The sequence below is a fragment of the Pinus tabuliformis genome, chromosome 7 (genome assembly GCF_031772625.1).
Source record: "Pinus tabuliformis cultivar Carrire ecotype Pingquan chromosome 7, CPIR1, whole genome shotgun sequence".
NCBI classification, from domain to species: domain Eukaryota; kingdom Viridiplantae; phylum Streptophyta; class Pinopsida; order Pinales; family Pinaceae; genus Pinus; species Pinus tabuliformis.
The window spans coordinates 709414536-709558714 of record NC_142293.1 but is presented as its reverse complement, the minus strand read 5'-3'; positions in this window follow the sequence as shown (position 1 = coordinate 709558714).

The window sequence follows — 144179 nt, the reverse complement described above, 5'->3', positions numbered from 1 at the left end:
ATTCGATCTATCTCCAATTAGAACTGAATCGGTAGCTTCAACCATGCCTGAAGGAGGTTGGCCTGAATCGTTGGTAGCTCTTGCACTGGGAAGGGGAGTAGAGGGAACAACATTCAATTCTTTAAGAAGTAATTTTTGCTGATGCTTTAATTTACTAAGCTCAAACATAGTTATGTTTGCCTTAGTTTTCTTCATGTCATCAACAATGTTATATTCCATTGAATCGGATACCACTAATGTCTTGGATGTTGAAGGAGAATTAGAAGTTGAAGGCTGGTTTTGGGGAACTACTACAGGCGACTTCTTTGGGGGAACTTTTTCCTTTGTTGTGGTAGCACATGCACTCCTTTTCTTTGAAGTTGCCTGGGCAGGTTCAGAAGTACTTTTACTTCTTGAAGTAACCGGAAAGGCTTCTTCTTCATTCTCGGTATCAGAGTTTGGGAGTATAAAATCCCACATTCCGTGGCATTCAGCTACTTCTTCTTCATCATCGGTTTGTGAAGTTGTTTCCTCTTCCTCTTCTTCTTGCTCTGAATCTGCGTTAGATATAACATTGGGTGGCTTTGTTTCAGTTTTCTTAAAAGTCCTAAATGGTCTTTTGTTTGAGGTTTCGGCCACCTGCTTCTTTATTTCAACCATTTCGTTAGACAACGTTTTAAGGACTTTTTGTAAACCCTCCATGTCGTACGGGTCCTTTGGGGTTTTCTTCTTGGAATCTTCTTTAAATGAGACTTTTTTAGCTTTTCTATCTTCCAAAGCAGCTTTCTTCTCTAGAGCGTTGATGCGCTTTTCAACAGCAAGTGCTTCTCTCATGTTTTCAGCTAAGGTAGGTTTCCCAGCCCTGTCCACAAAAATAGCTATGTTGGCAGGTAGGGCGGTAATATACCATTCGCTTCGAATTTGTTCACTTGGTTTAGAAGCTGTAGGGATTTTATTCAGGAGTTTATTAAATCTGGCATTAAACTCCTTTATTGGTTCCCTATGCTCTATTCTCAGATTGGAGAGGTCGTTTATTAAAGTAGCTAAGGACCTATCATCTCCATATTTGGTAAGAAACTGCTCTTGGCATGTGTTCCAACTGGTAATTGAACCAGAGGGTAAGGAAAAATACCAGGATCCAGCTGATCCTTGTAAAGTGTAGGGGAAGAGTCTTACAACAACATCTTGCTTTGTCACCCCTTTTAAATTAACTGCTAACATAAAATTATTAATGTGTTCTTCAGCCTGGGTCCCGTCATCTGGGTTAAATTTAGGCAGCCATTTTTCAGGAGCATCTGGTAGATCATGCAATGGTGCAGGCATGTTGACTGCACCTGGCCTAGTCCATGGGTTTGCCATTATAATAGTGACAGTGGTTGACACTACTGTTGGGATTCCAGATGTATGGGAAGGGATTAATGATGAGGAGTGAACAGGTTGGGATATTGAGGCTTCTAATCCCTGGTGAACGACAATTTGTAATGGGGGAGTGGATGGTTGACCTTGCAGAGGGGAAGATGCAATGGAGGACGTGGATGAAAGCTCTTCACTATCAGATCCTTTAGTAATTTTCTTCGCCTTTTTCCTTTTGGGCAAAGGGAACTCAGTGGGTTCAATACCGAGTTTTTCGCTCTGAAGTCTGGTGAGAGGATGAGTCAGATTGAACTGCGAAGTCGCACTGCTTTGTGATACCTCAGATTTCTGTGGTGAAATCGAGAAGCTCTGAAGTTTATGGATTAGAGACTGGACTTCAGGTGATTCAAGACTTAATTGTTCTGGGGTATGATGGGTTTGAGCAGTGGTAGTTGATTCCCCTTCTCCTTGTTTGGATACCGGCGAACCAGTGTGCAAATGGGAAGGTCGAGGGGATTCGGAGGGAGAATTACTCTTAGAATGGCTTATAGGTTTGGACTTATGTGCCATTCACAGTTGATGGCCCTCCTTCTAGCGCCAATTATGTTGATGCCTCGAAAATCGCTGCAACAACATAGGGGAAACCACCCGGTCTGGACCTTGATACAGCTCCTTTTCCGTTTGGAATAGTGGCTCCGACTGGGGATAATGGGACCAGTTTCCCAAAAATTATAGGTAGACGGGATGGATGAGTGACTTATAGAATATGCTGGCGATAAGCGAATAACTAAAACTATTGGCAAAAATATTATAACTATGATCTATCCCGGGAACTTATCGATTTTCTAAAGTGTAGCGTTTGATGGTCTGAGCTTTTAGACAGGCATATAGATGACTCTGTCTCTAAACATAGATATTAAATTATTCAAGATTGCTGTGCATAAATAGTTACACAAAGCGATAACAGCGAAATTACTACACTTTATCATTTATATCATTGTTACATGCATGATTAAAGGAAAAGGCAAATCGCAAAACATCCAATAGTGGGCTGAGATAGAGATTTGATGTTACAGCGCATACATGTATTCAACAATAGCAAGAATATATGACATAACAATTCATATAAAAGGAATGACTTCAGACGTAGATAAAAGTACCATATGAGTTGCGGGACATTCCCAAATATCAATCGCTATTAGCAGTTCTTCCTCCAACACGGAAATCGTCCTCCACAAAGGCAATAGTGCACAATTGCATTAGAAAATTTGATGTCAAATTCAGAACAACTGGTCCAATTTCATAAAAGAATAGCGACTGAAGCACAGTAGTGCAAACTTCAGCCTATTAAGTCTATTACAAAATTTTACGACCCTTTCCAAAACAATGAAAGGGTCTATAAATACTAATCTAATTTAAATATCTACTAAACAGAAATCCTACTAAGCTGGTATCAATAACTCTTGATCCTGTTTTGGCTGGCGATCTGGCAAGCGGGAGAGTGATTCATTAAGTCGGCTGCTTTCCTTTGAATCTGAGCTGATTTATTGCAAGCATTGGCTCAACTTCCGGGGGTTTGTTGAGGCGCGAACTGAGCTGTGCAGCGTAGGTGGCATCTTGGATTTCGGGAACTATACACCCGATTGCGTCTGTAAGGCACTTTAGGGCAGATCTCTGTGTATGTGGCTTGATTAAAAAGTGCCAATATGCATCTGAGGTTAAGCTTTTAACTCCAGCGATTAATCTTCCTTTTTCCTCTAATTCAGGGTAGCATGTTTTCTCTAATGTATTTGTAGTTGTCATCTTTCCCGGTTTACATTGAGAAATCATATTGACCAGGTAAAGAGTGTTATTGACTAGATCCACTAGATTGCTGGCGGTTGATATACATCTTGAAGCCGCCCTTTCTGCTTTCATCACTTGAGTGTGCCATTCTGTGAAAAGTATATCTTTATGTGTTTCTATGATCCTGGGCAAATTTGCTGCTTTTCCTAAATCAGTATCCTGCCAGTCAAGATATGCAGTAATGGTTTCGTCCGCTTGATCTAGTTCAGTCCTGGCCTTTTCTACCTGCTGATTTATTGCTGTAGTTAGCTCACATAGTGGCTCAGCTTGAGCGATCTGTTGACATAAGAGTCTGACCTGAGATATCAACGCATTGTTTATCAATAATGCCTCTGATTTAAACTCTTTAACCTGCGACGCGCCCTTCATCTTTTCCAGCTGCGATGACATTTGAGCAATTTGCTCATCTTTGGTCTTTATCATTTGCTCATTCGCTACTCTCAAATTTTCCAATGCCTCCGACAATTCTTTTTGTTTCTGGATCGCACCCTGATCAATCCTTTGCCTTTCCGCTTGCAATTGCTGAGTCAACTGATTGTTCTCTTGCTGTTGCGCCAGCAACTGTTCTTCTGCTTGTGCTGCCCTTTGCTTTGTTTCAACCAATTCTGCCTGTAACGCAAAGATTTCTTGGTCCTTATTCTTCAATAGAAGGCTCACCTCCGATGCTTTGTCAATTGTTGCCGCCGAATAAGCGCCCGCATACTGTGATAGCTTTGTTAAGTCATCGGAGGGATCCAATTCCTCCTTCCATACTACATTACCCGTGACCGTTTGTTCTGGGAAGATAGAAGGTTGATCAATCCTTCGTCTCTTCCTTGATCACTTTACAACTGCCCTGTGTCTTGGGCTGTAGAAAACATCCAATGGCGGAATATCTTCTATCTGTAGAATAATCTGGTCAGAGGGGTCTTTTGGAATAACTTCAACTTCCTTAGAACTTGGTGGGCCGCTGGTTCCACTTAGAACCTGAGGAGAGGTAACATCCTGTGTATCAGTTGTTTTGGAGGTGTCCATTTCTTTTGAACCTTCCTTTCCACTGATAATAAAGTCAAATTGTTTCCACTGTTGAAGCAATTCAGGATCAAAGGTGGTTTGTTTCTGTTTTTTGGCATGGGACTCGCTCCGTTCTTTTTCCTGCTCTTTCCTCTGCTGCTCCTCTTTTTCTCTGCTCTGTTTTTCTTCTTGTTCCTTTTTCTGCCTATCTGCCAGTTCTTTTTCCTGTTTCTCTTCTTGTTCCCTCTTCTGCTTTTCCTCTAGTTCTTTCTTCTTTCTCCCTTCTTGTTCCATTTGTGTTCTCTGCTGTTTCTCGGCTTGTTCTTTCTTTAGCCTCTCTGCCTGTTCTTTTCTCTGTCTTTCTGCCTGTTGCTTCTTCTGCCTCTCCTCCTGTTCCTTGAACTGTTCCTGAACAGGTCCGCTTGATGATGTCGCTGGGGTTGTTGCCAGTAAATCCAGAGGCAGAGTTTGCAACCTCTGTTCTCTGATTTTATTGAACTCAGTTAATCCCTCATCATTATATCGCATCCTAGCGAGTTCTTTAGCATGACCTATTGATTCGGAGGCAACGAACAGGTCATCAAACATATCTTCCTGATGCTCAAACCTTGTTAATTTGGCCTGTTCTAACGCAGTGTAAGTAGTCTTTTTTGGGTCGTATGGTCTGTTTGGGATCGTGGCCAGAGTTAAAGACTGAAGCTTCGTGGCTTCCTTTTCTGCATGTTTAAGATCATGCAGAGTATAAACACCACATCTGAAGGGAAAAGATGGCCATCCCTTCTTCTTTTCTCTTTTGAGAGTCTATGTAGTACTCTCAGCCATGATTTGATATGCAATTTCCCTTGCTAGCAGCTTATCTGGAACATATAGAGGAAGAACATGTGGGTCGGCTTCACTGCCGAAAACTCTGATATAGGTGAAATTTTCTTCTCCAAACCAACTTGCTACTGCTGGTAAATCAAAGGAAGCTTGATAGGAAATTTTTGAAATGGGTTTATCAAAAATGGAATAGTAAATGGGTACCATAAAACCATTACAGATTTGATACAGGTGGTGTTTATAAGAAGACTTCCACAATTTTTGATGATATATATGAATGGGTGAAGGGTCCTGTGCAGTCCACCTCCACCCGAGAACAGGAAATTCGGAATTGAAACAAAGGGTGTCTAAGATATATGCACTATAGTAGAACGGGGGCATTTTCCTTTCTGAAACAACAGTCTGAGATCTAAAATCACGAACAGCTACTGCTAATTTATCCGAAAGAATAGTAGCCCAATCCATAATCCAACTGTTTACTGCTGCCTCCATTAAAGGAACCATTTCAATGGTAAAATTGGCAGAATCATGCAATCCCCACAGCCTACACATCATAATCCCCGCATAACAATAAGGAGAAGCCAAAGAATCGACCGAGTACTTACCGGAGGATTCGTGCTTGTGCTTGTTGGGATTTTGCCTCCAATCCTTGATAGGTTCAGATTCGATCTCATTCTCACTTGCAAACTTCTCCAGGAAGGCCTTGTTATATATTTTCTCTGGCTCGGGCAAATGATACATTTGCCTTAGGTCATCTGGCTTGAATGATCCGAAAATCCTCCCATCTCTGGTATTAAAAGTTCTGTCCAAGATGGGGATTTCTTCAATCGCCCATCGCACAACGTCTGTATAGGGAAGAATCTGTTCTCTGGCCGCTATCCTGTGAAGGAAAGAGTCGGCCAAATCTTTGAGAGTTGCATCAGACTTCTTGAGTAAGTCCACACTAGCTTCTGTCACTGTCTTTTTTGGTTGCTCAGCTTCAATTAGGTTATAAGTGCCTTGCCAAGTAACTCTGGTGAGCCCCGTGCATGTAGTATTGGATATTAGGCCCTTCTTCTTGTTTGCGGCCGCTTGTCCTGCAATTGGTGTTGCGGAAGCACTTGCAGTCTTCTTGGACTTCTTTCCCATCTTCTCAGGCCTAGCTTCTATGAATGAATTCTGCACAAAGAGGCAATTGGGCGTAATACACAGAGATAGTGATGAAAAACTCTTAAGTGATACAGCACATATGAATAGATACGTAACTAAAGGATTTAGCTTTTAAAATGGGCGCGGATACAATCCGTAAAAAGATTTTAGGACATGATCTTATTAATTAGCTGTTTTCAATCTGTCATTCCTTAAATGCCCATTATATCGTTATTTGGGTGAACGATTCACTTAAGCATGCAATGGACGTTTTGGCGGTTGAGCATAGATGAAGGATGGCGTAAGCGATCAAGCTTTTATTACAAATGAATTGTGCCATCCCATCACTTAACGGCTCTTCGTTGAAAACCGCGCTTTATCGGATCGCAATCGGGGGTATGATTAGTGCGCTTTAATGGTGTGTATTGGATATCACCGATCGCCGAATGCGATATCGCATCGGCGAAAAGCTTTGAGCGCAATAAGACTTGGGTGAGATTGTCGCCGATACCCGATTCCCGATTGCGCATCGCATCGGGACAAGTCTTTGGGAACATCACAACTGTTGTAGCGTGTCGCTGATCGCCGAATTCGCCGAATGCGTATCGCATTGGGACTATTGGCATGGGGCATTATAACATGTACATGGAATATCGCCGATCGCCGAATGCGCCGAATGTGCATCGGCGGAAAGCTTTGGGGTGCTTAATTATAATTCATGTGTCATTGCGATATGCGATCTTGCGATCGCTTTATCGCAATGACAAATCATTAGATGATTTCTTTTTAAGGGTTTGTCCAAAAAGTTTTATAAAGTGCATTTATTCATTTATTGGAATTTTTTGGATTATAATAGCATTGATACCAAATTAAATTCTAAAGGGACCCATTTCATACGTTAATATTTATAAGTAAAGATGATATGAAATGGGGGGTTGTTGTAGAGCACAACAGAGCCAAAAGAACCTCATTATAGTAGAGGTCGTGAAGCGGTTGGGCCTACCGACCACACCACACCTGCTGCCGTACACGATCGGGTGGCTTCACCAAGGACGAGATCTCTGTGTCAACCAATAGTGTCGCCTTCCCTACAACATCAATCCCTCTACAGATGAGGTATTGTGTGATGTTGCTCCTCTTGAAGTTTGTGATGTATTATTAGGCCAACCATACTTGTGGAAGCATCATGCTGTGTATGAGTCAAGGCCTCGCATTGTTATTATTTCTTTGGGTAATAAGTTATACAGAATACCAGAGGTAACCCCACCTATCACCATCTCTTTGATCTCTTCTAAGCAATGCAATAACATCATCTCCTAGACCAAGAAATTTGTTTTCTTTATGATTCACTCTCAAATTAAGGGGAAGATTGTGGCTACATCCATGCGCCCCAAAAAGGGTTCCTCCACGTAGTGGAATCAGGTGGATAAGGTTGTGGAAGAATACAAGGACATCATCTCCTCACCCTCAAGGGTACACTTGCACTATAAGGTCAAGCATTTGATCGATCTGACTCCTGTAGTACCTCTACCCATTGGGCTGATATATCACCACTCCATTCTGAAAAATGAAGAGAGCAAGTGGAAAATCTAGGATTTTTGCAAAAATGGCACATTTGACCAAGTCCCTTGCTTTGTGGGAGCCCGATTGTACTTATATAGAAGAAGGATGGTACTTGGAGGCTTTGGATTGATTATCGGGTATTAAACAAAATCACTATCAGGAACAGGTACCCAATCCCACAAATTGATGACCTTTTGGACTAACTCAAGGGGGCCATGCATTTTAGCAAGATCGATTTGAAGTTTGGCTATCACCAGGTTCCAATAGAGCCCATAGATGTATGGAAGACCACCTTCAAATCCAAGGCCTTTTTGAATGGTTGGTGATGCCCTTCGGGTTGAAAAATGCCCCTGCTACTTTTATGAGGCTAGTGGATGATATCTTGCGGCCTTTCACTAACTCATTTTTGGTTGTTTATTTGGATGATATCCTCATCTTCAACAAGAGTTGGGAAGAACACTTGCAACGCATTTGGTAGGTCCTTCAAACCCTGTGGCAACAAACTATGTTCCAACTTGGCGAAATGCACATTTGGCATGAGCCAGGTCCAATATTTGTGTTATATCATAGACGAGTGAGGCGTGCTTATGAATCTGACTAGGATCCAAGTCATTCGGGATTGGCTAGCCTCGACCACTCTAACAGAGCTTCGCAGCTTTTTGGGCCTTGAAAATTTTTATCGGAGGTTCGTGTTGGGATTCTCCCATATCACTTGGCCTTTAAGTCAAATTACCAAGGGTGGAGCAAAAGCAAAGTTTTCCTGGTCTGAGTCCCAACAGAAGGAATTTATTGAGTTGAAGCGCCGCCTGTGTTATGCACCGATACTCAAATTGCCAGTCTTGCAACAACCATTTGAAATTGAGACAAACACCTCTGACTATGCTATTGTTGTAGTCCTCACCCAACATGGGCATCTAATGGCCTATCATAGTGAGACACTTTTTGATACAATTTAGAAGTACCCCACCTATGATAAAGAGATCTATTCCATCATGCAGGATTTCCGGCAATGGAAACATTACATTGTGGGGAAGGAGATGATCATCCACACTGATCACTGACTCTTCAGTTTATACAAACACTAGGGAAGTTATAGAACGATCACCATTAGAAGTGGTATACATATTTGCAATAATTCCACTTGAACATTAAATACAAAAAGGGAAACACCAATCATGTTGCAGACTGCCTTAGTCGACCCCTAGTTGCATTACTAGCTACTGTTCTCAGCTCTTGTGGCCACGAGACCTCTGGATGGCTGCAACTATACAAAAATGACCCAAAGTTTGCCTGCACATACTAGATTCTAGTGGATTGCAAGCAAGTTCCTGATTTCCACCTCCAAGACACATTATTATGCTACCTGGGCCACCTTTGTGTTCCTTCAAGAGAGCATGCCAAGCTGATTTGGGAGGCACACTACAATTGGGTTGTAGGACACTTTGGTGTGGAGAAAACTGTGGCCGTACTAAAAAATTACTTTTATTGGCCAAAAATCTGACAAGATGTTGGAAAATATGTTAGATCCTGCACTGCCTGTGCCATTTCCAAGCCAACCATCAAGAAGCAAGGCTTGTACACTCCTCTTCCTACTCCCAACCAACCTTGGGAATCCATCTCCATGGACTATCTATCTGGCCTCCCTTCTACCAAGCATGGTAATGACTATGTATTTGTGGTCGTGGATATATTTTCTAAGATGACTATATTGGAAGCCCATAAGAAGAGTATCACAGCAGAGGACACTACCAAAATCTTCTTTGAACAAGTGTGGGTACATTTTGGGATCCCACAGACCATTATATCAGATCGGGATAGCAGGTTCTTGAGCACATTCTGGTCAAGCCTCTAGACACTATTGGACACCAAGCTCACCAAGTCGACTACATTCCATCCCCAGACTGATGGCTAGACAAAGGTCGTCAACAGGATGATAGTGCACATACTCCGCATGTATAACTCCAAGCATCCATGAACCTAGGATGAGATCCTTCCCTATGTGTAGTCCCTTTAAATTGGGTCTAGGATTTCAACCATTATGTCCAATTGATGTTGCCATGCCTCATGAACTACACAGACAAAATCCACACATGTAGTGTCCGAGGCTAATAAAGAAACCAGATTTATTGAATGCATCTAACACATCCGCCAAAATTTTCATGACATCTTTTAGAAGTACAATGCCAAGTACAAGCATTGGCATGATCAACATCGGGCGCCACACAATTTTTAGGTGGGTGAAAACATTTGTTTACATATGCAGAAAGAACGCCTTACCGGAGCCCATCAGAAGGTCAGACCACTTCGATATGGGCTTTACACCATTACGAAGGTTGTGGGAGATAATTATTTTAAGCTCAACATTCTCCCATTCCTTCGCCTGCACCCAATGTTCAATGTGGACCAAGTGTTGTTACAGATCCATTTGGGCACATCAACCCCAACCTACAGATTAGTATTATTAGGGCCCATCAAACCCTAATTCAATTGTTTCATACCTTAAAGAAGTCAACCATCAGAATGCCTAGCTTCCCAAGAAGTTTCATGACTAAAATCATCCAAAAACTACCTCTAAGAAGATCAGCACAGGCAGGCCTTCATTAGGGTGTGCTGCAATGCAGACCATACACTGATAGGGTGCTATGCAGCACACTTGGTCCCTCTTTGGCCTGCGCTGGGCGAATTTGAGTGAAAGTGCATTGGGGTTTGGGAATATTCTTATCCATTGGATGCATCTAGAAGTTTCCCAAGTTTATCTACTCCTTTGAGCTCGTATTTGGATGAGGAAGGGAGTTAAGGAACATCAATCCCTTTATCCCTTCCTCCATGGAACTAAATTCTAAGTTTGGGAGGGCATTCATTATCACCATTTATGGCATAACTTCCTTCATTCACCTATAAAAAGACCACTCATCTAAGTGATCAGGGGCTGGAAATTATTGAATTATAGGGAGATGCTGTTAGTATGAGACTTGAGTTGATTTCAAGTATTGTAATGATGTCAAAATGTCTTGCTTGTTATGAGGAGAGGATGGGATTGAACTGGAGGAGTGATGCTGAATCAAGCAAATTGGGTTGTAACTCTTCCTTTTACTAATAAAGTGTTCAAAGCTTTTTCCATATGCTTGTGTTATTCATTTATGCTTTCATATGTGTATCATGTACTTGATTCCATGCTATGTTTAATCAATAGATCATTATCATATGCTTTGATCGGTTTTTGTCTTCTGTCTATGTGCAGGTACTCTTCAAGCAGATTAAGTACGGAGAGGAGCGACATAATTGATCAAGGGAGATAAGGAGTAAGCGAAAGCTACATGTAGGCTTCTTTACCTCTTATTCAATCTGTTGATCATAGAAAAAGTAGAGAATGCTTTGCACTGCTGTTCTAGACTTAGCTACTAGTCTAGGGGTTTAAGCGTTTATCCGTAGACAATAAAACTTCCCAAAACAAATTGGCAACTCCGCTGGGGATTGAAACCTTTCCTAGTAGCTTATCCACCTCCTTAAACACCTTGACATACTTTACTTGTTGTAATTCAACCTTTTGCATTGAATTTTATTCAAAATTTGAGGTTAGATGACTCTTGAGTGGCCTCACAGGAATCAACGCAGGCTATCCTTAGAGACAGTGCTCTGCAGCACAATTAGGCCTTCTTTGACCTACACTGACTAACCTTGAAATATTTCAATCAACGTAGTTGGGCCCTCTTTGACCTGCACTGATTAGTGCAGATAGGACCTCTTTGACCTGTGCTGATCAATCTTGAAATCATTGAAATCAGCGCAGGCTTTAGTGAGAGACAGTGCTCTGCAGCGCAATTAGCCCCTCTTTGACCTGCGCTGATCAACCTTAGGTCAAATTCCCACCTTTGGATTGAGTTTTTGCCAAAATTATTTTGATTGCTTGCTTGCTGAATGTCAATGATGTCATGTCTCAGAAAATAGGTTTTCATCTCCTTAGCCAACCCTACTTTGATTGGATTGATTAATGTTTCTTTAATGTTTTCTTTGTCATTATCAGTCTATAGTCAAAGTTAGTTTTTGGTTGATTAATCTTTGTCGAAAGAAAGTGTCGTAAAGTCGTCTTTTCCTTCAAAAATTGAATTGTCGTAAATTCTTCATTCATAAAAGATTGATTGACTAATGTGTGCATATGATTAATCTTTGTTCGAAAGAAAGTGTCGTAAAGTTGTCTTTTCCTTTGAAAATTGAATTGTCGTAAAGTCTTCATTCATAAAAGATCGATTGATTTATATGTGCATAGGGTTTGTCTTTTCGTTGAAAGTGTCATAATTCCTCATTTCTTTGAAATCGAAAGTGTCGTAAATTCTTCCTTTCCTTGAGAAGAAATTGTCGCAAAATCGTCATTTTTTATGAAAAGATATTTTTGATCGATTGTGCATATTTCCTTTTTGTTCATCATAACATTAAGGGATTTGGAAAGAAAAACTTGCATCGTTCATATTGTATTTTGTGAATGCTTGAAAGGAATAGCTAGGGAAATTGCATTAATTGTATTCTTTGCTCTTTGTTAAAGACCTGATTGCTCTATCCCTACTAGCTAAGGATTTTAATTGTTAAATTTAATGGAAAGAATGCTTATCATATTAGTTGCATTCTAGGAATTGCAAACATACATCACGTGGTGAACCTTGAAAGGAAAATTCTAAATAAGATCAACTTAAAATAAACATCAATTTACCTAATGGAGCATTGTCATTAATGCAAGCATTTAGTGGTTCTAGGCTAGAGACGTGTTCTGGCGTCGTAAAAAAAAGCAGCTGTCACTAACTTGTCTGGAATACATCCCGAGTGTGATACCTCATTCCACATACATGTGTGTATCGTGGCTCGTCCACATACCTTCGGGTATATAGGGAGGTGCTACAGTACGTAAAATATATGGGAATGCTCCCACTGTGCGGTTTTGCATTACACATTGCTTATACGGACTGTGCCTCCATGTACCTTCAGGTATATATGGGAGGACAACTCTAGGTTTCTATCCATCCTTAGGTAACCGAGTTGGCCGCCTTGTACACTGTGATACACCGAACATAGCATTCTGGGAGATTTCCTGCCCGTACTTCTTGGTTTGCCAGGAGGTATTCTGCAGTTCACTGTCGCTTAGTAAACCTTTTTTCCTAGATTATTCCTCTTTTGTTTTGTTATGTTACTTTGATTAAAATAAATTAATTGACCACAGATAACATCCTCCACGCTCACTCCTTAGTGGATCTTAGGTTGAAACATATGGCGACAAATCCAGAGTTCACCGATCAAGGAATTCCTTTTGATGGGAATCCTATTTCTTTTCCTTCTTTTGGAAATATTGGTGCTCCATATATGGCTACATTGTCCCTTATAGGATTTACCATTGGCTTGCCAGTATGGTTTTTTTCAACCTCCTTGGCTCAAGATGTCGTGATTTCTTCGCAAATGAGTACACCTCCAACTGGACAAAATCAACCTCTAGTTGATCCTAAAGTTGACCCTTTGCCTTCTTCCTCGGTTGTTTCTTCCTCCCCTTCTTCCTCTTCGCCTGGTGAAAGTATTGGTACTAGTAACTAGGAGGCTAAGAAGAAGAAGAAAGGGAAGAAGAAGAAGAAGAAGAAAATTCAGCAGAGGGGAAACCAAGCAACCATTGCTTTGAATGCAACATCTGATGAGAAACCGTCCGTCAAGCCTCACAAAGTTCAATATCCATGCAAACTTTGTGCAGGAGACCATCTTCTTTGAAATTGTCCTGATATTCCTCATATCTTAGAAGAATGTTCCTCCTGTTCACATCATCCTGTGTCATCAACCTCTGGAGATCATGTTGGTGACATACCATCAACTAGTGGTAGTAAAGTTCATGGAAAGAAGGGTAAACTTAAGTTTCCCTGTAGGTTGTGAAGGGAATCAACCCATTCACCTTTGTCCCTATCTGGACAAAGCCAAAAGAGTGTTGGATAACTGTCCCGCTTCACCGCAGCGACTTCCATCTGGTTATGGTGAAGTGACTTCCATCTGGTTACAGGAAACTCTCCCTAAATCCTTCACTAGTTGATGAATTTACTGACCAAAATCAATCGTCGGTCGAAACCACTGTCTCTGAAAGTGAATCCTATGAGTCTATACCCGATCCAAATCAACAGGTTGATGTAACAATTAACCCGATTTCACCTTCAGCTAATCGTACCTTTCCCGAAGAGAGTGAACATGATACCACTTAAGTTCTTTTTGTTTTTTTAGATTCTAATGAGCTTAGGGGAAATCCTCCTATTCCATCAAGACAGGAGGAAAATCCTCCCGCTGTCGTAACTCCCGCCGTTTCTACGGTACCCCCTCCAAGTAGTCTAGTCACTTCTTTTGATTGAAATCGATTGGCTGGATTATGTCTTCCCTCTTATGTGCCTTTTCAGATCATAGTACATGTTTGTAATATGATTGTATCTGGCACTATTATAGATGAAGGTGCAGAAGTGAGCATCCTTTCCTCAACTGCTTGGAAAGTGCTCGGTTCGCCGCCGCTTGTGCCTTTTACCCAGAATCTATTGGCTTTTAATAGAGGAATCAGTCGACCATTAGGGATCCTCCCTCAGTTACCTATTACTTTGGGAGGAAAAATCATTTATTTGAACGTGATGGTAGTCCCAGGCCCTTTAGATTATAACTTACTACTTGGGTGTGACTATGTTTATGGCATGGGAGCTATTGTTTCAACACTCTTTCGAGTGATTTGTTTCCCACATGAAGGCAAAATTGTCACCGTTGACCAACTTTCGTTTCCCGGTCCAAATATGGCTCCTAGTCAACCATCTTCCCTAAATGGTCCTTTTGTGCCAATGGTATCATCCCCGCCATGGATTAATTATGTGGCAACCTATTCCATACCTACATCAACTGACGATCAATTCAGTGATGTTGTACATCATGTATTGGGGGCATTGGAACCAGATCTCTCCTTCATGACCTCGTATGGTCGTGAAAAAAGGTCAACGAGGACAGTTCCTGGTCTTGTGCCAACCTTGTTAAAAAATGAAACAAGGAGTATGAGGATAGTTCTTTTATTGTGTCAACCTCATTAAAAAATGAAACAACTCCCATGAGGATAGTTCCTGGTCTTGTGTCAACCTCGTTAAAAAATGAAACAGGTCCATGAGCATGGTTCTTTTACTGTGTCAACCTCATTAATGAAACAGGTCCATGAGGATAGTTCTTTTATTGTGTCAACCTCGTTAAAAAATGAAACAGGTCCATGAGCATAGTTCCTTGTCTTGTGTCAAGCTCGTTAACAAATGAAACAAGGAGTATGAGCATAGTTCCTTGCCTTGTGTAAAGCTCATTAAAAAATGAAACAAGGTCCCCTGGAGCAAAGTTCGAAATCAAGTCTTTGATTAGATCTCGTAAAATCCCAGTCGAGTCTTTCACTTGATCTCGTAAACGAACCTTCATCCAATCCACCTGATAGCCACGAGTAGTCTACTTAGGTGAATGTAATGAAGCTTGGGGGGCATGCACCTAGTGGTAAAGTTAGGTTTCCCTGTAGGTTACGTGAAGGGAATCACCCCATTCACCTTTGTCCCTATCTCGACGAAGCCAAAAAGGTGTTGGATAACCGTCATGCTTCACCGCAACAACTTCCATTTGGTTACAGAAGACTCTCCCTTTCATCATGCTGGGGGAATGTAAAACAATCTCAAGCATAGTTCTTCATTTCAAGCTTGCGTAAAAATGAAACTGAATTCAAGCATAGTTCTTTGTTTTAATCTTGTGTAAAAATGAAACTGAATCCGAGCATAGTTTTTCGTTTCAAAATTGTGTAAACATGAAAGTGAATCCAAGCATAGTTTCTCATGGTTCAAGCTTGTGTAAAAATGAACCCATCTCCATTTTAACCCTCGTGATTGCCATTCTATCAGCCTCTTTCATCAGATGAGCCTTGGTTGTTTTCATCCCATCGCCACCATCCCTTTGGCCGATTATACGCTTTCACTTGGTTGTTTTACCCTTTTTGAGGAACAGTTGCAATGAGTGGTCTTATTAGCCAGCCTCTTCACATAAATCAACATGTTTTGAGAAGTTTCAACATCACCGGAACCAGTTGCTACCCTAGACACCACTTGTTCCTCAAAGCAGAGTCTTCTTTAAGCTCTTTTCAGACTCTCTAAACATGAAAAGATTGTCGAGCGCTTGTCCTTTCCATCTCGTTAAAGGATTGGAAATGATATCTCTCTTGTATTATTTTACGCTTTTTCGGACTTGAGAGATTATTTTACAAAAAATAACTTGTGGAGTTTCCTTTTCGTCCCTTTTAAAACTCCCTAAACATGAAAAGGACTGAGTTATCTTTGTCGTTAAACTTGTTAAAAACATCAAATAGCGACAAACTTTTCCATTTAGAAAAGACCGAGTTTCACCTTCGCTAGACTCATTAAAGCATCAAATAGCGATGGATTCACCTGAGGGGTGGAATTATACAACAAGCATATGTTATCCTCCTCAAGCTTCATAAAAAATAAAGAGGTATTGGTCAATAATGACTGGGGAAAATTGGAAAAAGGGGAAAACACTTTATGGTAGCAAATCTCTCTTGAACATGACACTTTCGCCTCATCACCGTGACTATGTGATTTGGGTCATTCAACTTGATGGCTATCACACCGTTGGTCTATCATACCATCTATTACTTTGTTTTGGGTCAATGCTACCAATTCATCTTAGTGTCGCTGACATGTTCAAGAGAAGTCATTCAGTTAAAACTTCATCCTTTGCAATACCGTAAACCTTCATTTTCATGACCGTCATTCCTGAACCTTCTGTCTTCAGTCGATTTTTCATCTCCAAAATCATTTACCTTGTTTCGTGTCGTTGATGTGGGATACATCAAGGCCCTCCTATGATGAGTCGCTTCTTGTCAACATCAGCACATTATCCAATAAGTTGACTTAGAAACACCCCTTCAGTACCTTGAGGCTTGCATACATCAATGGTAGGTTTCTCGCTTCCAGTGATAGGTTGACATCACTGGCCTTTGACCGAAAGACTTTGTATGGTGTTCGACATCAAATCATTTATTCACACCATGCGAAATGTACTGTAGTACCTTGAGGGTCATTATCATTATCGGTGATTCCTCTCGCGTCTGTTAACGACTTACATCATTGGCTGGTAATCAGACGATGTCTTTCCATGTTCGACTTTAGAACATCTATTCACATGGTTAGACTTGTACTTGAGAGAAATATTGAATGAGATTGAAGACCCCAGATCTAGTTTCATCCATCCGGGCTGCGATGTTTTCAGGAGTACTAAATCAAATGTACAATGGACTTACATTCATGGTCATCCATTCATGAGTCTATATCTGTAGACGACTATATTTGTACATATAATGAAAGTTTATAAGCTGAGCATGGGTATGCCTTCCCTTAGCGACTTCATGAGAAAAAATCAAATTATCATGATATATGTATTGTAATTGATGCAGGTCACCTTCCGCTTCGAAACCTCCTCTCCACATGATAAAGAATTTGACTCGACATACATATTCACGACTTCATGCTTTAGGGGGCAACTGTTATAGATCCATTTGGGCACATCAACCCCAACCTACAGATTAGTACTATTAGGGCCCATCAAACCCTAATTCAGTTGTTTCATGCCCTAAAGAATTCAACCATCAGAATGCCTAGCTTCCCAAGAAGTTTTCATGACTAAAATAATCCAAAAACTGCTTTTAAGAAGATCAGCATAGGCAGGCCTTCATTAGGGTGAGCTGCAATGCAGACCGTACACTGATAGGGTGCTATGCAGTGCACTTGGTCCCTCTTTGGCCTGCGCTGGGCGAATTTGAGTGAAAGTGCATTAGGGTTTGGGAATACTCTTATCCATTGGATGCATCTAGAAGTTTCCCAAGTTTATCTACTCCTTTGAGCTCGTATTTGGATGAGGAAGGGAGTTAAGGAAAATCAATCCATTCATCCCTTCCTCAATGGAACTAAATTCTAAGTTTGGGAGGGCATTCATTATCACCATTTATGGCATAACTTCCTTCATTCACCTATAAAAAGACCACTCATCTAAGTGATCAGGGGTTGGAAATTATTCAATTATAGGGAGATGTTGTTAGTATGAGACTTGAGTTGATTTCAAGTATTGTAATGATGTCAAAATGTCTTGCTTGTTATGAGGAGAGGATGGGATTGAACTGGAGGAGTGATGCTGAATCGAGAAAATTTGGTTGTAACTCTTCCTTTTACTAATAAAGTGTTCAAAGATTTTTCCATATGCTTGTGTTATTCATTTATGCTTTCATATGTGTATCATGTACTTAATTCCATGCTATGTTTAAGTAATAGATCATTATCATATGCTTTGATCGGTTTTTGTCTTCTGTCTGTGTGCAGGTATTCTTCAAGCGGATTAAGTACGGAGAGGAGCGACATAATTGATCAAGCGAGATAAGGAGTAAGCAAAAGCTACAGGTAGGCTTCTTTACCTCTTATTTAATCTATTGATCATAGAAAAAGTAGAGAATGCTTTACACTATTGTTCTAGACTTAGCTACTAGTCTAGGGGTTTAAGCATTTATCCGTAGACACTAAAACTTCCCAAAATAACCACCTTCGACCATACTTTCCACCATTATTGGACACATCAGACATTTCAAAACAACTCACACCAACAAAGCTAAACCTTGACTGCATGGAACATACCACAATTGATTCGATCATGGAAACACATATCAAGAACAATCACCAACAGAAGATCCAACTATATTGAGTTTTCAAAGCTGGAAAGCTCCTGCACCAAGGCAAGTGGCCCACCAGGGACCAAGTTTAGCAGAATTTTATCCATCTCATGGAGGCAATCAATGCAATGGGGTCCATTTCTTTGTTGGGTTGTTGGGGCTTGACCTAGGTTCAGAAGTGATTTACCCAAAAAAATCCTAAAACTACCACCCCTTTCGGCAATAATCTGTGGAGTGCGGACTGAGGTCTCACCCGAGGTAGTATGGGAGGGTGCTGGAACTGGGTTTCCGCACCCTAGGGATGTCTTAATGAGGTCTGGGAAGTTCGCGAACCAATCATGCATGCTTGCACTATTCCGCGCAGCCATCCGACCTTCGCGTATCTCTAGTACAGAGCGCAAAGAGGTGCTATCTAGATCCTTTACCCTTACTATGTTATTATTATAGATATGACTTAATTTTGTGGGCCCAGTAGTCTTATCAATCATTTAACATTCATAACAAGTGCATGCAATCATAAACTATAAAGGGATGCATAAAAATATAACAGGACTATAAACACACAGATCTACGAGCAGATGCACAATATTTCAGAATCAACTTATCTTTCATTAAACCTATGTTCAGTTACAATCCTAGCTCCGCCCTGTGCACTCAGCTATAGGGGTCCGCGCACACAACTGCGGACTCTACCAAGCCTCTCTGCACTCAGATACAAAGCCTCTCCCTACTACTACGACCCTAAATTCGGACTTACAGACTTAGAGCGAATTTCTCATTTAAAAACCCATATCCCTTAAGATCAGGACTAAAAGCTTACCTCTACACTTAGAGCCTCGCTCTATTTATACATTCCCATGGTCTGCGGACCATGGTTAGGCCAACACACTCTATATTAAATTACAATACTTTAGGGCATACAACCCTAGACTCTCGCGCTCCGCGCCCACATTTTGCGAGGTCTTTACATTACATTGACCAAAATATGGCTTTAAGCCCCAAAAACCCATTATCAAGGGATCCGCTGCCCAACAGGCCCCCAACACAATCATCGTGACTCGTCCCGAGTCACTCGGCTAGTGTGGCGATCCTTGCATGAAGTCCATCCAACTGTGCCTATGTGTTGTGAAGGTTCGCAACTCCCCATGCTACCGTTGTCTGGATCTACTCCCTTTCTGCTTCAGACTCATTTGCGTTTGACTTGATTCTCTACTTCGATGCCAGCTTCTAGTACTTGTGTTTATAGTCCCGCACCTCTGTCCGGCTCCTTGAGTTTTGAAGACTATGCTTCGGTCGGTTAGTCAAACAGCCGGCCCACCCGTGTAGGGCTTCAGGCGACTGCCATTTACTCTTCCTGGGAAGGGCTCTCCATTAAGTTTGACTAGCTGGACCACGCCTCCGTCTGTGACCTCCTTTACCACATATGGTCCCAACCAATGCATTCTGAATTTTCCAGGAAATTTTTCGAACTTGCTGTCATACAACAACACTAAATCATTTACCTTGAATGTGTGCAACTTGATATGGTGATCGTGCCAAGATTTCTCGTGCTATTTCTGTACTTGCTGATGGAATCCTGCTAGAAACCGTTCTTCCTCAAGTTCTTCTAATTGCGTGAGCCTCTCTTCCAAGGCTTCGCAGTCTGCCATGCCTGTCATCGCTGCTATCCACAAACTGGGTACGATGTATTCCATTGGCATGACTGCTTCCGTGCCATAGACTAACCTGAAAGGTCTCTGACCCGTCAATTTCTTACACGTGGTTCTGTATGCCCATATTACGACAGGTATGCACAAGTCCCAGTTGTTTCATTGCACATTACATACTTTGGTCAACGCAATCTCCAGAATCTTGTTGAATGCTTCTACTGTCCCATTAGATTGCAAATGGTACGACGTACTTTGCTGATGATACACCTGGAACTCCTCAGTGAGTGCGCTGATAGTTTTGTTGAGGAAGTGCGTTCCATGATCACTCATTAAAATTTTCGGGCATCCAAATCGTGTCAACACGTTGTCGAATAAAAATTTCGAAGCTGTGGTGGCTGTGTAGTCCTTAATCGGCTGTGCTTCCACCCATATAGTTAGGTACTCCGTCGCGGTGATGATGTAGCGCGCACCCGTCTTCCCCTGAGGTTTGATTGGTCCCACAAAGTCTATTGCCCATTTTTCGAATGGCTGCAGTGTCATCTGTGGATTGAGTGGCATCTCATCCCTTTGTGATGGTTTCCTAGTTCTTTGACATACGTCGTAGGCCTGACAATATGCTTTCGAATCTTGATGTAGGGTTGGCCACCATAGCCCAGTGCGAAGAATCTTCTGTGCCGTCACCCGTCCTGCATAGTGTCCTCTTGCAACCCCCCCATGTGCTTCCGCGAGGATCTGTCCTCATTCAAATTATGGTACATATCTTCGTAATATCTCATCGCTTCCCATTTTGTAGAGGTGCCCCGCGATGACAGAAAAGTCCGCTGCGCATACCACCAATTCCTTCTTCTGCTGGATTGAATATTCCTACGGTGCAGTCCCTGTAGTTAAGAAATGGATTATGTCTTCGAAGTGGTCATCCGCAACACGCACTACATAGAGTTGTGCATCAGGTAGTCCTTCCTCCAAATTTGTTGGTTCCTCGCCAGTCTTAATTCGTGATAGGTGATCTGGTCCGGCATTTAGGCGTCTCGGCTTTACGATGACCTCGAAGTCATATTCCTGAAACAGTAACAACCATCTGCATATGTGCCCCCCAACACAACCTTGTTCACCAAGTATTTCAACACGGAATGATCGGTATACATCTTGAAGTGTCCCCCAAGTAAATAGTAGCGGTATTTTTGGAGCGCGTATACCATTTCCAGTCCTTTGCGCTCAGTAGTAGAATAGTTATTTTCGGCTTTGGACAGCTGCCGACTCACAAACGCAATCGGGTGATCCACGCCTTCCGTGCCTTCCTATGTAAGTACAATGCCCAGCGCGATACATGACACATCAACATGTACATGAAATTCGATGTCCTATTTTTGGAAGACCAAGATGGGAGCGGATGCCATTTTTTCCTTGAGAACATCCGAACTTTTCTTACAATCGTCATTCCAACAATATGTAGCGTCCTTTTTCAACAACTATTCCATTGGTGCTGTGATTTGTGCATAGCTCTTAATGAACTTTCTATAGTAACCAATATGCCCCAACATGGTGCGTAGTTGTTTGACACTTCACGGCGCTTCCAGATTGAGAATAACGATAATCTTCGCAGGGTCCACCATCAGGCCTTGTTTGCAGACCACATGGCCAAGCAGATTTCCAAAGGGGACGAGGAAGGTGCACTTCTTAAGATTCAGCGCAATCTGGTGTCGTCGGCAAGTATCTAGCATCAACTGTAAGCTCACTATATGGTGTTTAACTAACCCAAATACAGTCCAATCATCCAGATAGACCTCCAAAAACTTGTGGATGTATTCCTTGAATGCGGCCACCACTACGCGCGAAAATATCGCTGGCGTGTTCTTTAGTCCAAAGGGAATAACAGTGTATTTAAAATAGCCCCATTCGGTTGCAAAGGTTGTCTTGATCCTATCTTCCAGCGTGATCTTGATCTGATGGTACCCTGAGAAACCATCTGTGAATGAGTAAGCTTCATGTCCGCCAACATTCGCCAATACTTCATCTGTAAAAGGTGTCGGGAATGGATCGTGAACATAGGCATCGTCCTGAGGTCCACGCAGATTCTAATTTTACCCTTCTGTTTTTTCTCTTGTACTACCATAGGACTCACCCAGTCTGATTCTTCCACTGGTTCAATAATTCCGGCTGCAAGCCTTTTGTCTAATTCTTCGCAGACCTTTTCTTTATACTTCAGATTCAAGCGGTAAGGTCGCTGCTTAAGCGGCTTCGCATCCGGTTTCAGAGTCATCTTCATCGTCCCTAAGTATCCAATGATCCCCTTTAAATCCATGATTTTGGTCGGGAACAAATCTTGATATTCGCGGAGTAACTCGTCGACCTTATCTACCGTCGCATCGTCCCAATAGTCCCCAAGCGTCACGTACTTCAGCTTTGCATCTGTACCAATGTTTACCTGTTTTTTTTAGCAGCGCAGTGATGTTGGGGTCCTCAATTGATGGTCCTCGAACTTCAGGACACCCTTTAGTTTTTGGAATATTAATGTTTTGGGGGTTGTCATCATCCTCCTCTACTTGTACGTTATAACATTCTAGGGCAGGGCTTAACTGGGTTGCCCATGCTGGTTGACCTATAACCCGTGGTTCCTGTGGTATTTTGAAGATGTCGGCTTTTACAACTTGCAGCGTGTCGTCAACAGTATTCGACCATCGGTCTTCAAATGTGAACATTAACAAAAATCCCTCGCGCAATATATCCCATTCGCCTGTACCATGTCGGAGTTCCGTCTTGTTATACCAATTCATGGGTATGACATCCAGGGTATGATAGAATAAGTGTACCCATTCAGGCTAAGGTTCTTCTCCATAGGCCTTGGTCCATTTTGTGAGGAGCATGCATGGTCATCATGTCCATCATATTTATCTGCTATCTGCAGTTCCAGTTTCCCAAATCGTAGCCGCATCATCCTCCTGTAGCCGCGCCAGTTTTCAAAATTTCCTTGATGTGTTCCCCACCAATGCGTAGGTGTCGCACGCAGTGCCCACTTCAATGCATCGAACCGTTGTTGTTCCGGTATTGCGCTCTCAAACTTGCTTAAGAATTCATCCATCGCTATCAATCCATCATATGTCGGTAGATCTCAGGCCTGGGTTGTTACACAACGTAGTGATCTAGTCATCATGTTGTAATTCACCGTCGTCACTTTGTTCAACTGATTGTGCTAGCGTTCGTCTTCTTCATCTAAATCCGAGGTGCAGGAACTTGTGCACTCCCATGAGATCCTTCCATCTGCAGTAAGATTGACCCAATCTTGATCTCGTGTAGTTATCTTGTAGATACAATCCAGCTCATCGTTGCTTCGTTCGTCGCGCATGGGTTCAGTGTAGCGTGCTCCTTCGGCTGGATCTAGCGGAACTACTACGTGTAGGGAATTTTTCTCGAATATCATCTTCTGCTTCTTCAGGTTGATGACTCCATTCATATCAGTGGCCCAGTCTATTCCTAGCAATGTGGGGTAAGGGTTGCTGTCATCCACAATCTCTATTACTTGAAAGTCTGTCCGCGTGCTCGCGCCTTCGATATCAACTGTTACCCCTTGCAACCTCCCCATGGGCAAAATATTCTGTTGGTTCACCATTCGTAATTGAATATGAGACCACTGTAATGTGGGCCTACCCATGTGTTCCCACGTCTATTTTGGTAACACATTCGCGTCCGAACCCAGGTCTAGGATTACCTGATCCATTTCATACTCGCCAATCTACGCCAATAATCTCATTTCCCTCCGCTGTGCAATGCATGCTTTCCCAATTTCCAGACTACGCGCGATTCCCTGACCCTGCGCACTTAGTTATCAACTCCTGTAGTCCTTTAACTGCCTTATTATCGTGCAGAAGTTTCATGCATGTCTCTAAAAATGTAGTAAGCATAGAAGGATCCATCCCTGTCTTTGGTTGATCTTTACTACCTGAAGTATAGGCCTTGGCGAAGCACTCCTTAGCTTCCATAAACATCTCCTTTGCGCGTTCCAAGTCAAACTCAGGTTCCTTTGTAGGAGCCTTGCGAACCCATGTATCTTCCTCGGGCTGCTTCCCCTTATCTTCCCCTGTGGTCGCACCACTTCTGAGCACCATATTCACATTTGGGTCTTCTTCGCGCGGTTCAGACCTCATCATTTGAATATTCTGCGTCAGAGTAGGCTGAAGTACCCCTTTCTCGCGCATCTGTGCGATCAATGTAGGACAATCTACCATTTCATGATCAAACTGCTCACAGTATGAACAAGATACTCTCGTTAGGTTGGTACAATCGCAAGCGTAGTGCCCTGGTCCTCCGCAATTGTAACAAATTAACTGTCCGCGGCCCCTTCCTGGCCCCATTCCTCCTCCTCCTCGACCTTAGCCCTGAAATCCAGCTCGCGCCATCCCCGCGGTTGGGTCAAGGCCTTGCGTTTCCGTCTGCATTCTATATGCTGGGTCTGATCCATCATTAACTCGTAGTTGCGACAAGTACGCTCGTCGTGGCCCATCGATCAACAAAAATTGAAAAACAACTGCTAGGGAGTCTGTGTATACTTCTGCAACAAATGACAGTTATCTGTTGTGTGCTTTCCTCCCACTTGACAGATCGCGCACCAGAGCGTGGGTGCTCACTTGGCCCTGCCTGTGCCTCTGGTCTCAATGGCATTGGCCCCCCTCCTGTCAAGTAGTTCGCGAATACTGGACAGTGATCCTTGTCGTGGCCCTGGCCTTTGCATTTTATGCACCACACTTCCTCGCGTGCCTCTGGCCGCGGCGCCCTATCCTGCTTCAAACTCTGCATCTCCAAGCATAGATTCTGTAGTTGCGCGTGGATTTGTTGGACTCCCAACCCCAGATCCTGTATCGGTGTTTCATGCAACCTCATCGCCATTTCCAATGCTTTGGCCTGGGTTGAAAGCTTTTGTTGTGACAATGCCGTCCTCGGGTGCGGTGTTAAAGATGCCACAAACCATGTGCGGTGCTGCGCATCCGTTAGCATCATATTATCCTCATGGATCGTACTCTTCAGTCTTTGATCCAGATCCCAGGCGGTCTCACCTAGAAGCTTCGCGATCTCTTTAAATTCGATGATTGATTGTGTCTTTGATTTCAGTCGGCTAAATTCTCTGTTCAGGACATTCTGGATCTTCGCTATCCCTGCATTTGGGTGATCATTCGAGTGCTTGCTATACCATGTCAGGGCGTGATCCTGCAATGCGCTTACCAATTGGCCTTCTTAATGTTGTCATCCGTGACCCCTTGTGCTTCCCACACTGCTTACTACGAACCAGAACTGGTCCGGATCCTCATTCCCTACTCCTCTGAATACGGGTAGCTTGATCGTGCTTGCCATGCTGAACTGTGGGGGTGGTGGAGGTGGGGTGGGTGAAGATGGAGGTGAAGTAGGTGAAGCGGGTGATGGCGTAAGTGGAGGTGATAACTGTGGAATGCACTGCCTTATCAAACTGACCGCACTTCTCGGAGAAACCCAAGCGCGCTCTTCCTCGCTCTCTTGCGAAGGTGAAATTAAAGGACTGTTTCCTAATCCCTCAATACCTTTGTAGATCCTTCCGCTCTGCATCATTCCAAACATTAATGTATTCGCAACACCTGTTTTTCACATAACAACATCTTAGTCCAGATATTCAGGGATTTAATGTACCAACCTCGCGGTCCCTTGAAAAAACGTCATTCTGCTTTGTTATAGCTCACGATTGTGTCTATCACGAACTCAGTGATAAATCCCCCTATTATCCGGTCGAGCCAATGGTCCACAGCTCGTGCGATCTTATCTTCTGATGCCTCTAGTCTGTGCACTAACTCCAGAGTCCACACTATCAGTTGATCGAGATTGTACCTTCCCTGGTTGTCGGTTAACCTCGCGATCCAATCATACAGCTCTGAAGAGAAGGACGCGAAGAAGATTTCGTGGATTTCCGTATATACGTAGCGATCCAACCACCTCTTCTTGGATACCTGCGGAGTTCTGTTTTCCTGTGTCACGAACTCGTGAAGCTTCTGATGTAACCACTCTTCAATTTCCTTCTTTGTGGGGTTTTAGTGTTTCAACATCAGGCATCCCTTAGGCAGATCCCGATCTTGGAAATGGAACCATTTGTTGGGTTATTGGGGCCCGACCCAGGTTCAGAAGTGATTTAGCCAAACAAATCCCGAAACTACCGGCCCTTTCGGCAATAGTCCGCGGAGCGCGGATTGAGGTCTTACTCGAGGTAGTATGGGAGGGTGCTGGAACCAGGTTTCCACACCCTAGGGATGTCTTGATGAGGTCTGGGAAGTTCACGAACCAATCATACACTCTTGCACTGTTCCGCCCAACCGTTCGACCTTCACGTAGATCTGGTACAGAGCGCAAAGAGGCGCTGTCTAGATCCTTTACCCTTACTGTGTTATTATTATAGATCTGAATTAATTTTGTGGGACCAGTAGTCTTATAAATCATTCAACATTCATAACAAGTGCGTGCAATCATAAACTACAAAGAGATGCATAAAATTATAACAGAAGTATAAACAAACAGATCTACGAGCATATGCACAATATTGTTGAGCTCCAAAACTGCCCTTTCCTTAGCAACTTTTCTCATCCATTCTTCTTTGTTCTTCCATGTAAAATGCATCCTTATCATCAATAACCACTATACATTGCCTCAAGGAGTATATTTTAGTGATTTACATGTTATACTTTTATCTTTGCTGTTTGAATAAGTTTTTGTCTTTTAGCTACTGAACGCAGCCACATTCTGCAGCTAATCGGCTGTTCCATAGCTACTTCCACCCTTTTGCAGGTTCTAGGTGTCAAGAGGGGAAAATTACTACATGGGCAGCTTGGAAAACATCAGGGCATGGATCGTGTCCTATTCACCTGGCTCAGATTGACAAGGAAGACTCTGGTCAAAGGGAAGTCAAACATAGAAACCTAAGGCAAACAGGACTCTGTTTTATACATGTTTCTCAATGATGGAATCCGAAACAGTTTCTTGAGGCCACAGACTTCATCAGCCACTTGTGAAAACTGAATCCAACAGCCATTACCTTAGATTTATGTTTCCAAGCAACCAAGGAAGAGAATTCCGTGGGCCTGTTTGCCTACATGTTTTGCCGTAGCTTATTTTTCTCCTTAAAACAGTTGTATAATTTCTCTATAAATACCTGTGTGAAGAATGTAGAACTAGTTCGAATTTGCTCATGTGTTAGGTTCAATTTACCGCTTTGTAATTTTGAGAAATCATTCTCTGTTCCTAATATGAAGACTGTGTGTTTCATGGATACCTAAAAGCATTTGTTGGAGTGTTGATTAAGTGCATATAACCTGAGCAGTTGCAGAGGGCCCCTGCGCTGGTTAAGGTTACATTTCATTTTTGTTTTGTCTTTCATAGTTGAACTGTAAATTCACTGTGTTTTTCCATGATGTTTATAACCATTTTCTAACTTTGTTCATAATGCAGTTTTTGTCATCTTCTTACTAATGCAGAATAGTTTTATTTCAATACAATATAGTTCTTTTGTTTCATTTCTTTTTAGTTTTTTATTAGTAGCTTTAAGTTGAGTTCAGTGGTGTAGAGCAATTTATTTCATTTGCTGTTCTTTAGTCTTTAAGTCTTTAGTTAAAATTGATCAGTGCCATTACTATTTTGTCATTTTATTACTAGTTTAGTGACTCATGTTGTAAGTGAATGTTGCTAAAAATCCCTTCTGGTTGATGGTTCATCTTAAAACAAGTGGTTGGATATTTCATTTATGTAATGAGTTCTCTTCTGCACTTTTGTATTTATTTTCTATTAGAATGATGAAGTACGAAATTCCTCAAGATGTTATCACAAGGAGACTGTTCTCCCAAAATTGTGTAGCAGAGTAACAAAGCACTTCATCTAGTTTCCATATTAGATTAGTTACAATTTCATTTTTAGTCTTAGCCTTTCAATTAGTTTTGTTGTAAATTCACTTTCAGTTTTTCATTAAGTTTTGATTCTCCAATAGACTAAACAATAGTTGTAATCTCATTTCCAGTATTTCATTTTGGTTTTGTTTTCATCATAGATAATTGCAATTTCACTTTTAATATTTCATCAAGTTGATTAGACAGTAGTTGCAACTTCACTCTTAAGTTCCTTTAGTTCATGTTTTCGAAACAATAATAAGAGCAGAAATAGGAACTCTGTTTTCATTTTCTTGACTAAACTTTACTTCCAAATCTGACTTTAAGCACTCTTAATCCTCATTTCATTTCTTTAGCAGAAGTAGATTTAAGATTTTTGTTAAAAACATTGTACATCATTAGGGATTAAAGGATCAAAAACCCCAAAACAACTTAAAACTCAAAAACACTGAAGTAAGAAGGGCCATCTAGCACATATAGTGCACTACACTTCATCAGTTTACGATACTCGGATTGATAATTTATGTAGAGCAATTTAGGACACTAAATTGACCAAACATTTTGGCGCCGTTGCCAGGGAAGTGTAACTAGGTAGCCTTATCTCTTACATTCATAAAAAAAAACAAAAAAAACAAAAACAACAAAACAAAACAATGACATGCATAGAGAAAGAGACTCTAGGGGTAGATTTATAGCTAGGGGCAGAAGTTCAATTCCCACAACTCCACCTACTCCACCAAGAGTTAGAAAAGACACACCTCCATCCCAGACTCATACTCCCAGCCATAGGATTCCTGGAATTCAAGGGGCAGAAATTCAATCAGAAGATTCTCCTACTTCATCTACTAAAACAGACCTAGGAGAGAAGACCTTTTTCACCTCTACAGGAGAGCCTATTGTAGTTGAAGAAGTAGGAATACCTAGTGAGGAAGAAGAAGTAGAAACTCTCTCCCATAGTCCATTAATAGAAGAACCAGAGGAAGAGGGAATAACCTTGTAGGCTGAACCTTACACTTGACTCTAAAGAAACTATAATGGCAGAAGAAGAACAAGATGGAGAATTCTCATTGTTTGGAGGAGGGGGTAGAGGGAGAGGTAGAGGAAACAATGGAGGAGGTAGAGGTAATAATGGAGGAGGCAGAGGAAATAGGGAAGTAGATAACTCATTTGGATTCCCTATAGTGGATGAGGAAACACATACCACAATGAAAAACATCTCACCATCTGTCCTCCCAAACTTTTATGGGTTGAGAAGTGAGGATCCTGAAACATTTTTGTTTGAGTTTGAAGTCTTGTGCAGAACTTATGACTATCTAGAAGACTCTCAAAAACTCAAATTGTTCCCTTCAACACTAAAAGGGGCTTCTTTGAAATGGTTCATGGGGTTAGTCACTCAATCCATTAGAACATGGAATGACATGAAAAAGGCATTTTTGGATAGATACTTGGATTATTGTATGCCTACCAATCATAAATATGAGGTGTTCAAAATGATGCAAAAAGAGGATGAAAACTTAGAGGATTTGCTTGAGAGATTCAACTATAATTTGAAAAGAGCAAAAATGAACAATTTAGATGAAGAAACTTTGAAAGCTCTTTTGTTAAAGGCCATTAGAGATGAGTGGATAGATATCCTTAACATGACGGGGAAGGGAGATATCTCTCAACTTCCATTGAGTGACATAACAGAACTATGTGTTCATCTCTCAAGAGGGAAATCTAAAACTGGGAAAGGGCCGAGAGATCCTTCTCTTGTTAGAGCAAACAAATCTGCAACTAGATTTATCAGTAGAGCAGAAATTGACAATATGCTTGATGAGTTTAAAACTGAAATTTTAGGGAGCCTTAGTGAGCAACTAGACACCCTTAAAATTCAAAACAAGCAGAAAACGGAGGCTGATGCTTTAGCCATATTTTGTCCAAAATGTAGAAAGAAACATGCTATAAGGGAATGCCCTTTAGATGCAAAAATTGTAGAAACTTGTATGATTTGTTCAAAAATTCATGAGACCAAGGGTTGTCCCTCAATCCCAGGTCTTAAGGCTATCTTTCAAGAGGAAATAGTCCCAAATTCTGCAAAACCTCTTTGTTTTGTTGCAAGAAGACCTTGGCAGGGGCCACAAAATGAAGGATTTAACAATCCAGTGTATCTTTAGCCCCCACCAAATTGGAATTCTTGGCAGAAACCTTGGCCTCAACCTCAATCTCAACCATGGGCGCAAGGAATACAACATCCTTATGGAAGATATGATCATTATTATCAATATCCTCCATCCTATTAGAGTTATCCTCCCCCACAAAATCAGCAGCAAAATCAACAACCGCAATTTCAAAATCAGAACCCTCAAATTTGATTACCATTTCCACAACAACCTCCACAACAAAATCAAAATCCTCAACTCTTGCTGCCATTTCAACAGAAACCAAATTAGCTACCTGCCCAACCGTTTCCAAACCCCAATAATAAAAACCCTCAGAATGCTTACATGATAGAAGGACAACAATTTCCAACTTACATGATTAATCCTCTAGATTTTAATGATGTTCAACTTAGATCTAGTAGAATATTAGAAAAGGAAAAACCTTCTATAGTCATTCAAGAACAAGATATCTCTGAGGAATAATCTCTAAAAGCCAATAAAAGTTTTGAGGGGACATCCCTCCAAAACCAAAACATTGAAAAAAAAAAACAAAAAGAATCAATAAACACAACTCCTATCATTGAGAAACCAACATCTACTTCTACACCTCCTTTTCCAGAGAGACTACAAATTGATAGAGGGGTAGAAAAATAGATCTTGTTTCCCAATTATGATTTTCTAGATGAATTGAAGAATGTCTGTATCAAAATTCCTTTGTTACAAGCCATTAGAGAAATTCCTATTCTAGCCAAAACAATAAATGAGTTGAGCATTAAAAGACCAGGAAGGAAACCAAGAGAAATAAAAAGAATTCACCTGGTAGGAAAGATAGCAGACATCATGATGGGAAAGATTGCCATGCAGAAATATGTGGATCCAGGAAGTCCAATTGTCAAGACACATATAAATGGAATTGAAATTCCAAACACATTGATTGACTTAGGGGCAGCAATAAACCTTATGTTGAAGCCCTGAAAATCGGGTCTACAACAAGGGGGATACCCACTCGGTCTGGACCTTGGTTAGCAGCTCCTTTTCCGTTTGGTATAGTGGGTTCGACTGGGGATATGGGACCAGTTTCCCAATTTATGTGTGTGTGCGTGAAGAATTGATATTTCCATTCTAAAAGTTCCTAAGTGAGGTGCTATAACTTTAACTCTAATCTAATAACATGTAAATTTTATTCTAATTAAACAGAAACATCTAATTCTACACTAACCTGGGGTGTAATCCTTCTGTTATGCGATCTAAAATGATTTCAGATAACAATTGGTAATAAAGATCATTTAACTGTTATGAGAAAATAATTCAATACAGATAAACCACTTCGTATAAAAAGTTAGACGAAACAGTTGTGAAAGGCATATCGCATAATAAGCTATTCATACATTAAGCATAAATAAATAGCTATCACCAGAACAAAAGTGCCAAATGATAACTCAAGCATTCACACATCAATATATAAACAACTGAACTTGAATATCCTTTTAACACAAAGGCAGAAATAGTTAAGAGATAGAAGTACCATTTATAACTAGTCCTACTCATGAGCCTCAAGCGATAATGATTTATTTCTTCGTAACCCAACATCCACTAAGACTACAGAAGTGCAACATCAGTAGCAGATATTAAAATACAGATATTGATAAATCATATTCCATTCACTCATCAAAACCTCCACAGAGGGTACAAAAGTGCATGTTCTGGGGATAAGTTTTTGACAAATTTCAGGACCCTTCTCTAAATGCATGAGAAGGGTTTAAATACTACTAACTAAATCTAAAAATAACTTATTACAAAAATGTAGGATGCGGTTTAAATGACCATCCTCACTTTGGGAATAAATAAATAAAATTAAAACTAAAACTGAATCTAACATTAAAATTACTAACTATTTCTGCATCTGCTCCTTGAAGTCGCACGCGTTCAACATCTGTTTGAGAAGAGTCGGCTGACTGATTTCCGATTTTAGCTGTGCTGCGAAAACAGAATCAGTAAGAGCTGGCACCATCTTCTCGGCAGAATTGATGATACACTTGAGAGTCATCCACTGGCTGTGTGGCTTTACCAAGTACATCCAGTAACAATCCCCATTCAACTTGGTTAACCTTTGGATTGATTCTGCCCTTTCTTGAGCCTTCTGTTTCCAATCGGCTTGTAGTTGTTGTACTTTAGGTAGATACCCTGGAGTGGTTTCTGAGATCAGGTTTACCCTATGCAGATTTTCATTTATACAATCAATAACGCTGTTTGCTGTCGTGGCCGCTTCTTCTGCTACTTGTTCTGCTTTCCAGAGCTGTGCATCCCATTTATTAAAGAGCATTTCTTTGTGATTGTCGTTGATCCTTGGTGTGCCTGCTCTTTTTTCCTCCTCTGTTTCTTGCCAAGTCAAATATTCAGTAACTCGTTTATCAATTAAATCATAATAATTTTGAAATCTATGACTTGATTAGTGATTTTATCACTTATTTCACAATAAGAGTTCCACTGCGATATTCTTTGGCACAAGGCTTCCTGTTGCTGCAGTAGTTGATCGTTTAAGGAAATGGATTCTGTGATGAATTCTGTGAGTTTAGGATCATCCTTGTGCATCTCCTGCGTATCCCCCAACTGTTTTTCTTTCTCAGTCAAACTATTCTGGTAGCTTATCTGCATTCGTTGGAAGTCCTGCTGTAGTCTTTCAAGCTGTTTCTGTGCTTCATTGTTGGCATTGGCTTGTTGAACTTGTTGTTGCAAAACTTGTATCTAGTCTTCCTTTTCTTTTAGCAGTCGTTGTACCTCAGATGCTTTGTCAATGGTTACAGAGGCATATGCTCCTGCGATCTGAGATAATTTGGTGAGATTCTCAATGGGATCGATAGTAGGATCTTGCCATAGGACGTCTAATTGTTCTGCATCATGAGAGAGCACGTTTTCGAATTTCCTTTTCTTCCTTTGTCTTCTCACTATTGCCTTGTGTTGCGGACTATAAAATACATCAAGAGGAGGAATTTCTTCTATCTTGAGGATGAGTTCAGAGGATGGGGTGATGGGAATATATTCCATCTCTGGGGCATTGCTAATTGTTCCTGTGATTATATCTTCTGTTGCCTGTACATCACTTGCAGGTGTCTTTGTACTTGGTCCCTCTAGATTGATCAACTCATTGAAGGTCTCCCATTCTTTATCTAGTTCGGTTCTGTTTGATGATGGATGAACGATGAGAGGGGAAGGATCTGTTTGTGGGGAGGTAAAAACCTGTTGCTGTGAGAGCTCTTTTGATTGGGCAGTATCCTTTACTGACCCCTCGCTTTTACCATGCTCACTTTCTGATCTCTTGGAATGTTTAGGTGTTTCTTTCCCAGATTTAGATTTAGATCTATTTGTGTCTGAACTTCCACTAAGACTAATACTTGGAGTTGGTTCCCTTACGGGTTCTAATCGTAGTTTTTCAACAGGGATAGTAACTAACCTCCTTTCCCTATATATCTTGAACTGCTGAAATTATGCTGGAGGAAATCGCATTTGAGCCGAATGCAAAACTTCTTCAAGCGTATTTTTCTATTGGAACATGTCATCAAAAAGATCTTCTTCTTTAGAAAACACCTTTATTTTGATTGCAGTAGTGAAATTCTTAGCAATATCATGTGGGTCGAACGGTCTTCCTAGAAACTTGAATAATTGTAGACACGTTATGTTGTTTACTTCGCTAAATGCATGGCCTACATCAAATAGTGAGAAGGTCCCATAGGCTAAAGGAAATTGTGGCCAAATAAACTTCTTTTGTCCTTCAAATCTTTAGTCAAAACTCCTTCTCCACAGGTTTGACAAGCAATTTCTCGTGCCAAGAGTTTGTCAGGAACATACAAAGGTAGGACGTGCGGGGGAGCGAGGCTTCCGAATACCCTAACATATGTAAACAGTTCTTCTCCGAACCATCTCGCAACAGGGAGTATATCTACCTTTGCTTCAGGGGAAAACCTTGGAACGTCTTTATCATACAACATTTTGTATAGGGCAACATGATTCCATGACAAATATTGTAAAAGAATGGAGTGAACTTAGAGTCCCACAACTCTTTGTGATAAACATGAATGGGTAAGGGGTCTTGAATTGTCCATTTCCAACCCATCACAGGAAACTTGGAAATATAACAGATCGCATCCATGACATATGCAGACAAGTAAAAAGGGGGATAGATTCTCTAAGAAACAGTTCTTTTAGACCGGTAGTTTACAATGGCTGTGACTAAATTATCAGACAATATTTTAGCCCAGTCCACTATAGTAGCATCGGTGGCAGCATCCAATAATGGTAGCCATTCAGAAGAAAATTTGTTAATATCTGGCTTCCCAAAAAGTCTACAGAGCATAGCAGCAGCAATGCAATACGGAGAGGTGAGAGAACCAATGCTATACATACCATGTTTATCCTTTTTTAGTGGTTCATCTCTCCTTGACCAATATTTGATGGTTTCTGCCAGGTCTTGATTTTCTTTGGCAAATTTCTCCATAAACTGTTTGTTATAAGTCGCCTACGGCTCTAGAAAATGGTACATGAGCCTCAAATCTTGTGAAGTGAATGAGCCAATGAGTCCTTGACCCTGAGTCTTAAACTGTCTATCTCTGATATCCGTGCTGTCTTGTATCCATTTAATCATGTTTGTGTATGGGAGAATTCTAGGCCTCGCCGCTATCCTATGTAAGAATGAACAAGCCAGTTCTGTGATGGACGCCTCAGAAGAACTATGTGAGCCTGCAGTAGCCTCGACTTCCATTACTCTGGGATTCTATTCCTCAAGTAGATTGTACATGCCTTCCCAGGTAGCAATACCAGCATCTCTGTTACAGGCGGTGTCTGTATACAAGGGCGCCATTTCCTTCTCTTCAGAGCTCGGGGCTTTGCCTTTCTTTCCCATAGTATTCTGTGTACTACTTTGTATCATTCTCTGCTCTCCGTTCCTGCAATTTACAAGTGAAGCGAGAATAATGATATGGAAAGGTGACAGGAAAGTCTTAAATGCTGAAAACATATAAAATATACAACCTTACGTGAAATGACTCCTTGATAAGCACAAAACCCTATTTCATTAATGATCGGAAACTAACTCATTTAATTAGCATTAAAGTGCATAACCGGGTCTCGGTTTATGGAAAATACTTTTTTGAACAACGACCTCGAAAGATTTGCGATGAAGCGATTTTGTGATTTGCTTCGCAATATCGCAGATCGCAACATCGCAGAATCACCACATCGCTTGCTTACTATATTGCAAATTCATAATATCGCATTATCGCATTATCGCATTGCCGCTCAATCGCAAAATCGGATTATCGCAATATCGCATTATCGCAGGAGCGTGGCATATGACAATTTTCGTTGATATGTTTTCTGCGAAATGCGATTTGCGATATGCGCCATCGCATATCGGTAGTTTAAAGTTTTTTTAACGTAAACCGTCTTTGATGAAATGCGATGTGAAATATGTTTGTAGTCCCGTATCGCGATCTCGCAGTCTTAGAATTCGGCTTGCAAGGAGGTATCCTGTAATCTTTTTGCGATGCGATATTTCCTAAGGAATAATTCTATTTTATCATAAAACTTAAGCTTTTTTAGATTTTTCAAGTGTATTTTTTAAAGTTTTTTACGGTAAGTTTTATTGAAAAAGGAAATACAAGCACTAATTGATTTTTTTAAATTTAGACTAAGGGTCCCCACTTATTTAGTATTAGTAATAACACTAAATAAGAAGGGGGGTTGTTGCTGACCACAACAATTGGCGATTCACTTGGAAGAACCAGTTATCTCTGCTTTTCTTTTAAATTTTCTAAACTTCCAAAACATAAAATTTTCCAGAAATTTAAACTTTTTTATAGAAAGACAAAGTACATTATGCCTTTACCTAACAATGATATTTTGTTTCTTCTATTAACTTTGATTATTTACTTCCTCAAGCTAGTCCTTGTATCTACATCAGTCATTACTTGGTTTATAGAGATAAAAACAAAGCCTTCTCTGTAAATTAGTTTTGAATATGCTCATTTGTCATAGGTAGAGCCTCTGCTGCCAGCAAGCGTTTATAGCCTCGACAGGGTTACCTGTTACCCAGCAATGATCCTGTATCCTACTTAGAGAAATTTACAATTTTCAAAGAGAAATCCATATCCACAATTATTTCTTTCATTTTCTTTTTTACCCTTAAAGAACAATGTCTTGGTTTGGTAGCCAATTTATGACACAATCATTCACTGATTTATAGCTTTGTTGAATAAGCTGGCTCGTGATGAGACCCCTTGCCTTTTGATTGCAACAATCTTGAGTCATTTCCCTGTTGTGGTATGCAGTATTGGCAAAGTCAGCAAGCTATAATATCTATGATCATGATAAGTCGGCTCGTGATGAGACCTCTTACTCTTTAGGATGAAGTGTATCTTTGGATCATTCTTTGAACATTGTAGTTTCCTAGGTGGGGAGGAATTCATTGTTTCCTTAAGATGGATCTGGATGACAATAATAGAGTTTTGCAAAGAGATGTTCTACAGAGAATCTTCGTTTTATTATTGATACCTTTCATTGGACTGATACAAAAAAGTTTGTTACTAAAAGTCGTTTTTTATCAAAATTTATAAAGTCGAAACTAGTATCATTTCTAGGCCTAGAGCTTTTAACTGTATCTTTCAATAATAACGATCAATTTTCTAAAAAGGATTCTATTTATACAAGTGAAAAGACAAAATCTAAAAGAGAATTTGTGTCCTTTTCACAAATCTCAAATGTAACCATTTACAACCGGTTTTATTATAAAACTAAAACAACTACTCTACAAAATAGAAGAATGATCTTCTATGGAAAATATTTTTTGAGGATCTGTCCGTTAATAGGTAAAGAATCTCTTTTTCCTGTTAAATCCTGTAACACAAAAGTAGACAGACCTATGACTTCTACGATTTGAAAAGGGCCAAGCCACATTCGTTGAAATTTTGTATGTTTCCCTTTTTTCCTCATGAGCCTTGTCCCATTTTAAAACTAGATCTCCCATCTGAAAACCTTTTCTGCATATCATGTTAGAATCAAAAGAGGCTTTTACTAATGCTTGATGATGAGCGTGAGTTATTTTGGCTTGTTCTCATCGTTCTTCTAACTTAATTATTTCCAGCTGCCTTAGTTGTAAGGAAGAAGTTGGTGCTTCATCGATATATTGAACTAAGGCTAAAGAGGGAATTTCCAAATGAGTTGGAAGAACGACTTCTTTCCCATAAACTAAATTGAAGGGGGAAGTGCCGATGGAGGCTTTCTGCATTATTCGATCTGCCCATAAAGCATATATTAAATACTTGTGCCAATTTTTATGATTTTGGTCAATGGTTCGCTTAATAATCCTGATTAAGTTCTTATTTGTAGATTCAGCTAATCCGTTCCCCTGTGGGTAATAAATTGGCAGAGTATTTAAGCTTGAAACCCCTTTTGAGTACAAATTCAGTCATCGCATTACCAGAAAAATATGATGCATTATCAAATATTAAAGCAGAGGGCAATCCAAACCTGGTGATGATGAACTGATCCATGAATTCGATGATATTTTCAGCATTAGCCGTCTTGAGTGGAACTGCTTATACCCATTTAGTAAAGTAATCTGTTGCTATAAGGATATGTCTATGATGTTTAGAAGAGTGAGGAACGATCTCACCTATTACGTCCAATCCCCAATGATCGAAAGGCTGCTCAATGTTAACTGGTTGCAGTGGCAAAGATGGTTTCTTTTGTCTCCCAGCAGCTGTTTGACAGACTTGACATTTCCTCACGTAGTTATGGGAGTCTTTGAATAATGTGGGCCAGTAATAGCCTGTGCGTAAGATTTTATGAGCAGTAGCATCTCTAGCGTAGTGTCCGCCTGCTAGCCCATCGTGGAGTTCCTGCAATACTTTTTCAACTTCATATTTCTCAAGACATCTAAGGAGAACAGAATCATAATTTATTCTAAAAAGAACATCATTCACGAGCTGATATTGTTGGCTTTCAACCTTAGAGCTCTTTTCTTGGTATGATTGAGGTTTGAAGGAGCGTGCCCATTCTTTAGATAATAAATGATATCAGCGTATAATGACTCAACATCATTTAGGCTTACCTCGTACATTTGTATCTCTGCAAATGGAATTTCGGACATTAGCAATGCTCTGGCCAGCATTTTGCAAAAGCCTTGACCTTTTATAATACTTGCTAGTTTGATTTCTACGTCATATTCCTGTAAGGCAATAACCCAATTGGCTCTTTTCTCACCCACATCCTTCTGTACTAGAAGATTTATTACTGCTGAAAATGGTACTATGATTTTTGTATGTGTTTTGAGTAGAAAAGGTCTGAAATACTTAATTGCTTTGAAAACAGCATAAGCTTGTTTCTCCACATCTGAATAATTCAACTCAACCCCTTGTAAATTGGAACTGAAAAAAATAATTGGGGCTTCTGCCTTTTCTTGATTTACTTGAGTGAGTATCGCAGCATATGACCTATCAGAGGCAAATGTATATAAAATAAAAGGATCGGAAAAATATGAAGTTGCTAAAGATGGAGCATTAATGATTGCTTGTTTGATCAGATTGAATGCGTCATGTTCATCTTGGCCCCATTTAAAGTTTGAGCTCTTTTTAATCATTGCTTGTAAAGGAGACACAATTCTTGAAAAATCTAGAACAAATCTCTTTACAAAATTAATCTGGCCAAGAAAAGATTGCATGGCTTTCTTGTTGTGAGGTAGAGGAACTGCGGAAATCTCCTTGATTTTGTCAGGATCAATGTGAATTCCAGATTTTGACACTATGAATCTGAGAAGTTTTCCTTCACTTAGTGCGAAAAAGGATTTTTTCGGGTTAAGTGAAATTCCATACTTTTGACAACGTTGGAAGATTTGTTTTAAATCTCTAAGATGATTGTTTCGTTTCTTGGAATATATAGTTATATCATCCAAATAGATTACCACTGATTTATTAACTAACCCTTTGAATGCGATGTCCATAGCTCTCTAAAATGTGGCACTAGCATTAATCAGACCAAATGGCATCTTTTGATATGTGCATGTGCCCCATTTAGTTATGAACGTGGTTTTTAATTGATCATCAGGATGTACCAATACTTGATTGTATCCTGAGAATCCATCTAAGAAGGACATCAATTCTGAGCCCGAGACTGCCTGCAATATTTGTTCCATGGGAGGCAAAGGAAAATTGTCCTTTTGGCAGGCTTTGTTAAGATTTCGAAAGTCAATGCAGATTCTAATATCTCCGTTTTTCTTTCTAACAGGGACCATATTGGAAACCCATTTGGAATGTCGAACGGGAAAAATTATTTTGGCTTTCAATAACTTATTGAGTTTAGATTTGATCTGGTTTTCTAGATTGGGATGGATCTTTCTCAACTTTTGTTGGACAAGTTTTTCATTGTCTATCATTGGAATAGGATGTTGGATGATGGATGTGTCGTACGTTTTGAGTTCATCGTAATTCCAAGCAAAGACACTTTTGTATTGTCTCAAGAGATGAATATAAGCTAATTTTTCTTCAGGAGCTAGACCAAGGCCTAGATTAATATTCCGTGGTTTGGTATCAGTTCCTAGATTTACTAATTCATAATTCAATGTTGAACTTTGGAGTTTTGAATTGGTAGATATTTTAAACCGATCTTTCAAATCATAAAGATCTTCTAACTTGACTACTGACTTAGGTATGGTATTTTTAGTGCCATCCTGTTGCAATTGTTGGTCATGTTGGTCTTCGTCAATTATTTGATTGGTATAGGATCCTTCAGATGTGAGGAAACTCACGATATCAGGATCGTTGTTGAAAATCCTCCAATTGGTAATGTTATCAGGAATAGATGGTCTAAAAATTAATTCAATTGAAAATCGATCAGGGCTAAAATCTTCTAAAGGAATGAATTTGGAAGCTACGTTGGCTAAGAGGTCTGCACTAGCATTCTGGAGTCTGGGGATTGATGAAATATTAAATGCTATAAAATGTTCAGTCATATTTTGAACTAAAGATTGGTAATGTTTTAAATGACCTGATAAACAATGTACAGTATTTCGTACCTGTCTAATTACAATTTCAGAATCTCCGAAAACTTGAAGATATTTGACATCTAATCCGATTGCTTTGCATAATCCTTGGACTAAAGCCTCGTATTCTGCGGTGTTGTTGGTGCAAACAAATTCGAGTCTGCAGGTTAGCATAGTCTTATCTCCCTATAGACTTATTAACACGCATCCTTCCCCTGCTCCTTCATTAGACTTGGAACTGTCAAAAAATAGTTTCCAAAATAAAGATTTATTTACAGGACTATCTATAAATTAATACATTTAGAACTATCTGTTTGAGAGAAATTTTCTACTTGAGATAACACAGAATGTTCTAAGTAAGGTGAGGTATGAGCATTAAAATTTCCTAGGAAAGAATCTACTGAATAGTTGCCAATGATGTTAGAACTATATGCTACTGGTTCATTTTCTCCCTCCAGTTCTGTTACTATGTATTTCTGATGTCTCTCCCGCTCAAATTTTATCTGATTTGGTTTACCATTGTAAGGGAGCCACATGTGCGACCAGTCAGTTGCAAAATATCCATGAAGTTGTTCTGACCAATTTCTACTAATATTAAGCAATAAATTCTGGAATATCAACAACTAAAATGTCGATAACTTGACATACCTTTGGGTTAGATGACAACCTTATGGTGACCTGATTTAATTCACCAATCACTTCGACTTGCGATCGATCTAATTGAACTATGCGTACAGCTGATTTTTGTGGTTGAATGTTCAATTTTGCACATATTGACTTTGGTAAAATATTTGATGAAGCTCCAGAATCCATTAAGCAATTATGCAATTTTTTATTGAAAATTTCATAAGTAAGGAGAAATTTGGGAGTATGAGATCTCGATCTTCCTCCAATTAAGGCGATATTGTTTGGATCAAATTTATTCATCGCATTAGTTGGAGGTCTTCCCATGTCATGGGAAGCTTGAGAGATTACAGCGGCGGGCAAAGGTGCAACTGGCATAGCATGTAATTCTTTCAAAAGTACCTTTTGCTGGTGTTTTAACTTGCTCAATTCGTAAAGCGTGATATTGGCCCTAGTATTTTTCATGTCTTCTATGATATTATACTCCATTTCATCCGAAACTATCAGCGTTTTAGATGGAGTTGGTGAGTCTGTTTGGACTGGGTTGGTTTGAGTCGCTTTAGGTGTCATTTTCTTGGCTGCGACTTTATCCTTAGTCATCGAGCTTGCGCCCTTTGACTTAGGGGTAGGTTGAGGAGGATCAAGTTGATTTCTGCTGCGAGTACTAACTGGGGATGCCTCTTGATCCTCTTCATATGGGAGGATGAAATCCCACATAGCTTGTACCTCTACAACTTCTTCTTCATCGATATCTTCCTCAGTAGCGATTTCCTCTTCTTCTTCTTCGGATTCAACACTTGTAATTGCATTAGGGGGTTTGGAATCGGTTGAAGGGTTTCTTTTAAAAGGCCTGTATGGCTTTTTAGAAGAAGTTTCTGCCACCTGTTTCTTAATGTCGACCATCTCGTTAGACATGGTCTTCAAAACTTTTTGCAATCCTTCTAAATCGAATGGATCTTTCGATTGTTTTTTCTTGGGATCTTCCTTAAAAGAAACCTTCTTGGATTTTCGTTCTTCTATTGCGTTTTTATTTTCTAAGGCCATAATACGTTTCTCTACTGCTATTGCTTCTTTCATATTTTCAACTAAAGTTGTTTTATTAGCCCTATCAACAAATATTGCTATGTTTGATGGTAAAGCAGTAATGTACCATTCACTTCGCACTTCTTCGCTAGGCTGGGAAGCAACAAGAATTTTATTTAAGATTTTATTGAAATGTAAATTGAAATCTTTGATAGGTTCTTTTGACTCGGCCCTAAGGTTAGACAGGTCGTTGATCAATGTTGTCGTAGACCTATCATCACCAAACTTAGTCAAGAATTGTTCTTGGAAAATCTCCCAACTAGTAATAGATCCAGACAGTAATGATAAATACCATGATCTGGCTATTCCTTGCAGAGTATAAGGAAGAAGTCGAACAACAACGTCTTCATTGGTAACTCCATTAAGATTTATGGATAGCATAAAGTTATTTATATGTTCTTCTACTAGCATGCCTGCCTCAGGATTAAACTTAGGCAGCCATTTTTCAGGATGGGGAGGTAGCTGACTCAAGGGTGCAGGCATTAAGACTGCCCCTGGGTTATTCCATGGAGATTGGGCCATCGCTGAACTACTAACCGAGGAAAGTGCAGAAGATGATGCCTGTGGTTGAGAAGATGAGGATATTACGACTCTAGATGATTAAGAAGGAGATGTAGAAGTTATGTTAGAAGTGCCGGTGGATTGATGGACAATGATCTGAAGTGGAGGGGTGGATGGTTGACTTCGCGGTGAAGAGGTTGAGATGGATGATGATGATGAAAGAGTCTCACTATCGGACCCTTTAGGAGATTTCCTTGCTCTCTTCCTTGTAGGTAGAGGTAACTCGGTTGGCTGAACACCAAACATTTCACTCTTTAATCTAGTAAGAGGATGAGCAGGGTTATAACGCGAAGTCACGCTGCCTTGAGATTTATCAGATTTTTGAGGAGATATAGAAAATCGCTGAAGTTTGTGAATCAAAGATTCAACTTCAGGAGGTTCAATAGTAGATTTTTCTGAAATGTTAGGGTTTGTAGTAGCGGCTGTTGCTCCAACGACTTCTGGCTCTAAATTCAAAGATTCTAAATGCAATGGAGAAGTCGGGGGAGACGGTGAGGGCGACTTACTCTCATAATGGTATTTAGATTTGGATTTACTTTCCATTCACAGTTCGTGTCCCTCCTTCTAGCGCCAAATATGTTTAAGCCCCGAAAATCGGGTCTACAACAAGGGGGATACCCACCTAGTCCGGACCTTGGTTAGCAGTTCCTTTTCCGTTTGGTATAGTGGGTCCGACTGGGGATACGGGACCAGTTTCCCAATTTATGTGTGTGTGTGTGAAGAATTGATATTTCCCTTCTAAAAGTTACTAAGTGAGGCGCTATAACTTTAACTTTAATCTAATAACATGTAAATTTTATTCTAATTAAACAGAAACATCTAATTCTACACTAACCCGGGGTGTAATCCTTCTGTTATGCGATCTAAAATGATTTCAAATAACAATTGGTAATAAAGATCATTCAACTATTATGAGAAAAGAATTCAATACAGATAAACCACTTCGTATAAAAAGTTAGACGAAACAGTTGTGAAAGGCATATCGCATAATAAGCTATTCATACATTAAGCATAAATAAATAGCTATCACCGTACAAAAGTGCCAAATGATAACTCAAGCATTCACACATCAACATATAAACAACTGAACTTGAATATCATTTTTAACACAAAGGCAGAAATAGTTAAGAGATAGAAGTACCATTTATAACTAGTCCTACTCATCAGCTTCAAGCGATAATGATTTATCTCTTCGTAACCCAACATCCACTAAGAGTACAAAAGTGCAACATCAGTAGCAGATATTAAATACAGATATTTATAAATCCTATTACATTCATTCATCAAAACCTCCACAGAGGGTACAAAAGTGCATGTTCTGGGGATAAGTTTTTGACAAATTTCAGGACCCTTCTCTAAATGCATGAGAAGGGTTTAAATACTACTAACAAAATCTAAAAATAACTTATTAAAAAAATGTAGGATGTGGTTTAAATGTTTGGGCAAAAATAAATAAAATTAAAACTAAAACTGAATCTAACATTAAAATTACTAACTATTTCTGTATCTGCTCCTTGAAGTCGCATGCGTTCAACATCTGTTTGAGAAGAGTCGGCTGACTGATTTTCGATTTTAGCTGCCTGCGAAAATAGAATCGGTAAGAGCTGGCACCATCTTCTTGGCAGAATTGATGATACACTTGGGAGTCATCCACTGGCTGTGTGGCTTTGCCAAGTACATCCAGTAACAATCCCAATTCAACTTGGTTAACCTTTGGATTGATTCTGCCTTTTCTTGAGCCTTCTGTTTCCAATCGACTTGTAGTTGTTGTACTTTAGGTAGATACCTTGGAGTGGTTTCTGAGATCAGGTTTTCCCTATGCATATTTTCATTTATACAATCAATAACGCTGTTTGCTGTCGTGGCTGCTTCTTCTGCTACTTGTTCTGCTTTCTTGAGTTGTGCATCCCATTTATTAAAGAGCATTTCTTTGTGATTGTCGTTGATCCTTGGTGCGCCTTCTCTTTTTCCCTCCTCTGTTTCTTGCCAAGTCAAATATTCAGTAACTCGTTTATCAATTAAATCATAATCATTTCGTAAATCTACGACTTGATTAGTGATTTTATCGCTTATTTCACAATAAGAGTTCCACTGCGATATTCTTTGGCACAAGGCTTCCTGTTGCTGCAGTAGTTGATCATTCAAGGAAATGGATTCTGTGATGAATTCTGCGAGTTTAGGATCATCCTTGTGTATCTCCTACGTATCCCCCAACGGTTTTTCTTTCTCGGTCAAACTATTCTGGTAGCTTATCTGCATTCGTTGGAAGTCCTGCTTTAGTCTTTCAAGCTGTTTCTGTTCTTCGTTGTTGTCATTTGCTTGTTGCACTTGTTGTTGCAAAACTTGTATCTGGTCTTCCTTTTCTTTTAGCAGTTGCTGTACCTCAAATGCTTTTTCAATGGTTGCAAAGGCATATGCTCCTGCGATTTGAGATAATTTGGTGAGATTCTCAGTGGGATCGATAGTAGGATCTTGCCATAGGACGTCTAATTGTTCTGCCTCATGAGAGAGCATATTTTCCAATTTCCTTTTCTTCCTTTGTCTTCTCACTACTGCCTTGTGTTGCGGACTATAAAATACACCAAGAGGAGGAATTTCTTCTATCTTGAGAATGAGTTCAGAGGATGGGGTGATGGGAATATATTCCATCTCTGGGGCATTGCTAATTGTTTCCGTGATTATATATTTTGTTGCCTGTACATCACTTGCAGGTGTCTTTGCACTTGGTCCCTCTAGATTGATCAACTCTTTAAAGGTTTCCCATTCTTTATCTAGTTCGGTTCTGTTTGATGATGGCTGAACGATGAGAGGGGAAGGATCTGTTTGTGGGGAGGTAAAAACCTGTTGCTGTGAGAGCTCTTTTGATTGGGCAGTATCCTTTACTGACCCCTCGCTTTTACCATGCTCACTTTCTGATCTCTTGGAATGTTTAGGTGTTCCTTTCCCAGATTTAGATTTAGATATATTTGTCTCTGAACTTCCACTAAGACTAATACTTGGAGTTGGTTCCCTTACGGGTTCTAAGTGTAGTTTTTCAATAGGGATAGTAGCTAACCTCCTTTCCCTATATATCTTGAACTGCTGAAATTCTGCTGGAGGAAATCGCATTTGAACCGAATGAAGAACTTCTTCAAGCGTATTTTTATGTTGGAACATGTCATCAAAAAGATCTTCTTCTTTAGAAAACACCTTTATTTTGACTGCAGTAGTGAAATTCTTAGCAATACCATGTGGGTCGAACGGTCTTCCTAGAAACTTGAATAATTGTAGACACGTTATGTTGTTTACTCTGCTGAATGCATGGCCTACATCAAATAGTGAGATGCCCCCACAGGCTAAAGGAAATTGTGGCCAAATAGCCTTCTTTTTGTCCTTCAAATCTTTAGTCAAACCTCCTTCTCCACAGGTTTGATAAGCAATTTCTCGTGCCAAGAGTTTGTCAGGAACATACAAAGGTAGGACGTGCGGGGGAGCGAGGCTTCCGAATACCCTAACATATGTAAACAATTCTTCTCCGAACCATCTCGCAACAGGGAGTATATCTACCTCTGCTTCAGGGGAAAACCTTGGAACATCTTTATCATACAACATTTTGTATAGGGGCAACATGATTCCATGACAGATCTTGTAAAAGAATGGAGTGAACTTAGAGTCCCACAACTCTTTGTGATAAACATGAATGGGTAAGGGGTCTTGAATTTTCCATTTCCAACCCATCACAGGAAACTTGGAAATATAACAGATCACATCCATGACATATGCAGACAAGTAAAAAGGGGGATAGATTCTCTGAGAAACAGTTCTTTTAGACCAGTAGTTTACAATGGATGTGACTAAATTATCTGACAATATTTAGCCCAGTCCACTATAGTAGCATCGGTGGCGGCATCCAATAATGGTAGCCATTCAGAAGAAAATTTGTTAATATCTGGCTTCCCAAAAAGTCTACAGAGCATAGCAGCAGTAAAGCAATACGGAGAGGTGAGAGAACCAATGCTATACATACCATGTTTATCCTTTTTTAGTGGTTCATCTCTCCTTGACCAATCTTTGATGGTTTCTGCCAGGTCCTGATTTTCTTTGGCAAATTTCTCCATAATCTGTTTGTTATAAGTCACCTGCGGCTTTGGAAAATGGTACATGAGCCTCAAATCTTGTGAAGTGAATGAGCCAATGAGTCCTTGACCCTGAGTCTTAAACTGTCTATCTCTGATATCCATGCTGTCTAGTATCCATTTAATCATGTCTATGTATGGGAGAATTTTGGGCCTCGCTGCTATCCTGTGTAAGAATGAACAAGCCAGTTCTGTGATGGACGCCTCAGAAGAACTATGTGAGCCTGCAGTAGCCTCGACTTCCATTACTCTAGGATTCTCTTCCTCAAGTAGATTGTACATGCCTTCCCAGATAGCAATACCAACGTCTCTGTTACAGGCGGTGTCTGTATACAAGGGCGCCATTTCCTTCTCTTCAGAGCTCGGGGCTTTGCCTTTCTTTCCCATATTATTCTGTGTACTGCTTTGTATTGTTCTCTACTCTCCGTTCCTGCAATTTACAAGTGAAGCGAGAATAATGATATGGAAAGGTGACGAGAAAGTCTTAAATGTGAAAACATATAAAATATACCACCTTACGTGAAATGACTTCTTGATAAGCACAAAACCCTATTTCATTAATGATCGGAAACTAACTCATTTAATTAACATTAAAGCGCATAACCGGGTCTCGGTTTATGGAAAATACTTTTTTGAACAACGAGCCTAAAAGATTTGCGATGAAGCGATTTTGCGATTTGCTTTGCAATATCGCAGATCGCAACATCGCAGAATCACCACATCGCTTGCTTACTATATCGCAAATTCATAATATCACATTATCACATTTCCGCTCAATTGCAAAATCGGATTATCACAATATCGCATTATCGCATAATCGCAATATTGCAGGAGCGTGGCATATGACAATTTTCGTTAATCTATTTTCTGCGAAATGTGATTTGCGATATGCGCCATCGCATATCGGTAGTTTAAAGTTTTTTTTAACGTAAGCGGTTTTTGATGCAATGCGATGCGATATATGTTTGTAGTCCCATATCGCGATCTCGCAGTCTTAGAATTCGGCTTGCAAGGAGGTATCTTGTAATATTTTTGCGATGCGATATTTCCTAAGGAATAATTCTATTTTATCATAAAACTTAAGCTTTTTTAGATTTTTCAAGTGTATTTTTTATTTTTTTTTACGGTAAGTTTTATTGAAAAAGGAAATACAAGCACTAATTGATTTTTTTAAATTTAGACTAAGGGTCCCCACTTATTTAGTATTAGTAATAACACTAAATAAGAAGGGGGGTTGTTGCTGGCCACAACACCTTATGAGTAGACAAACTATGGAGCATCTTAAACTTCCTAATCTTCTTTACACACCTACCTTGCTACAACTTGTAGATAGATTAGTAATCAAACCAGATGGTGTGCTAGAAGACATTTTAGTATCCTTAGATTATTGGGAATATCCTGTTGATTTCATGATTTTAAATCCCAAGAATAATCTAGGAGGACACCTACTCATACTAGGAAGACCTTGGCTGGCCACAACTGATGCTTTTATTAGTTGTAGATCCGGTGACATGTATATTTCTGATGGTAATTCAACAAAGAAATTCACTTTATATCCTCCAGCAAAAACAATCACATAAATAGATGACAAGGAGTGGATTGGTGAAGAAGATGATATTCAACCTCTCTTTACTATGTCATAAATTAGTGAAGATAGTCAAATTTTGAACACATTGGAAAATTTTGAAACATCTTCAGAATATGATCATGCACAATTCCAAGAAAAATCTAATGTTGAATATTTTTCATCTAGGCAGATGTCTCTTTATTCTATGGAAGAGTTTGGTAGCTCTGCAATTGAAAATTTTCCAGGTAGGACATTGAACATAAACAAAAACTTCTTGAAACTACAACAAGAAGAGCTAACCAAAACATTACAAAAACATTTTGCTACATTTGCATGGGAGTACACTGACATGAAAGGTATTGATCCTAAGACTTGTATCCATCATATCTATATTTAGGAATACAGTAGACCAATCAGACAACCTCAGAGAAGAATGAATCCAAATCTTAGGGAAATTGTGAAAGAAGAGCTCCAAAAATTACTCAATGTAAACTTCATTTACCCAATTTCAGGTAGCCAATGGGTTTCTCCTTTGGTAATTGTGCCTAAAAAGAATGGTAAATGGAGGGTGTGCATTGATTACCAAGAATTGAATAAATCAACCTTGAAAGATCACTTTCCTTTTCCCTTTATAGATCAGGTATTAGATACATTAGCAGGTAAGAAGTATTTCTCATTCTTGGATGGTTTTAGTGGTTATAATCAAATTAAGGTAGCTCCTGAGGATCGGGATAAAACCACATTTACTTGTCCATGGGGAACTTTTGCCTACCGAGTACTTCCTTTTGGGTTGTGTAATGCACCTGCAACATTCCAAAGAGTAGTACTAGGAATTTTTTCTGATCTAATACATGATTGTGTAGAGGTATATATGGAAGATTTTACAGTCTATGGTAACACATTTGAAGAAGCTTTGGAAAATTTGGAAAAAGTCCTTAAAATATGTAAAGAAACAAACTTTTCACTAAGTCATGAAAAATGCTTTATTATGTTTATAGAAGGTATTGTTTTAGGACATCACATTTCAGGAGATGGGATTAAAGTTGACAAATCTAAAGTTGAAGTCATCTCTAAGTTATCAATTCCAAGTTGCCAAAGGGATGTTAGAAGTTTTCTAGGATTTACAGGATACTATAGAAGATTTATAGAAAACTTCACTAAAATAGCATCTCCACTCTTCAAATTGCTTACAAAAGATTGTGAATTTAAGTGGAATCCTGATTGCCAACTAGCATTTGAAACCTTGAAAGCAAAAATATCTGAAGCACCTATTTTAAGAGGACCAAATTGGAAACTTCCTTTCCATATTTCTACAGATGCTTCAGATACAGCTCTGGGAGCTGTATTGGGACAAAAAGATTTGATTCCTTATTCCATTTACTATACAAGTAAAAATTTGACTCCCACTGAGTTGAATTATACTGTGACTGAAAAAGAATTCTTAGTTATTGTTCATGCAATTAATAAGTTCAGACATTATATAACAGGCTATGAAACCTTTGTTCACACGTATCACTCTGCAATTAGATATTTGATGAATAAACCTATTACTAGTGGCGCAGTTACAAGATGGCTTTTAATTTTGCAAGAATTCAACATCACTGTGCTAGATAGACCTGGAAAACAAAACACAGTTGCTGATTTCTTGTCCAGGATTCAGAATATCAAAGAAGACTCTCCAGTTGAAGATAAGTTTCCTGATGAATATCTCTTTGCAGTAACTACTCAAACTCCTTGGTTTGCAGATGTTTCTAATTACTTGGTTACAGGGAAGTTACCTTCACATTTATTTCCTAGAGAGAAAAGAAAGATTATTCAAGAAAGTGCAAGATATTCATGGATCACTAACGAATTGTATAAAACAGGGCCAGATCTTATGATCAGAAGGTGTGTCAGGGAAGATGAAATGCCTGATATTCTCAAAGCATGCCATGATGAGCCGTGTGGTGGACACTTTGCCGACAAGAGGACAACCTATAAAATCCTTTCTTTAAGATATTATTGGCCACCCATCTTCAAAGATGCCAAAGAATATGTCAGAAGGTGCGACAGCTACCAAAGGGTAGGGAAACCTGCTCCCTCAAATGAAATGCCATTACAAACTTAGGTACTTATCAAACCCTTTGAAAAATGGGCTTTAGAATTTATTGGACCTATTAATCCTCCATCCAAACAGAAAAAGTATATATTGGTATGCAATGATTATGTCACCAAATGATAGAAGCCAAAGCATTACTTTTTGTTAACGAAAAATCTGTAGTTAGTTTTCTTTTTGAGGATACCTTTACTCTCTTTGGTGTTCCAAGAGAAATTTTGATAGATCAGGGATCTCAATTCACATCCAACATGATGGAAAGGCTTATGGAGGAGTACAAGATCAAGCATAGGAAATCTACTCCCTATCATCCACAAGCAAATGGTCAAGTGGAGTCTACAAATAAAGTGATTGAAGGAATCCTCACCAAGACTGTGCATCTACATAGAAGAGATTGGGCAGAAAGGCTTCCTGAATCCTTATGGGCCTATAGAACTACATGGAGGAACACAATGGGACATACACCCTATGAACTTGTTTATGGGAAACAAGTCCTGTTCCCTATAGAGTTCCAAGTCAAAACTTTCAAGATGGTAGTCCGGTTGGGGATGGATTTATCAAAAGCTCAAAAGCATAGACTGGAGCAATTAAATGAACTTGATGAAATCAAACAAGAGGCAGTTCAAAGGACTGGTCTAGTCCAACAACAGAGAGCTAAATGGCATGACAAATACATTAAGGACAAAAAGTTTCAAGAAGGAGATTGGGCATTGTTATTTGATTCAAAGTTTAAAGATTTTCAAGGGAAGTTTCAAACTCATTGGCTTGGGCCATATGAGATTGAAAAAGTTTCCAATAATGGAGTAGTAATGATCAGAACAATAGATGAAAGTCAAACTCCTCTCCTTGTGAACGGTCATAGATTGAAAATTTATCAAAAACCAATCTCAAAGGAGGAGTTCATCAAGATCTTTCAGAACAATTTTGAAATGAAGTTGGCGAAGAAGAATCCTTCTTCTCCACCAACTTAGTCTTTGTTTTTCTATCTAAAAAATATTAAGATTGAAAACCAATCACTGATTGGCATGCTTATATAGAAAATACAAGGTGAAAATCAGAAGACTCTGACACCCTATATTTTCCATTTCTTTTCTGGAAAATGATGACTCATTATGCATTCTGCAAAATTCATTGCCTTATCTCATTTCACTCTATTTTACTTTAGCAAGTTTCACTTCACTCCATTGCCATATTCCACCAATAAATTTTTCTTCTCCAACATTTCTTTCATCTCCATTTTCATTTATCATCTTGTCATATTTTCATTCACACAACCATTTCCATTTCATTCATTCATAAGCCATATTTTATTATCTATTTTACATTCTGCAGCTGTTTCCACGTTCTACAGTTGTTCCTGTTCCGTAGCTAATCCTGTTCTGCAGCCAATCTGATTCTGCAGCAACAGTTTGATTATCAGTCCAATTACAAAATGGCTAGTTCATAATAAAATCTTATATGCAGGTAATTGAAGAGAAGACAATTTTGAATACCAATCATGCCTAAAGCACCTGTGGAAGCAAACATCAAAATATTAGCAAGAGGAAGGTAAGGTTCCAAAGGTAAAAAAAAAACTTATTTCAAAAAACAATACAAAACATAAGTTTGTATAACTTTTATGATCACATGTCTCCTTGATTGATCATTATGTGATTTGACTACCACGTTGTCTCCACCACACCTTTCGTCTTCAATGCAAAACGGTCCAATGATGCCTTCATAATTAATCTTCGTTTTAAACTCCATGACTCGTACTTAACCAGACTTCTACAGCTACACCTTTTAATGGTTAGATTAATGACATGACCTATCTTTGTACGACTCCTCAAACCCTGATTATTCATTTATTACACTAAGTTTTTCTCTCATACTTATGCAGCCTCTTTTATGCATACAGCCACTCTTTTTTCATATACCTTGTGCACACAGTCACTCTGTTTCCACACATTTTGTGCATATAGCTACTTTGTTTTCATATACGCTGTATGTACAGTCGTTTTATCTCATATTCATAGTCGTTCTACTTCCATACTTTGTTATCCCGTTTCCATATCCAATTGCTCCATTTTCGTATACGCAGTCCTCTTTATGCAGTCACTCCATTTCTCAGACAGTGAAGGGAATTTTGAAGAGTAGCTGAGAACAGAGGTGATGAGGCTCATTGTTAGAACTGAACCCATAGGGTGAAGTACATGGAGGGTTATCCACAGTTGAAAGGAATGTTACAGAAGGTTGGTTGGTTGAGTTTTATTGAAAAATTCAATGGTTACCATAAGGAAATCACCAAATCCTTTGCCAGGTCATTTGATGGAATGGACGTGGAAATAGGTGACATCAAATTTGTAGTTACCGAGTCCTTTATAGTTGAAGCAACAAAACTCCCAAGGCTAGGAGAAAGGTGGTTTAAGAACAAAGAGTTTCATGATGAATCCTGGAAGGTCATTCTTAAAAATCCTGGTATGGACACTTCAGTTTTTAGAAAAGGGATTCCAATCTCTGCACTAAAAAACAAATGGGGTAGCATGTTCTTAATTTTGCAAAAGTTTATTACATGCGAGGGGAGGTTTGGTTCTATGTATGTATATCATATACAACTGTTAATGAATTTTCTAGAGAATGGAACCCTCAATCTACCCTTTTTCCTGTTGAATAGTCTGAGAAGAATAACAACTAATGTTCAAAAGAAAGTTGAGTCAATAGAAACCAATCTATATCACCATGGAATAGTGAAGATTTGAGTTGAATTTCATTTGAGAAGTGTAGGGGACACATGGGAGGACTTTTTGGTAAGGAACTTCTTCCAAGATGCTCCAAAATTTCCTAATGGAAGTCCTGTAAAAAAAAGTAGGAGAAGGAAGACCAGTCTCACCATTCAAAACACCCCTGAAACTTCAACACAGAAAAACGATGAAGAAGAGCCAATCTCTGAGAAATTAACAGAGATCAGAAAGCAAACTAAGCAGAGGAGAAAAATGAAAGAAAAGGTTGAAGAAATCCACAAGGATATTCCTGAACCTTCATCACCTAAGGAGGATGAACAACTACTTTCTGAGAGACTAATCAAAATCAGGGAACAGATCAAGAAAGATAAGGAGAAAGGAAAAAGGAAAAAGGATACAGAGGAAGAGATCATAGGCTCCCAAAACTTGAGGAGGAGTTCTAGACTCAGGGGCAAAGTGAAGAAAGTGAAATCAAAAGAGACCCAGTTTATAGATTTAGAGGGAGAAACTCCAACTCAGTCCCCTGACAATATTCCATATGAGCAAAGCCCACAGAACTCTCCTCCACAAAACTTTGAGAGCAGCCCAAGAAGAGCCTCTCCTGGTATTGATCCAATCCAACAACAAATTTATGACTACATAGAGTCATTGGAGAAAAAGAGTACATCAGTAGACCCAGGGACTTCAGCTAATCCAGAGCAGCCTGCCACCTCACAAGAAACTTTAACTAGCTCCCTTAAATAGGAGATCTATGAGCTAGAAGTTCTAAATAGGCACATCCAAAGAGAAAATGAAGCCTTAAAAGAATAGAACAAGTTGGATAAGATTATCCATGATAACACTATGCTTCACTTGGGTTTATGGCACAAGAAGAACATAAAACTAAAAAGGAAGAATAAAAAGCTAAACAGGGCACTCATTAACCTCAAGTACAAATTTCTCATGAGAAAGCCAAGGATGGCAGTTGGTGCAAAGAAAAGCAAGAAGAGGTTGGAGGTTTTGGCTGAAGTATCAGAACAAATGCAGTAAGAGGAGGAAGTTCACAATTTTGATTGCATGGGGACATGCAATAGTCTTGCAGTGGGGGTATGTTGAGCTCCAAAACTGCCCTTTCCTTAGCAACTTTTCTCATATATTCTTCTTTGTTCTTCCATGAAAAATGCATCCTTATCATCAATAACCACTATACATTGCCCGAAGGAGTATATTTTAGTGATTTACATGTTATACTTTTATGTTTTCTGTTTGAATAAGTTTTTGTCTTTTAGCTACGGAACGTAGCCACATTCTGCAGCTAATTGGCTGTTCCGTAGCTACTTCCACGCTTATGCAGGTTCCAGGTGTTAAGAGGGGAAAATGACTACATGGGCAGCTTCGAAAACATCAGGGCATGGATCGTGTCCTATTCACCTGGCTCAGATCGACAAGGAAGACTCCGGTCAAAGGGAAGTCAAACACAGAAGCCTAAGGCAAACAGGAATCTGTTTTATACACGTTTCTTAGTGATGGAATCCGAAGTAGTTTCCTGAGGCCACGGACTTCATCAGCCACTTGTGCAAACTGAATCCAACAACCATTACCTTAGATTTATGTTTCCAAGCAACCAAGGAAGAGAATTCCGTGGGCCTGTCTGCCTACGTGTTTTGTTGTAGCTTATTTTTCTCCTTAAAACAGTTGTATAATTTCTCTATAAATACCTGTGTGAAGAACGCAGAACCAGTTCGAATTTGCTCATGTGTTAGGTTCAATTTACCGCTTTGTAATTTTGAGAAATCATTCTTTGTTCTTAATATGAAGACTGTGTGTTTCATGGATACCTGAAAGCATTTGTTGGAGTGTTGATTGAGTGCATATAACCTGAGCAGTTGCAGAGGGCCCCTGCACTGGTTAAGGTTACATTTCATTTTTGTTTTGTCTTTCATAGTTGAACTGTAAATTCACTGTGTTTTTCCATGATGTTTATAACCATTTTCTAACTTTGTTCATAATGCAGTTTTTGTCATCTTCTTACTAACGCAAAATAGTTTTATTTCACTACAGTATAGTTCTTTTGTTTCATTTCTTTATAGTTTCTTATCAACAGCTTTAAGTTGAGTTCAGTGGTGTAGATTAATTTATTTCATTTGTTGTTCTTTAGTCTTTAAGTCTTTAGTTAAAATTGATCAGTGCCATTACTGTTTTGTCATTTTATTACTAGTTTAGTCACTCATGTTGTAAGTGAATTTTGCTAAAAAACCCTTTTGGTTGATGGTTTATCTTAAACCAAATGGTTGGATATTTCATTTATGTAATGAGTCCTCTTCTGCACTTATGTATTTATTTTCTATTAGAATGATGAAGTGCGAAATTCCTCAAAATGTTATCACAAGGAGGTTGTTCTCCCAAAATTGTGTAGCAGAGTAACAAAGCACTTCATCTAGTTTCCATATTAGATTAGTTGCAATTTCATTTTCATTCTTAGCCTTTCAATTATTTTTGTTGTAAATTAACTCTCAGTTTTTCATTATGTTTTGATTCTGTAATAGACTAAACAATAGTTGTAATCTCATTTCCAGTATTTCATTTTAGTTTTGTTTTCGTCATAGATCGCTGCAATTTCACTTTTAATATTTCCTCAAGCTGATTAGACAGTAGTTGCAACTTCACTCTTAAGTTCCTTTAGTTCATGTTTTGGAAACAATAATAAGAGCAGAAATAGGAACTCTGTTTCTTTTTCTTGACTAAACTTTACTTCCAAATCTGACTTTAAGCACTCTTAGTCCTCATTTCATTTCTTTAGCAAAAGTAGATTTAAGATTTATGTTAAATACATTGTACATCATTAGGGATTAAAGGATTAAAAACCCCAAAACAACTTAAAACTCAAAAACACTCAAGTAAGAAAGGCCATCTAGCACATATAGTGCACTACACTTCATCAATTTATGATATCCGGATTGATAATTTATGTAGAGCAATTTAGGACGCTAAATTGACCAAACAAATATTTCAGAATCAACTTATCTTTCATTAAACCTCTGTTCAGTTACAATCCCAGCTCCGCCCTACGCACTCAACTGCAGGGGTCCACGCACACAGCTACAGACTCTACCAGGCCTCTGCGCACTCAGCTGCAGAGCCTCTCCCTACTACTATGACCCTAAACTCGGACTTACAAACTTAGAGCGAATTTCTCATTCAAAAAACCATATCCCTTAAGATCATGACTAAAAGCTTACCTCTACACTTAGAGCCTCGCTCTATTTATACATTCCCATGGTCCGCGGACCATGGTTAGGCCGACACATTCTATATTGAATTACAATATTTTAGGGCAGACAACCCTATACTCTTGCGCTCCACGCCGCATTTTACGGGGTATTTACATTACATTGACCAAAATGCGGCTTTAAGCCCCAAAAACCCATTATGGGGGGATCCACCATTACTGGACACATAAGACATTTCAGAACAACTCACACCAACAAAGCTAAAACTTGATTGCATGGAACATAACACAATTGATTCAATCATGGAAACTCATATCAAGAACAATCACCAACTGAAGATCCAACTATATCGAGTTTTCAAAGCTGGAAAGCTCCTGCACCAAGGCAAGTGGCCCACCAGGGACCAATTTTAGCAGAATTTTCCCCATCTCATGGAGGCAATCAACGAAATGGGGTCCATTTCTTTTTAAGTGGGGAGGAATAATCTAGGTGGATATTGGTGGCCACCAGCATATTCCACTTAGACCCCCACTATTGTACCATTATTTCTTTCAGTTTTCATAATTGTATCAAAATTTACTAATTTTGGCAGTTTTTCTGGTCTTGAACTTCCATAGTTGTTTTGAGGCCCTAAATTACATTTTTTAGGAAACAGGAAAATGTGAGGCTTTAATTAATGTTTTCAGTCGAAATTTATATTCCTCGGATATATATTTCTAACGAGGTATCATTCACATCAAATGGAGATCATATGCCAAAGTTACGAATACGGTTAGTTGATGTACCGATTTATCCCAATTGTGCCCATAGTTTTTGCACTTCATCTCCTAGGGTTATGTTTTTGGATGCTTATCGTTTTCCATTGTTTTTCAATAATAAATAGGTCTTTGAGCCTCATTGCAACATAGTTCAGAGGCATGTAGTTACCACATCTCTTATCAGATATAAACTACCATTGCTCGAGCTAGTTTATTTCCATTAAGTATGTAAGCATATTTCAATTCTTTGATATTAATGAAATTAAGTTTTGTTTCTGCTACATCTCCATGTTTGTATTTATATTTATATTCTGTTGCATTCATGCATAAGTCCGGATCATATGAAACCCCTTTCCATAACTATAGATACAGGTTTCCACGACGAGAGTTCACATGTAACATGTCGCTGCTAGGGTTTTATGTCTCAATATTTTTTTTTAAAGAAAAACCCTAGCCCTTCTTTAATCGATACTAACATTCCTTTTTGTTTTACATAGGTATCATTCTGGAGATACCCGAAGGCCTTCTTGTACTCAGGTCGACCTGAGTCACAGGTAATATCCATCCCAAGTTTACTTTTATGTATTGTTTGGTCATTGCATTCCGATCAACTTAGCGACTTAATCCAGTGAAATAATTTTCCAGGAAACTTTCAGTGAAATAATGGTGGCAAAGGTGTTTGTTCCTCCACTTTAAGTTCTTAGCCATTGGATCTGCTACTTCCACTCGGTACACTGAAGCATATGGGTAAATTTGCATCCACACTAGCAACAGTGATAGAGCCAGGCTAGGAAGTGGGTCGCCCAAAAGAATAAATAAATAAAAATAGACATATATTTTTACATACAAAACTAGACATATAGATTCACCCCTGATGGCTGTCTCCATTGCCATGATAACGAATCATGTTGGTGATGAGTGAGTCGATTCACATTTGTGCTTGGCTGTCTCCATTGCCATGATAATGAATCATGTTGGTGATGAGTGAGTCGATTCACATTTGTTCTTAACTTCCTGGCAGTGATGATGGATGATGATCTAGATCTTGGGGGGAGGCCCCCAAGATATAAAAAATTGAAATGGATCTTGGGGGGGAGGCCCCCAATATTTGAAAAATTGAAATGCCAGAAAGAAAAGGAGAGAACACATAGTAAATAAAACCACAATTTATTTATTATTATTATTATTATTAAAATAGAGAATAATTGTAAAAGCTACCTTGTGGTGGACAATTTTTCCTTTTACAAAATGCGACTTGTTACTTATAACCTTTTTTGTTACAATACCACAGGTAAATTCAATGGGTGGGTAAATACGATGGGTGAATGAATACCATGGGTGGATGTCACTTACAATACCACGGGTAACTTCCATGGGTGGATAAATAAAATGGGAGGATGATTACCAAAGGTGGATGTTAGATACAATACCATAGGCAAATACCATGGGTGAATGAATACCATGGATGGATGCCATTTACAATACCATGGGTAAATTCCATGGGTGGATGAATACCATGGGTGGATGCCATTTTCCATTCGGATCATTCCTCCCTCCTTAAGAAGCAATGGTCCCCATTACGTGAAGTTCCCACTTGAGAAGCCTGTGTTGAATATGAAGAGCCACCAAAGAGAAGGGTTTTGTGTGGTTAACCCATAACCGTGATGAAGGAATATCCGAGGATAGAGATACCCTGTAATGCTTGTGACCAACTATGATACTGACATTGTGTAGCCTAGCAAATGGACTTTGATGAGGTGTGAGTTTGTGGATGACCCATAACCATGAAAAATGAAGATCTGAGGATAGATATTCTTTGTAATTCTTGTGACCAACTGTGATACTAACAGTGTGCGGCCTAGCAAATGAACTTCGATGAGAAGGATTTTGTGCGGTTGACCCATAACCGCGATGCTGACTGTTGATGAAGTAGCAGGTGCCTACATAGCTTGGGGTGGGAGGGAATGTCTCCAAAGAACCCAAGCCAGATGTTTCTATGCCAAAACTGATGAATGTGAAGCAGGTGCCTACTAAATCAGGGTGGGATGGCACGTCTCCAAAAGGAATCCACTCTGAATGCTACTCAATATATAAAAACTAGTTTAAAAGGGCATAACTCGGTCAATATAACTGAGAATATTTATTATAACATATTTTTTGAAGTAGAATGACCATTACGCATCTTCCCATGTGTTTGAAATTCTTATCTGGACACTCTTGAAACTCATATTCGCGGAACAACTATCTCACTGTCACAAAACTTCTGAAAAAATAACTGATTTTAAATTAATGATATCTCCCTCATCTGAACTCCAATTCGACCAACTTTTTTTTTGAAATTCGGTGGATTTTCAAGAGGAGATCATATATCAATCATTTTTCTGAAATTTTGCACAAAAACTGCAAAAAATTATAGGAGAACTTCCGTACATGAATTACGTCAGACTTTTTTTTTGCAACACAACAGATTTTAAATTAGTGATATCTCCCTCATCTAGACTCTGATTTGACCGATTTTTTTTTTTAATTGGGTGATTTTTCAAGAGGAGCTTAGATATTTAATCATTTTTCTGGAATTCTACATAAAAACCGCAAAAATGATAGGAGAGCCACCATCGACGAATTGCCGTTAGAAAAATTTCTGCAACACAGCTAATTTTAAATTAGCAATATCTCCCTCATTTGGACTCCGATTCGGCCGATTATTTTTTTGAATTTTGGTATTTTATCGCAGGGAATCAAGATATGTTATTTGTTTTTTTAAATTTTGAACCAAAATTTTCAGATTTGATTTGCAAACTCTCCACCCAAAAAATTCCTACAAAAAAATGACAAAAAAAAATCTTCCTGCTTTATCCAAGAAAGTGCTTTGTGGAGGTCGTAGCACGTGCATGAAGTTTGTTAAAGATTGCTGCAAAAAATTGAAACTGAAATATGCATCAAACCCTCATTCCCATGGAGTCGTAACCCGAACTGATATCACTAATTCGGATCTTGGGGGGAGGTCCCCAAGATCTAAAAGATTGAAATGGATCTTGGGGGGAGAGGCCCCCAAGATCTGAAAAATTGAAATTCTAGAAAGAAAAGGAGAGAACACACAGTAAATAAAACCACATTTTTTTTATTAAAATATAGAACAACTGTAAAAGTTACATTATGGTGGACAGTCTGTCCTTTTACAAAATGGGACTTGTTACTTATAGTTTTTTTTTCTACAATACCATAGGTAAATTCCATGGGTAGGTAAATACCATGGGTGTATGTCACTGAAAATACCATGGGTGGATAAATACCATGGGAGAATGAATACCAAGGGTGGATAAATACCAAGGGTGGATTCCAGTTACAATACCATGGAAAAATACCATGCGTGAATGAATACCATGGGTGGATGCCACTTACAAAAACACGGGTGGATAAATACCATGGGTGGATGAATACCATGGGTGGATGTCACTTACAATACCATGGGTAAATTCCATGGGTGGATGTCACTTCCAATACCATGGGTGGATGAATATCATGGGTGGATTCCATTTTCCATTCCGATCGGATGACTTACTCACCACACATTACCTACTTAATCATGATAAGTTTTGTCACAATCCTAAGAAAATTCAGCTTAATGTACACAACCCTGGTTATTCTGATTATTTTGAGTTTTCTAGTCTTAAGTCCCTAAAATTCAGTTCGAGGCAACCATCTATATGAAAATTTCATGGATCCACGTTCTGTTTTTGAGACAGGGGTCAATGATCAAGCATGAGTGGCTACAAGGTTATGGGAAAAGTTCAAGAAACAGGCTGTCTTTTCACAATATAATCCCTTTGTGGTAACTTTGGTGGACGAAACGCTTAAGAGAGAGTCTTTTCATAATTTCGCAGAGCATGATGCTTATTTTCTCAAAAATGTGTTGAAGCATAAGATTTTGGCCCTTGTAACTCTGATTTTATTTTGACATTAGCCCCAAAGATCTTATTTCTTCACATTTGGCCAAATAATATTTTACAGGCATTCATGGTCATTACTGTGATTTAGAGAATATATATATATAAAATTGCAGATATCTCTTTGTATGGAAGTATTTTACATGGAAAAATCTATAAAATTTAGAAAATATCTACTTAGCACTTTTAAGTTTATAAATTTTTGCAGAGCTTTTTACACTTCACAAAATTTTGGTTCTTAAATGTTCCCTACTAAAATCCTAATCCCCAAATATACTTGGAAGCTGACATAGACTGGGTTTTAAACTTTTGTCACCTCCATAGAGAAAGATGTTGAATATGGTACTCTTTGATCACATGGGTTGTAGTTTCTTACAATCATAAGCACAAAGTCAACATTTAATGGCTTAGAGCTCTATATCCCCTCTTAACTTTAATATTATTTTCTACTATTGTCATTATCCTATTATCCTCGACTGTTTGGGGTTTCGGTTTCTATACCATTAGGTCTGCACTAAACATAAATATTCATCTAAATAATTACTTCATTATCGGTGTAGATGGCAGAGCATCTCAATAAATTCATTATAGGTGTAAAATATAGATCATCTAAATAAATGATTCATTATAGGTGCAAGATGGCAGAGGATTATGCAAACAATGATGATGGCCAAAGATTAATCAATGAGATACATAAAGTCATTGAGGAAGAGTTGCTTAGTGTGCAAAACACAATTATCCATAAGACACAAAAAGATGTCAAGGAAGAATTGAATCTTCATAATTCTTTCGCGAAGGTATGATGTTGGGTTGTATCTTTTACATGTTTTGGTAACTTATGTGTTTTTGTTAGGCCAAACCATTAAATATTTTTTTTTTTATGTTAAACACGCTTTTGAAAGTTTTGTGCTTTGACTTATATCTGAAATTAAATTTTACACAATTGGTAACTGAATTTTGCCTTTGTTGAGCATGATTTCCAAAGTTTTTAACTAAACCTGTCTTCTTCATTTTGACAATCATCTAGAAAAGTTTAGCTAAACTATATTCATTGGTCAAAATTACTTTTAAAAGAGGACAATTTGTTTCATAGTTGCATCTTTTGATTGAATAATGGTAATGAAATTGTTTTTACCTATTTCTTTTTTCTTAAACTACATTCTGGACAGGCACATTTCACGTGGAGCCCTAATTTTGTAATGATATGTTTGTTAATTTTAAAAATTAGAGCTATCTCTGAAACTTTTGAAGGATAGAAAGAAGTGGAGTATGTACATCTCAACTTTAAGTGTATTGTCTAGATAAACTTCACCCTTGTTGCTTAAGTATTTTCTTATTATACGTGTTATTACTATAGACACTCCTCGCCTACAATCAACCCCATCCTACATCTCCACTCTTGTAAATAAATTTTACTTAATGAGATTAATGCATATTTTCTTTGTTTTCTCCAGTTATGATATAGATTGGAGCATCTCTATAGGAGCTTATAACAATGTGTTTGCCAGAAAATATAAGCCAACGACGAACACCAAAGAATGCAGAAAGAAGAGAGGGAGTGAAGCTTCATGTGCAGTTAGAGATTGGTCAGATTTTCTTAGTCAAGCAATGATGAAATTGCTTGCAATTTAAATAGTTAGTTAACTTCCTTGAGACAAAATTGCTATGATCCAAAAAAACTATTTATTTTAGTGTAAGATATTTTGAAATAGTCAACATCATGAAAGCTAGATCTCAAGTTCATCACAAGTTTGCAAGATATTGATGGAGTTTTCAAAGAGACAAAAACACAATCAAAATTTGCAGAGTTAGGTGACAACAACTAGTGTATTTGCTCAAAATATCAATAAACAAGTTGGGATGATTGGCACTTGCGAAGAAATTTGTTGTATTAAGAGAAAAAAACTTCCATCATTGTAGGTTACTTTGTTCGACACACCTGTTAGAGTCGGTCTGGTCATCCCTCCATCAGAGATCATTTCTCTTTTTGCATTTCATTTTTAGGTGTCTCGCTCGCTTCACTTAGTTGCATTCCGCTAGGGGCATGCCATAATCTAATGGAAAGGTCTTGTCACTCATTACCCCTCATGCCTTATACATGCTGGCTCAGGTCTGTTCATCAAAATCAATTTTGAAATCATTCATAGTCCTGTTTTGGCCTCTTGTCAGCAAAGAGTTATTATAAGATTTTTAGGTCTAGGATTTAATTGATTTAGTCCTCAAAGTGCCCAATAATGTCAGCAGGCCAGAGGGAGGTTCAGATTTTCATCATCCATAATGCTCAAGGATGATTTTTGAAGAGGAAATTGTCAAATTAATTGTTTGTAATAAATATGTAATTTTAAAGCTTTTCATATCATGAAAAATTCCAAGCGCAGCCCTGATCGCCTTGCCGAAATCCAATGCCAAACATCCCTGCAGAACAAGCAAAGAGATTCATCATCAGTTCAAATGAAGTGAAAAAGTCCCAAAAATAGAGTTTGTAACTAAAGGCATTTTCAAACATTATGAAAATGGGAATCTTCATATAAAACTCATGTCTCCAAATGTGTAAAGCTCATTTTCACTCCAAGAGCAAAGAAAAAGCAAAACAAAGTCATTTGGGTGAGCAAGGTGAAATTGGAGAAAAATTGGTCAAAAAAACCGGTGCGCGGCACATTGAGAAGGTGGCGCGGCGCACTGGGAGCGAACACACAATGTGTTTTTAGACAGGCGCAACGCATTGGGCCTGCCGCACGACGCATATAGCCAGAAATCCAAAAAATTGCCGAAACCTTCCCCCATCGCTCAAAATGTGCTCAAATGGATTCGCCTCATTTCAATTAGTGGCAACATGTTTCGAAGCTTCTCTTCTTTTGGATGGCACATCGAATATGCATCAAAATCTCTATTCTAATGAATGGAGGCACCGAATACCACAGTGGTTTCAGTGGCTTGGCATACGAAATCCTGGAAATGCAACTATATCACCGTCGCCACCTGGAAACGTCCATTCTATTTCTATGATCACTGACAATGCATGCTCTAACTTGTCAGAGTATATAGATGGATCAATTGTTGCAATAAGTATTGGTGCCCTGCTGCTAGGTATCCCCACATCTATTCTGTTGTCAACGTTGATTTTCATTTCAGTTGCTATTATTATGGGTGTGTTTTTCTATTTTTATTAAAATTGGTTTTATTCAAACGGTAAGTGGAAGCGAATAGAATGAAAGCCTAAATTAAAATGGAGAAATATATAACAGCAGAGAAATAGGATTGGAGGCCTATTTTTGTCCTCAGTCGCGATTTCATGGGATTTGCGCCTCCAAATTTCACCTCTTCATTGGTCATCAGCAAATTCGAGTAGAAAATGTAACGCTGCTTATCTTCAGAAAAGATGATTGGCTCCTGTTTGTTAATGATGTTAAACGACTCCCTATTTGTGTCGATCTGTTTTCCCACCTCTAATCTTATTTAATATATGGAAAATCATTTTGTAAAGGGTCTGAGTTCTGGAAAAGGTGTGGAGGAAAAACTCAGCGCTTCACTGTACAATTTGGCCAGGAAATTAGTAAAATGATGCAGCTCTGATTCATGAGATTCATGTGGTATGAGTTTAGCATGTTTTTCTTCTTTCTGTTCATATGTATTTTGTTATGTCTTACCGTTCATTCATAAACACTTCCAGTTGAATGCTTTTAAGTAAGAAAGGTAGAATCTAGTTTATTTCTCTGCCTTGGGAAGGCATTCATGCTTTGTGTCTCTTCTCCTGTTTGTAAAGGATTCATTTATTATGCCCTTTACAACCTCTCAACAGTCTTTCCACTCCATATTATTTAAATTTGATTGCTAAACCTCCTGCCTAGCTTGCCTTGCGAAATACTCTGTGTCTTTGATTTAATTTCCGAGCTCATGTTGTCCTTTGTCCCATATAGCCCAAAAAATTCAGTCATTCAATAAATTACCTCTTTCCTATTTATTTACTAGCCTAAAATCAGTTCCCGTTTTAAGTCATCTCAAGCCCCATTGAAACACCTTTCACTGAGATTGACCCGGAGAGAGCCCTCTCCTGTCCTCGTAGGGCTAGCTACGAGGCTGAGTGTGGATTGATGTGGACCTAGAACCTTGCCTTTTCAGCCTGAGGCAAATCTAGGCTCTAACATAGTGGTGACCATACTGGGGACGAAAATGGTTTGCTTGTTGAGGTCATTTGTTTTATAAGCTACAGACGGAGCCTGAAGTTATGCCAGGTAGCCTTCGAAACGCTCTTGCAATGCATTAGCGAAAGTAGATAAACGTTGCTTCAGTCAATCCTGGTCTAGCTTGTGAACGTGACACTTGACTTGTGAATTACCCCCCAGTACATCAGATCGTTCTAGACTTTGGGTGATGAGTCTAGAATTCGATAGGCTAAAATCATTCACCTAGCGACTCCATTCACTGAAAAATCCAGAGATCAATGCTTCATGGTGACTCCACTGCAGGAAGATTAGCAGCTTTAACATTTTCAAGATGGATTGGGTTGCAGGAAGATATGCTCCTATGAGCCAAGATCACATCCCAGGTTTTCCGAATAAAATTCCGAAGGTAAATTGGCAAAGGAATTTGCCTGTGTTTAAAGATGATGATAAGAATGTTGCTGCTCTACATCTGGTTAGATTTCACATGCATATACGCAAGTTCAAGGTTGATTTTCCTAAAGATTGCTTGATGAAGATATTCATGGTCACTCTGGAAGGTGAAGCCCGATCTTGGTATGAAAGTTTGCTGCTTGCTTGTATTTACTGTTTAAAGGATTTTCATACCATGTTCTTTGAAAGGTATAAAGAATCTTATCCATCATTAAATCTAGTTCAGAACTATTGCAAACATGCTTATAGTTTTATTGAAAATCTTGAAAAAATTTATGACGATGATAACTTCATGGACAAAGAAATCATGGAAGCATTGTATGAAAATTCGTTTCAACAGCACATAGAAATATTAGAGGATACTTATCAAGATCAGCAGGTTGAAGATTGCCATATTGCTAAAAATGATGAGAGAAGAAGTTTTATTTCAGATCCGGTTGAAATAAAAGATGATACGCAGGAAAATGATGTTCCAATCTTAGATAATGATGATGATAAATCAGAACGAGAGACAGATTGTGACGAGGAAAAACATGTTGTTCCGGATCTCATAAAAGAGAGTTGCATTGTTGAGGCTACCTCAAATTAAGAAAACAAAGTTACAGACCTAACTGCTTTCATCTCACCAGAACTAGATCTTCGCGAGTAGGTAGTTCATTCCCTCTACAAAAAAAAGACGAGATCTTCGCTCAAGTAAGTGAAAAAATTTCCTTGGATGAATCTTTGGTAGATGTCATGTTTGAGTATCAAGAACCATCTGAAGTTTCTTTTCTTATTATTGATGAATATAATGAGGAACATGATAATCTGGTTGTTATATCATATGAAGATGATCAAAAATATATTTAGACTACAGAAGATCAGAACATTCAGGACTGCCTTTCAGATTCTTCCTCATTTTCATGTTTTGAAATGTTTTTCCAAGAGGAGATCTACTCATCCACTTGTTCAGAATTTTTTGAGGACCAGGAACATACTTTTACTGAAGTAAATTATGAAGGAAGATCAGAATCAAAAGAGAAAGACACCTTGTTTCTTCAGCAGGAGGTAAATCTTCATATTTTTCAGGATCCAATGGAAAATTTGTTGCAGTCAGCAGTGAAGGTGATTATTACATTATTCGGTGATGAAGGAGATCATGGTCAATTAGCTTTTTGGATGCCCAGTTACAAGTATCTACTGTTGACCAGGAGATCTGATTAGGAGAATCAATTAAGAAGGCATCTACTTGATTGGTTACATTGGCATTTTGATATAGTTTGATGGTATATTGTCTTGTAAGAAACACAGGTGGTCATGTACTGCCATCAAGCTTTAAGTTTTAAGTTCAGGTCTTAGTATTTTGAGTTCAGTTTGTCGAGTCAGTTTTTCAGTCATTTCAGTTTCACAATTGAGTCGGTTTGAGTCAGGTTTCAGTCAATAAATGAGTCAAAGTCTTGTGTTGTTTTTCGAAATAATGGACTCCATAGCCCAATGGACGAAGGCACTGGCTATCTCTTCCAGAGAACTACCATTCTTGGCACCTCCAAGGAGCTACCATCCCCATTGGAGCCAATGTTAGAGTCGGTCTGGTCATCCCTCTGTCAGAGATCATTTCTTTTTTTGCATTTCATTTTTAGGTGTCTCGCTCGATTCACTCAGTTTCATTCCGCTAGGGGCATGCCATAATATGATGGAAAGGTCTTGTCACTCATTACCCCTCATGCCTTATCCATGCTGGCTCAGGTCTGTTCATCAAAATCAATTTTGAAATCATTCATAGTCCTGTTTTGGCCCGTTGTCAGCAAAGAGTTATTATAAGATTTTTAGGTCTAGGATTTAATTGATTTAGTCCTCAAAGTGCCCAATAATGCCAACAGGCCAGAGGGAGGTTCAGATTTTCATCATCCATAATGCTCAAGGATGATTCCTCTTCAAAACTCTGTTTTGAAGAGGAAATCGTCAAATTAATTGTTTGTAATAAATATGTAATTTTAAAGTTTTTAAAATCATGAAAAATTCTAGGCGCAGCCTTGCCTTGCCAAAATCCAATGCCAAACATCCTTGTAGAACAAGCAAAGAGATTCATCATCAGTTCAAATGAAGTGAAAAAGTCCCAAAAACAGAGTTTGTAACTAAAGGCATTTTCAAACATTATGAAAATGGAAAATATTCATGTAAAACTCATGTCTCCAAATGTGTAAAGCTCATTTGCACTCCAAGAGCAAAGAAAAAGCAAAACAAAGTCATTTGGGGTGAGCAAGGTGAAATTGGAGAAAAATTGGTCAAAAAAACTGGTGCGCGACACATTAAGCAGGTGGCGCGGCGCACTGGGAGCGAACACACAGTGTGTTTTTACATAGGTGCGGCGCACTGGTGAGGCACGACGCATTGGGCCTGCCGCGCGGCGCATACAACCAGAAAACCAAAAAATTGCCGAAACATTCCCCCATCGCTCAAAACGCGCTCAAATGGATTTGCCTCATTTCAATTAGTGGCAGCATGTTTCAAAGCTTCTCTTCTTTTGGATGGCACATTGAATATGCATCAACATATCTATTATAATGAATGGAGGCACTGGCTACCACAGTGGTTTCAGTGGCTTGGCATACGAAATCCTGGAAATGCAACTATATCACCGTCGCCACCTGGAAACGTCCATTCTATTTCTATGATCACTGACAATGCATGCTCTAACTTGTCAGAGTATATAGATGGATCAATTGCTGCAATAAGTATTGGTGCCCTGCTGCTAGGTGTCCCCACAACTATTTTGTTGTCAGCGTTGGTTTTCATTTCAGTTGCTATTATTATGGGTGTGTTTTTCTATTTTTATTAAAATTGGTTTTATTCAAACGGTAAGTGGAAGCGAATAGACCGAAAGCCTAAATTAAAATGGAGAAATCTACAACAACAGAGAAATAGGATTGGAGGCCTATTTTTGTCCTCAGTCACGATTTCATGGGATTTGCGCCTCCAGATTTCACCTCTTCATTGGTCATCAACAAATTCGAGTAGAAAATGTAACGCTGCTTATCTTCAGAAAAGATGATTGGCTCCTGTTTGTTAATGATGTTAAACGGCTCCCCATTTGTGTCGATCTGTTTTCCCACCTCTAAGCTTATTTAATATATGGAAAATCATTTTGTAAAGGGTCTGAGTTCTGGAAAAGGTGTGGAGGAAAAACTCAGCGCTTCACTGTACAGTTTGGCCAGGAAATTAATAAAATGATGCAGCTCTGGTTCATGAGATTCATGTGGTATGAGTTTAGCATGTTTTTCTTCTTTCTGTTTCATATGTATTTTGTTATGTCTTTTCATTCATAAACACTTCCAGTTGAATGCTTTTAAGTAAGAAAGGTAGAATCCAGTTTACTACTTTGCCTTGGGAAGGCATTCATGCTTTGTGTCTCTTCTCCTGTTTGTAAACGATTCATTTATTATGCCCTTTACAACCTCTCAACAGTATTTCCACTCTGTATTATTTAAATTTGATTGCTAAACCTCCTGCCTAGCTTGCCTCGTGAAATACTCTGTGTCTTTGATTTAATTTCCCAGCTCATGTTGTCCTTTGTCCCATACAACCCAGAAAATTCAGTCATTCAATAAATTACCTCTTTCCTATTTATTTACTAGCCTAAAATCAGTTCCCATTTTAAGTCATCTCAAGCCCCATTGAAACACCTTTCGCTGAGATTGACCCGGAGAGAGCCCTCTCCTGTCCTCGTAGGGCTAGCTACGAGGCTGAGCGTGGTTTGATGTGGACCTAGAACCTTGCCTTTTCAGCCTGAGGCAAATCTAGGCTCTAACAACACCTATGCCATAACATACACAATTTCATTTGTTTGGTTTTGGCTGTATAGTTTCTTTACTATTGTAATAATGAAGCCTAGATATCCATATGAAAGTATGAAGCCAAACAAGTTGAAGAATTGAGGAAGAGCACTGAGATCATGCCATCCCTCATCAATTTTTTCATTTAGTGAATTTAAGTATCATAGTGTTTCATCTATAGAGTTATGACCATGATTTTTTTTGATAGAGGAAATAATGATAATGTGAGGAAAAAATTTTGTACTGCCAACCATATTTGTCAATTAAATAGATCTGGGATGAAGGGAATTGGTTTATGTTTTATTTGATTCGAAACATTAAGTGGGCTGGTTAGAGATAGCGTTGGTCAGAGCTAACGTTCATGTTATGCAAATTTTAACTTGAGATGGTTTGTTTAGGTTATCCTAATAGATATGTATGCAAAATATGGGAAATGTCCTAGCTGCTTGTGTAGAAGTTGCAAAAAATTAATGCATGCAAGGCTCGTCAAGAAAAGTTAGTTTGCGTTCTCAATTGGAAGAGATTGCAAGAAGAAATTGAATGAGTAGTCAACAAATAACACACTGTAAATGACACTGATAAGGTAAGTACGAGTCTGACCAAGTAAGTGGGCTTGAGTGTCCTGATGAACATCCAAGTTTTCCACCAGCTAATGAACATAAAGTGCAGTGTTATATGGTTGGAATACTATAGCTGAGACTTTGGGAGAAGAAAATACACACAATATCCTATCTATAAAGTCATCTATTTACTCAACAGAAATTGCTGTCTTCTCATGCTGCCCAGCCAGAATAGCAGTTTCATTCAATAAATTTGCAAGATTTAATCTAATGAATCCAAGGGTTCTCATTGCAATGACTCCTAATGAAACATCATTATTAAAAAAACCAACCATCCTAGGAGCCAACAATCCCACATTTAATTTCAAGTTACATTAATTGAAACTCAGAGCTTTGAGCTTTGAAAGTAGTAGTCCATATGTGCCTTTATAACAAGATCCTAATCAACCAGACAACCGAAAAATCTTTCCCCATACCATCTAATCAACCAGACAACTGAAAAATATTTCCGCATACCATTTGCTAAATTTCGAAGAACTCCTCTACCGTTCAAAATTTCATTCAATTCTAATATGGATAGCTTAGCTCTAGCTACATGCGATACATGTCTCATTGAAGATGTATTAATCTCATCCAGGCAGAATCAGGCTGAATATGAACTTGAAAGATCAATGCTATAATATGAATCTCCTATTATAATCTTTATCAATATTATTGAATATATTGCTCTCAACATATCTATAGTAGATGGAATAATAACAATATTTCTTTGAAGTTTTGTCAATCCACATAGAGGATTATCGCCAACCCCATGCTTGGGTACATTTCATATCCATAAGTGATCAATTATTGTCATTAATATTTCTAGGCTACTGATCAATTATTGTCATTAATATTTCAAGTAGCCTAGAGTTTTGAAAGTAGTATCCTAAAGGCGCCTTTATCATATGAACAAGATCAAACTTGAAACTAGAAAGTTCTCAGCATTCCATTTCCTAAATTCCATATAACTCCCCTATGTTTTGAAATATCCTTCAATTCCAAATGTGCATAGCTCATTCATGCGATACATGACTCATTCAAGAAGTATTCATATCATAGGCACAATCAACCAATCTTGAAAGATCAATGCCACAATATGAATCTCTTTCTATGATCATTTATATCCTTACTGCTGAATATATTGCTCTCAACATATCCAAACAATAGATGTAATAACAAAAATATTACTTGGAAGTTTATTCATTCTACATAGAGGGTTATGGAATTATTACTCGAAGGCTTATAATTTCTATATAGCAAATTATGACCAGCCTCATGCTCGGGTACATTTTCATGTGCTTGACTATTCAATTATTGTCATTAATGTTCAACCAATGAAATGGACGTGACAGAGGAGATAAATCTACACATTATTCCTCTTTGTTTTTCCTAAGGGAATAATCTAAATCCAAAATCATATTCGGTGGTGTTCCCAATAGCCAACGCCATATAGTCACACTGCATTTTCACATCTTCATAATATCCTTGGAGATAAAAAACTAGCCAACATTTGACTTGTTTGAACAAATTATTTTCAGGTTCATCCAAATTATTATGAAAAATATTCTAAATTTGGATTATATTGATTAATCCTTAGCAAATATTTTGAAATCTACTATTGAACAGGATAATATCAACATTGAATAAGTAGGCCATATGCATATTTATTTAAATAAAAAACAGCTAAAGTGGCACAAGATATGCCTTTGAATATGCATTAAATAATGGGTTTATTCTATGTTTTTGGGTAGAGCTGCACCTGAATTCCAACCATTACACAGTTAGCGAGAATTAACACAGGAAGACAACTAGAATACCAGTTTGAATGAACCATTATTCTGAATTAATTAATGAAATGAAAAAAGAATTACATTTGTTTACTATGGTAGACCAGGCTAAGACTCAATGTATAATGTACTTGTTTTCATTAGGGTTTCACAATTTGGAATTTCCCCATGTAAATGATGTAATACCTTAGCTATGATTACAATGATAATTGATGTATACACATGACAATGGTAGTGAATGTATCAATGAATGGAACAATAATTGGTATTGAGAAATCTTATGGTGCAGACTAGAGAAGCCAATAATCAATGAGCTAGATATGGGGAGTTGGACCAAAACACTTTTCTATTTTCAATAGAAACTGGTACAATATCCAATGGTTGAAACAATTTGCATTGTCTTCAAAATATAACGAGCACTCACTCCAACACTTCTACTTGAATGAGAAAACCCCAAACAACTGTGCGACACTGCTAAGCTGAACTATGCCTTCAATTCCCATTGCATAACACATTTTCTTCTTCACTTTCAGGAGAGATATAATGATTCAACTTTTGTACAAGAATCACTGCATCAGGAGAATATCTCTTAGAGAATTTCTGACCTTAGCCCAACTATCGACCTTTTCAAACGTATCCACATAATCCCTTTGTTTCTTCAAACTTGCAGAAGTAAATTTTATGTCAAATCATAGTGCAGAAAGGGGGCTTCCTGAATATGCTTGAAAATTTGCTCGACCAAACAATGAAACAAAGAGAAAAAGTCAGAATTTCACCAGGAGGATATATGCAAAAAGATGGTATTCCTAACTTACAAAAAGATGATATTCCTAACTTCTTCCATAGAATTTGAAAAAAAATAAATCAAATTTCATCAAATTCTATCCACAATTAAAGACACATCAAGAAAATTGCATCATAAATGAAAAAATCATCAATAATTGCATCAAATTATTCCAAAAGGTAGAAACTATTATATTTTGATTTGTGGTTACTAGCATACGTCAATTAGTGAATCTCTCATCCATTCTTTGCGGTTCTCAAATGTAACTGGCAGACAAGTTTTCATTTCCTCGACACAGGTTAGGCCATTTGCACCAATGGGTAATAACATAGGTTTTCAAAATGGCCACTTTAGTATGGTAAAAAAATGTTAAAATTGATGCCTTGAATGCACCCTTTTTGTCCATTTTATAAATGACTGCAACTTTTTCCGGTCAATTTCCCAAATCCAATTTTCTCGTTTTTTAGGGTTTTCAGAATTTTTTCAATTTGTATCGTTTTCATCAAAACCCTAGATAAAGAACACTAAATTAGAATCCCTGAGAACTTGCTGAACTGCATGAAAAACTCTAGGGTTCAAGGAAAAAATCATATTAGACAATTTTTTTACAAGGCCTTCATCCCTTCTTTTCAAAAAAATTCCTTGGAGGGGTATTTCAGCAGTAGTGATGGAATTTAAAATAAGAAATTATGATATTAACAAACATGATCAATTTTTTTAAACTATCAGAACTGATGGCGCTACCCAGACTTGAACTGGTGGCCTTCAATGTGTTAGGCTTGACATGAGAACATACTACACCATGACCCCTGCTGTAGTCAATTTAGACTAACATGATACCTAATCACTGTTTAGAGTGACATGATACCCAATCACTGTTTAGACTGACATCACACACAATCAAAATACGGCTAGTTGTGGTGCATTTATTAACCTATTGAAACACTTGTGGCGATTTTGGAGTCATCATTCTTGTTCATGTGCTCAAAATTGTTAATATGTTTTGCTGTTATACAAAATCACATAAAAAAAATGGTTTTCAAATTGGTGCAAACAATTCAATCATTCATGCCTAACCTGATTTCTGGTGTTAACTGCAACATAAGAAAGGAATAATAAGATCCTTCGCTCATTTCTCCTCATTGGAACAATATATATATTAGTATTACATCAAAATATCAAAATACATCTATCAGACAAATTGTTTTTCATTAAGTTCATCATAAGCGACCACTAGATACAAACAAGCCTATTAGCTATTAAACAACAAATAAAAGAAAAACAACCACTGCAATCCTTAACATAAGATCAGGAGTTTGAGCAAGTCACCGGAGTTTGAGGAATTCCATTTGTTCAGTGTTTGGCGAATGAGTACATGCTATCTCAAGCAGGAATGATGGATGAGGGAGAGTTGTACCTTCATTTGCGTTCAGAGTAACGCAGTACAATCACTAACAAGCAGGTAATGCAGCTGTGCAGAAACGAGTTGAAGTTGCAATACCAACCAATTCAACTGTTTGACTTTGGTTGGTAGCTAGAAATTTGATAGCTACTAACCAATTTAACTGATTGACTTTGCTCATATCAATCAAAATTTTGAAATATTATAGAATGTGAAATCTATGCTCAAGCCTAATACCTTATACTTATGGTTGATATTCTGAACATAGTGGAGCGATTGGGCGAACAAATTGTTTCCCTAAGAATGGACATGAATCCAATCATAATAAGAAGACAAGGAATGGAAAAAGAAGATCGTGGCCTAAGATACTGAAGGATTTGAGAGCCAAGTTTAGCCCACTTACCACCAACAATTGTTTAAACAATTTCAGAATTTGAGACAAAGGGACTTGTCTAAGCGTGAATAAAACAAACAATTTGTGAAGTTGTAGATAAGTATTGATACGGAAAAAAATAGTCATCAGATCAGATAGTACTGCTGTACATTAATACACCATGTTCTCAACTTTTGGATAAGATAACCTTCGTAAAAGTTCACTCATTGAAATAATATTTAATCTCACCATAATTTAGTGCAACTATAACCTACCAAATATTTAATAAAGCTAAATGATTATTGATCACCAAAGATAAAGATAATCATAAGATCCCCTTAACCTATGATTTTATTTTTAGAACTGCAAGCCATGAGAAAAGAATCCTATAAAAATTAAAGTACACTTTTTTCAATTTAAGAATCCTATATGCATCTCTTTGCACCTTTTGGGGCAATTGCTAGTTGAGCCGAAAGACTCATTCTACAGCCTAGTGTGAAGGCGATGTGTAAGTATGTTCGTGCCCAACTTGGACTTGACACGTGTCACTCTTAAAATAAAAATAAAATATTCTCTAAATAGAAAAGAAATGTCGACTATAATAACAAAGAATATGTTATAAATGTTTAATTAGTTGTATCAAAAATATAATTTAAACAATGAAAAATGAAAAATTGTTTTTTACACTCTAAAATAAGTTTGCATCTGAAGAAATTTGATCCCTTTTGGCTCATGTTAGATCCGTGCTTAAAATGGATCTATGCTGGTAATTGAGCTGAAAGACTCATTCTACAGCCTAGTGTGAAGGCGATGTGTAAGTATGTTCGTGCTCAACTTGGACTTGACACATGTCACTCTTAAAATAAAAATAAAATATTCTCTAAATAGAAAAGAAATGTCGACTATAATAACAGTGTTATACATATTTAATTAGTTGTATCAAAAATAGAATTTAAACAATGAAAAATTACACATTGTTTTTTGCATTCTAAAATAAGTTTGCACCTGAAGAAATTTGATCCCTTTAGGCTCATGTTAGATCCGTGCTTAAAATGGATCTATGCTGGTTTATTATCCATTGAAATTAAAGGTATATAATAGAAGCACCATGAAAATTAATACTTTAGCGGTCTAGGCATGCAAAATATTAGTCAAAAGTAGAACTAATAAAAATACATAGTTTAGGAGTTGACGACATCCTGATAAGAGGTTGGAGGGAAAACCTTCGCTTTGCGCGCGCAACAGCCCCTGGTGCGATTTGAGTTCTCCCTTCATCGCCATGGCCCCGAGAGGGGGCCCTGAGGCCCACCCTCCTTCGCCTCCTCCATCAGAGATCCTTGTGTTCAGGAAGCTGATCGGCAATAGTAGTAAACGCCCAGCAAGGGAAACTCAGCACAAGTTTGTAAAGAAACTTGACAACATCCCCACAGTCGCCCTGCCCGTTGAAGATTCTTGCAGATCTGCTATGAATTTAGTTGAAAGAGGGCTCATCGATCAATTTACAGGACTATGGCCTTCCCCCAAGGTTGTTGAGGCGTGGGTTCAGAGGAACTAGCGACCACTAGTAAAGGAAGGCATCAAAAGTTTTCTGGTTGGTAAGGGATTTTTTGTCTTTGTTTTTGATTCAGTAGAAGACATAAATCTTATCTTTAGGAATGGACCATATTTCATGGGACCTCAGGGTCTGTATCTAAACTCATGGTCACCAGATTTCAATTCGACACAAAATGTGCCGACAACAGTTCTAGTGTGGGTGCGCCTCCCTCATGTTCCACTACACTGCTGGAACCCGAAGTCACTAGAAATGATTGGTAACACCCTGGGAAAACACATAGAGTAGAGAGAAGGGATCAATATTCATGTGCAAGAGTATGCGTCGAATTTGACTTGGAAGTAGGGTTACCTGAAGCCATAAAGTTAACAATAGCAGACTGGTCTTATATCCAAGAGTTAGACTCCGAGAAACTACCATTCAAATGCAGAAATTGCCATGAATATGGGCATTTCGTAAGGTACTGCAAAAAAAGAGAAGGAGGAAGATCTAGAGAAGTCGAAAGGAGAAAAATGGACCCAGGTGCAGAAAGTAGTCCAGGCCAAAGAGAGTAACAGGAATAAAGGGAAAGAGGTATCGATGGAGTTTGTAACTGCCTTAATAGGAATGGTTCAAAAGAAAGGAAGAGGAGAACAGCCAAAGACAACAACCTCAATAAGCCCATTCGAACCCTCAACACTTCAATTGAAATTCCTGAAACAGAGATAGAGGAGATTGAACGCCAAGTTCCCTCACTCGAAGCAGAAAAGAAGAACATAGAAGTAACCCAACTTGACTCCCCAGCAGGAACCTCCTCCTCACCTACATATGCAAAAATGACAAGGAAAAAACCCCTAGAAACCTCTGGGTCATCGGAAGACGAGACATTAGAGAGACCCTCTAAAAAGTTGGAAGGAAATATCATAAGGAAGCTAGGGAAGAAGAGGTGGAGAGGCAAAAAATGCAAGGCAACCAATCCACCATTGAAATGTCTATCGGGAGAAACACCAGAACAAGGCCCTCTAAGGGGGGATCAACTCACTCCAACCCCGTTAAGTAATGACACTAGTCTCTTGGAACTGCAGAGGTTTGGGGAACCCTTCGAAAGCTGAAGCAGTCAAAGATCTTCTGAAAGTAGAAACTCCCAAGATCCTCATGCTCCAAGAGACTAAGATTGAAGGGGAAACCCTTCTTGAGATCAACAAATTAAAATGGGGAAAAAATTGCAAGAAAGGCCATTAGTGCAAGAGGTTCCTCTGGTGGCCTAGCAACATTATGGTCGGAGGACAAATATCAATTAGAAATCTCCTTTAAGACCCAACATTGGATATTCACCGAACTTCGACACCTCTGTAGTAAGCTCTCCATCTCTCTCTTCAACCTTTATGTTCCAGTCCACCTTACAGAGAAGAAAGAATGCTGGCAGGCCTTGTCTGATTTCTTAGACATTTACTCCCCTCAGAATATAATAGTGGCTGGAGATCTCAACCTTGTCATTGATCCCAAATAAAAGAGAGGTGTCAATAGTGGTAGGGACCAAATGCTTCCATTAGTAGAGGAACTAATACTTCATTGGGATCTTCTTGACTTCAAACCGAAGAAAGGTCTTTACACCTGGACAAACAATAGAGCTGGGGTAGAACACATCTCTGCTCGCCTAGATCGTTTCCTAGCGCAAAGCTCTTTGTTGCTAGGAAAAAGACTGATCTCCTCGAAAATTCTCCCAAAGCTGGCCTCAGATCATAAACCTATTCTCTTACAACTGGAAGAGGAAGAAAATTTGGGCCCTATCCCCTTTAGATTCAACCTGCTTTGGTCAGGGAAAGAAGGGTTCATGGAAACTGTTCTGGAGGCATGGTCCATACCCGTGACAAGATCTCCCAGCTTCGTGTGGGAGCAGAAACTAAAAATAACCAAGAGAGCTCTGAAAAAATGGATTAAAGAACCCTCAAATTCTCCTACCAGCAACAGAAAGGAGATAGTTCAATTTTTATCAGATCTGCAAATGGATTTGGAAAGTAAGGAGATCTCTACTTCAGATTTAGAAAAAGAACAAGCTGCCCAAATCAAATCATTTCGTGCTTTCTGCCATGAAGAAGAGACTTGGAGGCTTAAGTCTCGTAGCCTGTGGCTTAAAGCTGGAGATTGAAATACGTCTTTCTTCCATAGGCAATATAGAGCCCGGCTATCTCAAAATCGTATCTCTGAAATCACTTGCTCAGACGGGACTGTGCTCAAAGGTCAAGTACAGATAAAAAAGGCAGCAGAAGATCATTTCCAGAATCTGTATAAAGAGGATGGGAATGGGAGTGAATAAGTCCTCTCTGAATTTCTCTCCCACATTCCATTTTTGGTAAGCAAGGAGGACAACACTAGTCTTACGAAACCGTTCTCTGAGGAAGAAATCTATAAATTAATATGGTCCATGGAACCAGACAAGGCACCAGGACCTGACGGATTCTCAATTCATTTTTATAGAATCTGTTGGGAAATAATAAAAACTGATATTCTAAGGATGATTAAAGCTTTTCATCAAAAAGCCAAAGTGGGAGGCAGTACTAACTCTACCTTCCTTGCATTAATACCAAAAGAAGTGAATCTGGGCACTTTTGACAAGTTTAGGCCAATCTCGCTCTGCAATGCATCATACAAAATCCTGACAAAATTGCTGGCAAACAGAATCAAGCCACTACTTGGGAAACTCAGTTCTCCCACCCAAGGAGGCTTTGTCAAAGGGAGACATATATTGGACAATGTACTACAGGTGCAAGAAGTCATACATTCTAGTTATCTTCGGCAGGAGCAAGGTATGCTCATAAAGTTAGACATGGCAAACGCTTTCGACCGGGTAAATCTTTATTTCCTGTACAAAGTACTCCTTTCCTTGGTTTCAGCTCTAACTTTGTCAACTTGATTAAAGCTTGTACTGAAAAGCCATGGATAGCTCCCTTAGTTAATGGCAGGCCAACAAACTATTTCCAAGCCTCGAGGGGAATAAGGCAAGGTTGCCCCCTCTCCCCTTTCTTGTTCATTCTGATGGTAGACTCGTTAAGTCAAAAACTGATAGCTGAAAAGAAAGCAGGGACAACTTTAGGAGTCAGGTCGACGAAAGGGCTAGAGCCTCTCAATCACGCACTATTTGCAGATGATACTCTTCTTTTGGGCGGAGCCTCCATCAAGATAGCCAAAGTTTACAGTGGAATTCTTCAAAAATTCTGCAGCATATCAGGAGCTCTTATAAATAAAAGGAAAAGTGCAATATACGGGTGGAATGTGGATCAACAAGCAATTCAGAGAATAGTCCTCTCCTTAGGCTTTGTGGGATTCGCTTCTTGGGATAAAATCAAATATCTCAGGTTACCAATAACCCTGGGCCCTAACAAATTATAGTTGTGGAAAGAGGTAATAAGAAAAATTAAGTCCAAGATTACAGCTTGGGGAGGTCAATGGCTCACCAATGCTGGCAAACTCATCCTTATAAAATCTGTTTTGTCCTCCCTGCCTATTTATCAGGCTTCCTTTCTTTTGGCTCCAAAGAAGATCACGGAACAAATCTCCAGACTTATCAGGGATTTTCTGTTGGAGAGGAGGAAGAGGAGACCAAAGAAAACTCCACCTAGTGAATTGGGATACAGTTAAACGCCCCATCTCTGAAGGAGGCCTGCAAATAAGAGACCCAGGCCTTGCTAGTCTGGCTCTTGGAGGAAAAATACTTTGGACTCTCTTCTCAAACAGCAAACACCCTGTTAGTCAGGTCATAAAGAAAAAATATCTAAAAGGCTCATCGCTAAGGAACATTCAGATAGATAACAACATCAAAGGGACATCGATATGGCATCTCTGCCGCCGTGGGATAGAGTTCTTCCAAAAGCACTTGTATCGCATTCCTAGCAATGGAAAAAACATGATGCTGTGGCAAGACAACATAATGGGATAGTGGACTTAGAGCAAAAATGAAGCAATCAAAGAAATTAGGAACTGGCTCATTCAACAAGGAATCCTCACCTTCGCAGATATCTCGACATGGGACGACTCCGGAAATTGGTGAAATTGGGAAATCCCACGAGTTCTAGATCAAATGCGCAGTCAAAAGACCCTCTTGGAAGAAGTGTTAACGGGACTGGCACCGGTTCACATGCGTTTGACGGACAAATGGGGATGGGGAAAGACTGGAATCTACAACGCAAGGCATGGATTTGCCTCTCTTCAACCACAGCAAGCTTCGAGCCATACTGCATCTGTGTGGAAACAAGTTTGGGACCCTCTCGGTCTCCCCAAAATAAATTTCTTCACCTGGGTTTTAATGCATGGGAAAGTGCTAACTGGCGACAATCTGAGTAAAAGAGGTATTCATGGGCCACATCGGTGTTCTCTCTGCTGCAAAGCCCAGGAAACCATGGAGCATGTGTTTGTGGATTGCTCTTTTGCTCAAGAAGTCTGGGACTGCATCCTTCAAGGCCTCAATGTCTCTGCCCCATCGCAAGTCAAAGTAGCTAACCTTTTTAGCACCTGGAGAATGCGTTATCCTCACATGACCCAAAGAAAGACAACATGGAACAGAATCTGGAAAACAATACTTAAATACATCTGCTGGAAAATATGGCTCGCCAGAAATGACCAGATCTTCAACAACATTTCGAACTCCCCTTTGAAGGTGGCAACAAAAGAAAAAGCATTACTCCTCGTGACTGTGGCCAATCATCCCCTTAAAAGCGTAACATGCTTCTCCGGGAAGAAAAAAATGGATGGGAACTTATATATTTCGAGATAGGATAAACAACACCACTTCCCCTAGTAAAACTCTTATATGGATACTAAGAGAAGCGGATGCAGATTTTCAATCTTGGTGGAGGAAACAGGGTAAAACAACAATCTTTTTTTGATGGTGCCTCCAAAGGCAATCTAGGGACAGCAGGAGCAGGTAGAGTGATCTACTCCCCGGAGGATATTCATGAAGATAGCTTTAGCTGGGGACTTGGACAGAGAACCAATAACCAGGCAGAAATCCTTGCGCTGCTAAAAGCTTGTGAGATAGCATTTTTTCCTTGGGCTGCTAAAAGCCCTTCAGATAGCACGTGAAAAAGGCATTAAGGAAATACAAGTCTTCGGGGACTCAGAAATTTTGATAAAGATATTAAATTCGGAGGACCACTTCAGCTATCTGGCACTCAACAAGACACTTCAAAGGCTGAGATACATGCTCCAAGACTTCTCTTCCTATCTCATTTTCCATATTCTACGTGGCTCAAATAAGGAAGCAGATGCAAAAGCAAACTTGGCATGCCTCTTGCCATAAGGAGCCTTAAGCAAGAACGATGAAGAACCTACATGGAACGCGATCCTGTAATCTAGAGTAAATCTACACCTATGTAAGAAAAAGGAGAGCTGCAACTAAAATGAATTCTGAATATTGTAATGATGGTTGTTTTGGTTTCGATCCAATCAGTTTTAAATAATTAATATAACCGTTACAGTTAAAAAAAATACATTATAATGTAATAGCGATGTATAAAGAAGAATATATACACTATTTTGTGTGGAGAATGTGCATTTTTGAGATGTTATTTGTTAAATTCATTTTTTAATTCAACCGATATAAAGATAGATTCGGGATGAATTTTAAACATTTTTTAAGTCAACTGATATAAAGATAGATTCGGGATGAATTTTAAACATTTTTTAAGTCAACCGATCTAAAGATAGATTCGGGATGAATTTTAAAAAGCTCATTCTCTATGATTATATTAGTTTATAAATAATTTTAAAAATAAAAAAACAATTAAATAGAAGGCCGTCCAAAATTAAAACTTCAATCATAACATGTCTCTAGCATCATTGGAATGTTATGCATGTACATATCTAATTAATTATTAATGTAGAGATCCATACACCTAATTAATTATTAATGTAGAGATCCATCGTTTTCGAATCCTTACCTGTAAATTGCGTTGAGAAAAAAACTGTTACCGAACTCCGTCCCTTTCTGGACTGTTTGCGTGGTGAATGTGGGAAGACTCAAATGAAAATCCAGCGAGCGCGAAGGAGTTTGAATCTAGTTTTACGTGTATTGTAATGATCGTATTAATTGATTTTTATTTTTTTATTTATATTATTTTTAATGATTGGCAGAGTTTTGTGGTGTGGTTTTTGAGAAATTGAATTGGGTTATTCTACAGTTTTCATTTTTAATCTAGATCAAGATTCGTCATCATCACTGATTTACAAAGAAGAAAAGTCAGAGAAATAAATGTGATTTGGTGAGTTTGCCAAGTTGGAAAGCCCACCAACTAAATGATTTCTATTTAAATTCATTATTATTATTTTATTGTTAATAAATTACTCTTTTTTAATAATATATATATATATATATATATTTTCAGAAAGAAAAGCTGAATTGTATTATATTGAGTCTCTATAATAGAACAATCATACAAAATATAAAGACATAGGACATATAAACCATAGGATGAGTCTACATAACGGATAGCCAAGACACAAGACATCTCCAACATCAGCTGGGATAAAAAACGGAGAGAGATATAGACATAACAAATCTAACAGATGCCATGATAGATCATAAAAGAGATAGGACAAAAAAAGCATAGAAGAACCAAAATAGAGAAGTCAAAATCCCAGGATACAAAAGTCCTGAATGATATAGGACTCCCTGCCATCAGAAATCTTTAAGGACCAAGCACCGGATTCCATAAGAAGACCCTCCTTAGATAGGGAATCCGCCCTCTGATTCCAAGCTCTGAAGATATGCTGAATTGTAGACCCCTTCATAAGACTCCAAAAAAAACATAATTCGATCCATCCATACAGCAAGGTGAGGGCATCTGACAAAACCTTTACGATTGACGTGATCAACCATTGTTTTGGAGCCCCCATAGATAGAAATGACCTGAATGTCAAGAAAGCTACAGAAGGCGAGAAGACCCGCAAGGGCCTTTGCCTCTGCCAGGCTATTTGTTCCCTCACCTGCATTCCAAGAGAGATTATATTGAATATTCTCGTCCAATTGAATGAATACCCCAGCTCCGCAAGAGTTTTGTTGGGATGCACCATCGAAGAAGGCCCTCGGGGTCCTGAGCGAAAGAGCCACCTGCACATTTCTATTGATAGCATTCGATTTTGGAAAATTTTTGGGGATAGATTCATAAATGAGAATTATGTGTTGTAAAATATCCTTCAGAGGCTCCTTTGCATCGTTGAAAAGTTTATTATTCCTCCATCTCTAGACACACCATAGAACAATTAAAATGATCGATCTCCATGATTCTTTTTGCTGGCTCCACCATGCAAAAGCGGCTTGAGAAGAAGCATGAGAAACTATAGGGAAGCCATAAAGACTTGCCAAATTTTCAAGAGAGAGTTGCATTGGAAAAACATATGAAAGTTTGTTTCCTCTTCTGATTCGCACATAAGGCACCTACTTGGCCCATGCCACTGCCTTTTTATCAAATTATCCCAGGATAAATTTTTATTATAAAACACCAGCCATGAAAAATATATAAATTTGGGAGAGCATCCCGATTTCCAAAATGCTATTGGAAACGTGGAGGAGTGCATAGGCTTCAGACTAATCATATTAGCGTAAATATCCTTTACACATACCTGAAAATTTGCAATTCGCAGATTCCATACCAGATAATCCTATGGGCTTGCATTCATTTTTGATTATATTTTTCCTTTATGTTTTTCAACTTATTGTAATAAGTTTAGATTCTTTAATAAATTGCCTTTTTTATTTTAAATATATTCTAATTAAATACAATTATTTATGTTTATAAATTGCTTTACCTAATATTTTTAATTATTGATTAATATAAGTTTATGTTATTAGCTTGTTTTTCAACTAATGTAATAAGTTTATTTACTTTAATAAATTGCCTATTTATTTTTAAGTCTTTTTTATTCTAAATAAATTTTATTTATCTATGTTTAAATTGTGTTTTGTAAATTGCTTCTCTTAATATTTTGATTATTGATTAATTTAAGTTTATGTAATTAGCTTGTTTCTAGGTTTACAATGTAAACTTTAAAACATGAACTGATACTGTTACCCATTTCGTAGAGATAGCAAAAAATTGATCTGATTTTGAAAATGGGTGATGCAGAATACATATATTTTTTTTAGAACACAGTTTTTGGCACTTTAAATAACCGATACGACTACCCGTTTCATAGAAGTAGTAAAAACATGACCCGATTTTGAAAAGTGGTCATGCAGAATACAATACTTATTTTTTGGAGCATATTTTTGACAATTTAAATATTCGTTTTTAAATGTTAGTGATTTTTATGCTGATATTGAAATGATGCAACGCGTTATACATAATACCTTTTTTTTAGAGGACTTATTTTTCACACTTTAAAATTTATTATGTCCATTTTTTTTTTTAAATTATGATTACTTGAAGAATTTTTAAGTTGTTTTATTTTTATTTTTTTAAACGTGGATTACTTCAAGAAAGTCATATAAAAATATATATAAAAAGACAAAAAAAAAATGTTAATAAAAAAAAATTATCTCATAGACTATAAAAGAATTTGGAAAAATTTATATAAAATTAAGTAAGTCAAAATAGAAAAACTAAAAAAACGTTAACAAAAACAAGAAAGAAAAAATAAAAAATAAATGAAATCAAACTAGATTAAAAAAAAAATAGAAAATTAACAAAAATAAAAACAAAAAACTAGTAAAATTAACATTAAAAACGTTTAAAAAAAACTAAAAAAACAAAAATACAGTGAAATTAAAAAAAAAAAAACCAAAAAAATATAAATTTTTTAAAAATATATGTTAAAAAAAACATGTATTTAAAATTAAAAATTAAATATTTCAAGAATCATGTATTTCTCTATTTAAAAAATAAAATCAAAATTGATTAAAGACAAAAAAATAATAATAATAATAATAATTTTTTAAACTTACCTTTTTTTAATTTAAAACACAAAAAAAAAAAAAAAAAAAAAAATAATTTTTTTTTTTATACAAATCAATTTTTTTTTAGAAAAGTATATATTAAATTTTTTTAAATTAATTGCTAAACATTTTTTTTTTTTTTTTTGTCTTTGTTTTTTTGTTTTTGTTTGTGTTTTGTTTTTTTTTTTAAACAATTATTAAAAAATGTTATTTATTTTCTTAAACAACGTTTTTTTTTTAAATAACAAATTTTTATTTATAACAAATATATAACAAATTTTTATAATGTTTTTTTTTTATTTTTTATTTTTAAATTTGGGCCCTCCACTCGGGGCCACGCCAACGCAGGCCGCCCGGAGGGCGGAGGGGCGATTCTGGGCCACGCCACCGCGGGCCGCCCGGAGGGCGGAATCGCCCCTCCCCTTTGCCCTCCGGGCGGCCCGCGGTGGTGCGGCCTCGGGCGGAGGCCCGAATTTTTGTTTTTTAATCATTTCTTTTTTAAATAAAAAAATTTTAAAAAAATTTGTTTTAAATAAAAAAAAAACATGGTTTAAAAATAAAAACAAAATTGTTTAACAATTAATTTAAAAATTTTTAATATATACTTTTCTTAAAAAAAACCATTTTTATAAAAAAAATTAATTATTATTATTATTTTTTTCAAATAAATGTTTCTTTAATTTTTTTTTTGAAAAGACATATTTTTAAATATTTTGGTTTTTTTTTGTTTTAATTTCATTGTATTTTTATTTTTTTTTAAATGTTTTTGATGTTAATTTTACTAGTTTTTTATTTTTATTTTTGTGGATTTTCTATGTTTTTATTTTTATTATTTTTTTTTTCCTAGGTTTTTTTAATGTTTATTTATTTATTTTTTATTTACTTAATTATATATATATCTATATATATATATATATATATATTTTTTTTTAATTTTTTTTTTCCTAATTCTTTTATGGTTTATGAGATAATTTTTTTTTTAACATTTTTTTTTGTCTTTTTAATATATATATATTTTTAAGTAATTAACATTTTAATTTTAATTTTACTGGTTTTTAATTTTTTTTTTTTGGTTAATTTTCTATGTTTTTATTAAATTTAGTTTGTTTTTAATTTTCATTTTTTTTTACAGTTTTTTTATAATGTTTTTTAAAATTTTTTGTTTTTACCTAAATTTTATAGTTTGTTTTAATTTTTTTTTTCTTTTCCATATATATATATATATATATATTTTTCTTTTCTTTTGACAAGTTTTTTTTATTGTTTAGAAGATTTTATTTTATTTTATTTATTTATTTTTCTTTTCCATTTTTTTAAAATATGTTTTTTTACCATTTATTTGTTTATAACTTTTAAATATTTTTTAGTTTTTTTTGACATTTTTATGATTGATTTTTTGTTTGTTTGTTTGTTCGTTTTGTTTGTTTGTTTGTTTGTTTTTTTTTGTTTTGGTTTTTTTGTTTTTGTTTTTTGTTTTTTGTTTTGTTTTGTTTTTTTTTTTTATGTTCTGTTTTTAGTATATGCTTTAATTTATGTTTTGTTAATTTTAAACTTTTTTTGTTTTGTGTTTTTTCATTGTTTTAATTTTATTTATTTATTTTATTTTATTTTATGTTTTCATTATTTGTTTGAAATTTTAATCTTTTTCTGGGTCATGATAAAATATTTTACGCTATTATTTCGAAATGTTGAAATATTACCCTTGAAAAAAAAAGGGAAAAAAAAAAAAGTGTTATCCCAATGTTAACACTTTTTGTTTTGAGGGCGTTTTTGACACAATTTTTGCATAAAAAATTGGTTTTCACCGCCATTTTTAAAACATGTTCAAAATTTACCTTAGAAAAAAAAAAGTGTTATTTCAGCATCAACACTTTTTGTTTTTAGCACTGTTTTTGATGTTTTTAAGGGGTTTTTTTGCTAGAGTTCCCGTTTTGAGTTTATAGTTCTCGTTTTAAAGTTTACATTGTTTTTTCCTTGAAGTTATTATGTTTTTGAGGTTTTCCTTACATTATTGTAATAAGTTTTTTTTTATTTTTCCAAAATTTTTATTTTATTTTAATTAATTTCAATAGTTTAATTCATAGGAAAGAAGTTTAATGTGTTGTTATACTGAAAATTAGATTCTAACATCATGACGCATGATGCATATAAAATGCATAATCTCATTTGTCCCAAATTTCAATTACCTTGCCTGGTCAAACTTCATAGATTAAGGTGTAAGGCCCCTTAATTAAATCTCATGCGGAAATGTTTCAACGACTATTCAATAGTCTAAACCTTAAGTAACCTTTCTAGTGAAATCTTGTTCAACCCTCATAAAATTTATTTAATCTTTATGCCCCGCGCATATTAACCATACCCTCTTACACTGGTCTCGGTTTAACTCAACATTAACCACACCATGGACCCAAACTTGGTTAAACTCGATTTAGCCTTTTAATTCATTAGTCTCGCTTTATTTCTATTATAATTCTCCTATAATAGAAATATAACATAAACCGCACTTAACCTTACCTTTTCATCTTCCCTTGGCCTTTGCACATTTACTTATCGCATTCAATCTCCACTGTTGATTTCACTCTATAGGATCAATGGCTGTCGCGTGATCTCCATCCATCCTCTATAACCCAAATAAATTTAAACTCGTGTTGATAAACTTTCGGGTCCGCTCCGCAATTGAACAACAATTGAACAACATTGATCTAATGGTCAATAGCGATATCGCATGAGAAACTTGCGTGACACTTAACCACCCTTACAGAGTCGATAAGGATTATAAATCCTTAATCTATAAAGGTTCGGGTTTGCCTTTGAAGTTAAAGTTCGATCTCTTTATGGCCCGATATCCGTTGGATAACGGAGGCCATCAAATCCTACGGTCCATGACCCTTCAACTAGCACGCGGATTACCAAACAGCTCAACCCCCGTAGTTGACTGTGACATAAGCGTTGACTATGGGGTCGACAGCGAGGATTTAGTATGGGACTTCAACCACGATTAAGGAAATTTGTTCTCTCTCTACCCCAAGCAGTTGCTGATCACCGTTGATCTACCAAATCTGTCGATCCGACGATCTAGATCGATTCCCGCTGTTCACCTTCCACAAGTACTTGGATTTAATCTCCGCTGTTCATTTCTTTTACTTATGTTGCACGACTTAATCTTCGTCACCCATCGCCTTTAGCCTCATTCGTTGATCTTTAGATCTAACGACTCCTATGCATCGTCACCTTATTTCTTCGTCCTTCTCTTTACTTTGTTTTTATGCCGTTTCTTCAATGTTCTTCTGTGGTTTCAGTTTTCTTCAGGGTTCTGGTCCTTCGCTGTTCTACCACACAACTCTCTCCTGAGCTTAACTCTATGTACTCTTTAATCACTATCACTTCCGAACTTTACTTTGATCCTTCAATCGGATTTAACGATCCGACACGATCCTTCATCCTCACTTCTTTCTATGTTCTGCCCGAACTCCACCTGCATACATATACTATGCAGAACCTCTGATTCACACATAATTTATCATTCAATACTCAAACCACACATTTACACAGTTTAGGAATTGAATCTCTGTATATATATAAACAAATGATTACATAATGAGACTCTCTGTCTCTCTGGCCTGATTTTCTAATCAATGGCCTCTGCTTTCCTACCTGTTGTAGGCTTACAATCAAACCTATCTAATTTTCGACCTGACTGACTGACTAGCTAACCCCTGACTATGCCTTTTAGGCTTACATTTGTACAAAAGGATTCTACAACCAATTCCTGGTTTAGATTCATAACCTTCTCAACAAAATCCTAAAGTCTCTTCCTTATCTCTAAGGATCCTCTCTAATCCACAAAATCATGAACTAACTCCTAATCTAAGTTTTACAATTAATCCTCAAATCTCTCAATCTCTCAACTATCCTAATTCTCTCATGGTTTCCTACATTCGAGAATATTTACTAATATGCCTCACTATACTTAGTTAAATCACTATTCTAGCTCCTCTCATTAAATTAACTCAAAACCTTAATAATTACATTAATTCAAAACATAGAAAACCAACTTCCTTGAAAACACAAGACCCCCTATGTCTACTAAAATACAATGATATTGTTGAGCTGAATACTCATACATCACACCATATGTCTTATGTTATTAGTTTATTGTTAGTGTAGATTGAATCTTAATTATATTTAATGTGAAGTCTAGTTTTTATATTGTAAGTATATTCTATCTTTTATAATGCTTAATATTATGTTTATATTATTGATTAATATTCTATCTTTTTTATTCTAATTAAATTTTATATATCTATGTTTAAAGGAATCATATGTCTTATGTTTTTTTTTTCTTTTTTTTTTTCGACAGTAACGGGTATTTTTATTATGGGCGGCAAACAGGCTGCCGCATGCTCATACAAAACAACAAAGACAGAGAATGATTCTCAGGGAAGCTTTTTGGAAATGGGTTTGATCGCCTCTCTATCAGAAAATTGCCGAACAGCTAGCTAAGCAGAGTCAGGAGTTGAACATTTCGATTGCTTTGACAATCAGTCCCTCAGATCTGGTTGAGTAGCTGTAGCCCAGAGTGGAACAACGCGCGGGCCAGAGGACTTTGCCGGGCAAATCCTGTTCGAGCAATACCTCAGTGCTGCGTGCTATTGAATGGAGGAAGTTACTGACTATCCACGACTGCTTTGGAGGGGCTATTGCTTTAACGGAAGCTCCATCGCTAGGCCCAATTTTACTTCTCACATATAATGCTGCCTTTTGGAGGAGAGAAGCTCTGATAATGCTGAAACAGCCTTCAGGTTTGAGAACATCAAAAAGGTCAAAACTGGAACTGCAGTACCATCTTGAAGGACCAATGAGGACTTTTGAGGAGCAGGTCATCGACTGGAAACAGAGGCCAATGGTAGGAAGACAAACAGAGAATGAGAGCAGTTCTGAGACCACCGATTAAGAAGATTGAATATACAGTGGGTTGAAAATTCCCGTAGAACAGGGTCTTGAGGAGGAAGGAGAGAGCCCAAAGAACAGAAAGGAAAGGAAGTCCGTCCAGCAGAACCATTAAGGGATGGAGCAGGAGGATTCAGTCGAATTGACCACCAGAGATCTCCGATTGCAGAGGGAGCCTAGGTTGGCCTCCAAATCAGCTTGAGAATTAAGGTTCCTTAAGATGTGGAAGAAGGAGATCTTACTGAAATTGGGCAGTAATAGCCGGATTTTTTTGATAATAGAGGCTAAATGAACCTGATGGGAGGTCGTGGAATGGATCAACGATTGGATGATGAGTCTGGAATCTCCAAAGACAGAGAGAGAGTTGATATTCCTGTTAATCGCCAGTTTCAGCCCCTGCCACAATGCAAGAGCTTCCGCTCTGTTGTTGGTTTCAATTCCCAGCCCCCAATGAAACCGCAAATCCAGAGAACCTCCAGGACTCAGAAGAACCCCACCACTGCCAGCAATCCCAGGGTTTCCTTTAGAGGCCCCGTCGAAGAATAAACAGTGGTCATCCAGAGCCGATCTCCACTTAATAAACTCCATTTCCTCCAGCCTAATCTCCCAGTTGGCAAGGGCAAGTGCAGTGGGGATGGACCTTTCCTTCAGATTTGGGACCAGACCTTTTAGCCATTGCTCCTCCTCTTTGACCAGATTCGTTTCATTCCTTGGGGAAGTATTGGCTTCCAAAGCCTCACCCAGCAAAGCTTTGATTTTAGAAATAACTCTTATAGAAGTGCAGCTTTCTCCTCGGAAAATTCTATTATTTCTTTCCAACCACAGCTTCCAGCAGATGAATTTAGGGATCCACATCCAACTTGTTTTAAGAAGGCTTTTTTTTGTAAGGCAGAAAGGAGATAAACTGGCCCAATTTCGAAACAGAGAGGGAATGCTATCAGGGAGGTCAAGGTTAGCTGGACCTAACGACAGAACTCCCCTCCAGACTACTTGGGCAAAGGGACATAGCAGCAACAGGTGATTGGCAGTTTCTTCTTCAGACAAGCAAAGGGAACATCTGGAAGGCCCTTCCATCCCTCGTCTACGTAAGTTATCTCTGGTAAGAATGCTTTGATGAGCTACAGTCCAACAGAAGAAGTCAATTTTGGGGAGAGAGGGGAAATCCCATATAAATTTCCATTGAGCTGGATTAGGAGGAGCATATGGGACAGCCATAATTCTTTTATAACCTTCGGAAGCAGTGTAAGAGCCGGAGAGTGAGCCCCAGCCTCTTTTGTCTTTAGAAGTGGCCTTTGATGGAGATTTGCCTTGAAGCAGATCTAATAGTAAAGAAGCTTCCCCCTGCAGCATAAGGGGGACCTCCCCCAGATTCCAACAATCCCAGGTTCTATCAGGAGCTTCCTTCCAGTTCGAAATATCCCACAGAGTATGAAGATTGCAGGACTGAAGCCAACCTTTGATATTTGCAAGACCATCCACTTGGTTCAATGGCTGATCACCCAGAATCGAGTCTTCCCAGATTTTGATTTTCCTCCCATTACCAGGGATCCAATAAAGATATTGGATGAATTGCTCCCTAGCAGAACTGCAGAGATTGAAGATCGGAGAGCCTTTTGAAGATCTTGGAGGCTTATCCAAACATCTCAGGCGTTGCCCTTGGAAGTATTTCTTCCAAAGGACTCTTTTACTCCAGCTAGAGTTTCCAGAGACTAAATTCCAAAGGAGCTTGGATCCCAAAGCTAGATTTTGAGCAGCCAAGTTACGCAGATGGAGGCCTCCTTCCAGAAATGGTCTCTTGAGAGTTTCCCAGTTCACTAAATGAATCCTTCTATCATTGTTATTCCCGCCTTCCCACAGAAATCTTCTCAACAGACTGTCCATTTTGCTGAGAAAGGTTTTGGGGGCAAGGAGAACAGAGTTTTGATATAGGGGCATACTTATAAGGACCGATTTCATAAGGATGACTTTCCCTGCATTATTCAGCCAAGAGGCACCCCAAGCTTGGATTCTATTCTTTATCTTATCGAGAAGAGGCAGCCAATGAGCAACTTTAGGTTTAGATTTGAAGATTGGGATCCCAAGGTATTTAAATGACTCCCAATTCCGAATTCCATCCATTTCTAAAAGCCTTGCAATGTCTGACAGCTCCTTGATCGAGCAATTCCAGCCATAGATAGAGCATTTTCGATAGTTGATTTTGCTGCCTGAGATCAACCTGTAAGTGTCCAGCTCCTTCTTGAAGGATCTGGCAGAGATTATGCTGGCTCCTCCAAGCAACAATGTGTCATCGGCGAACTGGGCATGGTTAATGTCTTTCACCTTGTGAGTAGTTCTGAGGCCAGGCAGGATTTGAATCTGCTGATTGTATTCGAGTTGGAAGCTAAGCACCGAGGCCTGAACAGCATAGAGAAGTGGAGACAAAGGACAACCTTGTCTAAGGCCCCTAGAGGCTTGGAAGAAGTCAGTAGAACGGCCGTTGACCAGCGGAGCGATCCAAGGAGAGGCAATACAGGCTTTCACCCAGTTTATGAAGTCTGTTGAAAAGCCTAACTTCTTCATCACAATGAACAAAAAATCATGTCTCACCCTATCGAATGCGTTAGCTAGATCGAGCTTAATCACCATACCTTTCTCTTTTCTTTGGCAGCTAGAATGAACTGCTTCTTGCACCAGCACAATGTTGTCCAAAATCTTTCTTCCTTTTATGAATCCGCCTTGATTTTCAGGGATGATGTCTGGCAATATGTTTTTGAGCCTGTTGGCAATAATTTTGGAGACCAGCTTATAACTGGAATTGCACAGGGATATGGGCCTAAATCTGCTGAAGTCTGAGGCGCCTTTCTCTTTTGGGATCAAGGCGAGAAAGGCCGAATTGATGCCACCGCCCAACTTAGCACAGTTCTGGGACTTTCTGACCATTCTCAATAAATATTTTTTTATTGTTGACCAGCAAGTCAAAAGAAACCTGACAGAGAACCCATCTGGGCCTGGGGCTTTATCAGGTTCCATGCTGTCCAAAACTTTCTTAAGCTTGTCCATATTGATCGGAGCTGTCAACATGGCATTATCCGAATCGTGAACGCACTTGGGGATTAATTCAATCGGATAGGCATGTGGATCAATGGCTGGTTCTTCAGGAGCCGAATAAAGATTTTGGAAGTAGGAGTATGCAACTCTCTTAATGCCATCAAAATCCTTAACCACAGTATTTTGGAATTGGATCTCAGAGACAGATTTGAAATTCTTACGGGCTTCTGCTTGCTTATGAAAGAAGCTGGTGTTTTTATCTCCAGATTGCAGCCAAAGATTCCTAGACTTCTGGCGCCAGAATTCTTCCTCCTCCCTGCTGGATCTGTGAACCTCTTTTTGAAGCTCGACTTCTTTTTGGAGAAGACTTTGAGAAACAGGACTATTCTCCATATTTAATTGGTGAGCAGCAAGACTGTTTAGAGTTTCTTTTCTTTTGGCTGTAGGGGTTTTCAATCTTTTAGCCCACTCTTTAAGGTTTCTTTTTAGGCCTCTAATTTTCTCTTCCCATACAAAAAATGGAGAGCCTTGGACAGGTCTATTCCAGGATTCCAAAACCACCTCTTGGAATCCATCTTGCTGAATCCACAGAGGGCTGAAACGAAAAGGGATGGGGCCTAGATTACCATCCCGGGAGAGCTCGAGAAGGATGGGCTTATGATCTGAAGTGAGATTTGGAAGAATTTTAGAAGTGGCCATAAGATCGCATGTCAGGAAAGAAGAATGGACAAGGAATCTATCCAATCGGGCAGCAATGTGATTGGGGCCTAATCTTCTGTTGGACCAGGTGAATTTACCTGAAGATGGTTTTATATCCTCCAGATCCCAGCCCAGCATTATATCTTCAACCCATTCTCTGGCAGGGTCCCTGACAATGGAGCCTCCCTTTTTCTCATCAAGAGCAAGGGTGACATTCAGGTCACCTGCAATAATGATATTTCCAGGATTTTGCTCTGAAAGGAAAGAATGAAGCGAGTTCCAACAAATTTGTTTCTCGCTTGGCAAAACAGGGGCATAAACATTAAACATACTTACTTGCTGACCAGAATCTTTGTGGAGGAGCTGAGTGAGAAGCCAGTGGGGGCTACTTTTTTCTTGAATAAAATCATATATGGCAATGTTCCAGAAGGTGGCTATTCCACCAGAAGTGCCTCTTGCACTAACCGCTCTTCCTTGACCTTTTTGCCAAAAAGCTTTACTAGATTGGAGGAGAAGGAGATCCTCCATCTTTGTCTCCTGGACGAGGAGGATGTCAGGCGAGTATATTCTCACTATATATTTCAAGGCTTCCTCTTTCAACCTGCTACCTAATCCTCTGCAGTTCCAAGAGACGTATTTCATTATTTACTGAATTGGGGGGTTGAGGCTCCTATTGGAGCCCTGTTGCTCTTGTGCCCTGATCTGGTATTCATCATTCCTTTTAGGGTTTTTTGGGATCCTTGGAGGACATCTATATAGGTTTTTTCCTCTCTCTGTTTCTTCTTGGATTTCCGTCCCCTTGTCATCTTGATAGGAGTGACTAGCGAGTTATCAGTTTCTGAATCTATCTCTTCTGATTCTCCCTCAGAGTCTGAGGCTAGGCTGATGTGCTCTTCATTGCCTTCATTTCCCCTCTGACAATCATGGACTGGTGGAACAGATGATTCAACTTCATTTTCTTTCGCTTGCTTCACCATTTTTTCTGTTTCCTCTTGGGTCTCCATGGCAACCGCCTTTTCTCCTGAGGAGGAGCCATTTTTAGGAGCAGCAGCGGCTTTTGAATTAGTTTGAGGCTTCCCCTTTGGAGCGGAGATGTTCTGCCCCGGAGGCTTTGGAACAGCCTTTCCATTTTTGATTTCTTTCCATCCTTCTTCTTCAACCGTGTTCCCTGTTGGAGCTTTTGGGCAGTTTCGCTGGAAGTGTCCATGCTCATGACAGGTTCGGCATTTGAACGGCAACTGCTCGTAGTCCAGCTTCTGGTAATGCTGCCATTCTCCAACTGAAAGTTTGACCGCTTCTGGCAGACCGGCTTCCAGATCGACTTCCACGCAGATTCTAGCGCATGTATATTGGCCCTTATGATCAGCTTTGTCAATAAAACGACCCAGCCCATTACCAATCTTCTGCAGAGATTGATAGCTCCAGCAGTGTATCGGGAGATTAGGAAGCCGAACCCAGACCGGCGCCTCCTTAGGGACATCGACAGAAGGATCGAAGTCAGGGCTCCATTTGTTAAGGTACAGACCCTGGTTTCCCATAAAATACGGCCCGTTTCTGAACACCAGGTCACGATCTTCTTTGGTGGTAAATTCAAAAATGAAGTAGCCTCGTCCCACAGCATAACAGATCACGTTGTTTTTCAACTGAGGTCTCCAGTTTCGCTGAATCCAGTCGTCCGTAGTTTTGGTGGAAGGCCAGCGGCCCATAAACTGCCCTACCAGGCCTCTTTCAGACAGAGCCAGTGCGATTTTAATAGGCTGTTCTTCTGGGAGTGCTATCTCAGGAATTTCTTCGATTTTTTTTATGAATTTCGGCACATCAGCAGTCCGAAGTTTCTTCCCCTTCTGCGATAAAAGTCTTCTGAAAGCTTCTTCAGAGGATGAAGGTGGGGTGGGAGCGGACTCCCCACCCCCAGGCCCGCTCACGGCGGCGTCCAAACGATGGCGGCTGCAGACCTAAACCAACTCCGTGGCAGAGCAGAGCGCGCGCGCGATACCAGAATTGACTATTTGCTTTTGATTCATATGTCTTATGTTATTAGTTTATTGTTAGTGTATTATAAATTGAATCTTAATTATATTTAATATGAAGTCTAGTTTTTATATTGTAAACATATTCTATCTTTTATAATGATTACTATTAGTTTTATGTTTAGGAGAGGAGGTGGTTTGACTTAGAGTAGGGTCAATGAAAGGAAGGGATCAAAAAGGAGAAGAGTGTTAAGATGCTAAAGGGCGGAGAATGATTAAATTTAAGAGGAGAGGTGAGTGTGGTAAGGGGCTAATTGTGAGAGGTAGGGGAACAGAGGGTGGGAAATATGAAGAATGGTAAGGGCAATGAGAAAGGGAGGGCCATTTTAATCAATGGGGGTGAGAAGGGAGGTCCAATTTCTGCTAATTTCCAAGCCTCCATCCCTATTGAGGTTATGTGGGTGTTTTATGATCTCAAGGGCCTCACAAACTTTTCGCTTAAAATGGTGTTTTTCATTCGCAATGACTTTCGTGTCTTCAAGGCATATATGGTGGTTTATCTTGCCTACATGCCCAGCTAAAGCTAAAGAACGAGTTCTCTCATTACGGATACCTGCACCGTGATCTTTGAGCATGATCTTGACTGACCCACCTATTTCCCCAATATAGTGTTCTCCATAAGAACAGTTGATCATATAAACACCTTTTTGTTGGAGTTGCTCCTGGTTGTCCTTGACATATTTCATTCTTTGTTTAATAGTCGTCATGGGTTTGAATGAAGTTTTGATATCCTTCTTTATGAGAACTTTAGCTAGCTTGTCAGTGACTCCATGAATATACGGAAGGTAGGCATTAGTAGTCAGGGGGGTTATTTGATTTATCTTTTTTGTTACCGGATTTGGCTTTCTGAATGGCCTTGAAGATGTCTTTATTATTGTATCCTAAGCTAGTAAATGTTTTTCTTAAGTAGGTAATCTCCTCTTCGGTGTGGATCTCATCTGATATTCTACATGCTCTAGTGAAGAGGGTTTGAAGAACACCCATTTTTTGAGCTGGGTGGTGGTGTGAATCAGCATGAAGATAATTATCAGTATGCGCCTTCTTTCTGAACACTTTGTGTCCTATGGAACCATCCTTGTTTCTTATGAGGAGGATATCAAGGAATGGGATGCAATTATTCTCCTCAACCTCCATTGTAAACTTGATGTCATCAGACATGCTATTGAGATGGTTTAAAAAGTTTTTAAGTTCATCATCCCCATGAGGCCAATCAACACTGGTGTCGTCCACAAACCTGATCCAAAACTTAGGTTTTAATGGGTAGGTGTCAAGAGATTTTTTTCAAAATTTTCCATGAAGAGATTGGCTACAATAGGTGAAAGAGGTGATCCCATAGCCACTCCTGAAGTTTGCTCAAATATTTCCCCTTAGAAGGTGAAGAAAGTGGAACAGAGACAGATTTCAACCAACTTTGCAGTTTGGGGGTCTGCCACTTCTTTTACCACTTGGATTGCTTCATCTAAGGGAATCTTGGTGAAGAGTTGCATATATAATTTTTATTTTTATTTTTTTAAGTCTTACATTAATTTGTTTGGGTGTGGACAAACATATCTATACATTGCTTTTATATTAGGTTGTAGAATATGCATCTCGATACAATTATTATAATACAAATTTAGCTAGCAATTGCACCAAATGTTGCAAAGGAAATGCTGTAAGGCGGTAGCATATGAAAGAAGAGCATAAATGAATAGAGATGTGAAATGTAATGCGATCTAGATGTTGTCTACTTTGGAACTATTTCCATTAAAACAAAAATTGATGCGTCTAACAATAAGTAATAAATTAATTTAACTTTACAACAAGTTTAATTTAACTCAAGATATATCAGCTCTTCTCAAGAAAAAGACATGGTACAAGATGTTTTGTGACCTTCTACAAGGCAAGTGTAGATGGCCCATGGTTGAAGCAACATTTCATCTTCAGCCCCAAAACAGTTAAGCAATATTCATCGTCTAGGAAAATAATAATTGAAGGCATTTGACAAATCACCATCTTCTACTTGAAACAAAATCTAACCCTACAAGCAATATGACATGTGACAAATTTGTCAATCTGCCACCAACACTGCAAACAATTCTCATGTGTCATTTGACATGCATCTCATATAAAAAAACACAAGAAATATCTCACAAGTGATGTCATTCTTTGTAACTTGAAACATTGTTATCCGACATGAGGCATGTTCCTTGTGAGCCTATTATATGATAGGCCTAGTTTTGTAACTTCACACATTTCCCTGGAGTTACTGGTATACTACCCCATCACTGGTTCACTCCATAGGACACTCAATGTGCTTTTTTGAGGAAAATATTTTGGAATGATCTCAATTTTCTAGTTATAATTTATACAATGATCCCAAATAAGTGCATTGCATTTCAATTGACATAGAAAACTACATATATATTAAGATACTAGCAACTTACAATGCTAACACTATAAGACCCACCATCTCATTTAAAAAACAATCACAATTTTTTTTTCTCATTATTCGAATTAAATGCAATATGTTTAAATTTAAGATAAGGCTAATAAGAAATATTTATTATTTCAGGGACAATGAATAATTGATCTAGTAACGGAGCTAGTAAATGTAACATCAGAACCACTTGTAGTCATGAATGTTCTAAATAGGTCCCATTGCTGCAATAACAACATTCTGCAGGTGCAAAAAAATAAACTCATGAAATACAAGTCTTGAAAAAATAGATTGTTTCCTCTTAAGTGACTATTAATGTGGACAATATGCAAGATCCATAGAACTTACCACGTGAAAGATGAATTGGTTAGCTACTCATTTCACTGTAGTAGCATCAACTATATCTATTATAGCAAACAATTCTACACTTGGGATTCTCCTACCATAAGTAAACACTAGCAACCTTATCTATTCAAAAAATGAGAACTAAAAATCAATTAACGACACAAAATGAATGTTGACAAAGGCATGGGTTAGTTGATATCTTCTTAAAAGTATTGTGCATGTCACAATTAAAGTTATACTTGATGGCCAATATCTTCAACTATAAGAATGGTGCCATCAATATGAAGTTGCATAGAAACTTGCAACTACCCCAAATAGAAGTCTAGACTTCACAAAGATATTAACTTTAATATGAAAAATTATGATGTAAAAAGAGCTAAAGTATTCTTAAGAAATTTTGAAGGTTGGCAACAACATAGCGCTAAGGGACTATCTACTATGAGCAAAGGTATCATTATCATGATATTCCTGATGCAATTTACTAAAGAGCATGGTATACAACATAATCTAGAGGGATTTCTAGCAATGGTTAAAAAAATTGAATTATCGAGTCAGAAAGAGGTACAAAAAAAAAAACTTAGATCAAGTAAACATAATACAAAGAAATACACAAGTACAAAAATTCAGATCACGTAAACATGCCAAACAACATGTGTCTAGTAATTAATCACCAGTTAAAATTTCATTGACTGAATCTTGATCATAGATCATGGATGTCAGAAGGGTAACATGATTCTATATCTGTGTAGAGAACAATTACACAACATTTGAAACAAAAATGGTTGTTAGTTAGAGTAGAAGGATTACTAATTGCAAGAGTTGACTTTGTCAATTGTTTAGTTTGGAAGGGCGATGCCCTAATTTTTGAAGTGGGAAGAGTAAGTAATGAAATATTCAAATTCATTGTTACTACTCATATTTGAATTCCTTGGCTCAGACTGTGATTTTTTCATTTAACTCAGCTAGAATATGTTGATTTATCAATCACTGGTTAAACTCACTTAGGGTTGACAAAATCAGCAAATATGTGCCTCTATAAAGGCAAAATGATTCCCTGCTGTGACAGAAGAGGTGTCCCTGATGGAGATGTTTAATCACAGTAGCTACTGGACTGATCCTTGCAACTTCCTCCCAACTTGTGCTGTGAATTGGTCCTAGGTGATAAAGGTATAGTTCAAATTTGGTCAACCTCTCTATTTAACTTCCACAACACACACTCAATTTGTGTCGCTTGGGTCCTGTCTGTGACGAATGTTAGAAAGTTCTCCATTCTGCTTGTGTTTAGGAGTTTAATCTCTGTGAAGCTATGACAACATGGATTGTAAGGAGCCTCTTTTGGGCTGCCATAGCTACACAAAGTGTCATTGAAGATAAATTATGAATCACAGGCAAGAATGGAGAACTTCAAGAGATTCCTCAGGACCCAAGCGACGCAAATTGAATGTCTGTTGTGACAGTTAAATAGAGAGGATGGTCATATTTGAACTATGTCTTCATCACCTAGGACCAATTCACAACACCAATGGGGAGGATGTTTGTGAGGATCAACCCAGAAGTAGTTGTGACTACACTTCAGTGTAACACATCCGCAGTAAATCAAATCAAATGTTGGGAGAAAACTTGTGCATTTTTCAAGTATTCTGAAACACCTATAAATAAAATTGGGCATATTATCTTGTTGAAAGATTTTGTGCGTTTTTTTGAAAACGAAGACTCGTTATTTGGGAAACTCTTTAGTCTCCCAGAGAAGCATTCATAGTTGTTTGTCGATTTTATATTTAGTCTCAGTGAAAAATAAGCTAAATGCAATGATCCCCATGAATTAATTAGAAAAGAAAATCTCAATCATTCATGAATTCATTACTAGAGCATATTCAAGTATGTATTCAAGAGTGAAACATTGCCGTTACATATCTGGAGTAGATGATAAAAACAATATTAGGAAAAAAAACCAATTTGATTTTGATTTTGAACTACTGAAATTCAGAACTCTTAACATAAATCTAATGGAATGATCCCTCCAATTTGCCAGAGAAGATTTTCTTTAGACACATTAAAGAAAAAAATCTTGATATTTAAATACACTTTTAAATTTTAATACAAAATCATAAAACAATATTAAAAAAATTATAATTAAAAAATATTTTCAATGAAATTAGACAAAATGCTATACCATTTATGGTTCAAGCTAAGAAAGGAACTTTGTTTCATATCACACAGGGAATAATTCTTTTTATTATATACAACATGATTTCTATTCTTTCAATACCTGACATAAGTTCCAACATTGCACGTGAAATGTTTTATAATATCTATGATATTTTTTTTAGTGAAATTGATATGCTTAATTGTTTTCATGTGCTTTCTAAGATTTACATATTTCACACGTTTGATGAAAAAAAGAGGGAGTCTTTGTACAATGTAAATGAGCAGCACTTGATTGGAAAAAAAAAAAGAAACCGTTTAGTGGGAATTTTAGCATATTGTGAACTGATTAGGCGGAAGTGGTTGATTCAAAATAGAAATAAAGGAACCCTTCAGTGAAAATTTGAGATATTGTAAGCCTATCAGGCATACTTTTCTAAAATTATTACATGGTAATAGAGAAAATAATTCATTGCGTTCAATTATGTACCATTCTCCCATCCCTTAATCTTAAATAGTGCTACCTGCCATTCCTACTTTGCACACTACACATTCCAAGGGATGGCTTCATGATGTTGTGCTCTTTCACCCAAATTTCTAGGTCATTACCTTTTTCCAAGTTGATGCATTCCTAGGATGAAGAAACTACCATTTTTGCATCGTTGACAGAGTGGTGGAACGTCTCAAGAACAACATTTATTGTAACGAACTCATTTCTTTCTGTAACATCCATTCTGGTGCTTTCGCCTGCCTCAGCAGCAGGCGAAGCCACCTCTACTAGTTTCTTCAGCCCCATGTAAGGCAAAGATTGTCTGCATGAAGGACATGAGGGTTTGGAAATGAGCCATGCGTCTATACAATCCGCGTGGAAAGTGTGGTGGCATTCTGGTAATACTCGCACCCTTTCTCCTTCCATGAATTCTGCCAAGCAAATAGGGAAATCCAGGGTTCCGATTGGGGATCTTGTACTGTAAACCGATGCTGGAAGTTCTTTTAGATGCATTTTCTTGATACCAGCTTTACCTCTTTCGACACTGGCTTCAAGTGGTGGCTCAGACACCACTCGCCAACGTATACTGCAACGTAGAACAACGACTACCCCCAACATGCATAGGATGAAGAAGAGAAAGGACGCCAGGATGATGGCTAAACCTGAGTTGAAACCTGCATTGGTTATAGATGGAAACTACATCAATTCGTTCGGCTTCTCCAGGAAAGGGCCATTAGGAGCCAATGATTGCAATGTGACTAAGATATTTGGCAAGTAAACAAAGAACCAATGCTACCCTATTTCTTATTACCATTGAAAAATATGAAAATGAGATGCTCGAGGATAGGGTAAGAACATACTAGAGTATATTTAATGGTTATAAAATCAAACCATTGCTTAATAAGGTCCGAAGCCAAGATATTCAGTCCCATCCTCTTTTTCCATCGTCCTTGCCCCGTAATTCAATACCAAAGCAAATATTAGCCATCAAATCCCCTCACATACAAATGGAGAAGATTTTTCATTACCTTCGCATACTATGATGTGCACACAGTAACTGGATTGTTCATCTCACATCACATATTGTAATCAACCTTTGTATTTTCTGTATTGAATGTACACTGACATTGTTATTTAGAAAAAAATAGATATGCCCGCAGCAGAGAATCGACACTGCCCTATTTCTGTTTTCCTTTAAAATAAGAAAAATAAATTTTGAAGTATAGGGAAATAACATACCAAAAGTGAGTGTAATAAAGAGAGAAATGCCCAGCCAGATATGAAGTAAATATATTCAGTCCCGTCCTCTGTTTCTATGGTCTATGCCTTTCAATTAAAAACCAAAGGAAAGAACAACCATCAAACTTCCTGACATACCAACCATCACCATACCTCTTTGTTCCATGTGCTTCGTTTTCCTCATGAAGGGAAAATCGTGAGCATCGATCATTTGGCCTTTTTCTCTTCCGGTTCTTCAAATGGAAATGTCCAATATGTGGGAAATACCGATATTACCTATGAGAGCGTGGGGGAAGGTCTTTTCAAAGATTCTGCTTTAATGGGAACTTTTTCTCTCCCACCAAAGCATGTCGCCTTGGTCAACATGATCTCAAACTCAAGTGGTCCATGGATCATCCCTACTTCAGATTAGGTTGATTCTTTCAGTGATGCTATACCGCACTTCCTTTAGAACAAGATTATCAAGAAGTTATTTTGGCTTCAGTGGTTACTTCTGAAAGTCATACTACTATTAGTATGCACCTAGACACATATTCACAATCTCCTTGGCTTGGTTCTTGGGATTCTCCGGATTCCTTGAACAAGATATTTCCCACCGACGAGAGTATTGTTGAGGTTATGTCTTTGGATGAAAATCCCTGGATTGATGCTCATCATCGTTCCTCTTTTCTTCAAAGTACTGGTGAGATTTCTTCGTGTCTTGAGACTTTTGTTTCTCATAACCCGATGCATCCACTTCAAACACCTATTGTGGTGCACGGAGTTCTATCTAAAGGTAACATGGGAAATCTTACTGCTACCTTTCCTATTTACATTTCAGTCCAACCTAAAATTATAAAAATCTTTCAACTCGGGGCATCTTTTTCTCTCCTTGAGATTAAGATTTTCTTTCCTTCTTCTCACTGAGTCTTTACCGTTTGCCCATTATCGCAATTGGGTATTCATCCATGACTCATAACCCACACTCATCTAAGGGGCATGGGGGCATGGTCATTTATGTGTGGCCGAGTCGATGCTTACATGTCATGCCAATGGTGAAACTTCGGTTTCATTCTCTGTTGATCGATTACATGAGTCCGCAAATGGGCTCCATCTGAAAAACAATTTATGTGTGATCATTCATGTAGATAATTATATACATTAGTGTGTGAATTCATTAGTGTGCATTTTGATTTTTTGGTGTCGCGATTGTTTGCTTTGCAGACATGTTTCCTCTGCTTACCTTGTGTTCCACTGGTTCACAGATGTCATCAAACCATTATGTTGGTTTTTTTGACACCAAAGAAAGGATCAACCATCAAACTTCCTGACACATGTCTCACTTCCAAGATTTTAATATTATTTCAGTACTAAGAATGCGTAATGCAGCTGTGGATGACTTGGCAAACAAAATTTCTAGGATGTTACCTTTAAGGGGCAAATTTTCTATTAAAATTTTGTACAAACCATCCGTCCCAGATAACATAACGAACTTACACATCTTTGATGATGACCAACATATACTGTACTTAATGGCCAAAGCGTACGTATTCAAGACACAGTGATTGATGAGGATGAGCAATGAGCAGACACTGCAGGACATAACTAGCACAAGTAAGGGAAACCTTATCCCTAAGGGTGTGGTATCACAAGAAAAGTTGTATGATCTACAAAACCACTTCCAAGGACCCGTGAATTCCAAGACCCATAGTTCTGGGTTGTTGCATGAGCAAATCAACATAGGAGCTGAGAAATATCCGAAGTATGTTAATCTCAATACTTGCTGCACACCACAAAAGTGATGAGCCTTCATCCGCGTATTCAAGCAGTACCGTGGTGCCTTCGTGTGGACGTATGATGATCTCAAGACATATGACATGCGAATAATCCAGCATGTGATACTAATAAATGAAGGGGCCAAGACATTTTAGCAAAAATTAAGGAAAGTTCACCTAACGCTTGAGCCCCTCATACAGAAGGAATTGAGAAAACTTCTGGGTGCTCAAATCATTTACAATGTGCGACATTAAATGTAGGTATCAAACTTAGTCCTTGTGAGAAGGAAGTCCGAGGAGATCTTCCTATGCGTAGATTTTCGAAATCTCAACCGCCCCTTAAAAAAGGACAATTACCTAGTGGTGTCCATGGAGTAGATATTGAAAATAGTATCTCGGGCTGAAATGTTTTATTTGCTTGTTGGATTCTCAGGTTACAACTAGGTTCTGGTAGTAGAACCTAGAAGATTGAAAAATACATTCTGAACAAAGTGGGGCACATTCTCATTTCAATAAATGTTGTTTGGGCCAGTCAATGTTGGTGTGACAGTCCAACATACAATGGACATCGCCTTTCATGAGATTATTGGACATAGCGTAGTGGTGTCTACCTTGATGACGTGACAATATTGTCTAAATAGAGGTCAAACCACCTGTGCCATTTGAATAAAATTTTTGAGCGATATCGTAAATACGGGATATCCTTGAACCGCAATAAGAGTATCTTTGCAATGTTTGAAGGTAATCTCCTAGGACACAAAATTAAGAAAAGTGGGATCAAGGTGGACCCAATAAAGGTCAGAACCATCATGTAGATTCCCCACCCAGTGAACAAGAAAGCCATGCAATCTTACTTGGGGAAGATCAACTTCCTCAGAAAGTTCATCTCTGACTATGCTCAAATTGTAAAACCAATACAGGAGATGATCAAGAAAGACACAATCTATAAAGGGGATAAAAGGGAAAAGGATGCTTTCTCCTATATTAAGCAAGCCATAACAGAAGCACCCGCATTTTATAGCCTAGACTTGAGCAAATACTTCTTGCTCTACACTTTCACTTCTGACACCTCTCTTGCTCCTGTGCTTACTCAGAAGGATGAGTTGAACAATGAACGACCTATCTCCTTCATGAGTGAAAACTTGCAAGGACCAAAGTTCAATTACCCCACCATGGATAAACAAGCTTATGCAGTGTACAAGGAGGTAAAACACTTCAAACCCTATCTGTTGAAAAACCATTGTATTATCTTTGTTCCACACCCAATAGTCAGATCACTACTTGTCTAGTAGGACCTGGGTAAAAGAAGGGCGAACTTGATGACTAGATTATAGGAATATGATCTTGACATCAATCCAGTTCACACCATCAAGGGTCATGGTATTTGAAAGTTAGCAACAGAAGTAGTCAGCGTAGAAGAGGAAGAAGAAGAACTCACAGGATGGGAGCAAAAGATCTAGATGTACAATGTTAAGCGAGCCTCCCCCACTTTAGACAAAAACTCTTGGTATGCGGATGTGCGCCAATACCTTGAACATGGCACTGTTCCCTCTCACTTCTCTATGTGGCAGAAGATGGCACTCCGACTCAAAGCACTGTCATATCAGTCAGTGCATGGGGTGCTATTCAGGAAGCGCCACAATGGGATATTTTTCAGGTGTCTAGAGGCACATGATTCAGAAAAGGTGTTACGTGATCTCCACGATGGACCAACTGGCAAACACTTCACATGAAACAATACAATGCATAAGGTCATGTGGGATGAATTCTACTGGCCTACATTATTCAAGGATGCTCATGTCTATGCCCGCAAGTGTCTGGTCTGTCAAAGGTGTGCTGGTAGAAAACAGAGGTCAGCGGGCTCGCCGCAGTAGAAGAACCTTTATAGTGGGACTTGGATATCATTGGGGAAATTTTCCCTCACTCATCGAAGCAACACTACTATATCTTAACTACTACAGATTATTTCTCGCGGTGGATAGAGGTAGTTCTGCTAAAAAAGTGAACGATCAGGAATTCATCAACTTTCTACAACAAAATATCATCTCCAGGTTTGGCATTCCTATGTCACTTGTGTTTGAAAATGCAACATATTTTTCCTCATTAAAGCTTTATGATGTTGCATTGGAAAATGGTATCATATTGAAACATTCTGCTAATTATTATCCACAAGGGAATGGTCTCGCTGAATCCACGAACAAGAACCTTATTTGTATCATAAAAAAGACCATATTCTCTGAACAGCGAAATTGACACTTTGCTTTGGTGAATACCTTATGGGCTGACTAAGTCATGCCTAAGCCTTCTCTAAAAATCTCCCCTTACTTCCTGGTGTATGGAAAAGAAGCCACCGTCCTGCCGAACATCTACTTGCTTGCTCTCCAATTGTCCCAAGAATCCTAGGGCAAGTCATGTCTTCTAGTTCAACATAGGATGGGCACTCTGCACAAGCTATCGGAAGAAATGCTGAAAGCAAAAGAAAAAATTTCACTTCACTAGAGTTGTATCAATAGATGATTTGATAGAAAGTATGCAGGGAAGAATAGCTTCAATGTGGGTAACTTAGTCTTAAAGTGGGACAAAGCCCACGAGGAAAAAGGAAAACATGCTAAGTTTCAGTTCGTGTGGATTGGTCCTTACACAGTGCATGAAAATCTTTGCCAACACATGTATCATCTTCAATTACTTGACGAGAAGATTGGCTCTCTCCATGTCAATGGCCAAATCTTAAAACAATATTTTCAATGAAGATCTGGGGCTGCGCTCAACATTATGTACATAGTATTTCATTGTTTTTTGTTTATGTTTTGCTTTAGTTCTGTGTTGATTTTGTCATGTAAATAAGTGTTGCGCCTTACTGCATTGTGGCTTCCAAGTGTGTGTGTGGATGAAGTTCAAAGAGTCTTGTGATAGTGCAATGCTTGGCTAGTCCTTTGTCCATCTTCCTTGTGTTGGTTGCATCTTTTGGATGATGAATTTCTAAAGGAAAATACGATCCGTCTGTAAGGAGAGTTTTGGTCCAACCATGAATGTGTGTTAAGCCTGGAAACTTCATGCCTATATTCAGTTTTCTACTTTGGTGTATTCAAGCCCATCCAACTAGTAGAAAGGGAGAAGGAGAAAAATGTAAATGAGAAAACCTAAATCAGAGGTATTTATATGATTCTCTGAAGGAACAACCTCTCCTGCTCTCAATAAGTCAAGATCCCACTTCTTCCCAAAAATAAATAAGTGCAAATGCACAATTCTCTTTAGATAAATAAATAAAGGTGAAAGAAGAGAAAGGTTTCATGTGCAAAGAGGTGAAGCATGAAACTCCACTGAGGTACTGTCCAGGCTCGTTGGAAGTGGAGAAATGTTTGTGTTCCTGTGTGACTCCGCCGGAGTACTGTCTAGGCTTACTGGCAGTGGAGCAACACCAGAGATGAAAATCTATACTCTAAAAATCTTAAGCTCATGAGCTAAACTACCCTTCCTAATTTGAAACATTATGATTATGCTAAATCTTATGTTGTGTTCAACTGAGAAGGTACATAGGGGACCATGTATTCCCATGGGGTAAGTGGGGAAGCCAAATTAATTTGCACGATTAATCAATACTCGCTGAAGGACCAAGGCCCATCACAAAAGAAACTAACCAAGTCAGAGAAGTTGAAATTCAACTAGTGTGTCGCCAAGTGTTGTAGCGGCTGCAACACCCTCCAAAATTTTGGCTTGCACTCAAATTTTAGAGCCTTCCTTGGTCTTTCCTTTAATTTTTTCAAACACTTAAGCTCATTTCATGAGCTTTCCTAAAGTCCTTTGACCCCTTTTTCTTGTTGGATCAGCTGTCATCTTTTGGCATGTTTCACTGTTTTTCCATGCTTGCGGACCTTTTCTGGAGATTTCAAAGGTTGGTATTTGTGTATACAATTTGTATTAGCTATGTAAAAACCAATCACACTCATACACTGTCACATAGTTTTGAGCACTGCTGCACAAGTGTCTTCACGGTTGTCCTAAAGTCTATCTCAAGTGTCGCACTTGTTGCTTTTTGTTATGAGACAGTCACACAGAGGGAAATGATTTCTTTTTGCTCCGATGGTCTATGTTGTCATGTCGTTAAAGTATGCTAAGTGTGTGATCACAAGTTTAATTTCATCACAAGTCCATCTTCCTCTTGCACTTAGCCATTTTTCCGAAAATCTTCCTGAATGGGCAACTCAACTTCACCGGACCCCGACTAAACTGCACAGTGCGCAATCTCAGCCATCAGTGTTGTGATCTTGCTACCTGGAACTACGCAATGCACAATCATTGTCCTCCAGGGCAATTTCACTATGCAATTCCAGAGCTCAACAACCTTCCTTGATCCCCATAATTGCACAACAGTTCTTCCTAGTCTGACTTGAACTGCACATTTTAAAATTTCAATCCTCAAGCTTTTCTCGTTGCTTAATGGAACCCCACAATGTGTAGAGAACCCAGCCTCTAAAACTGCACAGAGGTGTCCCCAAGTGTACTCCCTCAACCGAAGTTCATTGATCTTAAGAACTATGCAGATTTGTCCTCTACGTCTCTCTACTGCCCAATCCCTCTTGCCTATGAAAATTGCGTATATTTGTCTCCTAGGGTACCATCCTGCAACAACCACTGTATTCTTGAACTGCACAATCTTGACTCCCAATGGCCACTACGTAATTTCTTTCCCAATAGGGACTATGCTGAAAGGTTCCTCAGTCAAGCCTAAGCTGCACTTTATGTAATCTTAGTGATCAACTTCTCTCCCTGTCACTTGGAACTGTGTAGTGCATAGTTACTAGGCCCTCTCTCCTAGCCTGTCACCTTTCCCGGGATCAGTTCATGGATAATAATGCATCATCTTAGGACAGGGAGTTTTCGTATTGATGTCCTCCGTCGTGTGTGAATCAGAGGAAAGGTACACTGTCAAGTCATGGCGAGACTATGAAGAAGTAGAAGAAGGAGGGAAGCATGCCTACAGATTCACTTGTAGCTGAATGGATGAATGAACCTAACAAGAGAAAGAAAAAGGAATATAAGTGTGAAACCACCTTCCAAGACTGAAGATCATTGAAGACTCCACATCATTAAGCTATGTAGAGGAGAAGAGAAAGCATACCTAAGAACACATCTATCACTCAACAACAATAACGACTTGACATTGCCACATCATCAAGCTAGTCCATGTCATTAGTGTCATGTCAAATCGTGTCATGAGTTTTCATATGCCATATCACTATTATGGGCCATGTATATTTCAAATCAAATGCATTGTAAAGTGGAAGTCCAATGGACACACATGAATATGAAGAGTCATGCAAGTTGAAATGTCATAGGAAGTTGAATAGTCATGATAGTAGTTAAAGAGTCACAAGGGGTAAGCATCACCCCTTGGTTATATATACCCCCTCATTGTATGAGCAAAGGAATTTTCACCTTGGCTCCTCCCACAAGGCATTAGAGAGATCAACTAGTTCTTTGAGGAGCAAGGAGTGGCTCTAATGTCCCACTACTGGGGCTAGTGATGTAAAATGTAAATATGTGTCTTGGAACTTTTTCTTAATTACATAAGCCTTTTAAGACCAACACGTTCTTCATGCATGAATTATGAATGTTTGTAAGACTATTCTGTGAACGTTTGTATTTCATGTTTTCTTTTGCATGTACTAAGGTAGTTGAACTATTTTGGTTATTTTAGTGCTTATCTTGCTGGGAATGTGCTGTAATGGTTGTCACTGTTGTCTCATCCTTGTGTACTATTCTGAGGGATACTAGATAGACCTTTCTTTGCTCATCGGTTACAACGACTGTCACATCCACTGTGGACTATTCCGTCGGATGTTAGAAGAATCTTCTCTTGTTCATTGATATTAACAATTGTCGCATCCGCTGTGGAATATTCTGCTGGATGTTGGACAAACCTTTCTGGTTCATGTGTGTCTCTTCCTGGGTGGTACTATTACCTCTCAATTAGAGGCTCACTTTTCTCCCCCTTTTGCAGTAAGCTAACCTAGACATAGTTGTGTTGCACACTGACCTTGCTTTTTGAAGATACCATTGCATCACTCTCTTGTGCCGAGAGCTAGAGCCAAGGAAAATATTTAAGTATTTGGAAACCAAACCTTTATACCGGATGGGACTCCTACACCAAATTGTGTGAGGTTTGAAAGGGAATTCATATCAGGGACATCCCCTGAATGTTTGCATGTCCAACACCATCAACAAGTTCTTAACAAAGATTGAGGAAAGTGATGGGAATTTTGTGATTGGAGCACTTGGTTTGGACACACTATGGGAAACTGTTCTAGGCTTGGGAATCAAGGGATAGGGAAATTTTGGAGGCTCTCTAGGCTAGGAAATTAGATAGACTATTCCAAGTTGGAAAGGTGGCGTATTTAGTGAGAGTGATCTTGGGAGGAACATCGCAAAACAACAACCCAACTAGGAATTTTCCTGTTATTTATCAGTTTTTTTTGTGACCTAGTGGAACCCAGTAGCCCACATAACACGTAGCAACCATTAACCTTTGGGGGGGCTACAATATGTCCTCCTCCCCGTAGCCCAGGTCACAACAGGGGGGTTTGACCCTGGGTCTTTCGAGTTTCAACGATTTCACAGTTCTCGGATTAACCAATTGAGCTACCCCCCATGATTTATTATTTGTCATTTTATTTAAAATATGTTGGTTAAATAAATGATGTTGGATCATCATGATAGGAATAATTTTGTAGTTGTATAAAACAATTTTTTATGAAAGATATAATAAATTTATTTTACAAGCTCTAAGGCCTTGAGTAAGAGGCCTTATAAATAGTATATTTATGATAATCTAAATTTCATTAATTATCAGAGACAAGATAGAGTAAAGAGAGGCAAAATAGAGTAAATTGAGGCACAATGCACATGAAGTTCCCAAAGGATTTAGCGGGATGTTAAGAATAGGAAACTTCCCTCCTAAGAATGCTTAATAGCTTATGTTCAAGAGAAGGACTAAAATGAATTTGGCTTAGTTATGTTAAACAAACTTTGTATGGATATGACTGAGGTTGAGCCTATAATGAATGTTAATATGTAGCATCCTAAGTTTGATCTTTGGTTTGATAATGTATAATTGTAAATATTGTGAATGGTTGAGGGCCAAGTGATGTAATATGTAAAATTTATAAATGGTAAAAGAATAAAATTAAATACACCATCAAATGTAATATGGGCATGGATAGAGTCGCAATGGGCTATGATTCCACAAGTGAAGGGGCTAAAAGGCAAGAGTAAAATCCCATTTACTTATAATCCCAAGTATTTTTTCCTAAATTAATTATGATTACAATCTAATCCCATTTTGACTTATTGAATACCAATCATTAAATGAATGTGCGAGGTTGGTAGAAGAGTGACATATGTTCATTGAAGCATGCTCGCAAGTACACTCATGTAAGAAGTGGGTGAAAGAGTCAACTTAATTTGTTATGAAAACATGGGATGAGTACAATCATCTTTGGAAGAGTGCGAGTTAAACGACCATGCAAGGAAAAAGGGGAAATTTGAGTGGAAGAGACAAATTTTTTTTTAGTGACATGTATGGAGTTATTCAAGCAACAAGAAGCAAGGAAAAATAGAGTTTTAGTGTTAGGAAAAGTAGGAAGCCATCACCATATGATAGAGACAACTTGCTAAAGCTAGTAATTATGTAGAGAAATAGGCTAGTATGCCTGTGAGGAGTTCTCATTGAGAAAACTACCGAAGGGCTTATGTAAATATTGTGTGAGCACCCTTGTAGCAGCTGGATTTCCTAGAGGCTTTAACTGAGAATTTTCTAGTTGGTCTTCTGCTCAATCGGTGGAGGGGATAACAATTTTCTAAAGGACTATAGTGTAGAGAAGAAAATCTCATCTCTTGAGTTATGAAAACATATGGGGAATAAAGTTGGATGACTGGAATGGTTATATAAGTTCCATCACTATGTTTTTACTAGGTATTGGGCTATGAGAGTGGATAATAGACATCCATATGACCTTGTAGTACTTCTAGACTCATAGCCTTATCTTAAGGGTGACTAAATCAACAAAGTTTATCTTTGGGTGGAATGTCCAATGTCAACAACTCGTGTAAATAATTTAAAAGATAAATGTCTATCATTATTCATGATTTATAGTTTAAATTCTATGTTGAAATGCTTGAATTTGATTTTTAATTCATGTTATGTATGGTTAAATGTTGTTGTTGTGTATAATACTTTGGATTCACGATTATGAAATTTATTGTTAGTTGCATAAACATTTTTACTATATTACACATGCATGCATCATTTAGAGGAAAAATAGTATCAGATTTTTTTTTAGAGAGAGTATCGCGACTAAGATGGAAATCTAAATATGTTACATAGTCTCTCAAACATTCTAGGGATTTTATTAATATATTGATGGATTTGTGACCTTATTTGATTGGTAAATTGATATTTTATGACATTTTAAGAAAGTACTAAAGATCTGGACTTCTTAAAAATAAAAGGCATAATGGAGATCTAATCTTCCATATTTAGGAAGAAGGGAGATTTAATCTTCCATCTTAAGGAAGAGGTTACTTCGTGATGTCATCTGATTCGATAACAAAGGGGAAAATGGTTTTTTTTTTTTAACATGCCCCTAATATGCAAATAAAGTGGGAATATTTTTAAAATATTGATTTGGATTCTAGAATGAGTATTCATAATAAACTCCATATAAAAGGAGTTCTTATTTTAGTTTTTAATGATTATTTGAGTTTTATGATCTTCTAATAAGGCCCCTCCCTTTTAAATAAAAGACTTAAAAGGAATATTGGACTAGAAAAACTTGATGTTATATTTAACAATTGAATTAAGTTTGATGAGGATAGGATGAAAGTAGTCAAGAATATAATATGGAAACAAGGGAAGTTGCAGGGCAACAAGTCCTTGCCTCGAGCGGATCTTGACGATAATATTGAGAATGATAACTTGTTTCTAGAGGCACTGTGCTGGATTGGATTTGACAGAATCAAAACTTTGAAAAATAATAATACAACACACTAAATCTTACTACCAATGAAGCATAGATGAAACACTGACAAAGCGACTCTTAAAACATTGCATAAATGCCACACAACAAATATCTCAACATGATAACATGTTCACCCATTTAATGAATTGAAAATTAATGAGAGATAAATGTCTATTTTTTAGAAAATCCATGAGCAACCAAAATAGTAAAGATATAAAACTTTATAGTGACTTCCTGTTTTAGATACCAACCTAGTATAAAAATAATATATTTTAAACAAACTATCAGAAGCAAATTTAATCATCAATAACTACTTCTTATACAACACATTAGTTGGTAAAACGTTAGCACACTTTGAAATGAATGAAATATAGGTTCCCAAATAGTAAAGTGACGATATTGTCATAATGTGAATGCTAAATCAGGCATATAAAAAAACTCAGTCATATACACTTCTCTTACATGATGTATAAGAACCATTCAAGTTTGACCCACATTGGAGGGGAAAATCAGAAAAGGTGCCAAACCTTACTAGAAATCTCAAATAGGAAAATATGCACACAATGTGCAAATAAATGGACAAGACGCTCAAGCTTTCGTACACCAAGGAGCTTCGTGAGTAACTACTAATCAACATGCTTGAGAGAACAAACCATGCCAACCTATTAGTTGTTAATACTAACATTCCATTTGCTTTATGAGGGCATGGAATGAGAAGAATAAGGAACCCCCATGATTTTACAACAAAATTTAATTCTATAATACAAACACATGTGAAGCAACCCTCTGCCCCACCCCAACCCACAATAACAAAAAGTTTATCTATTTCATATAATTCAAGATACCAAATCAGACTAAATTATGCATTGATAGAAAAAGCTCATAGAGAAGGATTTTTCTCTATAGTCCTTCATGTTGTTGATATTAGAGATAGTAGTTGAAGGAAACAAGCATTGCCATAGGTCAAAAGTAGTGGAAATTATGTTTATAAAAGGTATAGCAATAACAATGGTCTTGACATGTTAATAAAATGTAGAGAAATGGTCTCGAAGTGGGGGTAGTTGGATGCTAGTGTTTATAAAATGTGAAGGAATGGTTTGGATGTGGGGGCACGTGGATTGCATCCAAGACCACGTACTCGCTCAAATGTTTAGTTATTTATTTTTTATTTTCTTAATTTGACCATAACAGTAGCTGGCCTTGGATGCATGGCAGGTGTCTACATGAAAATCTTCTTTCCAAGTTGAACAAAGGTCAGTTCATATGCATCACCATCATTTCCTCCACTGTGCGATTAAGTAGAAGCAATTTCTTGCAAAGAGGGTATGAAAGGAACAGCGTGGCGATCTTTCTCATTAAAGTGACGCTTTCTATCTTAGTGTTTGGTAGAGAAGCACTTGTTACAGAGAGAAAGAGTTGGGGATGGACACACTCTTGAGGCTTACTACTAATTCCACTTTCCCAAGATGATTGGAGCCCCAACGATGAAGGATTATGCTTTATAACTGTCTAGCACTAAGGGCTACATCTATACAACAGTGTTACATTATGTATTAGCAAAGGATTCTAATAGATGAACCTCCAAATAGACATTGTGGGAAACTGGTCGAAACTCTTGAAAGGGTGTCTTATCTACCTGTGCCACATCATGTAGCTTAACAAACTGATCTTCAATGTCTTGTACTGCCATCCACTTTGTAGCTTGTTCAAGAGGGTTAGCAAGAGCATGGGCTTCACTTTTTATCTGTTTCACTTTATCACGCAACTATCCAATACATCCACCACCAATAGCATAACCAGAGCTACCTATTCCACTCCCATCTCCCCTTCATCGGTCCTAAATTTCCCACAATGGTTGTTGATGTATATGAAGTAGAAGTCAGAGATAATGCGATAGAATATAAGGTTGAACTGCTTCGGTTGATGAAGAAAAATCCGATTCTCTTGATTTGAGACCAATATTTTACTGAGTAGCGAGGGAAAAGGAACTAAATACAGATCAATACCCACCACCCGTAAGGGGGACAAAGACATGGACATAGCTAGAGTTACCAGCAGCAGACCCAGTCATAGATTAAGGTGTTTGAGTCAAATACTAAACCCCCGAGAAGTCATTTATACAGTTGTTGATCGATCTCATCTGCCACTCGGTCAATTACCACCACCTCTTGATCTACCAATAGTTTTTATCCACCAACATCGACACTAGTAGCATCCATAAGCACCCATAATTGCTTGTTGTCTTGTTTGTGTTCAAGATCCGTTTTAGTCTGAAAATAAATCTTTTGCTGCCACAACTATCTCCAAGAAGTGAGAACAACACCTATTACTAGACTTGAGACTTACAGGTCCATAGAAAGAAAAAGGTAAGATTTAACTTTGTCTCCTATTAGTATAGAGCTATTCTTTCTGCCTGATTCTATTTCTAACTAGATTTTTTTATTGTTGTAGTTCAATAGAAATGAGACATATCGCTGAAAGTTAACATGAACATTAGTGATAAGAAATAGAAGTTATATCTAGATTGAAATCTCACAATGATTATTCTCTCTATCCTACCATTCATAGATAAATATTTGTAGGAAAGAACACAATATCTAGTAATTAGGATTGTTTGAGTTTAAGAAGGGAATATGTCAACCTATGTAATAGATTTGGAAAATGAAATCTATGTTTCTGTTATAAATGATCCAACAAAGTTCCTTTTACTGCAATAACAAAAAATAAAAAAATACCCATGAAAAAATCTGAGTTGTTGTTATTGTAATCAAAATAATTGAAACTTGAAAGAGTGAAAGCATGGGTCTAAGTCTTCTTGCCATGCATGAACTTCACCGAATGATACTGAAACAAAAAATTGAACATGGTTGCAATATTGAAAATCCGTTTTCAATCACTGAAAATTTGTTCAAGTGGCCAACTATGAATTTCAGGTCCTAGGTGCCTTTGCTTACCTGAGCGGCCAGAGTTTACCTGAGCGAATGAAGTGGAATAGTGACAGAAACATTTTACTTATCAGTGGGGGTATCCATAAGTTCAGAATGGGAGTGGAGGAATCAACAAAGGAATCAAATTTGAACATGAAACCGAATAATTATAGAGATGAACTTGAAACTGAAGAATTACATATATGAAATATGTATTATGAGATGAAAGGTCTTCGCGGAAGGGGACTAGAGTTGCGTTAGGTAAAACATGTCACAACTTGTTGGGAAAAGCGCATAGACCCAGATGTCAAGCTGGATAAGTTTAATGATGCCAAGCTGGAGAAGTTTAATGAACATCAGGCAAGGGAATTATAACAAACATTAAATGTTAGTGAAGTAATTCTAGCATTTATCCGCTTGAAAATAATGTCATGCTCATATCCTAATGCCAATGTGCACCTAAATACATGCTCATACCTTAATGTCACTGTGGGACTCTTTCGTCTGACCTCGGGAAGAGGTCAAATAAGATGGTGAACTCAAACTTTGGTTATCAATAAAATGTGGCAATTATAAACTTTCATTAAAAGTAAAATGCCATTGAAACTTTAGCATAAAACAAAGTTTTGGTTGTCGATTTTTGTGCAGAGACTAATGGCAAAGCTCCAACTGATTACTATAGTCCCTGCCAGCCTTGAGGGCATGTACTAATAAGATATTGGAACATATGTAACTTATATGGGATAATCACAAGGTATAGTTGTGTGGATGAATGTGTATTCTATTTATTAAAAAAAATATTAATTTGGGTATTCCATCATATCTATTTTATCTACCTTTTAGGTGCCTGGTGTGGATATCATCTATGAATTTGATGGAAAGAGAGAAATTAATTATGCCTAAGGTTTAGGACAAGCATCAAACAATTTGACAAAGGACTATCCTCTCTTATAAGGCCTCCTTCTCACTGAACAAGAAATGAAACTCTGATAACTATAAGAGGTTTAAGCATTGTGAAATCTATGGTTGGAAAACTAACTCCAAAGGATAACATGCTTTCTTTAACCATTTATTGAATCGAAAAGGAGGATATGAATCCGTTCAATGTCTCAAGGCATTCAAGTTTTATGTGACTTAAAGTCAAAAGCAGTCCATATGTTGTTAATCAAGGTGTATTGGAAAAAAATGGGGGGTGACTAAGATCATTAGACTAGAATTCATGCCATATTGCATCAACATTCAGTATCAAATGTTTCCACATCCTATGCACGAATTTCATCATGGGGTGAGGGAACTTGCAAGGATGTAATCCCATCCAATCTAATTAGAAACCATAACTATTGTTCGACCTTTAGAACTAACTTCCTTACCTATTGGAAAGGTAGGATTATGTATTGAAATGGTCATTGTTTCGCATGTTAGAGGAATCTTAGGCCATATGATACTTTGGTAAGATTCCCATCATTCCTTGGAATTCTTTGTTAAGATCATGACATTTACGTTTCATGCTTTGGAGATGGTCGATGGTGAGTTATCAAAGCAATGGATTTTCTAAAATATGCTTGGCTTCTATTCTTTTGTGTTTATTTTTGCAATTGGAACTTGGGTCAAGGGAGAGAGTCCATTCAAAGTCTAAATACTATTCTATTTTTGTGCAAGAATTTTCTTGTCTACCCTTTATTTTATTTAATAAATCATTCAAGGTATTTACACAACCTAGTTTCAAAAAGTTTGAATTACTTTTTTATATTGTGGTTGGAGTTATACTTGTTAAGGGACTTATTGTAGGATTTATGGAGGATCGATGTTTTAGCTACTCTATTGCTTGGTTAGTGGAATTAAAAAGGACAATTAGAGATGATGAGGAACCTATCTAGTGCACACTACAAGAAAAAGACCCTCTAGTGGAGGTTTTTGTGGAAGCAAATATAAAAATAGCCCCAAAATCCATTTGTAGCAGAGGTCACTAGCAGAGTTGGGTGGGCAGATGTTTTAGCGGATGTTTTTTAATGGTGTGTCTATAATACACTAACACACTAGTGTGTTACTATAACTAGACACACCGTGCTTAATAACATATGGTGCACCATGACAAAGTTATTTTTTATACAAAAAATAATAATTGCACACTAAGTACATAAGGTGCACCAATGCACACACTACTCGATAGCACTGGAAAAGGGATAAATTTAAGAAAATGTTGGTTGCAAATTTCATTTTTCCCAGTCAAGTGCTATACCTTCATGACACCTCGATGCTAGATACGTATACGAACACCCTGGTGCACAAACAATATGGTGCACAGTTGTGGGGTTTTTAGTTAAAAAATAGTGATGTGCTTCTTATAATATATGCAGTGGTGCCATTAATTGAACTAAAGGCCCCCAATGCTTACTAGAAAATGGTGCACCATTGTAGGGTTATTCTTTATACAAATAAAAAAAACTGTGCGAAATGTATATAAGGTGCACTGATGCATATACTATTCGATAGCACTAGACAAGGGTTAAATTAAAAAAAAATGTTAGTTGTAAAATTCATTTTCACCATTTTGGTGTTATACTCTCACGAAGCACCGGTCCAATAATTGTTTACGAAAGCCCCAGTGTGTAAAAAACATAGTGCACCGTGGCAGGGTTTTTAATTTTAAAAATGTTGGTGCACTTCTTAGATAATACACACTGGTGTCGCTAATAGAACTATACAACTTGGTGCTTAATATATAATCGGCACCGTGCAAGGGTTATTTTTTATAAAAATAAAAAAACAATGGTGTTATGAGTAGAACAGGTGCACCGGTGAGTACACTACTTGATAGCACTAGGTAAGGGTTAAATTAAAAAAAATATGTTGTCTTAAAATTCATTTTCACCATTTCTGTGCTATATTGTCGTGAAGCACCAATGCTATCCCTATTTACGAAATCCATAGTACGTAAAAAACATGGTACACGTGGAAGAGTTTTTAATTTACAAATGGCGGTGCACTTTGTATAAAATAAGCATCAGTGTAATTAATAGAACTATGTGCCTTGTGCTTAATAAACAATAGTGCAACATGGCAGGGTTATTTTTTTATAAAAAACAAAAACAACGGTGCGCTAAGTAAATGAGGCGACCTGGTGCATATATTAATCAATAACACTGAACAAGGGTTAAATTTGAAAACAAATTCGGTCGTAAAATTTATTTTCACCATTTTGGTGCTATACTCACATAAAGCACTGATACTTTCCCTTTTTACAAAAGCCCTGGTGCGTAAACAACATGATGCACCATGGCAAGGTTTCTAATTAAAAGACATCGGTGCTCTACTCATCTAATAAGCATTGGTGCCATTAATATAACTGTATGTCTCGGTGCTTAATAGGCAATGGTGCACCATTCAAGGATTATTTAAAAAAATAAAATAACGATGCGTGAAGTTACTATGGAGCACCAATGCGTATACTACTCAGTAGCACCAGAATAGTGTTAAATTTTAAAAAATGTCAGTCATAAAATTCATTTTCACATTCTGGTGTTATACTCCCACAAGCGCTGGTTTTATGACCTTTTTTGTATGCTTCGGTGATTATACAACATGGTGCACCATTGTAGGGTTTTCAATTTAAAAATAATAGTGTGCAAGGTGAATCTGGAGCACCGATGCGTATGTTACTCGATAGCACCAAACAAGGGTTAAAATTAAAAAAATGTTGGTCATAAAATTGATTTTCACCATTTTGGTGTTATACTCCCCCCGAAGCACTGGTGCTATTAATAAAATGGTACACATTAGTGCTTAATAGACAATGTTGCATTATTGGAGGGTTATTTTTCAGAAAAATAAAAATGCAATGGTGCACTAAGTAAATAGGAAGCTTCGATGTGTATACTACTCGATAGCACTGGAAAAGGCTTAAATTTTGAAAAATGTCGGTTGTAAAAATTCATTTTCACCATTTCGGTGCTATACTCCCACAAAGCATCAATTCTATTCTTGTTTTGAAACGTCTCGATGTGTAAATAATATGGTGCATTGCGTTAGGGTTTTTAATTTAAAAAATGGCAGTGTGCTTTGTATTGGTACTCGATTGTACCAGAACATGGTTAAATAAAAAAAATAAAATACTAGCCCTAAAATTCATTTTTACCATTTGCAATGTTGTAGAGCTCTCAAGCATTAGTGCTACTTTTTCCTCTGTGAAGTTCCCTGCCATCGATGCTTCCCTTGCTTGCCATCCTTCTGTTTGTTGTTCACTGAGTGCATTTCAATTTTTTTTAAATGATGGTCAAATTTGATTATTTTGATTACATGACAACCATGCCTCCCCGCCGACCAAATATACAGGTAATGTCTATGTTTCTCGCTAAATTAAATTTTTGGCGGAGTAGAATTGAAAATTAAGTAAAAAAATCATTGTTTTTATTTTTATTTTTTTATTTTTTCTGTGTGGTGCGTTAGAAAGGTTCCACTTGCACCGTTCATAGTGCACCCTGTAACTTTACAAGGTGCATCGCAAATCAGTGTGTAAAATTAACACACTATAATTTTTTAATATTATGCGGTGCATTTGGTAAATGGAGACGCATTGAGAAATGAAGTTCCATGATGCCTTTTTAGGTGGTGCGTGAGGGAACGGATCGAAATCACTACTAACTGGTGTGTAAGAGAAATGCACAGGGAATTTATGTGCATACATTTTTACCAAATTGCACCACATAATATTAAAAAAATTATAGCTCGGCGCGTTCGTTAACTTGAACGTTCCAGTGCAGTGCGTCAACATAAAATTAACGCATCGGTACGGAATTTTATATTGACACACCACATTAAAAATAAAAATAACTAATTTTATGTATGTATGCACACCAAAAGTGGTGCGTCAAGTCAATGTATGCACCACATTCGGTGCATTCCTGTTTTTTTGGTGCACCAAGATTGAATTTTTTTTTAATTGAAAGTTATATCTCCATATTGATAAACACATTGTTTATTTAATATAAAAAATTCATGTTTTATATTAGAGGCTATTGTATTTTATATCTCAATCATGCAGAGACGTCAACAGAGAGAGGAGCGAAAATAGTAGGAGCAGAGGGTTGACCAATACAATATGGTACAATAGTGGGAGGCATGGGAGAGGGTGAGGGATTTGTACCCTTGCCCTATGTTGTGCCCTACAACAACCCCACATTTCATATCATGTTTATTTACAAAATTATTATATGAAATGGGTCCCTTTAGAGTTTAATTGGTATCAATATTGTATTGTTCAAAAAGGTCCGATAACCAAATGAAAACATTATTTAAAAAAAAAAGCCTTTTGAAAAACCCATTTGATCAAATAAAACAATCCTTTATCATTGCGATAAAGCGATCGCAAGATCGCATATCGCAATGACATAAGGCACATAAATAAGTGACACATTGGTCTCTGCCGATGCGATATCGCTATCGGCTATCGGCAATACTTTATGCACATTTTAAAGCGCCCCCATGCCATTAGCCCCGATGCGATGCGCAATCGGCGATCGGCGATACTCTATATGTAGTCTTAAAGCACCTCAAGCCTTTCACCCCGATGCGATGGGATATCGCAATCGGCAATCGGCAATATCCTATGCACAATAATAAGGTGCCCAGATCATACCCCTGATGCGATGCGAGTTCGCTATCGGCGATCGGTGGTATGCTATCCATATGTTTATATAATACCAATTCTCCCGATGCGATATCGCTATCAGCAATCGGGGTTTCAAAATTGTCAACATAAGGATTTAAGTGTTCCCGACGCCCGATTATGATATAGCGCGGATTTCAAAAAAGCTGTTAAATGGAGGGATATTATGATCAAATCATATTTAAAGCTTAATCTGCTAAGCAATGATGCACCTGCGCCAAACCGCCAAAACATCCATAGCACGCTTAAACGGGTCATTCAGCCGAATAATGGTATAATGGGCATTTAAGGGGTGGCAGGTTTTAAACGGCCATTTAATGTAATTGTAAGATCTTCCCATGGATTGTATCCGTGGCCATTTTTAGAGTTAATCTCTCAGCACGCTTTGATCAATATATCCTTCCCATATTGCATTTTCATTGGCATATCTCTGTGTTACGTTTATTTTCGCCGTTGTGCAGAATTCATCCAAAGGAGAAAGCTCAAGCAAAATGGGGAAGAAATCCAAGAAGCCCACAGGCGTCTCCGCTACACCAGTTGCAGGACAAGCTGTCGTGGACAAAAAGAAGGGACCGATATCTGATATTACATGTACAGGTCTCATTAGAGTTACTTGGCAAGGTACCTACAACCTGATTGAAGCCGAAGAACCAACAGTGACAACAGTAGAGCCTACTGTGGATTTAACTCAGAAATCTGAGAATACTCTCAAGGACTTAGCTGATTCCTTCCTTCACCGGATAGCAGCTAGGGAGAAAATTCTCCCATACACAGACGTAGTGCGATGGGCGATTGAAGAAATCCCAATCCTGGATAGAACCTTCAGCACCAGAGATGGGAGAATTTTCGGGTCATTCAGGGCAGAAGATCTAAGGCAAATGTATCATTTGCCCGAGCCAGAGAAGATATATAATAAAGCGTTCCTGGAGAAATTCGCAAACGAAAATGAAGTTGAATCTGAGCCCATCCGAGATTGGAGACAAAATCCGGCCAAGCACAAACATGAGTCGTCTGGTAAGTACTCAGTTGATTCCCTGGCCTCTCCTTATTGATATGCTGGAATAATGTTGTGTAGATTGTGGGGATTGCATGACTCTGCTAATTTTACCATAGAAATGGTTCCCCTAATGGAAGCAACATGCAACAGTGTAATTATGGATTGGGCCACTATCCTCTCAGAAAAATTAGCAACAGCTGTACTTGAGTTTAGAAGCAAGACCCGTATTTCTGAAAGGGTAATTCCCCCATTTTACTACAGTGCCTATATTCTAGATACCATGTGTTTTAACTCTGAATTCCCTGTACTCGGCTGGAGGTGGACTGCACAAGACCCCACGCCTATTCATATATATCATCAGAAATTGTGGAAATATTCTTATAAACATCATCTATATCAAGTCTGTAATGGCTTTATGTTGCCTATTTATTATTCCATTTTCGATAAACCTGCTCCCAAGATTTCTTATCAAGCCGGATTTGATTTAACCGCAATAGGTAGATGGTTTGGAGAGGAGAGATTTACCTACATAAGAGTTTTCGGTAGCCAAGCCAGACCTCACGTTCTCCCTTTATACATACCAGATAAACTGCTGGCAAGAGAAATCTCTTACCAGATTATTGCTGAGAGTGTGACACAAACTCTCAAAAAGAATAAAAAGCAGGGCTGGCCCTCTTTTCCCTTGAGATGTGGTGTCTATACTCTGCATGATATCAAACATGCAGAAAAGGAAGCCACAAAGATTCAATCATTAACTCTGGCGACTCTCCCAAATAGGCACTTTGATCCAAACAAAGTTGCCTATAATGCACTAGAACATGCCAAATTGACAAGATTTGACCATAAGGAAGATATGTTTGACGACCTGTTCTCTTCGGCTGAATCAATAAATCAGGTTAGAGCATTCGCCAAAGCGAAATATAATGATGAGGGGTTGACTGAATTTAATAAACTTAGAGAACAGAGGTTGCAAACTCTACCTCTAGATTTACTAGCAACAACCCCAGCGACATCATCAAGTGAGCCTGATCGGCAACAGTCAAAGGAACCTCCGGTTATAACAAAGGATCATAATAAGGAACAGGAGGAAAAGCAGAGGAGAGAACAAGAAGAAAGGCAGAGAAAAGAAAAAGAAGAAAAACAGAAGAGAGCGCAGGAGGAAAAGCAAAAGAAAGAGCATGAGGAAAGGCAAAAGAAAGAACAAGAGGAACAACAGAAGAGAGAGCAGGAAAAAGTGCGGAAGGGGTCCCAAGCTGAAAAGGAAAAACAAACCACCATTGATGTCAATATAGATACTCATATTGACCCTAAATTGCTCCAGGAATGGAAACAGTTTGATTCCATTATCAGTGGTTTGGAATGTTCAAAAGATACAGACACTTCCAAGACAACGGACACACCGGAAATCACTTCATCACAGGTTCTGAGTGGAACCAGCGGCCCACCCATTTCTAAAGACGTTGAGATAATACCAAAGGACCCCTCCGACCAAATCATTCTCCAGGTAGAAGATATTCCTCCCCTGGATGCCTTCTATAGCCCAAGGCATAAAGCAGTGGTTAAACGACAAAGGAAAAGACGAAGGATTGATCAACCTTCCCTTTTCCCAGAGCAAACTGTTACGGGAAATGTGGTTTGGAAGGAGGAATTTGACCCCTCCGATGACCTGACAAAACTATCACAGTATGCGGGAGCCTATTCGGCAGCGACAATTGATAAGGCATCGGAGGTAAGTCTTCTACTGAAAACCAAGGATCAAGAGATTTTCTCATTACAGGCAGAGTTAGCTGAGACAAAGCAGAAGGCAGAGCAGCAATTGTTGACACAACAGCAAGTGAATAGTCAACTAACACAACAATTGCAGTCAGAAAAGCAAAGGATCGACCAAAGCGCGATCCAGAAACAGAAGGAATTATCGGAGGCATTGGCACAATTGAAGGCAGCGAACGAGCAAATGGTGAAGACAAAAGATGAGCAAATCGCTCAATTATCATCACAGCTCGAGAAAACAAAGGGCGTTCCACAAGTGGCTGAATTTAGAACAGAAGCATTACAAATAAATACTGCATTAATATCTCAAATTAAGCTTCTGTGTCAACAAATCGCCCAGGCAGAGCCACTGTGTGAATTAACGGCATCCATAAATCAGCAGGTAGAGAAGGCCAGAAATGAATTGGATCAAGCCGAAGAAATCATAGCTGCATTTCTTGACTGGCAAGATTCTGATCAAGGTAAAGCAGCGAATTTGCCCAGGATCCTAGAAACGCATAAAGATATACTTTTCACAGAATGGTAGTCCCAGTTGATGAAAGTAGAGAGGGCGGCTTCAAGATGTAAATCAACTGCCAGCAATCTAGTTGAACTGGTTAATAACACTGTCTACTTATCAAACATGATCTCTCAATGCACACCAGGACAGTTGACAACAACGAACACATTGGAGCAATCATGTTATCCTGATTTAGAGGAAAAAGGGAGATTAATCGCTGGGATTAACAGTTTAACCTGGGACACATATTGGTTCTTCCTGGTAAAGCCACATACACAAAGAGCCGCCTTAAGTGCCTAACAGATGCGATCGGGTATATGATTCCCGATATTCAGGATGCCACCTATGCCGCCCAGCTCAATTCGTGCCTCAACAAACCCCCTGAAGTAGAGCCAATGCTTGTGATAAGTCAGCTCAGATTTAAAGGCAAGCAGCCTACCTGATGAATCATGTCGCCGATTGCCAGATCGCTGAGGAAAATAGGATCAAAATTTATTGATACCAATTTAGTAGGATTTCAGTTTATTAGATATTTAGATTAATTTAGTATTTATAGACCCTTTCATTGTTTTGGAAAGGGTCGTAAAGTTTTGTACCAGACTTAAAGACTGAAGTTTGCACTATTGTGCTTCAGTCAATATTCTTTTATGAAACTGGACCAGTTGTTCTTAATTCAACAAGGAGGTTTTTATGCAATTGTGCACTATTGTCTTTGTTGAGAATATTTCTGCGTTGAAGGAAGAATTACAAGTAGCAATTGATATTAGGAGTGTCGAGCAGCTCATATGGTATTTCTATCTATGTCTGAATTCATTCCTTTCATATGAATTGTTATGTGATTATTCTTGCTATTATTGATTATATGCATGCGCTATAACAACAGATCTACATTCATTCCACTATTGGATGTTTTATGATGTGCCTTTCTTTTTAATCATGTATATGTCAATGATATAAATGATAAGTGTGGTAATATCGCTTCAATCGCTTTGCTTAACTATTTAAGCATAGTAATCATGAATGAATTAATGTCTATGTCTGTTAAATAGAGTCATCTATATGCCTGTTTATAGACACAGATCATCAAGCGCTGCACTTTAAAGCTCAATAAGTTCCCGGGATAGATCATATTTTATGTATTCTTGTTAGTAGTTTTAGTTATTCGCTCACCTTTAGCTTAGTTTATAAATCATCCATTCATCCCGTTTATCTACTTTTGGGAAACTGGTCCCATTATCCCCAGTCGGAGCCACTATTCCAAACGGAAAAGGAGTTGTACTAAGGTCCGGACCGGGTGGTTATCCCCAATGTCGTTGCAGCGATTTTCGAGGCATCAACACCCTATTACGACAACGACCCAAGGCCTCTTGAGGAATGTAGGCATCCTTAAGTACTATGAGGAGGCTACATCCCTGAAGAGGCAATTCGGGTTGTTGGTGTAGCTGATTCGTTAGTGGGATGTCCACCAACAGGTTTTCCATGTTAGTCTTAACATGTGGTACCAGCCCACTGAGGAGGACATCTATTTTATCATTGACCTATCCAGGAGAGGGGAGGATTTTCCCTAGTTCCCTGATGCCCCCATCGGTGTTGTAGCAACGAGTCATCTTATATAATCTTAGAGATAGATTGGGGATGACATAGTTTCTCCAACAGATTTTCAGGTGTCTGGTGGACAACTACAAATCTCTTCTTTTGGTGGAGAGGATGCTAGGTTCCTCTCACTATTAGTAACTACCATTTCACCTACTACTAGTGATGGGAAGGACATTAGTTTCCTTTTTTTGTTTTATGTTGATTCTTTGGTGCACAGGGTCACAATGTATCAGGTGGTCTACCATTTTTTTGTTGTAACCTTGTTTAACTTTATATAGATGTCGAGCTATGATACATGGGAGGTCGAACTTCCCTTTTTCTTCAGAGTTGTTTTGTTTATTTATTGAGAGGTTTTCAGAGATGAGGCATACTTTTGACCATCGCCCTCCTAGGCTGATGACCGAGGTACATATGCACATGTGGGGCGAGATGATTCCCAAGTGGGTCCAACCAGAGTATCCGACCCAGATTTCCATGGACACATTGGGGATACTAGTAAGTGAGGTTGACCACATTTTCTTCATGTTGTCGTGTCCTTACATGGGGATGGATTGGTGACATTGTTTTCTTTAAATTAATCTAGTTTCATTTTAGTGTTAGTTAATCAGGATAAAATTTATTCTGACACATTCTTTAACTTGTTTTATTAACTTATTTAATTAAATTGTCTAATTATTATTGTGTAGTATCTATTTTGTAGATATCAGCACATTCGTTGGGGACATGTCTCCTCCCCCAACAAATGCATGTTGAGAAATGGAAACAAGAAATTCCAGTTTAATTTGTCCTTGAATTAAACTGAGAATTAAAATCGATTTATATTCTCATAGAAACTTGTAAATAGTTAATTAAGTTTAATTAACTTAATTAGCTTAGGAATTTCGAGTTGGAAGTCTTTCTGAAGTCATGTATATGTTCTCCCTATATTATAGGGGTCCAAGAGAGTTAAGTATGAGTTGTAATTAGATAACTCAATTTATTGAGTTAAGTTAAGTTATATTAGTTCCAAACTGGTTGAGGAACTAATAGTGAGTTAAGAGTCAATTGGTGCACTAATTCATTAACTAGTGCTACTCCATTTAACTGAAGATTCCATCATTAGAAACTCATGCCTCTCTATCATGAGATAGACCTAGTTGAGACTAGAGTGCAGGGATAATGTACTATTAGTTGTATGATTTACTAAGTTGTATAGATCATGTATGCAATCAAGAACTGAACCTTGAATGGATTATGTAGTTTTGCATGCACTGGCCTCCCATTAATATGGGCTAATTAGCCATAGGAATTGCGCAAGGAAATATGGGCCTGGAAGCTGCAAAATTGGCTAAGTGTTGGCCAAAAGTTTTCTTGTGAGTTGGAGATTGATTTTATTGAGTGCTGGGATTGTTCTTGTGAGAACAAGCATTGTATTATCATCTTGGATTTCTGACATATGCAATACAGATAGTGGGGTTTTGAGCTGTGGCTTTCCCTAGATATTTATTGTGTTATGTGTATTTGATTATCTTCCTCTTGTCGATTATTGTTTTCATCGATCTATTGGCTTTCGCTTAATGAAAGGAGTAGATTCTTATCCTGTGCTTTAGTGAACTGCATGATCTTGTAAATCTATAGGAAATTCTACATGGTATTGGAATTGAGAATAATATACTAGAGGGGATTTCTAAGTTTTTGAGTTTGGGTTACAGGTGAAAGTCGAATTTGCAATACATACTTCAGGGTCGACAGATGGTGTTCTACGGTTTGTGGCTCGAGTATGCCTTGGAAGGAAACTCAGATTTTATAGCTTGGAGGTACACGATGAATGTTGTGCTAGAGGATAATGGCTTGAAGGAATTCGTTGATCAGGAAATTCCGAAGGTAACAACATCAGATGCACAACACTTGGACGAATGGAAGAAGTGTGTGGTGAAGGCAAGGCGGATAATTTTTGAGGGAGTTTGAGACCACATTGTCTCGAGTCTCCATGGCAAGGAAACTCTGTATGTTATGTGGAAGACATTAACGAACTTGTATCAGAAAAACAATGACCAAAGGAAATTGGCACTAAAGGTTAAACTTTGAAAAATCAAAATGGAGAAAGGTGAGACCATTTCAAAATACTTGACTAAGTTCACTCAATGTCGTGATGAACTTGGACATGTTGGAATCATGGTTGCCGAAGAAGATATGATGAGTCTTGATCTTCTAGGACTCCCAAAGAGTTGGCATAGTTATCAGGATTCTGTCAATGGTCAGGAGAAACTGCGAGATTAGGAACGATTGTTGTCGAATTTGATGCAAGAGGAGATCAGAAGGAACACCAGGGATGACTCTTCATCAAAGACTGATGGTGAAGAGAACTGTGCCTTAGTGATAAAGGCAAATAAGGGTAAAGGGAAAGATTCCCATTCCAAATCAGAGTCTTATCATGGAGGTGAGAAGAAAGACATGACCAAAGTTAAGTGCTTTCATTATCATGAGTTGGGCCATTTTTCTACAAATTGTCCACTCAAGAAGTTCAAGAAGAAGTCCTGAGGGGGAGTGGCGGGTGAGGCTTTGGCCTCTCAATTCGAATTGGAATTTTCCCTCATTTCATGCATGGTTTCATCAATGATGGGAAGTGTATGGTACTTAGACAGTGGAGCTTCATTCCAAATGACTGATGACAAATATTTATTCAGTGACCTGGAGGAGAAATATCTCCAGATGCATATCAAGATGGGTGACGACGGGAAGTATAGTGTTACTAGATTGGGCACGATTAATTTTTAGAGGGAGCATGGGATTCCACTCATCTTGAAGAATGTTATGTATGTGCTCGGGCTAAAGAAGAACTTGGTATCCATTTCCATGATTGAGGATAGAGGCTATGATGTGATCTTCTTGAAAGGAAAGGCGTTCCTTCGACACATAACCACAAGTCAAGTAAAGAAGATAGAGATTCGGTTGAAGAATCTCTATAAGTTAGAGGTAGAGGAGTGTGATGCTTTGAGCTCAAAAGCAGAAAGGGTGCAAAGTCAAGACGTTGGTGAGTTGTGGCACAGGCGATCGGGCCACTTGCATCATGGGGCTTTGAAGATATTGCAACAAATCTCCACCGGTATTCCCAAAGTTATGCTTGAGCAAGTTGATACATGAAAGGGGTGTACTTTGGGAAAATACACCAAGTCTTCGTTTGGAGACAGAGACAGTCGAGCAGAGTCTATTCTAGAGAGAGTCCATTCAGATGTGTGTGGATCATTCTCGACAACATCCACGACCAAACACATGTATTATGTTATATTTGTTGATGACTATTCTCGTAAATGTTGGATATTTTTCATGCAAAAAAAGGATCAAACTTTCACAAAGTTTTGTGAGTTTAAATCATTGGTGGAGAAATAGAATGATAATGGTGGTGAATATGTCTCAAATGAGTTTAAGAACTTTTGGGCAGCGGAAGGGATTAAACGGGAGTTGACGACACCCCATTACCCTCAGCAGAATGGGGTGGTCGAGAGGAAGAACAAAAGCATAGTACAGGTAGAAAGGGAAACGGTGCATGGTCAGGGCCTACCACTACACTTGTGGGCCGAGGCATGCAACACAATGGTTTATGCTCAGAACCGTAACTGACATTGGATACTTGAGATGAAGATTCCAGAGGAGGCTTATTCCTGTAAGAGGCCAGTTGTTGCTCACTTCAGGGATTTTGGGTTGTCGGTATATTGCCATGTGACCAAAGATGCACAAAAGAAGCTTGATCCAACAACAGAGTTGGGGATATTTTTGGGGTACACTAATACACCTCACAACTATCAGGTGTACATGTCGACTAGTCAGATGATAGTGGTTCGCAGGGATGTCAAATTCGATGAGGAGAAAGCCATGCGAGTTTCCCTTGAGAGGGAGATTGAGGTACATGCAGATGAGGAGATTTTAGCTCTTAAGGTTGAGGAGCCTCAGATTGATGTGGAGCAACCACATACAGAGGATATAGGAATGGAGACCTCCACTCAAGTAGAGTCTTCCAGAGAGGGAAGAAAGCACACCAAAGAGGCTAACAAATTGTTGGATGATGAATGGGAGAATGTGGGAGAACCCACTTCTTAGTGCAGACATAGGAAGTCACCTGAGAGGTACACTGGATACATGGATCTTATGGGTTAATGTGTTGTGACAGAGACATATTCCTTTAAGGGAGCAATGCAACAACTAGTTTGGGTTAATTCCATGGTGGAGGAGTATGACTCCATAGTTCGTAATAGCGTTTAAAATGTGGTCCTGAGACCAGAGGACAAGTCAGTGGTGAGCTCCCGTTGGATTTACAAGGCAAACAAAGTTGCAGATGGTAGTGTGGAGAAGCATAAGGCTAGATTTGTGGATTTTCACATGTAGAGGGGATTGACAATGATGAGACCTTTGCTCCTGTTGCAAGGTATTCATCAATCATATCTATATTGACACTATCAACACACATGGGTTGGAAGATCCATTAGATGGATGTGAAGACAACCTTCCTTAATGGTAGGATTGAGGAAGAGGTGTACATAGAGAAACTTGAAGGTTTTGAAACCTTTGATCGTGAGTCACATGTGTGCCAGCTCAAGAGAGCATTGTATGGGCTAAAGCAATCACCCCATGCTTGGTACACCAAGATAGATATCTACTTCACCGGTTTGGGCTTCACAAAGAGTGAAGTGGATGCGAACTTGTACCACATAGTGGTGGAAGGTAAATTATTGATAATTGTACTTTATGTTGATGATCTCATACTGATAGGTGATGATCAACAGATCAAATCTTGCAAGGAGGACCTTGCAAGAGAGTTTGAGATGAAGGACATGGGGCTCATGCATTACTTTCTTGGCATGGAGGTATGGCAGAGAGATGGGGAGTTGTTTGTGTCTTAGGGCAAGTATGCCAACAAGATTCTCAGGAGATTCCACATGGAGAGCAATAAACCCATGGAGACTCCTCTAGAAGGCAACTAGAGGAAGGAGGATGCTACTTTAGGGGAAGTAGTGGAAGTTACTATTTACAGGTAGCTTGTGGGTTCACTTATGTACTTGGTGAACACACAACCGGATATGTGCTATGCAGTTAACTAGCTTAGTCAAGTGATGGTTAGGCCTACCAAGCTGTATTGGAAGACGACAAAGCATGTGTTGAGATACCTCAGGGGCACTTCTCAGTATGGATTATGGTACAAACAGACACAGGGAGTGAAGCCTCAAGGCTTCATCGATGTAGATTGGGAAGGGATTCCATTCGATAGGAAAGTCACATCAAGAGGGATCTTCAGTATTAGGTTACCGATAGTTTCTTGGTACAACAAGAAACAAAGATCAGTTGCACTCAGTTCGGCAGAGGAAGAGTACATGGCTACAAGTCAAGCAACATGTGAGGCCATCTAGATGAGGAAGATCTTGGTTGGTTTGTTTGGTCAACAATTGGATCCAACTGTGATTTACTCCGCTAATCAGGGTTGTATCAAACTCTCTGAAAATCCTATTTTTCATGATCAGTCCAAGAATATTGATATTCGATATCATCATCTCAGAGATTATGTATTGAGGTAGATTATGTTGTTAAAGTACATTCCCACAGAGGAGAAAGATGTTGAAATTTTGACAAAGGCATTGTGAAGATGTAAATTCGAGTTTCACAGAGACAAGATCAGTGTAGCTGATAATCCATTTTTTGTTGATAGGGAGTGTTGAGAAATGGCAACAAGAAATTCCAGTTTAATTTGTCCTTGAATTAAAATGAGAATTAAAATCGAATTCTATTCTCATAACAACTTGTAAATAGTTAATTAAGTTTAATTAACTTCATTAGCTTAGGAATTTTGAGCTCGAAGTCTTTATGAAGTCATGTATATGTTCTGCCTATATTATATGGTTCCAAGATGAGCTAAGTATGAGTTGTAATTATATAACTCAGTTTACTGAGTTAAGTTAAGTTATATTAGTTCCAAACTGGTTGAGGAACTAATAGTGAGTTAACAGTCAGTTGGTGCACTAATGCATTAGCTAGTGCTACTCCAGTTAACTGAAGATTCCCTCATCAGAAACTCATGCATGTCGATTATGAGAAAGGCACAGTTGAGACTAGAGTGCAGGGACAATGTAATATCAATTGTATGATTTACTGAGTTGTATAGATCATGCATACAATCAGGAACTGAACCTAGAAGGGATTGTGTATTTTTGGATGCATTGGCCTCCCATTAATATGGGATGATCAACCATAGGAATTACGCAAGGAAATAGGGACTTGGAGAGCTACAGAATTGGCTAAGTGTTGGACAAGAGTTTGCTTGAGAGTTGGAGATTGATTTCACTAAGCGTTGGGATTGTCCTTGTGAGAACAACATTGTATTATCATCTTCGATTTCTGATATATGCAATATAGATAGTGGGGTTTTGAGCTGTGGCTTTCCGTGGATATTTATTGTGTTATGTGTATTTGATTATCTTCCTCTTGTCGATTATTGTTTTCATCGATCTATTGGTTTCCGCTGAACGAAAGTAGAAGTAGATTCTTATCATGTGCTTTAGTAAATTGCATGAGCTTGTGAATCTACATGTCTACAATGCAGATGTGGAGATGGCCAAGGTCGTGGTGGGTGAGGGACGTCCTTGGATGTAGATACCCATGGGCATGTGACTGTGTAGGCCTGATATTCGATCTAGGATGGAGTTGGTTGACCGATTCTCTACACTTTTGGTTGAGGAGGGAGTCCACCCTGTGATAGTTCAAGACATCAGGGGAAATCCTGGGCCCCTGGAGCTCTGGAGGGACTTGTAGTACAATACGATGAGTCTTATGCATCATATCATCGGAGCTACCAAGATATTAGCAGTGAGGAGGGATGGCCATGCATATACATAGTATTCACATAGTACTACCCCATCAGATGATAATCAAGGTGGTGATCCTTTGGGTAGTACTGGACCTCCTCCTCCTTCACCTCACCCACTTCCTGTTTCTCCTTAAAGAGTAGACCAACTACCTACTCCTCCACCTCCTACTTTGACTCTTGAGGCAGTTGACCATCCATCATCTTTTGCTATAGACCAACGTCCACTTGATGCAATTATTTTATTTGTTTGTATATATATATATATATCTTGAGGCAGTTGACCATCCATCATCTTCTGCTACAGACCAATCCTCCACTTGATGCAGTTATTTGACTTATTTGTATATATATATATATATATATATCTTGAGGCAGTTGACCATCCATCATCTTCTTCTATAGACCAATCCTCCACTTGATGCAATTATTTGATTTGTTTGTATATATATATATATATATATATATATATAGTGCATTTTTTTGTTCATGTTGATGTACTTAATTTATGTGTTGGTGTTGACGTGTATATTGTTAGGTCATGTTAGATATGTTCATTTAATGTGTTTGTAGATAGATGTGTATGTTATAACAGTTATTTGACATGAGATGTATATTTGAGGATGTGTGTGGTGATGATGTTAGATAATGCTTGTGTTTTGTTAGATGTGATCACGATGATGATGCCCTATTAGATTATTAGATTTGTGTGCTAGCTAATGATGTTTATATGTGCTAGAGGTGTATATAATTAGATGATGTTAGCGAATTTGAATATGTATTATAGATGATGTTTATGTTTGTTAGATGGTTATCATCGTGATGTTTATTATTATGAAATGACATTTATTATAGATTATGTTTTGGTGAACTTATATCAAAATTTTATATATGAAATTACATGCAAAATGACTTTAAGTATAAAATGCAAAGATATTTTTATAAATTACAATGTTTAATATGGTTGAAACTATAATTGTAAAATTGCCATAAATATTTTCTATTGCATAGAAAGTTCATACATATTCATTTTAACTAATTTCTTATTCAAAAATGGAATGCGAGCAACATAGTCCCTACCTATAGAAAAGATAGAAAAAAAAAACGTCTATAAAACATGTCTAAAAAATAGTCACTACAAAACAATATCAATTTTACAAACAATTAAAATGCACAAACCTCTAAACAAAACTACTTTTCTAGTCAGAGTCAAGCGTAGGAATCAAAAAGTTATGACATGTACTTATAGTACAAGAATTAAGCAATATCTAATTAATCTTTGCAATTAATTTTCAAAATGTATATTGCAACATGTAATCATTAATAAATAATTCAAAATATTTGTAATAAAATTAAAAAATATAACTTATTGGTCTATAAAATCAACTATAATTAAAAATTTGTGTTCATAAAATATTAGATTATAAAAATAATATTACAATTAATTTGATTTTGTAAATTCAATAAATTAAAGTTTATTTATTAATAATAATTATTAATGAAGCATCATTAATTAAATATATATATATATATATATATATATATATATATATATATATATATATATATATATATATATATTATTTAAAATATAAATTTTAAATTAATATATTTTTTTAAATTTCTAATGTTTAAATTAATAAATAAGGAAATGCAATCAAAAAATTATTATCAATAATATTTATTTACAAAATATAAAAATAATCTTTTAAATTTATTTATAAATTCAATCTATTGTTAAATTTAAAAAACTTAAGTAGATTTTTTTATAATTCCATTTTAATAAAATTTAATTTATCACTAAAGTTATGAGAGTTTCAAGCAATTTAAATTTAATATTTGTAGCAACTCTTCCCAATGTAAATTTAAATTTAATATTTTTCCAATTACATAAAACTTCAACAAGACAAATAAAAAATAATATAATAAATATGGGATCTATTAGCATGAGAGTTTGTTAGATGTGATCAGGATGATGATGCCCTGTTGAATTATTAGATTTGTGTGCTAGCTATTGATGTTTATATGTGTTAGAGGTGTATATAATTAGATGATGCTAGTTAATTTGAATGTGTATTTTAGATGATGTTTATTTTTGTTAGATGGTTATCATCATGATGTTTATTTTTATGAAATGATATATATTTATTATAGATTATATATTGGTGAACTTATATCAAAATTTTATATATGAAATTACATGCAAAAAGACTTACTTTAAATAAAAAAAATCCAAAGATATTATTATAAATTACAAAGTTTGATATGGTTGAAACTATAATTGTAATATTACCATAAATATTTTTCTATCTTATAGATAGTTTATACATATTTATTCTAACTAAATTCTTTTTCAAAAAACAATTACATATGAATAAATGTTATTTTCCATTGTACTATTTACTCTTTTTGAATAGACTCTTCTACCCTAAAAATTGTTATTATAAAAAAGTTATGATCTCCAATCATAAGCATTCTATTGGCCTAAAATTTTATGGATGCAAATCTTCCTATATTTGTTGTTTTTTTCCTTATTTCGTAAGTCTTTTGCTATCAAAATTTTAAATTACTTCATTAATTGTGGTTTAGTCAACATTGGGGGCATAATTTAAATATTTCCAAAAGAAATGATAAAAGTATGTAAACTAACAAATAACTAAGTTGAAAACCAAATTATCACAAAATCCAAATTAAACTTATCACAAACTTAGAATTAAACAAATATGTTAAAATTTTAATTTTTAAATTATAAATTACACAATTGGAAATACTTAGTTTTAAGTCTAAAAATGTTTCCACTCGAAAAAATACATGTAAAAATGTTTGTGATTCTTATCATTTATATAAAATGCCAACAAGACGAATAAAAAATAATATAATTAGTGAAATAAAGAAACAAAAAACAAACAACAATAGTATAAATGATGAAATAACACAAGTACATATTGCTCTCCATTGTCAGCACGCTGATTATCTTCCTTGCTTGGCATGATAACATTGTTGTTCTAAAAAATGTGTTTTGATCTAGGGTCGTGTCTTAATATGAACTACCAATCTCTATCTAACACATCTAGTTAAAAAACACTTGGTTGCAGTGTTTGGGGAAAACACAAGGCTCCCTAGCTTCATGCCACATCTTTTTAGAGTTGATACATATTAGCCCATTATCGCTCCTTTACATTATTCCGATCAAAGGTGTCCCACTTTACATTATTTTGATCAAAGGTGTCCCACCACTTACACCTAAAAATAACACATTGGAATGAAGAGAAGTCCACTTCAATGATATCTTGTATCTTTCTGACGTAACCTAATGTCCCCTTTACTAGGTTTTGATTGTTGTGTCTAGCATGACTAGATTGGTCGAACTCAACTTCCACTTCACAGTCTTGGGTAACGCATCCATCAACGACATCCTACATGTGAAAATGATGTCCATATTCCCACATAGATGGGAACAAATGCATCTATAAAAAAGTGAAAAAATCACAGTGCCATGTGTCTAATAACCCAAACATAATTAAAATATAGATGTTACAATTCAAAGGTATATTATGAAGTTAAATATGTACAAAAAGAGATAATTACCAGGTCGTTGCACCCAATCCCTATGTTTAGTGCATCCTCTTCAGCACACAGGTAATGACCAAATGCACCATATTTCTCTCTGACTTGGTCAACAACCCAAATGTTGGGGCATATCATTGGTATATTTTCTTTTAAATGATTAGGATAAGGCACACTTCTACCATTCAACCATTTGGATTCTTTCTTGTCACTGCCCCATTTCCTCCTCTTCTTTTCATACAATGCGACCCACGGTTGTGTCACTTCCGAATTGTAAAGAATGAATTTTTTGATGGCTTCAATTTTTGAATTCACTGATGAAATCAAACCTATATATATATATATAGTATGTATTAGATCAAAATATACATTATGAAGTTCAATGTGAATAGTTAATATGCAGAAATTTGACAAACGATAAGTTCCATTCATTTGGAGAAGTTCCCCTTTTATTTTGTCTTCATCCCTTTAGATGTCCCAAATCTTTGCACCTAGTGCATTGTTGATCTACTTGATGTACTCACTGGTGTAGTGTAAAGACTCATATGATATGTACCCCTCTGCCATAGACCCCTTGGGTTTTCCACTTTGTTAAAAAAAAACCTTTCAATTTCTTGATGTACCTCTCTAAGAAGAACATCGAACGGAAAGAAACCACCCCAACTAATTCAACATCATCTACTAGGCGAATTAGAAGATGAACCTACAAGTCCATGAAACTCGTCAGTAGTTCCTTCTCAAACACACAAACAATCTCAGCTATCTCTTGATGCCACCGTGGAATCCTAACCATATGAATCTCTTTTGATGTGATCCAACATACAAATGCAGATAATTTGGATATGGCATGTTGTAGGTTTTGGGGGAAATCATGGTTCACACACCCACGCATGAGTAGAGGATAATGACACTGCAAAGTAAGCACATACAAAAATTAATTATATTTTATCCCATGGCATAAAAATAATAACAAATAATAAAATCATGTTTTTGACATACGTGCTCATAGAAAGTTCAAATGGTCATGTGATTTCAACCCCAAAAATTGGTCTTCCATAGTGAAGCAACATAGTAGTGCAAACCCATATAAAGAAGGAACCCTCACACCCATTATAATTTCCTTTGCCAAAGAAATATCATATTTCTTTAAAATCCATGGGACATAACCTTCTTTGAAAGACCATGAGGGACTAGCCTCTCCTCTACTTTCTTGTCTTGGACAATGTTTCTATTAGTTTTTGAAGAAATAAGATCTCACCTAAGAGCCAATGTGTCACTTTCTTTCGATGATATGTGCTTTTGTAAAGAATATAAATATTTTTAAATATATGCATGTGATATAGTAAGTGGGCAATCTTAAAATACTCCCAATATGGGAGCTCATAAAGACAAAATTCCTTTTCACCCCAATAGACAATTTCTCAACATAGGTGTCGAAGAATGATGAATCATCGAACATAGGCTCCCCATTTGAATCAAACATTTATGTAATCTCCTTCTCCTTGTCTCTATCATATGCTCTAAGCCAATCAATTGGTGTCATTATTGAATGCCTTTGGGTTCTCTATGGTTTACCATTGAAAGGAAATGTTTCTCTTCTGTAAGGGTGTTCTTCTGGGAGGAATACCCTGGAGCAGTCATATACTGGATTTCATAGGTGGTTGGAAAACCTAGCCTTCCGATAAGGTCCACAACATTTACATCCATGATACCTTTTGTTACAAGACCTATAAAATTATTATATACATGGTATGTTAGCAATCATGAAGATCAGAACAATTGCAGTGAATTAAATTAATTTTTGAATAATATTGTTAAGTATATACACAAAACAATGAACATGCAATTTACCAGAGCAAACTCCTATTAAGTCTGGATAATCATGTGTGGTGTAAGCACATATGCCATATAATGTAAAACTCCTCTCTATTGCGAAGGGTCTTGATTCTTTATATATATATATATATATATATATATATATATATATATATATATATATATATATATATATATATATATCCCTTCCCATAATTCCTTCAATTCATCTACCAATGGTTGTAAATAGACATCCATATTCTTCACCTATCTTCTATGAGGGACTATGAGACCAACATAAGATGTTCATTCTTCATGGAAAACCACGGTGGGATATTGTTATTGATCAGTACTATAGGCCAAACATAATAGTTGGTGTTTTGGAGGGAATATGGGATGACGCCATCCATGGATATGTTGATTCATAGACTTTGTACTTCATCCTTAAAATTTTCGGGCCATGTATCATCTATATGCTTCATGTCTATTGAATTTGTTAAGATTCACATAACTCCTGACTCACTTCTGTGTGAGGCATTCCATCCCTGCAACGAAAGAGCTAATTCTTTGTAACGAAAGAGCTTTTGAATCATTGGGATTATAGTCATGTGCCTCAATATCTTATGAGGAGGACCATGTGATTTACCCTTCTTTTTTTATTTATTTATGGTACCTATTATGCACACATTTCAGACATATCTATTTGTCTGCATATTATCCTCTATATAGAATACAATTATTTAACATGCATGATATGATATGTACTGAACAACCAAGATTTTCAACAACTTATTTGGCTCTTTGTAGCTACCATGAAATAGATTATCACTCGGAAGAACCTTATATTTGAATAACCTGCAGTTGGTGGGAAATATAAATGTACAATGTCAATATTTAACGTTCATAAAATCGACCATTTTTAATGTTGATTGTGTGACAATATTTCTCAAAATATAAGGGACTTGATCATGGTCAATTACCTTAATATTGCCAAGAAACATGCATTCGACATACTAAACATTGCTTTTAAGTTGTACAGTAACATAATTGTCCCCAACTGGTTAGACTTTGACTGGCCACCAGGTCCAAAGAGAGGGGTGGTGGAAGAAAATTTTAAGCTTTCGAAAAAGGTATTAGTGATATGAGCATCATCCCCTAGCTCATCATTCTAGAATGCATCTAACAACATTGTCTCCATTGTAGTCATATCCCAGAAGTAATCATCCATACCAACCTTTATTTGATTGCCTCCATCACCAACTTGTGATGAAGAACTACTATTGCTATAGTTATTCCTAATTAGAGAATCTGGACATAGTAGGAATTGAATAGGTGGTTGATTCAGCCATTTGGTATGCTTCCTCTCCGAGTTTTGCTCTTAATGCACCCTTTCTCTCGATTTTACATTGTATTGGGGTGCACAAGAAGATGATAGGGGTTAGATAATCGAAATATAAATAAAATCTGAACTTACAAAGATGGAAAGAGAGAACTCCACAAAGGAATTTGAGCAATATGGAATGAGTTTGAATTTTAAGAATTGACCATTTGATATTATAATATTTTCTCCCCGCATTTGAGCAAAATTAGCAATAATTTTTTGTGTACATACCTAAAATTAATTTCGAGAACCATACCCCAATCCGAATTTCAATATAGTTTTCAAACCATTTTTTAAGAATAAGGTGACTTTAAGCAGAAAATGTATATTATGAACTATTGTAACTCATGTGGTTGCATCCTAAAGGATAATTCGAGATGAATATGCCATTTTATGTGAAAATAAAAATTTAGGCAACTTTTAAAGCATATAGGTGCTCTTGTAAAACTAGTTGCATTGATGCGTTTTAATAATAACAACACCAATGCGTTAAAATAATAACCGCATCAATTTTTGAGATTTCGAAAATAAAAAAAGGATTTCTATCATATCGATGCATTAAAAAAATTTAACGCATCGATAAGTTATCTTAATCGCTGTGTGTTACAGACAAATGCATCTGTGCTTTTTACTAAGAAACACACCGATGTTATGAAGAAAAAAAAAACGTGACTTTGTTTTTTTCAAATTGAAAAATGAGTAGTAATTGATTTTTCGAAATCTAATTTCATAAAGTCTTTTAAATAGTAAGAAACTATTCACTATTTCATTATTTTTCCCAAAATTTCAAGGGAGATATTTGCAAGAGAGACATATTGGGAGCACTGTGGAGCAACAAAATACTTTGGAACAACATAACTATTCAGAAGATCAGAATTTGAAAGGTATGGTGATTCACTCAAAACCGTGCATAGGAAAAATTTTACTATTGATTTAACTAATAATTTTTTTACAATCTCTATTCCTATTTAGATTTAAAAAAAAAAAAAAACAAAAACAAAAAACTTTATTCCTTACCTTAAACCCTTACTTCTTCTTGCTTATGTGACTGCAAAATTTCACTTTAGGGTTTAACTTCCTTTACCACTTCACAATTAGGGCTTTTCATTTTAGACATTTTAGATTTAACGGGTTTGTGTTATTATATATAAGGCGTTTGACATGTAAAGTAGGGGACCACTTATAGAATTGAATCCAAACCCTGTTAGCCCCTATCTGTTTTTTTTTTTAACATTTTTTATTTATCGATGCACCCTATGTAATATAACACATCAGTGTGCCTATGAAAAAGAGCACCGTTAAATCCAAAAAAATTTGTGTTTGATTTTTATGTTTACATTTTTTACTATGATGGTAGTGCTTTTATCATCACATATCACACTCTCATAATTTAAATTTATTTAAAAAAATGAACTTTCGATGTTGGTGCTCAACAATTAAATGCGTCAGTGCATTTACTAAATTAGATGCACCGACGTGTTTATGTAGATAAACACACCAATTACCAAACCTCTTTTTGGTTGAAAATTATGTGATTTATTTATAAACTATATTTAATGACTTATGTATTGAATAATACAAGTTGTATATTGATAAAAAAATGTCTGAGAAGAGGTAAAGTAACAAAAATATTGGTCAGCACAATGATAACACATCCAAACAAGCAGAAAAGAAAAGTTCTTTGTAATTTCTTTACAAAATTAATATGTTTGAACTATATGTAAGTTTAACTAATATGTATTGGTTAGTGTGTGTCATGCAAAACCACAAAAGTTTGATAAGATTCTTTTTTATCTAAATACAAAAGAGCATAAAATCCTAATGGAAAAATCGCAGAAAGATGAATAAGGTGAATGAAAAAATAGTATTTAATATTAGTTTTTTTTTTAATTACTTACTTAAGAATATTAGATAACATGTTTCAAACAATTTATTAATTCACATATGTTTAATGTTCTACTTGGACTAACAATGAAGGAAAATAATGTCGTTTTAAGAAAATAAAAAATTATAGAATATGTAAATAACGATGAATTGGTCCTTAGCTCATCTAGAGTGGTGTTGGGGGTTAATGAAAGGGGGATTTTTTTTTTACAAAATTATGAGAGTTATAGTGGAATAAATGTATAGACGTACTTTCCACTTACAATACAAAAATAAATCCAATGATTCCAAGAACCAAGTTATATTTAAACTATAGGAAGAATTTCCAAAGCAATGGTCAATAAGACTAGTTAGACTTGCAATAGAAAAAACATACACCAACAAAAATGAATCATTGAAAAAGTAATATTCATAATTAATTTTTTTTTCTAAAATTATATGTATATATTACTGCAAAGCATTCATTTACTAATATCAATTTGTTATATTTAGTTTTCATATATCAATATAAAAATAGTTTATTACTTTTTTCAGGAAGATTATGAAAATCCCCAAGGATCAAGGGATTGATATTTGAAACATGTCAGTAGGAATGTCCAAAAAAGTGTACAAGGATATGGTTAAAAAAATGGACATAATAACATCATAAAAGGAGCCATCTCAACAACAATGTGCTTCAAATGTATGTAATCATTGATTTTTTCTATTAGGTATATGTAAACAAATAATTTAGCATTAAATATTAATTTTGAAGTATTTTTTTGCTAAAAAAAACAAAATGGAATTCATTCAACACATAAAATAGGACAACAAGGAAGAAGAGGGTTGATACCAAAGTTTGTGAGTAATTATTAATATTTTTTTATAACAACTTAAGATTTCATTTCTGTATATTTTAAGTTGTTTTACTGCAACCATCCTTGAATGTGTTCAAATAGGTCCTAACATACAAAGAAGAGCCATCAGAAGAGTTGATTGACATTGGGTTAACCATGGGTTGTGAGTATATGTTGCATATCAAAAATTAAATGTTGAATTTGTAAGTATCTATGTTTTTTCACTTCTTTGATTTTCTAATTAATAGAACAAAAAAATCCTTTATATAAAATCTATGATTTATTATGGGGTATAAAAGTTGTAGGAAACAAATTATGGCACTGTGCCAACATAAGAGTTGTTGAAAGAAGACATGAGATTTGGTTTTGAAAGAATGTGTATAGTTCAAGACTCAATTCTTGTTATGGTACATTGTTTTTCAATTTACATCAATGTATATTATTTATTTCAGTTTTCATTATTCTCACCAATGTAAATACACTCATTACACTTTATTTTTATGTTTACAAATGGAACTTGAGGAAGACGAAAAAAATCGATGCATTCAACAAAACATTTGTCCAAATAACCCAAGTCATGGATGTAGCTCAAGCATTGACAATAGTTCCAATGAGGAATGATGATCTATTTGGATACCATCGCAATTTGTTGTATTTTTTGAAATAATTGTTTGTGAAAATAAGACATTTTGTTTAATGTAATAGGCACAATGTCCCAATTGAAAGGCAAGGGGTTACCAATAACTATCTCATTTTGTATGACAAAGAGTCTCTTGTTAATATATAATAAAATATATTTTAATTTATTTTATTGTGTTGCCAATGCCGATGTGAAATGTTACATCACTGGTTAAATATATGGATGATTAATTATTATAATGATGAGATGTGAAATCTGATGATATGACAAATTATTTCAAACATCATATACAAATGCAATAATCAAAATTTAATTTATATGAATAGTTATAAAATATATGTCGATTTTTTGATGAATAACGGATTTAAAAAATCACAATAATTGTGTTGTCATAGACTGATGTTTCTTAAAAAGAGAAAAATTCCAATACATCTTATATTAATGCACATTGCTCCAAATACGAGATTTTCAACAACAATATTATAATAATAAAAAATGGTATCTCAGTGTGTTGGTACATATAAAATCCCGATTTGTGTGTAAAATCAATACACATTGGGAAGATATACATTTCATACACCTGTGTGATTCGCCTTTAATGCATTGATACGCCATTACTGTTAACACACCAATGTGTTAGATTACGTAAAAGCACTGGTACTGCAAGATTTCTTTGCCTTCCCTTGTGCCTTTTGTGAAAAGTACACCACTGAAGACTTTGCAAACACATAAGCACCAAGGCATTATACTTTTCAAGCATCGATGTTGTTTGCATTTAATGCCTTGGTGCATGGTATCATAGATTGTACAACCCAATGCATTGTTATCATTAAAGCATCAGTGCTTTCCTAAAACCAATGCCCAGGTGCTCCAAAATATTGTTTCCAGACTCAATGTTATTATTTAAATTAACAACATCAGTTCTTTTATATTGGTGGCACATCGGTGCTTCTATAAAACTCATCAACACCAATGCATTTTTACTTATAATGACTTGATGCATTGGAGAAGATAAAATC